Source organism: Amblyomma maculatum, chromosome 3 (assembly GCF_055883805.1).
Source record: "Amblyomma maculatum isolate TAMU_Amacu chromosome 3, ASM5588380v1, whole genome shotgun sequence".
Classification (NCBI taxonomy): domain Eukaryota; kingdom Metazoa; phylum Arthropoda; class Arachnida; order Ixodida; family Ixodidae; genus Amblyomma; species Amblyomma maculatum.
This window is the reverse complement of record NC_139346.1, coordinates 172,857,512-172,987,857: the sequence shown is the minus strand read 5'-3', so window position 1 is coordinate 172,987,857 and position 130,346 is coordinate 172,857,512. Positions and strand designations below refer to the sequence as shown.

The 130,346-nt window shown below is 44.2% G+C and overlaps 2 protein-coding genes across 2 annotated transcripts in view; both read right to left on the bottom strand.

Annotated features, from left to right (window-relative positions):
- Positions 1–11,301: 11,301 nt before the first annotated feature.
- LOC146196963 (neprilysin-2-like) lies at positions 11,302–82,737 on the bottom strand. The gene is made up of 21 exons (XM_084598678.1): positions 82,607–82,737; positions 74,241–74,301; positions 73,237–73,290; positions 72,742–72,876; positions 66,019–66,108; positions 65,545–65,732; positions 65,196–65,444; positions 51,494–51,565; positions 48,198–48,331; positions 46,429–46,669; positions 46,245–46,343; positions 45,777–45,854; positions 38,843–38,952; positions 38,393–38,451; positions 37,786–37,837; positions 37,650–37,720; positions 30,763–30,878; positions 23,768–23,830; positions 16,331–16,429; positions 15,037–15,113; positions 11,302–11,493 (listed from the first exon to the last, which is right to left on the bottom strand). Exons 2-21 carry the CDS (start codon positions 74,293–74,295, stop codon positions 11,367–11,369), a joined length of 2,169 nt encoding a protein of 722 aa, XP_084454804.1. The 5' UTR covers positions 74,296–74,301; positions 82,607–82,737; the 3' UTR covers positions 11,302–11,366.
- A 36,003-nt stretch (positions 82,738–118,740) lies between these two features.
- The window catches only part of LOC146196962 (solute carrier family 13 member 2-like), a 19,521-nt gene continuing 7,915 nt past the window's right edge, over positions 118,741–130,346 (bottom strand). The window contains exons 6-12 of the mRNA XM_084597102.1: positions 127,988–128,104; positions 124,007–124,087; positions 123,814–123,921; positions 122,674–122,854; positions 122,114–122,275; positions 119,723–119,860; positions 118,741–118,941 (exon numbers count right to left, since the gene is read on the bottom strand). Coding sequence (XP_084453228.1) covers positions 118,741–118,941; positions 119,723–119,860; positions 122,114–122,275; positions 122,674–122,854; positions 123,814–123,921; positions 124,007–124,087; positions 127,988–128,104 — 988 coding nt within the window. The remainder of the gene's footprint in view (positions 118,942–119,722; positions 119,861–122,113; positions 122,276–122,673; positions 122,855–123,813; positions 123,922–124,006; positions 124,088–127,987; positions 128,105–130,346) is intronic.

Genomic DNA, 130,346 nt, shown 5'->3' with positions numbered 1-130,346 from the left:
TGCCTCGATAGCAAAGCACAGCGCTTATGCACAACTGCTTGCATGCACTGACTGTAAACCACGTTTTTTTGATGTAACATACCTTTAGAAAAAAAAAGCTAGCAAAAACAGTTTTTGAATTTTGAGAGAATTTTCTGTCAGAAAAATAGAACCAAACTGCTTCAGTGATATCTCAGTAGTTCTTTATAACACTGTGATAAGATTTCCTTCACGCGTCTTCCCATAATCCTGCTGACACATCCAGCAATGCCTCGCATGTTTCCGCGTGTGCAAGGTAGGAAGTGTGTCACTTCCGTCAATAAATATTCGCGAGTAGCACTTGCGTACGTCGTCATGTTCTTCTCTTGTCTTGTTTTGCACGTATAAAATCGCCGTCATAGACGACAGTTAACCATTTTTAAACGTGGTGACATCAGTCTCAGGAGATGTCCTCGCTTATCTCCGAGTTTGTCTAATAGTAAGATTACCCGTTTAGCAAACACCTATTATATAGCTGTTCATTAGGATGTGCTGCCATGAGAAGACGTTTTGCTTTCTAATGTTTTTGCACAATAAAACATGACAGGTCCAATGTTAATCACATTCGGAAGGGAGAAATTTTAGCCCACTCAGACATGGTAAAATTTTTCAGCAATTTTGTAGGGTCGTTAAAGGCATGTCTTCAGGTAAATATTCCATATAAAATATTAGGCACTTCTAAAAAATTGGTATGCTGAAAACTTAAAAGGTGCATATTTTAAAAACGGCGAGCCGACCACTCCTACTATAACGTTAGCAAAAGCAAAAGCAGAGCACAGCTTTGAGCCATCAGTTGTTTGAACTTGGGAAATTGTCAACGCATTCGTACCAGACCGCATATGAGTTAGTTTTCCCTTCAAGTCCTCGAATAAAATGAATTACTTTACTTGGAGCAATTGAGGTCACGAAAACATGCACAATTACATAACGTATTCGTGGCCTACTCCGCATATACGGTGCTGTAATCAGAATGATCGTGCGTACGCTTCTTTTTTATGTCAAAGGTATTATTTACAAAGTATATACGTGCATAGCTTTCTTCAAAGCTTCATCGATAACCTATTTCCACATTGTCTCGACAGGCCGCCCATTCAACTCTTATGAAATACTGATGGTTCCTCCGTTTGACAGTGAACTCGAATCTTTCAAGCGCGACGTTAATATGGTTTTCCCAGAACGGCTCATAAATACCCCGTATTCTACCATAATTTAAAATGACTTTGGTAGCGTTCCTGCGGTAGGTGTTTTGACGGTGCCTGCTGAATATACACTAATCTTTCTGCAATATCAGAGCTCAATGTTTGCATATTTTTATCTTTCCTCCGAAGGAGGATTCAAATTCCTACACAGTGTGAAAAGTGGAATAGGTTGTGATTACTGGGTGAGTCTTCATTGGTGCAAGGTGCTCTGTATACAGCACTTGTTGTATCCTTGTCTAGCTCTAAGCCTTTTATCCTGAAAAAGCGGATCTCCGATGAGTTTTCGCCGTAGAAATATGAGTGAAGAAATGAGCTTGATGTGAAATTTTCCAGCTTTACAAACATTTATTGAGTTTTATTTATTTTGAAACCAGTTGGCAAGAAAGATCGTCTCCCTATCCGAAGACAATGAAATAACGAGGATAAACATCGTACATCAAAGTTGTTTGGTGTCAAATAGGACGAGGCACGCGACGAATGGGGAAATGTGTTCTTTGTTATGACCTTTTGATAATAGCGCGCTATGGTCTAATTCCTGCTAGTCAAAGTTGTTTTATGTAGCAAGGTCTTGATGTCATACTACCATTTCGTTTTCGTCGTATTTATTCCCGACAAACTCTTTTTCGGCATTCTTGTATTCTTCAACCACACATAACTCTTCTATGAAATACAATGAAATTCGCAGCATGAAGATTAAAAGCATTCTGCAATATTTTTGCTAGTGGCGCAGAAGATGCTGCTGCTGTAATCCCTATAATTTTTCGGTTCAGTTCAGTTCAGTCGTTCAGTCGTGTCCGACTCTTCGTGACCCTATTGACCATGTCACGCCACGCTTTCCGGTCTCTCACTATCTTCCTAACATCAGATAACTTCATCTGCAGTGCCTCGAGGATGCCATCTAACCATCGCGTTCGCTGCCTACCCCTTCTCCGGCGACCCTCAACCTTTCCCAACATCAAATCTTTCTCCAGCGACTCCTCTCTTCTCATCAGATGACCAAAGTAGCTGAGCTTTAACTTTAGAATTTGACCCTCCAATGAGCAGTCAGGGTTTATGGTCGACAATATTGACTGATTTGATCTTCTGGCAGTCCAAGGAACTCTCAAGAGTCTTCGCCAGCACCACAATTCAAACGCGTCGATTCTTCGGCGGTCAGCCTTTTTCACAGTCCAACTCTCGCATCCATACATCACAACTGGAAAGACCATAGCACGAGTTATGCGGATCTTGGTTGGCAGACTAATGTCTCTGCTCTTTACTAGGCGGTCAAGGCTAACCATTGCTCTCTTTCCCAGAAGCAGGCATCTCCTAATTTCATGGCTGCAGTCTCCTTCCGAGGTAATCTTGGAGCCCAAGAAGAGAAAATCTGTCACAGCTTCCACTTCTTGTCCCTATAATTTTAAATTTGTATTATTCGCGAATATTACGGTGAGACAAATAGCTTTCCAATACCGCTCGCCTCCATCAATAAGACGAGCATCTGCATGCTGGGTGTTCCACGTGTAGTAGTGCCGACTAGAGCGCACCCTGTGCAAGAACCCAGAGAGGAAAAGCACGTGTGTTACTAATGCGTAAGACCTGGCTGCTGGACCGCTGTTCTATCTCTCTCGACGTCTTCCGGTCGCTGTATCTAGAGTCGCCTCGCCGGTGCATTCTCGTATAAAAGAGGAAATACCCGTATTCCTTACATTTGGGGAGGTGCTCCCGGTTAATCAACATGGAAATCCGGACCAGAACCTTGCCGTCGGAGTCAATTATGCCTGATGAACCGAGTTCAATTAGTTCGTCTCTGCTCGTTTCCACGATTATTTCTGGCTCCACTCAGCAACACGACCTTCCCACCTTCCACGACAACGCTGAACAAAACAAGGCATCGACGACTAGATTTCGAAGTATGAGCGCGTCAGACAATATAACAACTCTGACGATACTATGGACCGTCACAAAATAAATCCCGTCAGGAAGGGAATCGAGGACGACGTTTTCCAGATGCTCCTTGTCAAGAATCTTTAGACAGTTGGTGAGCTCGCCACTCTCTGTCCTAGCTGCGACGACCTGCGTAAGCAATGCACTTCAACCCGCGGTCTAAGCAACACTGGGGAGCCGCTTTCCGGTTTGTATGTTGCTAGCCTCGGCCCCTGCCTTCCCTGCTTTCCGAGATCAATAACTTCATTCGGGAAGCGATTGCCCCCCAGTTATCCTTCTTCCCTCGGCCTTCAGATCCCGTCGCTCCACCGATACGCAGTGCCATCCAGGAGCAGATCGTGGAGGTGCTTCCTCCTGTTGCTCCACCTGTCACGAAAATGCGCACCCCACGCTGCGGCTCTGCAACAGCCGCCACAACCTCGAAAATCTTTAGCATACGGCCCCGTCGACCTGTACTCTTTACGCCGTCCTACCTTTACTCCACTGCCGGCCCAACAACCGCAACCGGAACCTCGTGTTCGCAGCCCACTCTTAACCGGTGGCGTACCTCTGATAACCGCCCCGTATTCTACGCATGTAATCAAAGGTGTCAGGCAAGGAGGCACGATCGCCCCAGTACTAATCACGCACGATTTCCCCAGTACTATTCACAGCTTGCTTAGAGGAAGTACTCAGAGACTTGGATTGGGAGCAGTTAGGGAAAAGGGTAGATGGAGAATACCTCAGTAATCTGCGATTCGCTGATGACATTGTCTTGCTAAGTAACTCAGGGGATGAACTGCAAATAATGATTGATGACCTAGACAGGAAAAGCAGAAAGGCAGGCTTGAAAATCAATATGCAGAAGACTAAGGTAAAGTTGAACAACCTCGGAAAGGAACAGCATTTTACATCAGGTAGCGAACCACTGGAAGTAGTAAGCGGATATGTCTGCTAGGACAGGTATAACCGCAGAGCCGGACCACGAAAGGGAAATAACAAAGAGAATAAGATTGGGATGGAGGACATTTGGCAAGCACTCGTTGATTATGACAGCAGTATTGCCAAATCGGAAAGTATACAACAGTTTCATTTTACCTGTACTCACCTATGGGGCTGAAACGTGGAGGCTAACGAAAAGGGTTCTACTTAAGTTGAGGACAACGCATAGGGCTATGGAAAGAAAAATTGTAGGAGTAACATTAAGAGATAGGAAGCATGCAGAGTGGGTCAGAGAAGTAACTCAAGTTACTGACATTCAGTGGAAATCACGAAGAAGAAATGGGCATGGGCAGGACATGTGGTGCGAAGATAGAATAACAGATGGTAGCTTAGGGTAACAAACAGGATTCCAAGGGAAGGAAAGCTCGGCAGGGGCGGCAGAAAGTTAGATGGGCGATGAGGTTAAGACGTTGGATGCAGTTAGCACAGGACCAAGCTAATTGGAGGAATATGGTAGAAACATTCGTCCTGCAGTGCTTATAGTCCGGCTGATGATGAGGACGACGATGATGGTATACGTATGTGGAGTGCCGGAATACGTCTCCCGGCTGCGCTGCCAACGAATGCCTTCGCGTTCTCCTGAGCAACAGTATTACAGCGCAGCGCCCTTGCCGCCTTCTTGTGACCCTTCTCGAATTCGCTCATTGGATCTTCACTCTCACGCATCTCGCCGGTTACCTTCGCCCCGCCACTGATCTATTTCTGCTACAGTCCGTCGACCCACCCACATTTCCGAGGAAAATTAAACACTGCGATTTCGTCGAACTTTCGAAGTCTTCCGCCTTCTCCTGCAAACGTTCTGCCTGCACATGTAAAGAATCTGGAATTTAAGGGAAGGGAACAGTTGCTTTTTCAGACGAGAATGCGCCGGCGAGGTGATTTTCGATACAATGACCGGAGGAGGTCGAGAGAGATAGAATAGAGGTCTAGCAGCCAGGTCTTGTGTACTAGGAACAGACATACTTTTTCTTTTTTTTTTTTTTTTTGGATTCTGGCACTGGGTAAACGCTCTGCACTACTACAACCGCAAATTCAGCCAAGACTTACAAGAAAAAAAAAAAAAAAACTTGCACATAATGTCCTGATCACACTGTATCACGTTCAGTGGCGCTGCTCAGGATATATATTTGTATGTTCCTTTTAGTGAATTACGTAAACATAATCACGCAATTTTTAAATATTAAACATTTATTTAATGGCTAGTATGATTGGTTACTCCTTAGAAAAGTTCACGATATAGCTGATCCAATTTTTCTACCAACGTGCCTCCTGCGTGACATTTTTCTGTTGATATGAAGAACCCCCCCCCCCCCCCCCCTTTCTTAAAGAAAAAAAGTAACAAATCGTGCTTTGCACAAACAAGGTTTCAATTCGTTGCTAGCAAGCAAACGACCACACTGACGACTGCTTGGCTATGTCTAAGCCACTGCAAACCTTTTGTTGGGCACTGCAAACGCCGTATTTTATTCTCTCTCAACCGTTGTTAATCCACCGCTGTACCCATCACCCTATTCACATTTCGTAATTCCTGTTCTGCCTCCGCAGATGTCATGAAAATAGGAGCGATGATTTCATATCCGAAGAGAACGCTATCTTTTCATGGCAGAACATGTCTCCGCCTTCCTGCTCGCTCGCGCCACCCACGCTGGCGTCGTTTACAGTTCCGCCACCAATGCTGTTCGTGCGGTTGCTAAATGACCTGACGAGGATATTCACGTGGAATCGCCGCTGAGCGGTTTTATGACTTTTTTAAATTTTTATTCCATCTGAAAACGCTTGCAGTAAATTTATATCTCCTCCATGTGATATTGCCTATCACTCAGTAACACGTAAACTATGTTCACATCTATAATTCCAGTTACACGGCACCACTAATGGCACCGAATCCGATCCGGCTGTTTTTTTTTTTTTTTTTTTATTCTTGTCGGGGATTTTTTCAGTCTCTTTGACGCATGATGAGCACAGACACATCGCTGAAATCACTCACCGCGTCTATTATAGCTTGCGCATTGAAACACTATATCACCCCAACTCACTATGGCAGTGCCATTTAAATGTATAGGACAGAGAACACGAAAACTGCAAACAGCCGGACAGAGAGGCACACTATAGACCACATAATCTGGCAATGCTCCGTTTCGCCTGGGGTAATGGCAAACATTCAAGACATGGAAGCTTGTGAGTCCCTCCTACAAAGTGAAAAACTTGAGACCCAAAAAGAAGTCATCCGCCTGGCGGCTGAGACCGTCAGAATCATTGTATTCTTGCGCGCTTCTAACTTGTGCAATCCCAGCCTCCTATTCGGTGCTGCGTACCTGAGTGGGGGGTAGGGGAACCTCCTATAACGGTGATAATAAAGGATTGAACCAATCAATCAATTACAATATTTTAGCGTTTGATCCAAATCGCGTTTTAAACGAAAGAAACGAGTGCGTGCCGTCCATATTCAGGAGAGCGGTAGGGACAGTTCGACGAGCTCCACAGTGAGAAAAGGAAAGAAAAGAGATGCTGCCGTGAAATACGCGACCAAAGTTATTTCCCTTCAGTCGTTTTGTAGCGAAATCACTGCGCTAGGCTTTCAAGCTGGCGGCGTGGCACCATGCCACGTGACCATTGCCTAGCAACAGCCATGTGGTATAGACCGGGAGCTGGACCAGGAGTTGGAGGAGGAAAGAAAAAGAAGAAGCGAAGGAAGAAGAGAAAAAGAAAATTAAGAAAAACGAAGTAAAAGAAGAAGAACAAGAAGAAGAAAGATAACTCGGTAGTTGGTAGAGGCGAACGACAAGAGCGAGTTGCTAGGACAGGAGGTTCGTTCGAACGTTGTGACGGCGGCACTTTAAATCCAGGTGTCCGCAAAAAGATTCGCTGCAACATTCACAGATATCGCTCTATCGCTAGGTTCAAGCCACGCTTATAAGCTCACAATTTTTTTTTTTTTTTTTTTTTTTTTTTTTTTTTTTTTTACCGCAGTAGCGTCAAAGGCGCTGCTATCTCTAAAATCCGACCTTTTCAGCTTGCGAGCAAAATGAAAAAATTATAGGGCACATTTATGCTCCGCCTTTAAGGGTATGACGGGAAAGTGTAGGCTACCAGCGCACTTTTAAAGCCCGACTTTAACCAAGCCGCATGAACCTGATTACGTGGCCTAGGAGTAACATGAATGCTAGGGTCTTGACAGGCTGATTGTGATATCACCCTCTCATATGAAGGAGTGATTCGAGTCTTGCAGCTGCTGCCAAGCGCAATGTCAGGAAGCCCTACGTCCAGTCAGTTCTCGGCTATGTCAGCTGCCTGCCTGCGCCATGCTCGTAATTTTTCGCCCACAACGCCACGCCGGATTTTCGGTGTCTATAACGCTGTCGCGTTAAAAAAAAAAAAGAACATTATGGGGGATTTAAGCATGGACTGAATCAAGTGACAGGGCTAAAGCTGTGTATTATAATAACTATTGTGAGTGCTGCAACGATAGAGTCTGTAACACAGACTTTTCAAACAACATTTTTTTAATAATTTTTCTTGTAATAATAATTGGTTCACAGGAAAGGAAAGCGTGGTATTTGTCACACTTGTCCTGGGGACATTTGAACCTTACAGTAAGAGAATTGAGGAAGGTGGAAATGACTGGAAACAGAGAAAGAGGTGCCGTAGTAGAGGACTACGGAGCAATTTCGACCACGTTGGGATCTTTAACGTGCGCTGACATCGCGCCGCACTTGAACGCCTCTCCGTTCCGCTTCCATCGAAACGCAGTCACCGGCGGTCGAGTTCGAACCAGGGAGCTCCGGAACAGTAGACGGGCATGTTAACCACTGCGCAAACGCAGCTGGAGAGGTCTTGAGGTACAAGTGCCTCAAGAAGTTTTCTTGTAAATTGTAAATTTATTGATGAGATAGGAAAGGCGCCGCAACTTTCAAGGTCTAGTGAAGATCAAATTATCAGACATGTCAAGCGCGGCTCTACCTTGCGTGGTGGCGCTTTCACCTCAATAAAGGCCATGGCTTCGGCAGGTGGTAGTTCCGCGGTGATGTGGTCGGCGGACGATGAGACCGCATAACATGGCAGCGACTGAAAACTCGAATTACGAACTTTTAGAAGGAATTCGAACTAACTCGGATCCATGGATCCCTTGTCAGACCCGGTAATCCTATAGACAATGCAGGCCAATTCGTACGTTAAGAGAGCAAACTGCTCAGTTGGTTGATTTTCAGACAGAGTAAAGGGATTTATACAACTAAGAAGACACACACGAGATGAGGACGACGCGGGCGCTTATTCAATCAGGTGAAAGCGGTCGATCTACAGAGCCCTCTCTGCTGCACGCATGCAAGGCACAACAAGAAAACACGAGCACCAATCTTAAGAGAGTAAGCGTGAACGAAATTTCTTCTTATTCACATGTAGAGATAAAAGCCGATAATGTCACCTATACAGTTTGACCCTGAATTGTTTTGTTTAAAAGGATTCCGGAGTTTCATGACTCTCTGTTGTCTGCCTCTACCGGGGATCCCTCGCATCGTGAAATCTTTCTGCAACCCTTTCATCGTCGCGCACCTCATTGTTTTCTGTTTTTATGGGTCTTCCCTAACTCGGTCGTGTACCCAACTGTCTGTCGAGTATAGGGTTTCTCGCAGGACAACAGAATTTACCCCACAACGTTAGTACCGCACTAAGCAATTAATCAACGACTGGAGTTGGGGCTCCCACGAGAATTATCCAAAAGGTGGATACTATCAAAGTAGAGGGGATATTATAGTGATGATTAAAGAATGTTGCCCGGTCTGACTGCAGCGGCTGCAGCATAATGTGCCACTGGAAACCAGGCTTTCACAGGCGTTCCAGGTAGCCGCCTCTGTAATACGCGCTACGAAAATGCTGTGTAACTAAATGCATATATGCATGCCGTTCACTCATTCTTTACGGCAATATATCGCGAATTCAGATTAGCTCAATCAGCGTCACGGAATCTGACGTTACAAAGCGGTAAACAGCTTGCGAGTTTTTTAACGGGACAGCGTTCAAATCCCGCTCCCCAGAACCCGGCGTGTGCATTGCCGCGTTATGAGCTAAAAACCAAGGGTATGGCCGGACACTGATTGGTCGACAGGTTGTGACGTAACGCGACCACATGGCATGGCCGAGTTTGCAGGATCTGTCAGCATGTGCAGATCAATTCAGATGGGAGGATCAGACAGGAATCCAAACCTCCGGGACTCTTAGATATCAAGTGAGACCACGCAGACACATCCGTACTGCTTTTTCTAAGAGGAGCTTTTTACATCATTGTCGGGCGATTTTTAATATAAAGCGAGAGCTAACGAGTGCGGGGTAAAAATGGGTGGGCTTAACGTACTTGAGGCAAACAGCATTCGCGAAAACTCTTGCGCACAGATGGAAGATTGTTAAGATGAAGACATTCAGTACTGAGCGCGAGCTTGTGTTTGCAATCTACACGCGAAGCGATCGGCTGGGACTATCGGCTGTTTCGAATGAGGACAGTATTACTTATGATCTTGTAATGGCGATGGGCTTCGATGTATATGAAGGAGTAGGATGGTGGTGCGTCAAGCAGATCTTGACGCACGGCTGATGAGAGAATACTATAAGGAAGCCATAGCAAGGTATTCTGAAGTTACGAAACTTGTGCATCCAGCACCTGACTGGCTACCGCAGATTGAAACATTAAAAACATTGGAAGAATTTTACTCATGTTACCCCAGCTAAGGGCTGAGGTTTTTTGCTTAAATCTTGTATATTTGAATGCAATAAAAAAGTGGCGATAGCCAAGACGAGAAAACCTCGGATCGAATCCGCTCCGCTCTGGCGGTTCTTCCTTTTGTGTGTGTGCGTGTGTGTGTGCAAAACAGTGGAAGTGGATGTGCAAGATTTAGAGGATTTCGCTGTGCTCTAAGCTTCCGACAGAGATTATAGGCGACTGCGTGGACGACACTTCTTGGAATGTCGGCGCACCACTTCTCAGGAGGCCTCCGCAGCCCTTTCTCATGCGCACATAAGTTCTAGGCTAATTTAACCTGTGATCTAGACATTAGTCGCACTTTTCAAACAAACAAAAAAGTTCCTTTATAATCTCTTGTATTACAGCAACAGCTCATTTTAAAATAAGTGCACATCGTTATGGGATTTGAGGGAGTATTTCTTGTCTGCCTGCAGCCTCGAATCGATGAGAGCTGTATAGACCACAATGCTGTTAAAAACTTGGAAGATGAAGGACAGATCGCATGTTCCTCGTTCTCAGGTTGTCTTTTCTATATGCATATACGGCGAACGGAAGCTGATGTAAAGCTTTTTATAAAAATTTAATGTTTGTTTTATGGTCCTACTATAAAGATTGATTTTATACATATCTGCAACACCAATGAAACTTTTAGGCTCAATACCTTGGCACATCAGGAAAAGGCGTAATAAACAGTTTACATTACAAAAAATGGTGTCATGACCCCTTTAAGTTTAAAGATTGGTTCTTCGTTTAAGTGTATTATGTACACTGGCGTGAATAATCCGACAATTTCAATATTTTTGCCAACTAATTCAAGCGTCCTTTGTCTGATTAATGGTAAGATAAATCTAGATTCAACTTTTGTACGCGCAAGTAAATTCACTGCTACTTTAGTAATTAATGATGCGTTATCTATCTGTATGTGAGCATTTGCCCGAATGAGTATCTTCAAAGCACAGACGAATTTCAGTTTAAGAATATAGGAGAAAAGAAGCTGCTGGTGGCGGCTCAGTTCACGCTGTAGAATTGGTTTCCCGTTCGTTTTAATTTATTTTTTTTTTTTCCTTTTTTACGGTGCCATGAACGCTATGCTAGCGGGTTTCCATAACGCTAGCGAGGGGCGTCAGCTACTTGAACCTATTTAGCTCGTTTCTTGCCTTCGCCGCGAGATGCCTCATATACTGCTAAAATCACAAATACTTTGATCGCATGATGGCATTTAGAAATATTTTTCTCCATAATATCTGAACAGACAATCCGCAGAAAGTGACGAAGCAAAGCGCATAAAATGCACATAATGTTTGGAAGCAGTACTTTACTCCGTCTTGAATTATTATCCGAAGGCCCTTTGTTGCAAAATAATATCTTTGTGGTGCATTGAGAAGCCAAAGTTCCAAATCTAACCAGTAAGTCATTTAACAATAATGCAAGTATATACTTTGACATCACACATTTGCGTTTTATTTCAACATGCGCTTCGACAAACATATCAGTCTGTTAATCAGCTGTCAGCATGCATTTCCGCCCAAGTGATGTGTGGATTGCGGCGGCATTAGCTGACACGTGTCGTTGACGTCTCCATGGCAATCGAATGTTGTGTTAAAATCGTGGTACTGCGAAACAATTTCGTTCAAACTGAAAAAAAGAAAAAGTAGAAGAGAGCATTTTGACTACAGAGGCTTTTTAAAGTCAGTGTAATGCTACATTTCGTAGTCATAAATGCAATAAAGTAGGTTTCAAACTCACCAATTGCAATCAAGAATTATGACGCATGCGTACCGTACAGGGCTACCGGACAATAAACGCCTATATTGAGTTAAATGTCCCTTTACGCGAACGAAAACAACTATATGGTCTACCCTCAAAGTAAAACTTACTCCTGTACGTAGTACAATATATTGCGATGTGTTAATGGCAATGTCGTGGGCACATACTCTTGTACGTATAGTACAATATATTGCCATGTCGTGGGCACAAAAATCAAGACAGGTGTAAAAGAACTGAAATTAACTCTTTATTGGGCTGACTTTTGCGCACGCAAAAGAACAAAGGAACTTGGCGGCAGTGATAACAGCAAATGTGCTCTCTGGTCGTCGAATATGCATGCGCGCGGCGTTCGACAGCGCTCAATTTAATACAGAGATTCAGTATATCGTGTGGACGCTTACGTACTTTAAATACCAGCAATTTTCGGGGCGTCACTTCATGTATCGCATCGGCGCTTTTAGTTGACCGCACGAAAACACGAACGTAAACTGCAGTACTGATATCTAGAGTCGAAATAAGGAAACACATTAAGGCTTTCTTTTTTTGCTCGGAAGTCAAATCCAGACAAGTCGTTCCGGGACGGTAGCCAGTTCAAGGCAATCCATACCTGGCGTTGCCATGCCAACAATACGATGCGCCCTGCTATGGTTAGGAACAGCGGAGTCGTCGCACAGAATCAAAAATATGGCAAGTTCATCCCTCATTTTTTTTTTTTTTTTGCTGTCGGCGAGAGGAAGTAAAGTGAATGTTATTTGCATAATTTAAAGGCAGTCAATAGGACAAAAACTAAACACTGACAAATCTCTACGAGGCGGGTGACTTGGGTGCCGCCATGTTGACGACGCTATTTTTCCTTGCGTCAGCAAGACCGCGCCCGCTAAATTCGACTAGCGACGTACGTGACACGGTCGTATGTGAATTCTCGAGCTGAAATAGCGCTTGGCGCATGCGCACAAACAAGCACCCTATTATACATATTATACAGCGTTCGCTGTCCCTAAGCGCATGTCTGCATACACTCGACTAAAAGTCTCTAATATCTGTGAAGCACCCAGATAAAGGCGCAAAAGATGACCAGAACAATCTGAAACATTCTGGAAACAGACAGGAGCCTAGAATCATTCGAGATACATCACGGCGCATATTGCGCAGCGTCTCGGCGACACTAAGCGTAAACAAAGAACAGGTGATCTTTCTGTGCGGTTCAAGCAAAAGTGATAAGGCCCCATGCGCCAGCGGCTGCCAGCAGTAACAAATAAAGGTAACAAGGATTCCTGTGTTTTCAGGGGCATAGTCCTATTAAATGTGCTCAGCATATCCACAAATGAAAAGCCTATTTTTTCGCGACGACCCTGAAATGACTGAGGAAAAGGAAGTGAAGTTTTGATGCGAGGAGTCAGAGAATCGCTTTCCGCTTTCCTCGTGAGCAACCCACCCCAAACTATGGCCGAATTCGAGAGAAAAAGCATCGTCTATTGAAAAGATCCTAGAAGCCCGGACTCAATGGTACAACCAGCCTCTTCAAGCGATCACAGCAAGCAACTGCGACGCCGCAGTTCCAAGCGGAGATAACCTCTTTGAGATAATCCGTGAGGTCATTCGAAAAGAGCTGCGCTGACTGCTGCCATCGCCAACACAGCCGCATGGTTACGTAGCTCACGGACGTCATTCGTGAGGAAGTCCAGCAAGCATTGGGCGTTGCTCAAGCGACGGCTCCGACAGTTCCAACGCAAGAAATAGCGATGAACTATGTTGCTGCATTACGCCGACCTGCTTTCGGACGAGATACTGAAAAATGCTCCTGTAAGCCTCCTCCTGGCTCCCGCCCGTCAAGCTTACGAACTACCCTCCAGCCCCAGGAAGTGCGACGTCTGGGGGACATAGAACAACCGCCTTATCTGCTTCCACTGTGGTGAGGTTGGAAAAATCCTTCGCCATTGCGCGTACCGAGGTATCGGCCTACGCGGTTTGGCATTCGACCCCCCCGCAATCTTGCCGTAGTGAACGTCCAGAGAAAATCGACTACTTGCGCAGGGGAGAGTCACTAACCGCCGTTACCGCTCCCCATCTCCGGTCAGCGCCCACTTTACGCCACCGGGCTGCAACTACGATGACACTGCGCAATAAAACGCTTCCCAGCCCCCGTAGGGCAAACATCGACCTTCAAAAAACGTAGATCCTCCGAAGAATTTAGAGACGCTGATGAAAGTAAATATAAAAAAACCTGAATCCCAAACTTTTACGTTAGTTGTAAAAGTTGCCATGCGCGTAACATATTTCAGCGGCGCCTCGCTGCAGCGTGACGCTCGCAGTCGGAACCACGAAGGATGTCGGCCAAGCGAGCAGATCTAATTGGTTCTGTGCCTCTCTGCCCCCGAGAGGTTGAAACTCAGAGGAAATGGCACACCACGTAGAAGTTTAGCAGTTGCGTTGATATCTGCATTGCAACGTCAAATTCCAGTCGAGAGTCATGGAGAACTACATAATCTGACCGTCATTTCACACTCATTCATAGTCCGCCAAGTACAGCTGTAGTTTTTGCCGCACATTCCACGTGTCTGTTGCCCATACATGAAAGGTTTTCAGCTATTTGTTTGTACCAAGTTCGCAAGCTGTGTTGTCATTAGCATTCAAATTAGGTTGAATGCTCAGTCCTGAAGCCTAATGTATTCATTCCAACTACAAAATTGATCCTCTTGAGCATTCGAACGCACCAACACTGGGATTTAATGCCTCGGCTCGGGTGAATCTAAGACAGGCAAGTACATAGTCATGTGTCTCTAAAACAACTTTTTAGGTTAGCTCATAACATATTCAGGCATTTTCTGCTTCGTAGCATGTAGGTATAATTGAAAAGAAAGCAAAGCATTAGTATGGAGTTAGCTTTTACCAGATTCTTGAATGTCGATAAAGCGCAAAAGCCTTAACATTTTAGCGGCAATGCCAGCTGACTTTAATTAGCTACCAAGTGTTGCTCGTATTTTTAAGAAATATCAGACTAACTTTAAACATATTGGCGTCACTCAGCATAATAGTCAGTATCATTTAACCCCGCCGGGGTGGCGCAGTGGTTACGGCGCTCGACTACTGTTCCCAAGGACGCGGGATCGAATCGCGGCCTCGGCGGCTGCTTTTCGATGGAGGCGAAAAGCAAGGCGCCCGTGTGCTGTGCGATGTCAGTGCACGTTAAAGAACCCCAGGTGGTCTAAATTTCCGGAGTCCTCCACTACGGCGTCTCTCATAGCCTGAGTCGCTTTGGGACGTTAAACCCAACAAAACAAACCAAACCAGTATCATTTAATCTAACAATTACTGGAAAATGACACCTGTAACTGAGATCATTGAAAAGGATAAGTCATTTCAGGCTCCAAATTTCACAGGAAGCATGAACTAACAAGCCCGAATGCTCACCTGTTGGGGAAATTTTCTTCAGGAAGAAAAGCTCTTGCCTCCACTTTTTTCTCGTTCACGCTGTATGGACAGTAAAGCTGTGAAGAAAGTGATTTCAGCTTTGTAGTTCGGGTTTATAGGGTTAAACTCGTCTTAATATAATATGTCTGTTCTTGATGGTAAAAAGAAGGAATAACAGTACCTACGAGCTTTATAATAAAAAGCAGTATTTCGATGTGGAAGAAAACATAACTTTCTTCACGCAGCGATCTATATTCCTCATTTTCGATGGTGCTCGCAACATTTCAAAAAATTATTTCAGCTTCGTTGCTTCCACTCAGAATAATTGTATTGCGTGCTGGCGCTCAATTTTCAAATTAGTTTAAAAATACTGCTCCTTTCAAGCTGTTTACTTTTTTCTCACATTCAGAGATCTGATGCATAGCGAAGGCTACCCACATACGCATTGAAAGACGTATACAGGCCTTCGAATGCTCGAGAAGGCAAAAAAAAAAAAAGACATTTAGCTGGGTTGTCATTCATAAGGGCTGCTAATGTCCTTTAAATAAAGTTTTCCTACTTCTGCCATTCAACGATTTTGATTATTGGAAAGACGATGCTTTCGTAGTCGCTTGATACGCCGCATGAATGGAATATTCGATTTCCGTTCTGTTTAAAGAGTGCTTCGGATTGCTCTTTGTAGTTTGAGCAGATCTGACATGCGTGGTGGAGCTGCCTGTTATCACTTGCGGGCTACATAAGCAGCACGCTTCAATAAACGTAGTATGTTCTTGTCCTGCACATCATGCTGTTGCCCCGTTCTTTCCGACACGGATACACCAGCAAACTACATTATTTTAGTTTTATATTTTTTTTATGGGTGCTCTTTCACCTTCATCTTTGTCTACCTCAAGTACATTGGCCTAACGTTATGGTGTTATTTAATGGGGGTCGATACTATTGGCAACCGGAACGGTCGAAATAGAGAGGAAGGAAGGAAGTACAACTGTATTATTGAAGGAAAATGTAAGGGTTGGGAAGGTGGTCAGCACGTGCCTCCGAGGCCATACACATTAATGTCACGGCTCGGGATTGCGCTTAAAAGAAGCCCCCATGTGAGTATTTCTCTCCTTGCTTTTGTTGCGCCTGCTCGTAATGTATTTCGCGGTGTTTAGCGAACGGAGCTTATGTAAACAATCACATTTATCACTTTTCCACGGCTAGAATTTAGTTCGCATCGCAACTTGTACATACGCAGTATAAGCAATAGATAATAAAACAAATATATCAAATTGGGCACATTGGTGATACTTACGCTTCCAAACGTAGTAAAAAATATTTTATCCTCAGAGTTAAACTGCTCTCCAGGCAGCAGGAATGGATTCTTGTAATCATTTTTGCTTTTTTTTAAAGCCTGCAATATTATTTCAGAAATGAAGCATTTCCATAAACACCTATCATCAAATTTGTTTCGCACTACCCTGTTGTTCCAGATGGAATTCTTCAAAATAGCACCTCACTGCTCATAAATAACCATTAGCACTACACGTAGTATCACGCACTTACACAAGGTTTATTTCTCTATCTTACAGCCAAATGGTTTTGAGAGATTTAAATATGAAGTGCGACAAAGGATCACTTCAAATGGGCAATTTCTGTGTATGATGAGTTCCGGCTTACTTAACAGACTGTTCAAGACATGACGAGCATAAACTGAAAGCATCGTTGGTCTGAACCTTTTGTGAAAAATGTGCAATAAATTTTGTATTTATTTATATCATATCGCTCACTCCAGTTTTCATGGAGGCTTGAGTCGCGCCCATATACATTAAGTTTTTTTATTTTTTTTTTTATTTTTGCACCAGGCTGATTGGTTGATTACTGCGTACAAGTACGTATTAATCAACCAATAAACTGGCTGACAAGGGCTAAGAAACCATCGCAGAAATATCGTTCTGTCGCTGCAGCGGGGCTAGGGAGCCACGGTCGCAGATGATTTCGTTCACTCAAATCACGACTGACTGCCGCACAATTGTGGCGCGCGATTGTGCTAGACACGTGATTTTATTTGTATTTCGCGGGATGTTTTTAAGCTCTTAAAAATTTTGTATACATGTGAGGCTTTTTTATCGCATATAATGGATTGGGTTTTTTGGAAGGTGCTCTCCAACTTTGCAAATCACATTTATTGTGTAGAGTCAATATTTATGACTCTGAAATGTTGCCATAATTAACTAAATAATTATTTGGAAAATAAAAATTGCCTAAGATGCATAAGAAGTTTGACAGGACAGCTGTATGTAACTTGGTTCCTTGGCCTACCTCAAGTGTTGAATTTTTTAACCCTTGCTAAAGTTAGCGGAGACTATACATGGGTGTTTTCAGGTAGAAACGGTAATCATTTGCCATGATCATTTTTATTTTCAACGAAATTTCTTAATTTGATGAATAAACGTGCGAACACTAAGGAATTGTCCTTAGTTTCACAAGATATGTAGTAATCGAAAAATATATCGTATCTCATAAGAGGTGGAAAAAAGTTGAGAGTTCGGAGCCTTGCTGCTTGCTTGATAAAATTTTATGATAATCATTTGTTTACTCCTTAAGTTCGTGTTCTTTAATTTTACAAAGGTTTTAAAACGTTTTTGTTGTCATAATTGATTAGAAATATGGCGCAAAATTTGCTCCAGAAGCAGCGCGCTGCAAAAAAAAAAAAAAATATTCAGCCGTATATTCTGGTCGATTCAATCAAGTGTTACCACTGACTTTTTTCTATATTATGCATGTCATATTCTTAATTTCAGGCAAGATTTGTATAATTAAACTAGTGGCTTTTTCTGCACACCGTTTCAAAATTGGCCAAAGTGCGAAAACATAATAAAGTGGACAACTTTGATGGCATTTTTTTAAATTACCCCCGATTTTTATTAGAATTTTCCCCAACAATCCTGCATACTTCCTAATTATTAGGAACAAAAGTGTTGCATTCTGTTATTATAATCAGTACTTAGCCATGAATGTGTCGGAGGCCATTGGTAAAGAACCCCTTCGGGCCAGGGTGAGCAAGGAGGGGGGTGATCTTGTGAGGACTGTTGCTGATTGCGGAAGGAAGTCGCGGATTCGAGATTGAGTCAAGACTAAACTGGCCTCGAAAAAACGCTTTCTTGATAACTCAACGCATAAAAGCCTGTAGAGGACGTGGGGAAAAGATGCGACGCGGTGGCACCAGTATTCTTGCCCCTAAGAGTTTCACTGGTGCCGGCAACAACAAACGTCGCTGACGATCTCTGTTATTGCGAAAGCAATACAACTTTCACTTTTCAGCCCTTCGCGTTGCGAGGCGGTAGCTACCATTGACCTTTAGCGTGACCTTTGGCGCGCCGCCAAGCACAGCTGAGCAAAAACAGGGGCCCCAACTCGCGCTGTCAACTCGCGAGGAGGTAGCTACCAACCGCGGCCTAACTCCCGCTCCTTCCACAAGAGGCGCTACAGCCGGAGTGACGTCATCCCATCTGCCGCAAAAACAGGGGCCCCAACTCGCGCCGTCGGCTCGCGAGGCGGTAGCTACCAGCCGTGGCCTAACTCTCACTCCCTCCGTGAGAGAGCGCTACAGCCCGAGTGTCGTCATTCCTGCGACTGTTGTGAAACCGTTTAGAACGACGCTTGGGGTGCCGGTTCTGGTACGGCCTTACACACCGAGAGTTACGCCCAACGTTGATCTACGGCCGGGCGGAGCTGCAGTTGTGCCGCATGCTCCTAAAGCTAAGAAGAAATATGGGGCTGCAGCTACCGCCGGGTGTGCAACGTTGGATACTATAGGAGGTGGCCCAGCGGCAGGTGGAACCAACGTAATCTCCAGGGATGCTTTCATTTTTGCTGGCGTAAAGAATGCCGTTGCAGCCGGTGCCGCAGCGGCAGTTGTACATTCTGCCTTAACCTCACCCACAACCAATTATATCGTTGCAGCCACGGCACTCCTTGCCTCGCTACTAGGTATACATAGAATAACCAGGTAGCACACCGCAATAAACAAGAGTTCAACCATATACCGTGGCCAGAGTGAATCACTGCAAAACCATAAGCATAACCACAAGCACCACAACCAGCTACACCACCATCTGAACCTAGGCGTAGCCATAGCTATTGCTTTCGCAATTGCCAGGCTTAACCAAGCTAAGCCACTGCCAATTTCTCTCTTTCCCTCTCCCTCGCTTGCCCTCTTGTGATCACACCCTTGTCGCTTTTCTTTTGCTTTGAGAAACTAAAGTCGGCTTTTAACCTCCGCGCTTTCATTCTTCAAGACTGTCTGGCTAGACTTGACTTATCGGCCGATCTTTCGCTTTGTGTGCGTGTGTTTGTGGGTTTCGCGGATCCCGAAAATCGCTTCGCGTACCCCCCTATGAGAAACGCTGGTTTAAACCTACACAAATAATGTAGAACCAAGTGCATGTCCTGAAAAAATGAACAATTTTAGCCACTAATGCTCGCGCTACTCATTGCACGTTGCCTATATATATATATATATATATATATATATATATATATATATATATATATATATATATATAGGGAGGGGGTTGAAGCTCGAATGGGTCCGGTAGGTCATAAACTTGAAGTAGGTGACACACGGTGGAAAAAAAAAAAAAAACTTTAATCCGACGTTTCGGCAGGGGTCCGGCCTTTGTCAAGGAATGTAGCAGCTAGAACATTCTACCTACATTCCTTGACAAAGGCCGGACCCCAGCCGAAACGTCGGATTAAAGTGTTGTTTTTTCCACCGTGTGTCACCTACTTCAAGATTATAATATATATATATATATATATATATATATATATATATATATATATATATATATTCTTTATTCCGGTAATCACCATAAAACTAATTCTTGTCAGATACCAACAATCAAATATGTATATAAAAAAAAATCCCCAACGCTTGCCTTAGACTCATGAACTGTCAGCTCCTTTAACTCTGTAATAACGAGCCCCTCGTTTCCCTTTCAATTATCTGCATAATAGCTTACGAGGGTCTCGGTTCTGGCAGTCTCGAGGTCGGAAAGGTAGCGTATGTGGGTTCTCGCACAGATGCCGCCCTCCCCAATGATCACGTGCTACGTGACGCTCGCGGTATAAGATGTGCCACATCCGCCGCTAGGGATAAGGGAGGCGCTGGTGAACGCTCACAGGTTTTGGTTAGTCAACATAAATACCCAAGCAAGCGGAGGGTTCCACAGCCGCCGACGTAGCTCAGTTGGAACAGCACTGGACGCGACATTTGTAGGTTGTGGTTTCGACTCCCACCATCGGCGTGTTGTTTTTCCTTCCACTTGACGTTTGATATTCTTTATCCCGATAATCACAATACAACTAATTCTTGTCAGATACCAATAATGATATATATATATATATATATATATATATATATATATATATATATATATATATAAATCCCCAACGTTTGCCTTAGACTCATGGACTGTCGGCTCCTTTACTCTGTAATAACGAGCCCTTATTTCCTTTTCAATTATCTGCATATATATATATATATATATATATATATATATATATATATATATATATATATATATATATATATATATATATATATATAAACATAGCCCTACCGGGTGTCCCAGCTAACTTGGACCAAGATTTCAGAACATATGGTTAGCCCTAGCGCAATGACAAAACTTGAGAGCTGTTCAGAGTAGCTTATGCTAACCTGCAGTAGTTTTTCGTTTACTACAGTTGAATAAGTAGTGAAGACTAACTAGGTATTTTTTGATTATTGGCTTGAGAGAAAAAGCGTCAATGCAAAAGTGGTACATCTTTTCGGAAAGCAGGTAGCTACTTTGTTTCCATCACGCTACGACTTACGCCGCCCTATTTTTAGGCCGTCAAAAAATTCTGTCATGTGACGAGCTGTTACTTTAAATTATTCGCCAAGTGCGTACAACCACCTTCATCTTAGAGAGCACGGCCCAGAAAACCAGATTTTGATATATCTCGGGCGCGACTGAAGGCTTTAAAGTGACGCCGCAATCACGAGGGAGATTTTTTTCTTTTTTTTTTGCGCTAAATTTCGGCTGGTAAAAATATCACTTTGCGTAAACGCTACACTCTAAACAAAATTTGTAAATTATACGTAGGAACCCTCAATAAAAAAGCGTACAGCTGCTCTGTTCTACCTGAAACGGACTGGACGACAATAATGAATCCGTGAAGGTGGTTGCTATGATGCGAACAAAATTCACTTGAGACCGAAACGCTGCAAACCAAGAGTACGGTTATGCTGTGCTGTTTGCATTCACGAAATGATGTAGGTCGGCTTTTGATAAGCCCCCAAATTCACAAATGCGATGCGTACGGGTCGTGACTTCGCTGATACAGAGCTTCACTCTTTATGCCCTTAGTGAAATCCCTCAAGCCACGTGATTCTTGTCCATGTGGCTGTCGAATTCACTTAAAGGCTCTTTTTGTTCAGAAACATGCCAGAAGAAATAAGCCCCAGAATGCATTTACATGACGCGTGACGAAAGACTAGGCTAATGATGATGGAACCAAAACGATGCTATGATAAGGTGGTTGAGGATGCCATAACATTTCAGTTAACGTGAAACTTCACAGTTGAAATCCAAGTCAAATAAAGCTGGGTGAACAGAAATTACGGTGTCCAATTTTCAGCGTTATCCGAGCATCGTTCTGCCTCCGTCGTCGTTGGCCTTGTTTTTCGTCCAAAAGAAAAACAAAATTAAATTTCCCGGCAATAGTACGTCACTCTGTGACGTCACGAGCTGCTGTGCCGTCACAACGTCACATGTTTGATTTGCAGCACAGTTCCCAGGAGGCGCGAAGAGACACGCCTCGCTCAGTGTCGACACGCAGACTTCTATGGGCGTTTTGCTATTATTTGCTCTTATCGCGTATCAGTCATCCACCTTACACCTGCTTTCTCACAATAAGACATGCACATGAGCAGATAGAATGACTCGCGCGTAGGGAAACAAGAGGACACAAAAAAAGCCTACTGGCCACAGAAATTACGACATGCATTCAAACGCTGTGAGACTACTGAACGTCGCGCCGCAAAGATATATGTGGCAGGAAAGCACGACAGGGACGGAACAAGCGCTCTGGCGGTGGCGCCGCCGCCAAAAATACAGCAGTCATACCGAGCCTTCGTCGTGCGGCCATAGTTCTGCCAATATGGTAATCCCCGCTACTGGGGACAGGTGTACACTGACATATCTAAGCACCTACTTCACGTCGGGCGCGTGTTACACTCTTTGCGGGAGACCGAATGGCGCATCATAATGTTCAGCGAACTTCACAATTTGTTTCAGTTTTTGATTTCGGTCTCTATTCCCCTCCAATCATTTTATTTTTGAACACGCAAATATGCATTTAAAAAACTTTCTGGTTCCAGATTCTCGGCCAATCTTTTTGTTTTTGTACGCGCCATCTCTTATTCTGTCAACAACTGTGTGGCAAGGCTATTGTGTCACAAACCCGAGGCGTGAAGGAAGATAGTGGCACGAGAGACGTGGCATTCGAGCGTAAAGGCTGCAGCTGATGGCCTTCGGGTTCGTGCTACACTGCGTCTTCCTCAGATCGCCTGGGCTAGGTCTGTGGCGTCTTCCGTTTCCACACCTTCTTATCTAGAAACTCTCACCACTTCGCCGTCTGCCTGCCTCCTAAGGGGTTCCTGCCGTTCTATCTGTGCCCTGCTCTTACTGCTCCTCTCGCCGCCCGAGACCACCACTGCCGTGGCACCGACAGTTCCGCACCGGCAAGTGGAACGCCTCTCCGGCGCAATGCACGTTGATGACGGACATTCCGGAACTGGGGAAAGCTTTCATTTTTGCTTCTTCGGTGTGTAATGTTTTATGTGTCGTGTGACATGATTCCTTCTACAAACCCACCATCAATTTAACGCCGATAATAAATTTTTTTTGCATCCAATCCTTATTTTATGTCTGTGTTGACCCTAATTTCTCTTGGCTTTTTCTTATATGCATGCCTTCATCCTTTTTTTTTTTTTTGTAATCAGTTCTGGTTGTTTTCAGTTCAGAACCTGTATGCGATAGCATGCCCTCCACTGATGTTTAAAATTTCAGACAGTTGTACTTAGTTCAAGAACTTAATTATTAAAAAATAATAGCTAACGCCTATAAGAATTTCTTTTATCCGCGGTCCGAAAAAGGTTAAGGTGCCATAATACAGAGACGGTGCACCGCATTGACTACAACAGATTACCTCTCCAAGGTATAGTAAAATCTATACGCACTCATTATTCTGTGAGCTAGAAACATTTTTACTGACTATTGAATAGCCCGATGACAGAATAACGCAGTCAACAAAATGAAGACATGCGGAATTTTTTATTTCGCACCTACTTACCATAATTCTTGTATGGCCTCCTGTTTTTTTTTTTTTTTTTTTTGACATCTCGGAATCAGAAAACTCAGCCTATATAGTTACGAGTGCAATAGTTGAGTTTTAATCATCGCAGTAGCCTCGTATTTTATGACATGTAGGCTATACTGTCAGGTGCCGAATAAAACGATGACCATTTATTCGTGACTCAAAGAAGAAATCAATAAACAAAATAAGGCTAATTGAGGTCTTCACTTATACACGGCTTACGACTTTACGCATAGCGATAACACATCGAATATTTTAGAATGTGTAGTTCATATATAAGATATTATTCTTTATAATCAAGATGAGAGTAGTGCAGTATACTTACAATGTGCGATACCCGTACACCAAAATAGTCATGTAGTTGCTCGTAGCTTGAGTTGTGATAACCCTGAACAGAGCAAAAAAAAAAAAAAAAAAAGCAAGCTCTACAATTGCCATTGCCTTCTTAATATAGCATCAAAGCATGAAATTATGTCATCCTAAATCATGCAGTACCTTATGAATTGGAATCTTGTCTTTTCAAGCCAACACGGGTTTTAACGTGGGTGTTCGTGCCTGTCACAGGTGCTTCAGTTTACCACTTGTCTTCTCCAATCCGTTCATTCGTCTACTCCCATCAACGTCATCCTTATCTATTTTGCTAAAGCCTTCGATCGTGCTCCTTGTTGTCGAATATTTTAGCCTAGTTTACTGAGGGTAAACCCTTGAGTGTTTAAACTGGATCACTTATTATTTTAACTAATCGTTTCCAACTGGTTGTCAGTAACAAAAATACCTCCCCTCCTGTATCAGTTAAGCTGAGGTACATCATGGCTACGTCTTACTCCGATTCCTTTCCTCATATAAATGGTTTGCATTATAACATCACCTCTAGTGTTCGTTTTTCGCTGACGATTATAGCATTTACTGCCCCAATAAAAGCCTTTGTGATCACAGTTGCTTGCAGGATAACTGTAACGAGATTTCTGACTGGTGCACAAAATAGCAAATGAAAAATAATACTGACAAAACGAAATGGAACGATTACGAAAAAGGGACAAGTTGCTCTTTATACCTACATCATTAGAGAGGATACTATTGAACATGTACATCATTATTTATCTAATTGTACATTTTTCTTTCGACCTTTAATGGAATGCTAACATTGCGCACATTATTGAAAAAGGCCGCTAAAATGTTAGGATTCCAGAAGCATAACATATGTCGAGCAAACCTGTAAACAAAACTTCTCGCTCTTGCATTTCTTGCCATGTCCCAAATTGAATATGCTTTCATCATATGGCGCCCTCATTAAGCTTACTTAGCAAACTTCATTGAATCACATCTAATTAAAAAACCTAGGTTTTTGCCCACGCTTATTGATACCTAACCAGCATATGCAGCCTTAAAGGGGTCATGACAGCTAACATTTGAGCATAAACTGATTACTGCATTTCACTCCTCAAACATTAAATTATATATCCTCGAAATTTGAGTTCATTCGGTGCAGTAGATAGTTTTAAAATTAATTTTTATTATTAATATCGGAATCAGCTTTCCGGTCTGGCAACCATCGGCCGCTGACGTCACAACGAGATAGCGCCCCATGTCGTCTGCTATTCAAGGTGTCGGCTGCACTCTTGCATGCACGCTATGTATGGTGGTCATTCAGTTTTTTTTTTCAGCAAAAATATTTTATTCACATTTTCTCTTTTCTTTGAGAAGCCTTTACTATGATATGCGACCTCAGTGATCCTCAGACTTGTTTTGGGCTTCGTCTAGAGATTGCCGAGGAGACGGAAATCGACGGGCTCATGCTGTATAATTTAGGCATGCAATCAGAAGCAAGCGCTCCCGCATATAGAAAGTCACTTGTTCAACGTTTCCTTCCGCCGTGTACATGCGCCGCGAACGTGGGGAAGGGTTACCGTTATGTCCTGATTGCTGAGCTATTTCCGTCGCTCTTTTGGTCCAAAAACTTAGAGAATCTCAGACAAGTATACCTTTGACGCGCTAGGTTTCCTTGCGACACTAGAGGAGCAGACAAAACGTTTGAAACGGTCGGTACCTTTGGCTTGCTGTTATATACGCGTGTTAGTCAGGCGAAATTAGTTTCGGCTGGTAAAGCATTTTTGCAAAATTATGTTCAGTCTGACCGCGGCCGGCGCTCGAAAGCATGTACCGCAGCTGTTTACGTCCCGTCATCGCAAAACCCAAAGGGATTCATCTGCGCTTCACTGCATGCTCGCACCGAAGAAGAGCCTCCCAGTCACAACCGTTTCTGTCTCGCCACTTGTTCTTGCATTTTCACCGGCAAACTACTCTGTCTACTTTCGGAAGTGCAATTTTCGCTTATGTGCTTGTCATAATCAATTTTGTTCAGTGGACAGTTATGATCGAAAGGTCTTTCGAGGTAAATAAACAAATAAATTTGTTTGGGACAGGCAGTCTATGTAAACGCTGACAGTAAGGTATAAGTGACCATACTAAGTTTTGATGTTAAGTGTCGCAGCTGAATGTAAGAACTGCAAGAAGAACGTTTTTGTCAAAGTTGTTATGCTCATAACGCAATTCTTTCAACCCATGAGAAGTAGAGCTCCTTACACCAAAATGCTTTGTTTGCAACAATTCGCTTGAAATGAAGTTCACAGCCCAGGGGTTGTGTTAATTCTGTACCAATTGCAACTTAGTAGGTTTCTGGTGTGAATAAAAATTGAGATAGAATTCGCCGCTTGTAAAGTTCAAAAGGCTGTTCTTTTTCTTTTTTTTTTCTTTTCGCCCCTTCAGCTCTTCGGGTTTAAGGCGTTCTCTCCAGGCGAAACCAGTGAAGCAGCAGGCAGTGAAGCCCTCCGTAAAATTCACCGCAGCACTATCTTTTACTCTGCGTATGCGCGACGTATCCGCCCCTGCCACAGCAATAGCACCGGTTGCGCCACCTGGTTTTGCAGCGTCACGCTGCATGCCGCGTGCCAGTCATTGATGACCATTGGTGCCAGCCTCTGTGCGGCAGCCGCTAGCATTTTGTTTACAATTACATTGTAGCCATCGTTCAAATGCGGTGGTTGCATCGAGCACAGCGCTTGCAGAAGAAGACGCTGCAAGACCACACACAAAACTGCACTCGTTCTGTGCCTTCCTCTGCAAAACTCCGTGATTCTGTATGACTGACCAAGAGCAACTGGCCGACACTACACAGCAAAGCTACACGAAACGCATACTCCACGCTTGCTAGTGTCGCTACTGACACACCGTTTTTCCTTCCTTCGAACAAAACCCAGTTTTAAACGGATAATTTCGGAACATGCCTTCTTGCTCGCCACCTCCATCTTGTGGCAACTGGAGCGATAGCCGGAGAGCGAGGACGCGAAACCTTCGTTGTGGGTCTAAAGGCCGGCAGTCGGTCACAACGAGGGCTTTGAATCCAAAGGCCGAGCCCGTAACTCGAGCCGGTTGGGCAGCCGTGGCGCGACTGCTCGCCCTTACGGCTTTGTCGTGGTTGCTGTGTCATTGCTGTAGGACAGAGCAATACAGAGACTTCAAAGCAGCCGTGCTCGTTGCCTGCCTAGATGTGGGTAACCATGGGGCAACAGTGCTACAGCTTTTGGCGATTCAGATCTTTTGGCGTAAAATATTAGTTCGCTCGCGCTCCCTTATGCGTCAAGTCGCGAAGCTTAGCTCTACACCTTTGTTAGTCAAGCAAATCGGAATTACGTTCCCTGTTATCAACAAACAGCAAAAGCTATGGAAGTAAATATCCACCAAATCTATTTGAAGTCTTCAGTGCGGATAAAAGAGAGAGGAAAAAAACCTGTTTTCAGGTATTAGATCAGGGACACGTTAACTTGCCATAGCAGCGTAAATATTACGCAGTGCGAAAGACTAAGTCGTTTATATTGCTACACGATGCTTGTATTCCAGAAATTATAACTTATTTCTGTGCTATAAACTATGTGATATAAACATGCTTGGAATATTACCTCTGTACCATAAGCGAAGTGATAAAAAACCGCTCGATCCGCATTTATTGATTACGAGAAAACATTTGGCTGTGCCGAAACCTTAGCAATTATGTAAAGGAATTGCGAAATCAGGGTGATATAAAAATGCTTGGAATATAACCTCTATACCATAAGCGAAGTGATAAAAAACCGTTGGATCCGCATTTATTGATTACGAGAAAGCATTTGACTGTGCCGAAACCTTAGCAATTATGTAAAGGAATTGCGAAATCAGGGTGTAGATGAACCAAATGTGCAAAATATTGAAAGATGTCTATAGCGGCTGCACCGCAACCATGTTTCTTCATAAAAAAAGTGAAGAAATTCTGATAAAGAAATGGCGTTAGGCAAGGAGACGCGATTTCCCCAGTACTATCCACAGCTGCTTAGAGGAAGTACGCAGAGACTAGGAATGAGAGCAGTTAAGGATAAGAGTTGATGGCAAAGGCTTTAGTAATCAGTGATTCGCCGATGACGTTGCCTCGCTAAGTAACTCGGGGGACGAATTGCGAAGAAGGAATAATGAGTGAAGCAAAGAAAGCAGAAAAGTAGGCTAGAAAGCTAATATGCAGAAGACTAAGGTAACCTTCAACAACCTTCAAAGGAAACAGCAGTTAACAATACTTGGCGAAGCACTGGAAGTCTTAGGCGAATATATCTACTTAGGACAAGCAGCTGTATAACTACAGATCCGAACCACGAATGGAAAATAACTAGAAGAATAAGATTGGGTTTGAGCACATCAGGCGAGTACTCGTAGACCATGTCTAGTAGCTTACCGTTATCCCTCAAAGGGACAACAGGTGCCTTTTACCAGTACCCACCTATAGGAATGAAACGTAGAGGCTAACCAAAAAGGTTATATTTAAGTTGGGGACAATGGATAGGGATATGAAACCGAAAATACCAGTATATAGGTGTATCGTTAAGAAATAGGAAGATGGCAGATTGGGTCAGAGAAATTAACTCGACTTTTTGACATTCTAGTCGAAATAAAGAAAAAATGGGCACGGACAAAACATGTTATTGGGATAGCGGGTAATTGATCGATGGTCGCTAAGGGTGGAAGAGTGGATTCTAAGAGAAGGAAACCATATAGCAAGAGGTAGAAGAAACTAAGGTGTGCGGATGAGGTTAGTAATTTTGTAGGGGTATAGTGGATGCAGCTAGCACAGAAGACCGTGTTAATTAGACAAATATGGGACAGGAACTCGCCCTGCAGTGGGTACAATCTAGCTACTGCTGCTGCTGTTGATGATGAGGATAACTTATTTTAATTTGCACTCAAGAGCTGGATAAATTGGAAACACGTACACTCATTTTTCGGACAATCAGTAAGCATTGCCAACCGTTGGTCGTAAAAAATTATTTATTGCTGAGCAGAATAGGTCAACGTTCTCACACTGGATACTTTTTTTATTGCGGTACACGAGCCTCGAGTTGGAAATAAACTGAATTGAATTGAACTGAAATTAATATTTATTGGCACTAAATGATTGAAAAAAGAGATGAGAAGCCTTTTTAGTAATCCTCGTTTCTAAAAGGCAGTTACATATTGTGGTGTACTGCCTACGTGCAAGATGTGCATCGGAGCAAGGACAATATTTAGTTGACTAAGAGTAGGCTTTAGAGCAAGCGTGATAGAGCGTATTCACGGTACATGGGAAACTAAATATTACTGTGGAAAACTATAATTTGTCGGATAAAGTAAACTGAATGCCTTCGAGTAATAGCAAAATCTATAGCTTACGGCTTTCGTTTGTATCATATATCACACATGCAGACTAGAATAACATTCAATTTTGAAGGAATTAAGTTATATGATAGCATATGTATCCCACAGGAGGAAAAAGCCGAAGTTAGTTTTGTCACACACTCATCGACGGTCATATAGCACGTGGAGAGAGCCCCCTGCCATCTGCCAAGGATGGTACACGGAACAGCCAGCTGCAGCTAGCCAGCTGCAGGGTTGGCAAGGAAAAAAAAAAACATGGCAGGTGACATTCTCAGCAGGCTGTTCTTTATACAAACCTTGGCAGGTGGCAGGGGGTTTCTGTTACCTGTAATAGTGCAGAGCTTCGTACATGGTGTCATATAGCGCGTCTTTCATGCCTTTTTTTTTCTATTTCTATATGAAGACAACGAACTTGATGAGTAGCAACAAAACATAAACCACAATGTAAAGTGATGTATATAAACATTCATCTCATTGATTCAACAGATGTGTGTGGTGACACCATACATGCGTGATAATGCATGGCCTGTGTGGCAGTACACGACAGCTTACAACGCGATTTAGGCTACTGCATTATTCCAGTGAACTTCTCCCTCTAATTTTTCTATTGCTAAGTCGATATTGAGATCATAGCGGGAACAAGTTGCTGCGAGTTATATGGGATTTGCAGAAAAAAATATACACGAAAATAGAGTCACTTCCAGCATATTTGAAATATTACTGGGAAGAGGTATGTGATCTTTGCGGAGTTATACGCGTTTTATGTTTTGTATAATGATATGCGAAAATAGGTCACCAACCCAGGCAATTCAAAAACAACAAAATAAGTAGAAAGAATTCAAAAGGGATCAATTGTTCACGAATGTAAAGCGATGGCCGCTAAATAAACAAGCAAAACTAACAAATAAACGTTCCTTTGTTAAAACAACCACATATACTTTCTTTGGCTGCACCCGCGTAAGTAATTCTTCAGGCTCACTTCTCATGAACAAGGCTGCGCTTGTGCCTGGGGTCATGGAATACGAATGCCTCGTAATATTTGAATGTACTCCTTAATTGGTGCAATTTATACCTATGCGCCAGTCTTCAATGTCTTAATTATTGTCACGAATAGGCTACCTAAGTCCTGTTTTTATGGTCGCAGTGTTTAGAGGGAAGAGCACTTGACCTACCCCCATATAGTTGCAATCGGCCAAAGGAAGGTTCATGAAGATGTTTTGGGTCCTGAAGGTCGCTAAGGTTTTATTGTGGTGCTAAGGTAGTTCTTGCGAACTGTGGCTGCAAACTATGGAATCCAGGAGTCAAGTTCGTGATATCGTTCTCCCAGCCGGGTAGTTTCTAAATTAAAGGCTTTGGTTGCTGTACGACGAATGAGACGTATATCTATCATTAGTGCAATATTCTCGTATCATTCATTATCTATATTCAGTATTTCCACTCGCCGTCCTTTGCTTAAACAATATTGCAAACACCCTATAGAAGGAACAGATCATTAGGCAATGCAGATCGCCATATAATGGGATGGCAAGGTGAGTTTAGTATATATAGCCTCGAATTAATTTTTGGGGCCTATTTGCTTAGCTAATAAAATCAATAAAGTTGGTTTACCTTCTTGTCGTAGCATTCTTCAGTATTGTTCAGACAACTGGACCTTTCACAGAAGTTATTCGCTGTGTCATCATCCCAAAAAGTCTTGTTTTCCGTTCTACTTTCTCTGTTGACATCTGGAAAATTCAATAGCATAGAAATAAAATCCTTATTTAGTAGAGGCATTTATTTACACAAACTTGAACAATGCGTGCCATGCTTGCCATGCTTGCATTTTATTGATTGCACTTGTGATAGATGAACTGTTGTATTTTAACTTAGTGCTTGTAGAAATGTGGGCTCTGTGGGTGTGTCAGATATGATAATATGATTTGGCGCAAAAGCATCGTCTCAGTGATAGCGAACTAATGCGCGCTATTTTGCGCAAGTAGCCGTGCACGATGTGCGCCATACACATTTTGTTCTGAACGCCCATGTCGGCGTGGGTAACCTCAAATATATTTTTCTGCCATTTATGACAAAAACATGTGTTATCACTTGTACTAGTGGCAGCAGCCTACTTGTCAGTCACCGAGTCAGTCACGTGTGTGATGCGCGCCGTTACTCCAGGCAAGCCAGTGAAAAATGTGGGTTCTTACCCGCTCACCCTTAACTATAGAAACGCACAAGAAGATTATTTTAATTTCCGTGCACAAGAGAATCGGGTTATAAAAAATGTTATGAGGGACATGTAAGCTCCAATTTTAAGGGTAGACGCGATAGAGTATGCGACCACCCGACATATAAAGCCTGCTTTTAAGGGGTCGTGAAAGCTAACATTTGAGCATAAACTGAATATTGCGTTTCACTCCTCGAAATTAGAACTCATTCTGTGCAGTAGATAGTTTTATAATGAATATTTATTATTAATATCGAAAGCAGCTGCTTCCTAGTCTGGCAACCATTGGCCGCTGACCTAACAACGAGATATCATCCCCATGTCGTTTGCTATTCGCGGTGTCAGCTGCACTCTTGCATGCATGCCGTGGACCGCGAATACTGATAGCTTTTTGCTGGGCCAATAGCCGAAGCTAGCATAGGCCTAATGTAGACATTTGTTATAACAGCAACAGATGATACCAACATGAGAATCGGTTATAAGTAGTCAGCGAACAAAGTAATAGCGAGCAATACTCAACAGAAGACATAAAAAGATTACAAGAAATTGTTAGCCATTTTAATTTCAAGTGGCACACTATTGCTTTCTTCCGCAAAAAACGTACTGTCATCAGAGTCTAAGTCAAAGAAACGGTCGATAATGATGTCATTTGACCTTCCAGGAGCCCCTGGGCAGCACCTGTGTTACTTGTAAAGAAAAAGGACGGCACACTCCGTTACTTCGTAGACTGTCGTCGACTGAAGAACGTTACGAAAAAACTTTTTTACCCCTTGCCCAAAATAGATGACGCCTTAGATCGTCTGTGCAACACAAGGTCTCCTCCATGGATCTCAAGTTTGGATACTGGCAGATAGAAGCCGATGAGAGGAACCGGGAAAAGACGGCTTTCATTAGACTTGACGGGCTATAGGAATTCCAAGTCATGCCCTTCGGCCTTTGCTCCACGCCCGCAACGTTTCAGACTCATGGACATTGTGGACGATTTGTCTTGTGTACTTGGACGACATAATTGTATTTGCCCCGAATTTTGAGGAGCACCTTCGTCGCCCAGGCGCAGTACTAGAAGCCATCCAATCGTTGGGCCTCACTCTGAAAGCCGAAAAATGTAATTTCGGTTTCAAAGAGCTGAAGGTTTTAGGCCGTGTCGTGAACGAGGCGGGAGTTCTATCGGATCCTGAAAAAACTCTTGCCATAGCCAATTTTTCGACACTGCAGGACTAGCAGGAAGTTCGACGTGTTCTAGGATTATGTGCATATTACAGGCGTTTCGTGAAAAACTTCTCCAAAAAGCCGCCTCCATTATACTTCTTACGAAGGCTGATATGCCGTTCACGTGGGGAGAACAGCAAATGCAAGCGTTTGAAGAGCTCCAAGTCACCTCCAGTTCTAGCACACTTCGATGTAACTGCAGACATCGAACTGCACACCGAAGCAAGCAATGTCGGTTTGTGCGCTGTCCTAGTACAGATACAGAAAAGCCAACAACATGGGATTGCCTACGCTAGTCGGGCTTTGTGTAAGGACAAGGCAAACTACTCTGCCAATAAAAAGGAATGCCTCGCCATCGTGTGGTCTATTTCGACGTTTCGACCATATCTATACGGCATACCCTTCAAAGTGGTGACCGACCATCACGCGCTTTGTTGGCTGACAACCCTCAAAGACCCTTCCGCACGTCTCACAAGATGGAACCTATGACTTCAAGAGTATGACATCACTGAACTTACAAGTTAGGTCGTGAGCATTTAGACGCGTATTGCCTGTCTCGTGCTCCTGTGCAACCAGCTTCGGACGCAAGTGGTGATAACGACGCATTTCTGAATGCAATCAGTTCAGCTAACTGCCGATAATCAACGCAACGATCCCAAGCTTCACCAAGTAATCGACTTTCTTCAAGGTGCCGGCAGCATGACCCCTAAATCATTTCATCGCACTTTGTCTCTGTGTCTACGTGACGGCGTTCTCGTCAAGAAAACTTTTACCGCCAACAGTCCCCAATACCTACTTATGGTACCAGCAAGCTTACGGGACCAAATTGTTCAAGCCTGCCACGACGAACGCACGTCTGGCCACCTGGGAGTCACTCGGACGCTATCCAGAATTAAAGCACGGTATTACTGGCCTCGTTTGTCAAGCGATGTGGCACATTATGTTCGAACTTGCCGTGACTACGAGCGCCGACAATAAATTCCCACTTCTCATCAGCAATGACCTTGGACAGACATGTTTGTCAGCACCAACCTGCCGGCCCGTTCCGCATCGAGTAGCTTGACTGCGCGGGGTTGGAGTCTGCAATTTAGGCGGTTACGGAGCGCACCTTCACAAGCTTTAGCGGTTGCATGTGGACATCGAGTGTAGTCCTGGAAACAATGGCCCCAAAATCGGCGACTGCTTACATCACAAAGCGCGTGCACATTGAGCGGGACTCTGTCTGGCTAGCAATACTGAAAGCAGCCGGCAGCTGTCGGCGCCGTTTGTGGGTACCCTCCGCAGGCGGAGGACAAAACATCCTCGGCGCTTCTTGAAGCGTTGTTGTAGTTTGTAAACAAATAAAGGTGCAGTTGATGTGAAAAGAAGATAACAGTTTTGGTATTGCCAGTCCAGCTTGCATTTTATGCCGTGTGAACGAGCAGCATACATCCAGTTATATACAAAAGATATGCAAGGAAACACGCTGGGGGCGCAGTCGTGATTCGCGGATTGGCGCATTCCTGCGGGAGTTTAGGGCTTATACACTAAATACTAAATGATGTACGTTTACGTTGAAGCACTCAAGGGTCAGTTGCTGGAGAAGCACTAGAAAAATGCAAGGTGAGGCCCGGGAGTCGGTCACAGTCTCACACTCGGCTGCGGGGGAGGTGAGACGGAGACGACGGCGGCTGGGAGTTTCGTTGCAGGCAATGAAGCGCATTCGAATCGCTGTGAGTTTTGCAATGATGAGACAGAAGCGGCGGCGGCGGCGCATTCTTTCGTGCTCTGGCCGAGGCCAGACTGAACATAGTTTTGCAAAAAAAGGCTTTACCAGCTGAAAATAATTAAGGTTGACTAACACGCGCATACAATAGCATTTCAAGAGCTCCGTTCAAAAGTTTCATCTGCTCCTCTAAAGTCTCAAGTTGTGCTCTCGCATCAACGTATGCTTGGTTGTGTTTTTCTCTTAATTTTTGGACCGAAAGAGCGATGGGTAATAGCTCAGAAGTCAGCACCACAACGATAACCCCTCCGCCTATCACGGCGCACACGGCGGAAGGAAACATTGGACATGTCGCTTCGTACATTCAGGAGCGCTTCTTGCTAAAACAAGGTAACTCTCATAACATACAAATAATATGCTTCTGATTGTATCCTCAGATAATACAGCATGCGCCCATCGATTTCTGCTTCCTCGGCAATCTCTAGACGGAAGCCCAAAACAAGTGCAGTTATCCCAGGATTACTATGGTCTCATATTATTGTGAACGCTGCTCAAAGAAAAAAAAATGGATTGGGCAAATAAACTCTTTTTGAGGAAGACAAAAAAAAAAAAAAGAACTCTCAGCGACCACCGTCCATGGCATGTATGCAAGAGTGCAGCCGACTCCGTGAGTAGCAGACGACATGAGGATGATATGCCATTGTGACGTCAGCGGCCAATGGTTGCCAGACCAACAAGTTGCTTTCAATATGGTATGAAGAAATTGATTTTAAAGACACACAGCGCACCCAGTGAGCTCAAATTTCAAGAAATTATAATTTCACGTGTGTGAAGTGAAATGCAATAATCAGTCTATGCTTAAATGTTAGCTGTCATGAGCCCAATAAGATCGCCTGTACGTTTATGAAGGCGAAAACTCGCATGCGCTTAGTCGCCGGATTTTGACGTGCGCTCCACCACGTGACCGGTTACGTGATGCCCACTGTACTGTCTGTTTTTTGGGCAGCACCCTCTCTACTCGTCTTTTTCCGAAAACGCTGGAGAACTTTGTGTGTTTATGTCCAAAGAGTCAATTTTTTCACTAAAGTTTCTTTCAATCTGCTGTGCATGTCGTTGTTCCACTCGTCACTTGGGTGGCTCGACAACGGCTAGAGTCACAGTTGTTATGGCAACTGGGACACAAGCGAACCACGAAGTATATGGAAGGAGCAGCGAGGCACGACGAGATTTTCGTACCACCATTTCTGGTGGCATGTTCTGCGTTTAAAAAGACATATAAGACTTTCGCCTTAGCAATACTTTTTTTTTATTTGTTTTCTTTAGTTTGGTATCCAGTGATTAGCGTCCCAAAGTGACAGATGCTATGGGGGACCCAGCAGAGGACGGCAACAAAATCTTTTCGATCCCCTCGGAATCTTCCAAGTGTGCTGACATCGCACATCACACGGGCGCATTTGGATTTTGCCTCCATCTCCAGGATTGAATCCGCAATCGTGGGTTCAGAAATTGCAGCGCTCTAACTAACCAGCGAGCTACCGCGGTGGGTCTAATATATTCTTTTTTGTACATTTAAATAAAACCTGATTTTTATCACGAGTGTCTTCTCTGCGGCTCCGAAGCGTTGGTATTTCCCCATATCATACTGAAACGAATGTGGCTATTTCGTATTCAGTGTGCACAAGTTGATCCAGCAAGGTCAAGCGACTTGCGGAAGAAACGGGCCGTATATCTAAGGCACGCGCACAGGAAACGCGGGATGTTAAAAATAGAGTGCTAAAACCTAAGCAAATTTCGAAATGCTCGGGCAGCGATGAGCTTACTATATTATAGCCCTGGGTGACACCCCAGTGCAGTTAGCGCTTCCCAGCGAATCTTTAGGGGCTCGCCCCAAGCGCCAGTGCTCCCAGTAAAACCCCAGAGCGAAAAAATCTCACTTGCTATTAGAACAGGCTAATGAAAGGTATTCTTCCAATACGGAAAATGAAAGCACATTTTGCGCTGCTGGTTGAGACTATTGATCGACTGGACTACAGCCGAGCTGCATGATTATTTTCTTTTCCCCAACTTTCTCCTCACTGCTACAGCATACGCAGGTAAGCTATTCGACTGTTGCCCTTACTTTTTATGGTCCTAACGATAGAAGTATGTGCTTTATTTATCTCTCTAATTCTTTCCTTCACCTTGTGGCGCGACTCGGGTGTCTGTCGGCAAAATGAGTACCGTATCCTTCCCTTTTCTAAAGGCCAATTTTCAGTATATTTTTTAACCATTCCACAGTAGGCTCGCCATTTCTCTCCCACACTATTCCATCTGTAATTTTGAGACTTCGGGCGGTGATGACAAAAAAATATTGCTTGACCATAACTAATACCCTGCAACGGGCTGGTTCTAGTAAGACATGGTAGTTTCGCTATAATGTCGTTTTTTTTTTAAGTCTCTAAAAATTATTTTAAATTAGCAAAAATATGGCCACCAATGTTGAACTGCACTTAAAAGTAAATTTTTTTTTTAAAAAGCACAAGAAAGAATTTATCCAGCGAATGTTGCTGAGACTTGCATGTATTCTTGTTTTGGAACATAGTAACGAACGTAACGAACTGTGTCATACAATCCAATGGGGCTAAATATTTTGTCCTCACTCTTTACTGTTTCGTTCGAATTTATTATAGAACTTCCCTAATAAGAAACATCGAAAGTAAAATAAGGATATGGCTACCAGCAATGTCCTTAAAGACTATGAAACGATATTTATAAACGTTGAAACTAGCACATGATAATCAGTATTTTATCTCTCCTCACCGTACCGCAAACACCTTTAGGTTATCTTCATAATTACGGAACATAATGGTCATTAAAAACAACTCTTTCTGTATACCCCTTCATTAACGCATGCCGAAATCCTGGAAAAGAAAACGGAACAATTAGATTGAGACTGAACCCTGCCCCGCTCGTCCGGCCACGTCTATGTCACTTGGGCAGGCCCATTTAGAAGGCTAGCCAGATTTTCGTTTCTACAACACAAACAACCGGGTAGTCTACAGAGTGAAAAGTAAATCGCCCGAATCAGTTAGGGGTAGGAGTTTTGGGCACACACTGAGCTTGAATTTAACAGCAATTCGAAAAAAGATCGTCACCGTAGATTTGTTGTATTAGCGTATGACAATCAAACTTTTTTCAATGTCCCTTTAGGCCCACGGGAGTTAAAAGAGCTTGTGTCAAGCGGATATATTTTTCTGCTTATCTTATGCAGTTATTATGGCTCGCCGAAAATCGGTAGAAGACAGAGAGTTGGTTGTAATTATTTAGAATTCAAATCATGTTTTTTGGCGTATTCCTGAAGAGCGCGCTTCACAAAAGAGAGCAGATGATGCTCACCATCAAATCGGTCAATTGCGGTGGTAAGTAGCTGCGCAATAAGGGTTCCTATTGTTCCGAAGTTCATGGCCCTGTAATTGTATAGTATTCAGATGCGATGCTGGCTCAATACGTCGAGGAATTAAAGAACGCTTACCTTGGAATGCCAGGCTTCCTGTAATGAGTTGCTAGTGACGCAGCTGGATATCCTAAAGAAATGGAAACAAACATTACCATGTTTCAAACTATTTTTGTGAGTAACTTATGCAAATGACGTAAGGAATGTACATGTTGCATACCGGAGGCATCATAAAATATTTTTATTTCCGTATAGAGCTTGGAGAGTGCAACGAAAGTGGTGCTTCAGAGCTCTGCTTTTCCTACTAATGGAGGCATCTTCCGGGCTGGAACCACCTTCCCCCCTCCGTCGTTTCAATCATAGCCCCCGAAGACTTCAAGTGTGATGCGTTTAGTCATCTTCATTAACTTTCCCCGCACATCTATATTTTTTTGTCTTTTAGTTTTTATGCTACCCACTTCCATTAGTAACGCCGAATGGTCCTGAGAGTAAATAAATGAAATGAAATACAATGGTTTCTTTCCGTTCATTTTAGTCACTGCACTACTGCGAGTATCCTTTATTGTTGACATCATTCTAAAACAGTCTACTGGTTTCATGTCATATATATTCATAGCGGCGAATAATTTTACACTTAGATGAAATAACAGTTATATTCACACAAGGTCAAGACCTAAATCCTTACCTATGGTATTTCTTTTCACTGCATAAAATCCATGTGAACGCAGTGTGACATCTTCATTTCTAGAAAAAACATGAATAAAATGTGAGTATTGACCCTGTACCCATATTTCACTGTTTCTCAAGCTTGAAAATACATTTTCGGGAAAACCTCTGCGAAATGTTTTCCAAGAGCCAAGATATTTAGAAACAGAAAAAGAGCATGCGTTCCGACAGTATATGAGAAGACAGATGGATTAAGAGAGGATTGCTTTGACGCCTTTCGCACCTAACTATATTAACCACATTATAGTTACAGCCAGAGGCTCAAACTTAAACTCAAAATCAAAAATGTTTAATAATGTTGGCAAATTTCGTAATGAAAAGCAAAAATTAAGCGTTCTGAGGGACCGACTTTTGCCTTAGAGTAGTAGAGTGACGTAACCATCCTGAGAAAAGATCAGATTTCACTCACGTTTTGTCGAAATAAGACGAAGTTAGTTGGAAAAGTTTCTGAAAGTGCTCGTTCTCTTGAAGCCAGTAGAATGATTCAACGAATGAGGAGCTTTGTTCAATTCTTGGAACCTTTATAAAAAAATGAAAATTGAGAACAATATATTTGCCTTATTAAATATATGAGTCATTACATGCACAATGTCTCAGACCCGAAAGCGATTACAGGCAGTTCTCCTTTTACAAAAAAAAAAAAAAAAAAAAAAAAAGGACTTTTTCACAATTGTGCGCGAAGACTTTCATCAATGTCTTTTTTTTTTTTTTTGAGAAAGAAACCTTTGGGGACGTAATCGCTATCTGAAATTTCCGCGAAGAAGTAAAAGCCGGTCGCAAAACTTTTGTTTAATCATTCATAAAGGGCGGAGCCGAAGCGGACCCATTCATGGGCTGAAGAACGGCTTAAGGGCAAGAGAAGGAGGAGGAGAAAGGCATTTATTAACTTGGAATGAGTATATACAAGGAGGTATGATTGGATTAACCCGTAAGAGGCTGGTTCTCACAAGCACTAGGTGGTGTACCTAGTACGGGACCCCAGTGGCGTCGGCCGCTGCCCGGGTGCGCTCCATTAACGCCTTTTGGGCCTGCTGGTCAGAGCAGCCAAGCAGGGTCGCCTCCCAGTCCTCCCGGGTCGGGTTGGGATTAGAGATAGCAGGGTTGGATGGGTAGGCCCACATCATGTGGTAGACGTCTGAAGACTTCTCCGCACAGTGAGGACAGCTGCCCAAGAAAGATGGGTCAAAGTGTGTGAGAACTGCCGGACACAGCAAAATATTAGTATAAAGACGGAGCAGAAGCCGCTCCTCCGTCTTTGAGAGGCATTTACATGGGCGGGGATAAAGACTATGGCCAGATTGATAGCGCAAAACGATATCTTTGAAAGAGTAGGCAGGAGTGAATTGTAATTTCTGATTGTCGGGATCGGAGGGGAATGCCCGGTGAGAGAGCGCAGGGCGACGGCGTCAGCGGCCTCCCTTCCCTCAAGTCCCATGTGTGCAGGAGCCCAAACAATATTCCGGCAAACAGGGTCCCCGGTATATACGCAGTTTTGTAGAAGGGGGTAGAGGCGCCTTAATGGGGACGCGTTCCACAGACGTTCCCGTTGTGTCGCACAACGCGGCTTGCTTCTTGGACCCTTTTGGGAAATCTTCAAGATTGCTGCGGTCATTTATTTTAGCACATCTCGTTGGAAAGGTTCCTGTCGAACAGTACACCGGAAGTAGGTGCGAATGGAGGTTGTCTCGGAGAAAAGGGGTCCCGGCAGACGGGTGCCGGCTTTGGGCCAGAAGTTCTGTGCGCCGTGGACGTCACTCGGGCGCTGTGCCCAGCCCTGCCATTGCTCAGTTTTGTGACCAAGTGGCGGCCTCAAGGATATGCCAAAAACTTGTAGCGGGAGAACGACGTTGGCGTTTAAGGCCGCTTCCGCATTAGATGTAGCAGTCATCCGCGCGCTCCGAAAAGCGGTTATATTTTTTTCTCGTTTAGCTTTACTGCCCGCAAGGCCCAGGTATCGCCCTGTGTATCGCGTTTGAAGGTGTTGGTTGTGTGGTTTTTGCTTTTTATTTTCTTCGCTTTTGGTTTTGAGAGAATGTCTGGTGTCATCGTTACGAAGGGAGAGTGCGCGCGACGTTGTGGAAAGCATGCAATGCTGCCGACACAACCGTTGGCTAGTTTGAATGTTAATTAGCGCAGTGTTAAAGTCCCCTACTACAATTATTTTAGTGTGTTTTTTTGCTTTTCATTTCTGATAATATTTGTTTCTATACACTGGGATATACCCATAACTCGATGCAGGCCATCTGGAGCACCATTCTTCTGGATCGACGTGGACAATAGCGACAGAGGGACTCAGGTGGGCCCTTTCCTATATGCTTCGAGTTCGAGGATGTCGGTCACCACATGATCGCAGTCTCAGCGCGAAGATGAATCTGGGACTGGGGGATCAGATGCTCTTAGTCCCCACAATTAGTCCCCACAATGTGTCTAACTTGAGGAATCAGAACACTCCAGGGGAGGAGGAGAGCATAGCGGCCGCGGGCAGCAACGATGGTGCCACGCTACTCAGAGATAAACAACTCGATATAGAGAGGCTTGTCGATCGAGTTGAAAAGAATTGCAATGGATGCAAGAGCCATTGAAGATAAAGGTTACGGCGGATGAACGAGATTGAGTGTCTACGCGGATGAGCTCAGGATGGTCTTTCCACCCATGCTCTAATCGGACGAACTCGTGCCCACATTGTTTAAGAAAAAAGAAAACATCCTCCAAGCTACAAACCGAAGAGTACAAACGCAGGCTTTATGTATATCGTAAAGGTAACAAACGCTGAGGTCAGTACGTCACACCTTCTACGACCCGCTGCTCTTGCCCTCGCCATAGGTCACCGCTCCTCTTCGCTCCTGAAGAAATTATAGTGAACAATGGTGGCCGCGTCTTAGGGATACGACGAGAACGACGAAGTCCCTTCGCGCAGCTCGAGCTTGTTTGGTGCCTAGAGCGGCTGTGTTTTTGTGTTTCCTACTATTCAGTTTGCGCATAATTATATTCCCCGTTTTAATACTGGATAAACCCCCTTTAACGCAGAATGCATGGGACGTTGTAGGTAACATCATGACGCGAGCAAATCACAAGAGGGTGTATTTTCTTAAGCCAGAAATAACAGAAATTATATAAAGTAATCTTGCTTCCCAGTTACAAATTTGAAGTACAAAAGAGAGTGCCTTCGAAACTTGCCATGGTAACCGGAGTCATAGTTCATGACAGTTCATCCACTTCATAGAAACGGACATGAGAGATTAGGTTACCACACTTTGCCTAAGATCACCAATTAAAGCATTGAAATGTAACATTTTTGTTGATCAGAAAACGCAAACCAAATCAGACAAGCTTATTAAAAATCGTATGTTTTGAGGGACTGTAAAGCCTTTGATACACGGTGTTGTTCCTGCATTGAAGCGGGAGGTAAATGGATCTGCCTCCACGTCACACAGAATTAAAAGCCGGCCAATGACGTCCACTGCAAAACGCTTACAACGATTATGTTTACGCTCGCTTGACTGGGCGACCCTAGCACTTAAAATGAGGTGTGCCAAACTCATTAAAATGCGTCGCTTGCGCTCCAATTGCATGGATGGGAAGGGACATAAACTCACTTTCGCTTCGTAAAAGTCCGAGTGCATATCCGAACTATAATATTAGCCAGCGGCACGTGTGTATATATATTCTACAGTGAAGTCACAGTTTGCCAGAGCCTGCCACTTTCGCTGGTAATAAACCCCAAAGAATAATTTCACTCGTGAAGCAAAATTTGCTAGCATAAAATATACTGAAACAAGAGGCTGCTGTGCGTAATGAGACACCTTCAGTGGTGGTCTTGTTCCCCAATTCACGCATGAATATCAATAGTAATTCAATTTTTGAAGGTTAGAAATTATTTTGTGAATACCTGCCTTTTTCAATATGCTTAAATTATTTTAAAATTATCTACACCGACTAAAGAAAAGCGCAAAAAAATTGTTTCGACTTACATTTTATTTAGAGTAATTTAAATAATTCTCTCCTAACACGCCACATTTTTTGCATTTTATTGCCCCAAAGAAAACTCGAAAAATTTTTATATTCCTCGATTCATGAACTCAAACGTAACAAGAATAGATGTGACATGTTTTAAACAAGTGTGTCGTTTAATTTTGTTTCACGAGTGATTTAGCATTTTTTTCTTAGACGAACTTTTGCTTCATCGCCGAAAATTTACATAGCTCTTATATCAGCAAATCGTTTTCTCTACGAAGCTACTTCGACCAAAGGGCATTTGTACGGTCACCAAAATGCCTGTTCCTTTTTTTTTTCTTTTTCATGATAATTGGCGGTTGTCATTTTGGGGACTGGGATGTTTCGCATAGAATGACTCATGTGTTACAATGTCTGGCACCAAGCGCTTAGTCTCTTATCAGAACTGTCCACAACTTCCTGAATAAAATATCAACTTTATCTTTTGTTTCCCTTTACTGCTTATGACGTAATAAATGTGTACTTAAGGATGCCGCAATATGTAAAATAGCCATTTAATTGCTCCGAGATGGCCTGTGTCTGATTATATTTTGAGCAACGAGACTTGGAAAACGAATGTATGGCCTGTAATAACGTTATGGCTACATGGACAGACTTAAGCTCAACACCAGAGCCATGGTTTAGTGAATTTGTAAACTGTGTTGCGTGCTGCGATGTTAAGCGGAGAATAAATTATTCAGCCTCACGTTCTTACGCCTCAGCTTCTCCAAGGAAGATATATGTGCGGATGAACCAGAATAAATAATCTATTGCCGGATACAACTTGCGTATGCAGTAATTCTCTTAGCACATTCGGAAACTCTGTTCGGGATTCCTCTTGGGCATTGTTGACCCTTGCTAAGGTGTTTCATGTTACATAAACAAGAAGCTAATTAAAAGACGAAGCTACAAGAGAGAATTTTGATGCTTTTGTCAACGCTTGATACAGACAAACATTCACAAGCCGATTTAGTGTACCGTTATAAGTCATCACCGGAGTAATACACGATATCGCATGCCTATATCGATCGCACGATATCGCACGATATCGATCCCGGTCATGCCACATGGCAGGTGATAGTCGCCAAGCACAAGGCCGTGCGCTGACTGGGCGTCGGGTTGGGTGGAATCAGGAGCACACATGACATGATCGAGTTGGTAGGAGCTGCCATTTCGTGCCTTTCCCTTGAGATGGGAGGGTGATATCCGAATCCAACCCTCACTGATACTTGGATCTCTAAATAGACACCGAGTCCATGATCACGCCGGCACTCCTTCACGGCACTTGATAAAAGGGATTTAAATTTCTTACAAAGTCTTAACCCAACTCAGGCAGCAGACCCCCAATAGAGAAGTCATATAGGTGCCTGGGCATCAAGGTTTAAAGGAAAACGGGCGTGCTCACACCGCAGCATTAACATACCTCTCCCTGGATCCCTCATCCCTATCTACCTCGCATGCGTACCCCTAACCACTCACTGTATACCGCGTAATACTCCAAAACAACCTCTTAGCGAGACGTACATTACCGGGACCCACTACAGGGCTGGATATATAAGAGTAGTGTCACCTCAAGAGTCTGCAAACACAGTGCTAACACAGCCCAGCTAGATTTCACGCACTTAGCTCAGATTGCTTTTTAGCTGAATGCACGTTTTTCGGTCTGAGTGCACCCTTTTGTCACATTGCAAGAATTTGCCAAGGAACCCAAGCCATAACTCATTCAGCAAACCTGACGTGGGAGGCCCTGTCTAGTTCCGACTTTGGGGCATGAAGGTAATATTTGAGAGAGATTGGGCAGAGGCTTTTGCCATCGGAGGACCAGAACCCCTTAACACTGTTTCCTTAAATATCTACTACTACTACTGATAGTAAGGCAATCTTTTCTGTAATTTTGTATAATGTGATAGCTGACAACTATATACCAAGTAATGTACATGTGGGTGACAACCGAAGTGCAAGTTACAACTTTAGTGATCAGACGAATACGCGTAATAAATTACATGTACGCGAATAAGCTCTGCATGGTAAGACGGTAAACGGAACCCGTTAACACTATCTCATCAAACATCAAAAGCACTGCTTAAGCTTTCTCCTAATTTCTTGCTCCTAAAACATGTACTTTCTAAATATCTGGACCACAACCAAACACATAAAACTAAGGTTCTGGAGCAGGCTGATTACTGGCGCGCCATTGATGGCACTCCAGACACTTTCACACTCCGGTCCCTGCTCGGCGATGTGCCGCGCCGCGTTATAACTTGAATATCGAGTACCGTAGGCATGAAAAAAAAAAAACTGTTTAATTGATAGAAACATTTAGAAGAGCATGCCTTTTTTTTTAATTCGAAACTGGCACTGAAGCGAAGCAAGTTTCGCCTGGTAGACATTCATCATGGCGCGAGCGGCTTTGGTTTATCAAGTGGGGCAAAAGACTAGTTTTATCTGAGCATTTCATACCAGACAGGCCATGCGCCAGACCAGGGGATTTGTGCACATCGTAAAGCTGGTAGGTATTATGTGGAACGAATGAAATAGCTTCATGAGTGCCGCTGAGGCGGGTCGTGAAACGACTATAGGCTCCTGGTCGAAAAAACCAATTGCTGGGCTAGCTGGCACATTCTAAACAAAAAACTATGCTAAAGAAGACAAGCGCACCAATAGACAAGGACAGGAGGGACGTTAACAAGAAAACTACACGACGGGCTCTCAGCGCCGTGCCAGTCCTTGTCTATGTGGGCACTCGCATTTTTTAGCGCTGTGTAACTTTTCCTCAATTAGACTATCGCTAGGGTACATATTTTAGCCCAGTCATCGGCCAAATAATCTCACTCTGCGCGTGAAACTCCAAGTAGTTTGCAAGTTGCTCCCCATGTTCTAAGCTATGAGTCTGCATTCCGTGCAGCTGCTCAGCTGCAAGGAAGGCAGGCTGTATCATTTTTAAGAGCCCGGCCATGCCGAAGGTTTTACTTTTAAGACGGACCAATACGCTTACGTTGTGAATTACTCCTCTTAGGAGTCACAATCTACGAGGGACAATTAGTGAGTTTAAAATACACGTTCCAAATCCGATAGTACATTTTGCGCTGAAAATTCTAGCATTCTCTGCTGCTATAAAAATACAACGCGTAGAAGCAAGAAACAAGCGGAGGTGCAAGCATGCCACCTCCTTCGTGTATTTCATCTTAATTTTTGGCGTGCCAGGTTTACGTTGAGCAACAGACACATAATTGTCCATGTTCTACACTTCACCGGTATTTGCTATAAGACGAAGTTAGGTTAGATGATGTCGTGTGCTTTAAGATCAGCTTAGCATATTTGGACCACTGTTTATCATTGGATGGACTTACAAACTGATACAAGTAGTTTATAACCGAGTTGTTAGTGACCCACTCTGGATATCCGATGACGGGAACAATCTGGGTTATCTGTAAAGTATGAAAACAACTGGTTAGGTCAGCATCGTGCGCTGCGGTTTTTAACATCAAGAAAACAATCGCCTCATTGTGAATCTGTTAACGCTTTTTTTTTCTCAAAAATTGTATTTTATAACGCACAAGAAAGAGCCATGCAAAGCGTGGTTTATTTTAATACTCAAGAGACATATCTGTAGTTATATGCTTCAAAATAAAACCTGAAATGTTAATAAAAGGCTGGCAAACCTCTGGAAAGACTACTCTGACAAACCGAAATACTGCCGCAAAAATGTTTTCTCTCGTGTTTATAAGTCCCCAGTGACAACACTAATTCTTCTTCATTAAGAAGTTCTTTCACGCCCCTTGCGTGACTGCGACAGAAGTGAGGAATTTTTTGTTTACCCGCTCAATAGCTTTCTCTTTGGTATGGTTAGACATCCATGTGTTCTTTTTGATGACTTCCATAAATGTCGAGTTTACAATTTGCATAATCTTGAGAACCTGTTAGAAGGCGTGAAATCAAAAAATCAAATTAAATGTTTGCATCTCTATATCATAAGGCATTTTGAACACTAAGAACACTTACATCATTTCTGGCTTCTCGGTCAAATTTTGCTTCGCTGTAGAAGTTTGCAGCAGCGCTGTACATGACGTCATGCTTTAGAAGTTGAAGCAGACAGAGCATCTCTGTATCATTGCTTATTCTTTCTTCGGGTATTATTGCCGTCTTGTTCTTGTATTGTACGTAAAGCTTATGCAGGTCAGTTCCTTCTGCCTTCGCCATGTCTCTAACCTTCTTCCACATGATGTAGTTCCTTAGTCCAGCTCTAATTGACACAGCAACGAGAACATCAACATAATTCTTCCAGTGCGTTACAATACAGAGAACATTTCTTTTCAATTGTTATAATGTTTATATGACACGTAGAAAGAATTACTGCGAAAATTATTCGCACAATGGTTTTTGCAGGCCCTTTCTACAATAATACGAGAGGATAACGGGAGCGCGGCTGTAAAAAGATCATACACGAAGGTTAATATGTAAGCTTTGGTATGGCATATGAGGGCGTGTTGAGACGAACGTTTTTCTTTTAGAGCTGCTGCCTGGGTGTCAGAGTTTATGCGAGTAAAGAGTTGTGGCTGTCTCAAGTATCATATCCTGGGTTTACGCATTACGAAAACCAGAGGAGTCAGCAAAAACATTGGTATAGAACACGGCCCCTCCCCAACTCACATTTTCCATGATGCACTCTCTGTATCAGAGAACTTTTGCTCACGGTGAAATGTCGCCCGTTGATTCAGAAAAATAATACGGACCAGAAACACAACATTCAGACTACTCTAACAGCGGGCGAAACGTTAGAACCGTTACCACGGTCGAGGATGTCGCTCTGCCGATGAACTGCATAACAGTACGTCTTTTTTTTTTTTTTCTGGGTTTAAGGAAAGGGTCAAGCAAACTAATTTCTCTTCCTTGCTCTAGTAGCTGATCCGTGATTTTCAGGCTCCTGAGTCCAGTATGTGCGCCTTCTAAGAATAACGCGTATCCTAAGTTGTGTTGCCGGCCACTGCCCTCCTTTCGCACTGGGTTCATTGACGACTATAACTCCACACGCGCCCTACACATGCGCAGATCGTTTAGAAGACACATAATTAGCACTAATTACTGCATACTCACCTGCGCAAGCGAGAATGAATCTCGGGATTAGACCGCGCATTACACTATAATTACTGTTGTGGGAAAAAAAAGCGCTTGAAGTCTACTAGAGCTCCCGCATATGATTTCCGCAGTGAGCAAAGTTGCATGATTGTCCGCCCTTATGTCCAACATTCTGCAGCAAGCGGCTTCTCATGTGTCTGGAGCGACAGGTAGTGCGTCACCGACGGCGTTCAAGACTTTGCTTGCCTCTTTTTAGCCCGCACTCTACCATTTATCAAAAGCACGTTGAAAAGTGCTAAATTATTTAGAAGAAAAACACTATGCCGGAAGTTATACTCCCAGTAGCCTGCAAGTTTGTACTCCAAGCAAAGCGCAAATCGACGGATGCTATATGGGGCGCGTCGGTACCGCCACCCCTTCCCGTAAATCTCTGGAGCCTGTACAACAACAGAGTCGGCGATCATGTGGTACTATATCTGGCGTCCCCAGGGAAGTCTCCTCATGCGCAGGAGTGCACAATGGAAACACGTCGCGCTATTTTGTACCCCTGAGTTAAGAGGCACCGTGACCACCGCTCTTATCGTAGCTGCTAAGCAACCAGCTGTATTGTAGTGACATTACCTCCTCGCTTAGCAAACATTCAGCGTGCGCGATTATGAACCTCACAGTGATAAATAGACTTTGCGTATACTTACGTGCTAGTCAATGCTTTCAGAAACTCCACTACTTTAACATAATATTCTATGCCCTCCACTTTAACTTGAGTGTCCTTGCTGATGGTGATATTAAGAACGTTAAAATCAGTCTGCAGGACTTCATCCATAGGAAACTAAAGAAAGAAAAATAAATGAATAACTCAATATGGCTTTGCTATTTATTACAGCAGCGTTCGCTTTTCACTTCCCTTTGAATGTCAAACTGCATCTTCTAGCTCCACAGATACAGCTAACATATGCACATCGAGGTTGTGTGTTTAGTCTAGGGCAGTCAGGTAGCTACAAATATTCTTTTGCGCAAGTAGCGGCACATCTTTAACTCTTATACGCCCTCGTATTTTGTCAATGCAAAATTGTCATTGTTTAAAGTATACAGTAAATTTTCGAAAATAGCGATCGATCAAAAACACTCCTTTATCGTAATCCACCAGGACGCATCAAAAATACCAAGAACATAAGTCCTGTCGGGTCGTCGATATATCCAAGTTCAGCGCTAGAGATTCCATTGCAGTTAAACAGTTTGCTTGCTTTAACGTCAAGTTTCAGAGGAAGCCCTTAGGGGCCCAGATCTTCGGAATGTCGCCTTCCATAATTAACACTACGGTTTTTTCACTGCCTGTGCTCCTTCCGGTTGAACCCCACGACAACAAAACCGCATTTCTCCATTTGCAGTGTTTGATACAGAGCCACTGATAAAACCACTTAGCAAAAATATGGTGATCTAATTTGTGCTACGCCTATATTATTCCACTGTAGGAATGTATACATGTTGAGCTATCTGTTGCCACAAACGAAGTGCAGAGTTTGAGAAAACGTATAGTTCTCTGCTCTGTGCCATCTCTGAGCGTGCTCTGTGCTGTCGTGGGCAGGACTGGAACTGCTTAAAAAAAAAAAAAGAAAAACCAAGATCGCACAGGCTTCAGTCGAAAGAGCGGCAGCAACCGCGCAAACATTTGCCTAATAACACACTTCTGACTTCTGAATTTAAGGGCTGATATTCCCTCTTACCACAGTGATGATCGCTTTTTGTTGCTGCCTTTCCCGCCTTATGCTTGTAATATGCTTGCATTGGCGAAGTCGTTTTTTTCTTGGTTTGCGACATTGATTAGAACCCGTATTCTAATACAGAAACCGCTGACATTCTGAAACAACTACAGAATGACAGTCTCCGTTTATGAGAAAACTTATTGATGTAGTGCAACAGCAAACAAAGATTGGAAAACTTAATCAGCGACTTCGCAGCCAGAATCGAGAAGCTAGAATCCAAGATGCTCACCCTTGAAACTTCACTATGTCCAGGGGACACAATCAAACAAGGGTTTCAGCTTCTTTATGAAAATGCGGATGACACGGCTAAAAAGATCAATGATCTTAAGAATAGGGGTAGAAAATTATATCTTATCAACTTGATGACCGTGACCACAATGAATCCTGGGAACGATCAGAAGAGATCTTTAGGGAGTTTTGTCGGGATCAACTTAGCATTACTATTGATAAGATTCAAAGAGCGCACGGAACAGGAAAGCATGAAGGTGGACGAAACCGACCGATCATTGCCAATTTTATGTCTTACAAAAAAGTTGAAAAATTACTAATGCAAAGAAGATAAAAGGAACAAGGTTTGGAATTTCTAAAGGCTTTTCAACTAGCTTAAGGGTTGACGACGTCACCAGGATCCGTGGCCTGACCGAACACTGGTCGGTGAGGGCGTGACGTCACAAGACATCATGTCCTTTCTGAACCGATGCATATTTTAACGCCATAATGTTACCAGTCCTGTTAGTCGAAAAATAGGGAGTCGGCGCTGTGAGCAAACATTCAGCAATTTGTCACATGCAGGTGGTAGTTGGCAGCTGGCATGGCAAAGCCCTCATTGTTCGATGTGACTAAAGAAACCACGTGATGTAGGAAACTCTGGAGGAGCTTCCGACTCGAATTGCTTATTTGAGGTATGAATGCGGAATAAAATTCAGCGTTCGAGTGGCCTTGGATGCCCTGTCAAGCACGCTACTCCTAGGCGACGCAGGTACGTTCATACGACTTAGTTAAATCCGTAAGTTATATGTCGGGTGGTAGCCTACGCTATGGCGTCGTACCTTTGCACACAGCCCAAGTGTCCCCCATAATGTTCTCATGACACAGACGAAAACATTTTCTAAACAGTTGGACCTTTTATACTATTGCAGTAAAAGTAAAGGCAAGTTTTAAATACCAGGCTTTAATTACAGCCCCTGAAGCACCTTTCATCAGATATCGGTGGCGCTAAGCACTGACATAAATCGAATAGAGAGGAGTGAGCATTGCTGAAGGAAGAGCAATGTACATGGATGAAAGTAATCTGAATGCAAAGTGAAACGCTGTGAGTTCATAGAATGCTGGCCCGAATCGCGAAATATGCAGGGTGGTACTAAAATGTTTCGGGACGCTCCGGTTCGTCGAAACTGGTTACACGCAGCAGAACCTGTCAATGCACTCGGTATTCCAGCAAAACTGTAGTGCTGTATCACCATAAGACCAGCTATCGCGTGAAATAATTGAAGCATATCATATCTTCCAGTAAGCACACTGGCATGTGAACAGCACTTTCATGACCAGAAAAGAACTAGATAGGACCTTTAGAGCGAGATGGGCGCCTTTAGATGCCTAAGGATAAGCAACTGGTTCCTGTTTAATTGTTTCTTTCTTCTTTTTTTTTAAGATGACATGAGCTTGTTAGGTGGCCGGTAGATATTTCACTGTGTTCTTTAAGTTTGTTCTTAATTTAATTTATATTCATGAGTGTGTTTGTTGTATTTGTTTTTATTTTAGTTATTTTGTTTTGTAATTACAATGCACATTTGGTTTCTGTGATGCATATTTAATTCTAGAGTAAAGAAGTTGAAGACAGCGCTTGCATCTTTCCTTTACCTCGCCCTCGCCCTTTGTGTGGAACTGTGGGTATGTGCCATCACATTAGAGGAGGACAACAACAACAACAACAACTACCTCGCCCTTCGTTTAAGTTATGCTCTTACCTCCGTTCAAGTGTTTCATGTGAGGAAGGAGGGAGTCTCCGTAGTGAATGATTTCCTCGATACTTCTAAACCGATGGATCTTGCATCAATCTGGCTAAATTATTTTTTTTTCCCGTACTGAACCATTTCAGAATATTTCATTTAGTATCTCCATAAACTAATATGGAAGGCTCCTTTTCTTATTGTATTGAGTGAAGTACATTGCATTTTGACTGCGTGGCTCCGTGTAAACAAATGCAATCCATTGCAAAATTTACTCACGTTATCTCCAAGGCGGTCACTGAGCTCCGAAAGTTTCATGTTTTCTTTTTTCTTCTCTGTCGCAGCGGCTATCTGAAAACAAAAGTAAGATAACTGTTTCCAAAGACTCGAATACTCCGTTAAATACTGGCACAATGTCTATAACTTTTTCTCGCTGAGGCATCTCCATTTTACAATGGATATTGCCTTATCACACAACAGAGCCGACTACGTGAGCGTTGAACCTGTCTGTACATAAAGACAGGATCATGACCAAGCGCAATCAGATGCCCAATTATCTTCAGACAAACGTGCTTAAGTATTTGTGCGCCATCACAAGCTTTATTTAAGATGCTGTTTAAAAATTTTGCTTTAAGAGGGCCAGATTAGTACACTCTCAATTGCTGTAAAACTTTCAGTTTCACATCGACGCAATGATATGAGACCGCAGCTATATACTTCCAACTGCTTGCGAGGTAAACCAAAGAGTGCCGAACTTTTCATGAAGAAATAAACAGCGCAATAAATTTCACCGCCATCATGAATGCTTCTTAATCAGTGTAAGGATTCTTTGGTCAGTGCAGGGTGATATTGGTGCTTCCGCTGCTGAGGAACCGACCGTTCTGGAATAGGCAAGAAGGGGTGGCAGACCACATCCGCACATTTTAATGTCTTCAAGTGTATTCATGTTGACGTGTTACTATGTACTTTTTTTACAGGTAATCTTCTTTGTCGTGACGCTGGGGCTACGTCGACCCGGCCTTCACTTGGTAGCGTGCAGAGACTCGGGGTTGAAGTAGGATTGAATCTTCGAAGTTGGTGAAATATGTACAAGCAGGTTTAATGGCACTTTGAGAAACTTATTTACAAGATTATTTACACGAAAAAGAAGGGTACATCAGCAAAATGGCAAGCGTTAAGAGTTCATAGCGAGAAGCGACTGGATGAGCCGTTTACCCAGGGCCCAGAGCGACATTTCGTGCTCTGCAGCGTCCTTAAAACCCCCCTATGTCCAGCCCCTCTCTGAAGATGTTGACCAACCAAATCCAGGGCACGCCCCTCAGGTATCGGCATCCAATCGAACACATCACTGCACTGATGGTCTGAAGCACTGACTGGTCCGGCATTCATTCGTTGGGCGTGATCACTTGTTGGCGGGAAAAGCTTGGGAACGGCGAGGAGAGGAGGTACATTTCTATTCTTCAGCAAAGAAACCACAGGCTGGTTCTGAAAAGGGGTTTTACTTCTCAGAAACCCGAGTGCACGTGGCGCCGCATAGGGCTCCCAACATTGTCCCTTTTCGACAATTGCAAATCTTTCCTGCATTCCCGGGAAATCACTTAATGGCCGTATGAGTCATGCTCCTTTCTTGTCCTGCACGTCAGCGGACATGTCACTCTGTCATCTCCTTTGGATAGGAGGCATTCATCACTGGAGGATAGCACTTCTCGACTGGAAGGGTGAACAAAAGAAAGAAAGCACTTCCTGCTATTTCCCGCAGGGGGACGTTTCTTTGTGTTTTTCCAAACGTTCTCTTGACAAGGTCAATTTGGCATTTGCAGGTTGTCCACAAAGCAAAACATGCTTACAAAACAGGATTCCTGGAAACAGGCTCACTTAGAGCCATTGGACCATCACCACATATTCACAAAACTTATCCATGCCCACAGGCGAACAATAGAGCGCGCAATTGCGGATGCTTGGTCGTAACAGCCTCCTCCCCCGCCAGAAGAGTCTCGGAGGGCAGCAGTCCCAGCTGCTGCATGAAGAGACGACTTAATGGCCTGCACGTGAACGCTTGAAGCTCGCTGTTGCTTGTCGCGTTGTCTTGATTGTTGTAGGCCAAATTGCTCGAGCTGTCTGAAACTCAACCACATGTCGAAGCAAGCACTCGGCTCCCGTCTGAAGAGACCAGGTCAAAAGAAAACTGCCATTGTTGTTCGAGAAAAGCCCACACTCAAGACGTTCAGGACCCACGTATTCCTAGAAAACCAAACGTGCTGCTTTACATAGTCACACATATACAAGCGCACGAAAAAAAAAAACCTGATTATCAATTTGGATACATGGTGAGGAACATCTCGGACCGCTTAGAAAGAGCGGCTAAGCGCGTCCGCATTCCCATTTAACTTCCCCTTTTTGTATCTTATTTCAAAATTGTACTGCTGTAAAATCAAGCTCCACCTAAGAAGGCGACTGTTCTTCGATGTCGCAGTTTGCAGCCAAGCCAGGGGACAATGGTCCGTCTCTACGGTGAATTTGGCCCCTCCAAGATAGCACTGCAATTTTTGAATGGCCCATACAATGCAAGCGCACTCTTTCTCTGACGCGCAATAAGCCCTCTCTCTAGAACTCAGTTTTCTGCTCAGGTAGAGCACCGGGTGCTCATTACCGTCGTCATCTCTCTGGCAGAGAACAGCACCTAGCCCTCGATCACTGGCATCACACTGGACCGTGAATTCTCGGCCATAGTCTGGAGCTCGCAATACCGGACGGCTAATCAGCACAGCCTTCAGGTTTACGAAGGAGGCTTCCTTTTGTTCGTCCCAGACTACATTTGTCGGTTCTGTCTTGCGGAGAGCGTCGGTCAGAGGGCTAGCCAAAGCTGAATAGTTAGGGATGTAGTGATTGTAGTACCCAGTCAGACCCAGGAATGCTCGAATTTCCGTCTTCGTGCTCGGCCGCGGGTAGTCTGCTACCGCAGAAATCTTAATCTCGCTGGGTTTCCTGAAACCTTGACCTACATTGTGACCCAAGTAGTCCACGGTCGCCCTTGCCAGGCAACATTTCTCGGCCTTTACGGTTAGTCCAGCTTGACGCAAAAGGCTCAGTACAGCTCTTAGATGTACCATATGGTCCGCCCATGAGTCGGAAAAAACCGCAATGTCGTCTAAATAAGGCACCGCGAATGTTTCACACCCCTTTAAAACCCTATCCATGAGTCGGGAAAAACAAAATGGAGCATTTTTGAGCCCGAAACTCATCATTGTTGGCTGGTAGCTGCCCGTCGGAGTGACGAAAGCCGCGTATCTGCTGGCGCGTTCAGTGAGCGGTACTTGCCAGTATCCTCGAGTAAGGTCCAGCGTAGTCACATATGCCGCTCTACTGACCTGTTCTACTCTCTCCTCAATATTCGGAATAGGATACACCTGATCCCTGGTGAGAGAATTTAGCTTTCGGTAGTCTACCACAGGCCTAGGGTCTTTACCTGGAGCTTCTACTAAGATCATAGGCGAAGCATAATCGCTTTCCGAGGGTTTTATCACTCCCAATTCCAGCATGCGAGTTACTTCCCTATCCAGAATTTCTCTTTGCCTTGGAGAGAATCGGTAGCACCTTGATCGCACTGGCACGTCTGAAGTCAGCTCAATATCGTGCTCAGTCAAATCAGTCCTGCCTGGCCTGTCCACGAAACAGGCCTCAAACTCTGTTATTATTTCGCCCAGATCGGACAGCTGGGATTTCTTTAGTTCTCCTCTCTGCTCTGTCTTTCTGAGAAGCTCCTGAGCGTTGCTTCCTTTTCCGCTGAGGCAAATCAAGTTATCCCCCATCTCCTCGGGAAGGTTTAACGTTAGATTTACCACGGTTTGCTCCATAGCTAAGTCCTCTCGGTTTTCACTTAAAAGTCTCGTTAGATTACTAGACGCTGGCGGCAAGAGGTTACTCCCAAGGACGTCCTCATTCCGCGTCTCATCAAGCTCACTTTCAAGTTGACTTATCTGAGATGCCTCGCTCTCAAACCTTTCTGACCCGCTATTTTCCGCATTTACCACTGTTTTAACTGCCGTTTCCTCCGCTGTTGATTTTTCTGAAATGAGCAGTGTAGCTAGTTCTCGCGCCTTTGAACGTGTTAAGGCTTGCACAACTCTGTCTCCGAAAAGGATGCCCCTCTTTCGCAGTAGCATGTCCGATTTGTTGGAAAACAAATACGGATAGCACTTAGGAAGCTTTCCTGAAACGGCAGCCTCGGTTGTTAACTCGCCGAAAGGGCCCTCGATGACCACGTTCGCGATCGGCAAGCACACACTCTGTTCCTCAACTACCTGTCGGATCCATGCACATTGTCCTGTATAGTCGGAAGGCGATACATACGCCGGATGGACAACATCCATCGTTGCGGCCGAATCGCGCAGTACCTTGCAAGGCTTCCCGTTGACTACTAGGTCATGCAGGTAGGGTTCTAAAAGCTGCATATTTTCATCGCAGTCACTGACATACGAGAAAGCAAACTTTTCTTTCCGGCAGTTGACGGCAATGTGACCCTGCTCATTACACCTAAAGCATGTGAGCGGCTTCCTAGCCCCAAGCTTGTTCTTTGTGTTCTGCGCGTTGGTCACTTCCCCACTTTTCTCACTGCCGTCCTTTCTAGGGCGTTTGCCTGAAGAAGCCTTCGTTTCTTCGTTTGCAAATCTAGCAAAGTGCCTTTTCTGACGGTTATTTACACTCAACTTGGGATTGCGGAGCCTATCCACTGCTGGGTTGCTGAATTGTCGGCGCGAAGCGTACTCCTCAATGACTTCGGCAGCTTCAGTTGCCGACTTAATGTCGCCTCGGTCCTGTAACCAATTTCTTTCTTTTTCTGGGAGGCAGCCATAAAACTGCTCCAAAAGAATTCGCTCGACTACAGCGTCCCTATCACTGTAGGAATCAGTGCTCTTTAGCCACTCGCCCAAATTAACTCTTAAATTGTACAGGAATTCAGGGTAACTCTCGTCCCTGGACTTAGTAGCGTTCCGAAAACGTTGTCTGAACGCCTCGGCGCTAAGCCTATACTTTCTCAGAAGGCAAGCTTTGACCTTCTCGTAGTTGTCCGCGTCCTCCTTGCTTAGCCGCGCGACAACCTCCGCTGCCTCGCAGGGCAGAACCGTCAATAATCTCTGAGACCACGTGTCTCGCTGGAAGGACAGTTTTTCGCAAGTTCGCTCAAAGTTAGCCAGATACAGACCGATATTCCCTGATATCACATATGGCTGCATGTACTTTGACATCTTGAAATCTGCCTCCTTGTTGAGAAGAGGTACCGCTAGCTGGGGACAATTGCCCGACCTCTTGCTCAACTCTAGTTCTAATTTCCGGAGCTCAATTTCTTGGTCCAGCTTTTTTGCTTCTCTTTCACGCTTCTTTTCCTCTTTTTCCCACTCACGTTCGCGCTCCCTTTCCTCTTTTTCCCTCTCAAGTTCACGCTCACGCCTCTTTTCCTCTTTTTCCCGCTCTTTCTGCTGTCTGAGCTGCTCCTTTTTTTGACCGATGAGGTTCCATGCTTCACTGAGCTCCTCATCATCGGTTCCCAGATCAGTGATTGCCTTTATAATCAAGGGTTTTCGTGCCAAACCACTTGTATCAATTCCCAATTCCTCACACAATTGCAACAGTTCCGGTTTCTGCAGCTTTTGTAGGTCCATGATCGCTCCGAGTGTCGGCTACTTCCAAAACAACAGTGCAAACTACCAAACCTAAAGGCGTTTCAACACTTTTTACCAGTTCTAAAATCTAACCCTGTTCTAGAACCTGGTCCACATCAGAAGAAAAGCCAAGCACTCACCCACACATGCGATCGATGTTCCGAGCTGCTTTCTTGTTGGCCGATTGTTGCTCCTGCTTGTTGCTTGAGATGCCACCTCCGATCACTAGATGTTGTGGCTTGCAGATTCTGATCCACCTCCAATCACCAGATGTTGTGGCTTGTAGATTCAGATCCCACCTCCAGTCATCAGATGTTGTGGCTTGTAGATTCAGATACCAACGCTGGTCACCAGTCGTTGTGCTTGTAGATTCAGATCCCACCGCTGATCACCAGTTGTCGTGACGCTGGGGCTACGTCGACCCGGCCTTCACTTGGTAGCGTGCAGAGACTCGGAGTTGAAGTAGGATTGAATCTTCGAAGTTGGTGAAATATGTACAAGCAGGTTTAATGGCACTTTGAGAAACTTATTTACAAGATTATTTACACGAAAAAGAAGGGTACATCAGCAAAATGGCAAGCGTTAAGAGTTCATAGCGAGAAGCGACTGGATGAGCCGTTTACCCAGGGCCCAGAGCGACATTTCGTGCTCTGCAGCGTCCTTAAAACCCCCCTATGTCCAGCCCCTCTCTGAAGATGTTGACCAACCAAATCCAGGGCACGCCCCTCAGGTATCGGCATCCAATCGAACACATCACTGCACTGATGGTCTGAAGCACTGACTGGTCCGGCATTCATTCGTTGGGCGTGATCACTTGTTGGCGGGAAAAGCTTGGGAACGGCGAGGAGAGGAGGTACATTTCTATTCTTCAGCAAAGAAACCACAGGCTGGTTCTGAAAAGGGGTTTTACTTCTCAGAAACCCGAGTGCACGTGGCGCCGCATAGGGCTCCCAACATTGTCCCTTTTCGACAATTGCAAATCTTTCCTGCATTCCCGGGAAATCACTTAATGGCCGTATGAGTCATGCTCCTTTCTTGTCCTGCACGTCAGCGACATGTCACTCTGTCGTCTCCTTTGGATAGGAGGCATTCATCACTGGAGGATAGCACTTCTCGACTGGAAGGGTGAACAAAAGAAAGAAAGCACTTCCTGCTATTTCCCGCAGGGGGACGTTTCTTTGTGTTTTTCCAAACGTTCTCTTGACAAGGTCAATTTGGCATTTGCAGGTTGTCCACAAAGCAAAACATGCTTACAAAACAGGATTCCTGGAAACAGGCTCACTTAGAGCCATTGGACCATCACCACATATTCACAAAACTTATCCATGCCCACAGGCGAACAATAGAGCGCGCAATTGCGGATGCTTGGTCGTAACATCTTGCATATATTGTTCAATATCCAAGGGAACTTCGTAGTCGAGCAACCTTGCCTCAGTACGACGCCTACAAAAAACACGGGGACACTTATGCTCCATGATTACAGGAACCAGCGCACAAAAAGACAGAAGACACAAACAAACATTGCGTTAGGGGTTGAACGTATAGCCTAGCTGTTCCCCAGCCAAGAACCAAATACATCTTATATGCACGCTCTGAACAAAAGTGAGGAACCTTTATCAATTGGCAGTGTCTCACCGCTCAAACAGACGCCAATCGTCGTTGCGCTGTCCTGGGTTCTTATAAGTCCTTGTGCTTAAACATCACACTGTCGAAACACTTGGTTTGAGGGGGTGGTGAGAAATATTTATTTATTTTTTTCCACAAAGAGGTGTTTGGACCGGGGCCCTATCGGCCCAGGCCCTCACAAATCTAGGTGAAGCTCCTATTCCGGAGCCTCTATGGCAGCTAACGCCGCTCACGCCCTGGTGACCAAGGCCCGCTGGGACTCTAGGTCATGACAGCTGAGCAGCGCCTCCTCCCAGTCCTTCCTAGAAGGGTGGGCAATGAAGAACTGGGAACTGTGGGGATTGGATCAACAGGAGCAGACCATGTGGAAAACGTCCCAGAATGGCGCTCCACACATGCTGCAGCCCCCATCAAAGTCTGTACTGAAGTGCTTCAAGGCTGCTGGGCACAGCATCGTGTTAGTAAAAATATTAAGAAGGAGCCTTTCGTCCGCTCTGCGGAGACCTTTACAAGGTTCCGGAAAGCGGCAGATTCCGTAGCAAACTAAATAAAGAATATTATGGTGAAAGCCTTTTATACCATTAACAATGAATACCGTGTCAACGCATGGCTGCAAAAGTGGTATGCTATGTAATGCAGGCAAACAGAAGTAGACTCGCCACAGGATATAAACGTACAACAGAGATACAGCCACTAGAAAACTTCTAGAGGGCACTTTGGACCACTAAAGTGCGATGAGGCGAAAGCTATTATGGCGCGGTGGATCGAAGCCCTCCACTACGGAACCTCTATCTCCTTCTCTTTTTTCACTCCCGCATTCCTTCCTTCCTTCCTTTACTGCGCCCCGCCGGTGTGGTGCAGTGGTAAGACGCCCGACTACTGTGCCGGAGTACACGGGTTCGAACCCGACCTCGTCGGCTGCGTTTCGATGGAGGAGAAACGAAGAGGCGTCCGTGTGCTGTGCGATTTTAGCGCACGTTAAAGATCCCCAGGGGGTCGAAATTACTCCGTAGCCCTCCACTACGGCTACTCTTTCTCTCTTTCCACTTTCACTCCCACCTTCCTCCCTTCCCTTACGGCGCGGTTGAGGCGTCCACAGAAAACAAGCGAGACAGCTACCGTGCCTTTCCCTTGCTATAAATAAATCAGTTTTTTTTTCCTTTACTGCGTGGTACACGTGTCCGCGAAGAATTGTGACAGATACTGCTCCTTTTTTATGAGTTTAAAACGCCGCTGGTGCCTGCTGTACTAGCGCCTCCTAGACATCTAGGTATGCTTCTGTTTGCTGTGTGGTGCGGCGTTCGAGGAAGCGTCAAATGAAAGGACTCGCACGGACACGTGGATCGGACACCCGGCGGGGTCGGCTTAGTATATGCATGAATCGCCTGGTGATGTCATGACCTTTCGTAATGGTACGTCGCGCGCCCCTTGCCAAAAACAACCAGCATTTCATTGAACGCATCAAAGTTCACCGGCGTTCTATAATTGGTTTACAGTAAAGGAAAGGCGCAGTGTCTGTCAACTGCGGAATCCCGCTATCATCCTCACGGTAGACAAGGGGAATTATGAAAAGCGTTTCACAATCCGGGGCGTTACGCAGTTGGTAAAGCGCAGGGCTGGGGAACCAAGGATTGGGGGTTAGATTATAGGTGAAGACAAGGTTTATTAATTTATTTTTAGCTCTCGCTCTCAAAAGCGTGACACTTCGGCCGACAGCCTTCTGTAGACAACGATGAGGCATTAAAGAATTTCGCCTTAATACGGGGGGTGTAAAGGGCCTCTCAAAAAGCAAAAACCGACGGAAAAATTGGCAAAACACTGTTTCCATTGCCGTATAACTGCACGCCCAGGTTCTCTCACAATTGACCTGAAAACGTTACCGAGCCAGCTTAGCAGGAAAATGTTTGAAGCCTGCAACATAAAAAAAAAAAGAGAATTACCGTTGCATAAGCACCACTTCAGTATCCCTATTCATGAAAGAATTCAACTATCTAGATGCTAACTTGTGCCACACGCGTCCCTGCGCCCGTATGACATGATAATACCTGCTGTTTATTAGGTGTGATTACGAATCTTGTATAAATTTGGTTTTCCTTGTAGTAAACCTCAGTTGAAGTTCCGCGTTTTGTCCTGTGCTTTCTTCTCTTCATCCCTGTCGCTTCGCGCGGTTGAAATATGCATTTCATAGTCAACCACCAACTAGCCCGCCTTTGCCTGGTACAAACAGTGCTAGCCACGCCTTGGAGAGCGCACTACGCAGCAGCGCGCCTCAGAAGACATCATTCACCCCCGCAACAGGAAACGCACGCGCGCGGTGCTTGCCCTCGACCTGGAAAAAGCATTCGACAATGTACACCATTCGGCCATTTTGGACGCTCTGTAATTCCTACATGTCGGCCATCGTATTCATCAATACATCTCAGCCTTTCTTCGCCAGCGCACAGCTGAAATCGCATTTGGCTCCCTCTGCTCCCCTGTCTTTACCCTTGGTAACCGAGGCACGCCTCAGGGTTCTGTGCTCTCTCCGCTTCTGTTTAATATTACTCTCATCCCAATGACAAAGGCTCTGTCAGCCATTCCCGGCCTGTCGCACTCTCTATATGCTGACGACATCACCCTGTGGACCTCCACAGGTAATGTGGGAACCATTGAAGAGAGACTGCAGGCTGGCGCAGATGTGGTGACCTCTCATGCTCAGAGGGTCGGTCTTGCATGCTCACCCACCAAATCTGAACTTTTGGGTCCTTCACCCGCCTAGAGCGAGAATCAACAAAGCTTCCCCACCTAGAATCGAGGTCACTATTCGCGCCGTCCGAATCCCGGAGGTGGAGAGAGTTCGCATCCTGGGGATGATTCTTCAGAACAACGGCAAGAACACTGCTACGATCACCAAGCTCAGTGTTACCGTTCAACAAACAGTCCGCCTGATTAGACGAATCGCTAATAAACACAGGGGCATGCGGGAACACGACCTCCGTCGCCTGATCCAGGCTTTCGTTCTTAGTCGGGTAGTCTATTCATTACCATACCTCTTCCTCTCTCGAGTGGAGGAGAACAAGGTCAACTGCCTTATCCGCCAGGCGTACAAGACGGCCCTCAACCTTCCCCGCCACACGTCGAATGGACGTCTTCTTAAGATGGGCGTACACAATACCCTCGCCGAACTCATCGAGGCTCATCGGTCTGCCCAACTTGATCGGCTCTCCTCCACCTTAGCCGGCCGTCACATTCTTGACGCTATCGGTCTACGTCCCCCTGGATATTACGCCCATACCTTCTCCCTCCCACACCACACACGAGAACTCCTTACCATTCACCCCCTACCCAAGAACATGCACCCCGAACATCACGTGGCTCGTCGTGCTGCTCGGGCTGCCGCCCTACACAAACACTATGACACAGAGCCGGAGACCGTCTACGTCGATGCTGTCTCTTACACATCTTCTCCCGCCTTCGCCCTAGCTGTAGTGTCAAACTCCTCCACCCTTCTTACCGCAGGTACTGTCATCGCTTCCACTTCCGCGGAAGCGGAGGAGGCGGCAGTAGCCTTAGCAATCTCTACTACATCGGCGACCCTCATGTTTACTGATTCGAAGACAGCCATCCGAAACTTTGCGAAAGGACGTGTTTCCGAACCAGCGTTCCGGCTTCTCAGCCAATCTCCCGTTCCTATCCGACCTATTCAGCTTCTCTGGGTCCCAGCCCATGCTGGCCACCCAGGTAACGAGGCGGCTCATTCTTTTGCTCGAGGTTTCGTCAGCCTAGCAGGAGCCGCCGACGCCTGGGGTGACGCTCGAGATCGTATGGTCACATACCACGAGATCACTGTGCACTACCGCGAACAACGTCTTGCCTATCCACCTCCGCACAAGTCTCTCACTAAAATGCAGCAGGTGACGTGGCGCCAGCTACAATCCCGCACTTTCCTCTCCCCTGCCTACCTCGCCCTTGTTCACCCTGGACTGTTCACGCCAGAATGCACCCTCTGTGGTGCTCCAAAAGCGGATTTTGCTCACATTCTTTATTCTTGCCCTGAGCATCTTCCACCTGCCGAATGGCAATTCACAAACCTCGAGCGATGGGAGGCTGCGGTGTCCAGTTCTGAGCCGGTTGCCCAACGGCAGCTTGTGGACTGGGCTTTGGAAGTCGCCGGGAAACGTCACCTTCCGGCCACGACACGCACCCAAGAGCCATTCCATCCCTAGGATGTCACAGCTAAGGCTCATCTTAATAAAGTTTGTCACCACCACCACCTGTCACATAGTCCTTGCCCGCTCACAGCTCCCATTCGGGCGCTGCAAAAGGACCACGCCGCATACGTACCGTGTGATGAGCAGTGGCTAGCTCTATTTCTGGCTTCTTAGTTTCGCTTTCGTCCACGTGCAGTCTGCGATTGGCGGTGTAAAACGACCAAAAACGCATTTCTCGTTTAATAAATTCGACTACAAGCATATAAATTTATAGAAAGTCTAATGTTCAAAATAAATTTCGCTCTTCAGTATTTGCTGCCAGTTTTCTAGTTAGCGTGTCTTATTTTTATTATGATGCACTATACCACTGACAGCACTGTGCTGAAAGAAGCAGTCTGGTAACTACAGCAACCTATGTTTAAAATCTGCTGACAGTATTAGTTAAAACGTCGTGTATAATGTGAATAATTTACATAGAAAATATGATATCTCAAATGCATTTTTTCACTACCCTTAAGAATAAATTGTTGTGAGTACCGTACGTACGTGATATAGCCTCTCTTACCCCACACGGAATCGGCTGCGCATACTTGTAAGGGCTGTAATGAAGGGGCAAATATATTGGTGGGAAAATTTTCGCGTATTCTTTTATATTTGCATGTACATGTCAGGAGAAGCTATTCCCTGGAAGCCGTGGCGGTCAGCCTTCTCATGGAAAGAAATAAATTCCTAGAACCTACGACATAACGCTAAAGAAACAGAACACAACCCCCATCTTTAGACTAACCTGCACTCACAGGCAATATAAAAAGATGAGGGGCACAACACAGCGCTTCTGATGCATAACGCATACCACGGTGCACTAAAATACAAAGCGCACATGCCAGGCATGCTAACAATAAATAAAAGATCATCAATTTCTAAGCTTTAAATGAATCGCGCGGGGAGAAGACCCACACAAAGGAATAAGTCCATTTCAAATCATTGTACATACTTTGTTAATTTTCCGAGTATACGTGTTCAGAGGAAGCTACTTGATTTTGCCGTAAGATTCCTACAGGCTTGAACGCGTATCCCCAGTGGAAGTGATGGTGGCATCGCAGCCAGGAGAAAACTTTAGTTCCCCCTAGGTGATACGATTGCAGAAGGTAAAGTTTGGAATGCCCACAGATGCTCATATGCCTCTCGGTTGTACGCTATAAATTAATTGTATTCATTTAGAAAACTCGGAAGATATCAGGTTATCACAATAAATCGAAGCCGATTAAGCCCAGATCACTATCTTAAAAAATACAGGTTTAGTTAAATTGACCCAAAATGCGCTAGCATGCAACTTCACATTTCGCTTTCTATTCGAGGCAAGGGTTTGAAGGGAAATCCTCAGACGTACAATAGTTGTGATAGTTCTTCAGCGGTGCTGAACGAGGTTCATCGCTACCATTTCAGAGGACGTATACAAGAAAACGTTGGGGTTGAGAGCACTTAATGCGTGACGCTGGCCGTGCATATGTCATTAGACCATGATGAATGATAGGTTTTAGAGATAGGATGAGTGTATAACCACGCTATTACAATGTTATAGCACTTAGCGTGGCGTTGGGCTTTCTTTACAGACATATGGTTATAGTTAGTGGAGTTCACATCCGTAAACAGGGGAGGATCAGGTAGCTTAACACTGTACGCGCACGCCTACGACAAAGACTCATACGGGAATTGGCGGAACAGAATTTGAAAATTAGTTATTCTTTAATGCATCAGCATTAGAAGCCATATCAAGAAGAAAAGCTAACGTCCGCCACGTGAGCAGTGTCATCGTAATGCCAGCTAAGGCCAGCTGCGGTATGATGCCAACTGTCGAAAGTGGCAGGCGGCATTTGGAAATCGCTAAATCCCTTCTTCTTTTGAAAAAGGAGAAGTATGGGCCGGAAGGTGGTCGCCACCCTCCCCCCCCCCCCCCCCCCCCCCCCCCATTGGAAGAAACCACAATACTTCATTAATGATAACTGTTATTGGCAAAGAATAGCTCAGCAAAATTTAAAATCACTACTAATAACATAACAAATACAAGTGACTGAAAATAACATTTCAAAATAAAACGTACCTGTTAAACGCAACAATAATTCATAATGCTAACTTACTGTGATCACATAATGCTAATAAACTGTTTTAAAGTTGCTTGATCAGCCAATAGGATTGCAATCTACCTAGCCATTAGACAGAAACAGAACTAGGAGGTAAATAAGATAAGAAAATAAATAACGTTCTGAATGAGAACTATTATTATGATAAGTCTTATGAGTACTGACGCCCTTTTGTTGCAGAAATATTACTGGCAAATATACCTGTAATATTTTGTTGTCTACTTAACGTTATTTTCGGGAAGCTCAAGAAATTAGACTGGTTTTACAAAAACAACAATGATAAAGCTGTTCTGGGCTGTAGGTAACTTAACAATATAGATCTCAATGAACTTCAATGAACTTTAAACTCAATCCAGGTTCTTACTTTGGAAAGATTCTTCTCGAACAGGAAAATGTCTTCAGCTATCGTAGGCGCTTTATCTTTCGTAACATTCGTTAGCAGTAATAGGGAATCCTTAATAAATTCCTTGTATGCTTCTTCGGAACTCTTTTCAAATTCTGAGTAGTCATAGGTTTCTGTCTGGTCCGCTTCTTCTTCATTTCGAGGCTCGAGTGAGGATAAGTAGTCGGCGTAATCAAAACCAGATGGTTCCAAATCTGAAGGTACGGTAATCTATACAGGCAGAAAAATAAACAATTGTGAACCAATTAGTACTGACAATGGCGGTAACAAGGAGTTTTATACAGAACAGAAATAAACAAAATTTTCTTACAAATATTAGTGGTTCTGAGTCGTCGTCTTTGGATATGAAGTATCGAAACATTGGACGAGGGCCTGTTCGCTTAAATATTTCTTGATAACCACAGTCGGGGGGGTCGTTGCTTAGTAAGGGCCAATTTCCCAAGTTGTATCTGTCCAAGACTTTCTTTACGGAAATTTTAAGAGCTGTAGTATTCCGTGCTGCAAAATCAGAATTAGGTGTTCGTCAAGAACTGAAAGCGTTCACAGAGGCGGTAGTGAAAGAGAAAAATATACTTTAATAGGAATGTATATCTCCAGCATGTCATCAAATAGTCTTCTGCTAGGTGATCACGCATGTTTCGGATTTGCAAATGCCAACAAAGCACAAAGTGGCTCAAAGGGTACAAACTCTTTCAAGCGGCATTTTCTGCATATCATATATAGATAATAAAAGAAACACTCTAGCTGGCACTTTAATAACAATTATATGATAACGTGAACTTACCTTGTTTGGTACATGACCCGTAAGCAGCAATCAGTTTATTCGTTGCGTTATATATTTCTGCACTTGGCATGACCGCATTTTCTAAAAGGTCTGCAATAAAAAAAAATGTTTTCAACTCGTTGTGACTACGCGTCTTAAAAAGGTGATCGTAAGAATTGTGCTTTTAATCGAATACTCTGGTGTCAGAGTTAAACTCGAGAGACTTATTTCGACATTATCAGAAAGAATAGCAGATATTTTTCTTTTATCAGCTGAATGCAATTAAACTGTCGAAATTATGCAGGAATTGCAAGCTCAAAGCGAATGCATCCGCTTGAGTTCACGTGATCCATCTCATGGAAAGGCTTCAAAAAGGGTGGTCTGCGCTGGTCATCAATTTCGGCTCATTTCATTGCGCTGCGAGTCGAAGGAACTTTGGGCTTCTTTCTAGGGGCAATAACTTCTGGCGGACAGAAAAAATGATCGCTGCTTTCTTACAGTCTTGCTAAAATGCATGGTCATAAATTGTTCCGCTCTTGAAGAACTTGGACAAGGAAGACGAAACGACACGAAACACAAGTGTGCTAGGCCGTGTCGTTTCGTTCCTCTTCCGTGTCCAAGTTTTTTCATTCAACAGCGCAACAATGTATGACCCAGTGAATCATCATCTGGCCGAATTGCAAACCTTTCTAATTGCTAAAATGCGGTGCATTTTCATCACTGATAGGCTCTGGGTTGTTCTATTCAATAGACAACACTGTTTACAGAGGCTACATCTATCAGAAAATTTGCCATAGTCAAACCTCTGTCAAAATTTTCAAAGTAGATCGTGCTCTAATTAACATAACCTTCCAGGCAGTGATTATAAAACTGAGAATTAGGAACTACAATTATACTTATCTAAATAAATGAGTATCATACTTTTGGTAGACGGTCACAGGTGAAATTAATATACTTCTGACACCAAGATATCGAGCGCTCTCTTTTAACTCAGAGCACTAAATACATAGGCGCTTTCACTGACGCTCAAAAGGAAGAGATAAAAGGAAAAAAAAAAAAAAACGCTTGCGTAGCCACATAGAAACAGCGCCCAATTGAATCCAATGCTCTACAATCATTAAAACAAGCCTACTTTTTTTTTGTAATGGTAATGAACACCATGTAGCTTCTGCACTGCAGAAGAAAAGAAGAAATGTTTTAGTTTCTGATTAGTTCTGTAGGAGGTAGACGTTTGAATGCCTGTAGGAGCGTCAGAAGTGTATTGTAGAGAATGCATGCTTTGCAGACGCTCTTAGTTTTTCCGTACATTTCGCGCACCTGAAGCGTGAAGGAGGGCAACTGTCAGCTTTCCTTCCCTTGGAATCCAGTTTGTTACCCTAAGCGACCATCTGTTATCCTCTCTTCGCACTACATGTTGTCAACTTAAGTACAACCCTTTTCGCTTGCCTCCACGTTTCAGCCCTATAGAGCCTGAGTAAAGCGAGTGCACATGTTCGTAACAATAGCATGCCCGCACGTTATGCGCTCTCGTGCCCAATGCAATGAGCGAAACAGCCGCGTATTTTACGTGGACCTAAGGCCTTTAGGCTCACTACACAGTTGATGGAACCGTACCACTTCCACAGAAAAGCACTGCGCACGCTGAAAAACTGCGTAAAATTAACTGGCAATGACGTACGAAATAAGCCGCTTGGGAACAGGCTGACGAAGTAAAGGGCTGTTGGGTTTTTTTTTAAGACCGTGTAAGCAGACCTATTTAAGAAATTCACCAAACGCAGCCTCGAAGTATCTACACTAAGCCACATGGATGGTAATGTCAATCTAAAGTTTCATCTCGGCAATAAAAATCCCTAATATAAAAAAAAGCGTTAAGTCTGGCTCGGGCGCTTTAATGACAATTCACCACATGAATAGCTGTTACTCACACAGGCCACAGATCTTCGTGCTTTGTCGGTACAAATATGAGTCCTCCTGCAGGCCCACAAAAACACTACGCCTACGACCGTGCAGAACACGAAGCCCGTACTTGCAAGGTTTTGCGCGAGATTCATTGTACACACAAGTACCATCGGGATGAAAAGAAATACGAACAAAGAAGGACGTGGCATTCTGCATAATCAGAGCAGCCTAGTGTCTGCTGGGTAATTTCAGGTCTTGTGCCCAACTTCGATATACCATGGCTGCTGCTAGGCAAATTGTTGTTTCCTATCGCAGCCGCCGCAGCACGCACTATTTTTATATCCTATACATGGTTCTATATCGCACCGCGCGTGTGTTAGGAGCGTTAGTATATACCGATCAGCGGATACGTTCTCTCACACGCGATGGACGATTTTTATCATCATCATCATCATCGTCAGCAGCCGGTCTATACCCACTGTAGGGCGAAGGACTCTCCCATATTCCTCCAATTAACCCGGCCCCGTGGTAGCTGCATCCACTTGACCTTTGAGAATTTCTTAACCTCATCCGTGCACCTGACTTTCTGCCGCCACCTGCTAAGCTTTCCTTCCCTTGGAATCCAGTTTGTTACCCTAAATGACCATCTGTTATCCTCTCTTCGCACTACATGTTCTCAACTTAAGTACAACCCTTTTCCCTTGCCACCACGTTGTGCAACTGTTGTATAATTGCCTTTTGTGCGATACCGGTAAGCTGCTAGCCATAATCTGCGAGTACTTGCCAAATGCGCTCCATCTTATTCTTATCCTCCTTATTATTTCTCTTTTATGGTCTGGATCTGCGGTTACTACCTGTCCTAAGTAGACATATTCGCCTACTACTTGCAGTGCTTTGCTACCTAACGTAAACTGCTGTTCCTTCCCGATGCTGCTGGACATCACCTTTGTCTTCTGCATAATAATTTCCAAGCCTACCTTTCTGATTTTCCCGTCTAGGTCGTCAATCATTCTTTGCAGTTCATCCCCTGAGTTACTTAGCAAGGCAATTTCATTAGCAAATCGCACATTATTCAGGTATTCTCCATCAATCCTTATCCTTAACTACTCCCATTCGAAATCCTCGAATGCTTCCACTAAGCAATCTGTGAACATTACTAGGGAGATCGTGTCTCCTTGCCTAAGCTAAGACCTTTCTGCATGGGAATTTTAATAGTTTATTTATGGAGTGCTGTGGTTGCCATGTAGTCACTAGAGGTATTTACCAGTACTTTAGGATAAGGCTCATCTACCCCCTGATTTCCCAAAGCTATATATAACGGCTGGTTATATTACGAGCATTTTTCTATCACCTATTTGATGGTGTATATATTATCGATAGTAGAATACCCCTTCCGAAGATCTGCTTGATGTTTTGCTTGATTGAAGTCTAAGGGTGTATTAATTCTATTAGCGATTACCTTAGTAAACAGCTTATACATAACAGATAGTAAGTTGATTGAGCTGTGATTTTTGAAGTCCTTAGCGTCTCCGATTTTAAGAATTAAGATAATGTTTGCGTTCTTCCACGGTTCTGGTGCCGTCGATGACACCAGGCACTGCTTATACAATGTGGTCAGTTTTCCTACCACGATACCCCTCACCCCCCCCCCCCCCCCCCCGTCTTTCAACAAATCTACAGTTACCTGATCCTCTCGAGGTGTGGTCACTGCATCACACTTTCCCGATTACCTCTACATCCTGCATATTGGCGGGGTTAGTACATAGTATGAAACCAATTTCATTTTTAGTCTCCAATTTAGGACATTTTCCATGTCCACTTCTCGGGAGCACCTACGAGACACCAGTGCACAACAGCACAACAGCTTCAGCTTCAGCGTCGTCGTTCTGCCCCACCGCGTCCAAACACCCCACCAAACTTCGTGCAGTTGCCGAATTCCCACGCCCAAAATCACTGAAGCAGCTACGAAGTTTCATCGGCCTGTGCTCCTACTTTCGCCGCTTCATCTTAAATTTCGCCTCTATTATTGCTCCTCTCATCCAGCTCCTCTCCGCATGTACACCTGCTTGTGATGACGCCTTAAACACTTTACGCCGTCTTTTGGTTTCGCCTCCCATCCTCCGCCACTTCGACCCGAATGCGCCAACTGAGATTCACACTGACGCTAGCGGTATTGGGATAGGCGCCGTTCTCACCCAACGCAAACCTGGTATCCGAGACTATGTGGTGGCGTACGCAAGCCGCACCTTGACCAAGGCAGAGTCCAATTATTCTGTTACGGAAAGAGAATGCTTGGCCATTATTTGGGCCATCGGCAAATTCCGTCCGTATGTCTATGGCCGACCATTCTATGTAGTCACTGATCATCACGCTCTGTGCTGGCTGGCGTCCCTCAAGGACCCGTCCGGCCGCCTTGCTCGCTGGGCTCTTCGCCTCCAAGAGTATGAAATTCGTGTCATATATCGCTCAGGCCTCAAACATACTGACGCGGACGCTCTTTCGCGCCCACCGCTGCCTCCCTCTTCGTTGTCTGATGAGATCTGCGCCTACGATTTGTCTTCGCTTGCCACTATCGACATGGCCACGGAACAGCGGCGCGACCCGTGGATATCTACACTTCTGGACTTTCTTTCAAGTCACTGTCCAGGTCGTTTGTCTAGGGCGCTTGCCCGCCAAGCTCACCATTTTTCAATTCGTGACGGGCTGCTCTATCACCGCAATTATCTTCACGACGGAAGGAAGTGGCTTTTAGTCATCCCCCGTCATCTCCGCGCCGAAATTTGTGCTGCTTTCCATAGTGATCCCCATTCCGCCCACGGCGGAGTGTTGAAAACCTACACGCGCTTGCGTCTACGCTTTTTCTGGCGTGGAATGTACCGCTTTGTCCGCCATTTTGTCCGCTCTTGCCAGTCTTGCCAACGCCGAAAAACTCCTCTCAAGTCTCCTGCTTCGTTGCAGCCGTTGCCCTGTCCTGCCCGTCCGTTTGATCGTGTCGGCATAGATCTATACGGTCCCCTTCCTACAACTTCAGCTGGCAACCGCTGGATTATCGTGGCAGTGGATCATCTGACCCGCTACACTGAGACATCATCATTGCCCTCTGCTTCCGCACGCGACGTGGCTGCCTTTATTCTGAAAAACCTGGTTTTCGCCATGGTGCCCCTCGCGAACTGCTCAGTGACCGCGGACGCGTTTTCTTATCAGACGCTCTTGAGGCTCTCTTGAAAGAATGCCGCATCATACACCGCACCGCTACCTCGTACCACCCTCAGACGAATGGACTGACAGAACGTTTCAACCGCACTCTCAGTGACATGCTGGCTATGTACGTGAAGACCGACCATTCCAATTGGGACCAAGTTCTACCGTTTGTTACTTACGCATATAACACCGCTACACAGGCCACTACTGGATTCTCTCCATTCTTTCTCCTTTACGGGCGCGAGCCACCCTGTACTATGGACACACTTTTTCCCTACCGCCCTGACGTTTCCGAATCTTCCCCGCTATCCGATGCCGTCACGTACGCAGAAGAATGCCGTCAGCTCGCCCGCTCTGTCACAACAGAAAATCAGTGGCAACAAAAATACCTCCGTGATACCGGCGAAGCTTCGTCATATCTCCCGAACTCTCTGGTGAGGCTCTGGGTGCCCTCAACAACCCCTGGCCTTTCAAAGAAGTTTCTTGCTCGTTACCACGGGCCATATAGGGTCATCCAGCAAACATCTGCAGTCAACTACGTAGTTGAGCCCGTCACGCCCTCTGCGGACTTGCGTCGCCGTGGTCGTGAAACAGTTCACGTGAACCGATTGAAGCCATTCTATGACCCCGCTGTGCTTTCCGCGCCATAAGTCGCCAGGATGGCTCCTTTTTTTTTTACCCGGGGGGGGGGGGGGGGGGGAATGTACCGTGATAGTCAGCACTTCAGCCATCGACATGCACCAGTGCGTTGTGCGACGAAGACAAAGAAGAAGTACGCTGGGCTCGCCGTTGCAAGGTCCTCTCCTCACAGCTCTCCATCTGAGCATCAATAAACGCCCTATTACAATATATATATATATATATATATATATATATATATATATATATATATATATATATATATATATATATATATATATATATATATATATATATATATATATATATATATATATACACACACACAATCGTGCCCGTAGAGAAACTTGGGACTGTAAGTGCGAACGTGCGAAATCAGTGTATCCGTGTGGCATCCGTTCCACTAAGGCATATAAGATATTCCAGATCATTGTTTGTGCGTTTTCGTTAGCCACAAAGCCACATCACGGGGAAATTTGTGCTGCAAAACAGTCAGGTTCCACGTGGTTGCATGTGACGGCTAGCTTGAGGTACAAGCGCTGGTCTTATGCCAACAGCTGACAACAGAGCGGCTGTGCGCTATTACATCCCTTGGCGCGGCGCAACTGATCTTTTACCGCGGAGACGTCACGTGACCAGCGGCTCGTTGGCCTCTCCCCTAAGATACCTGGCGCGATGTCCTCTCCTATTCTGCGATATTCGTGTCGCTGCTTCCTGTGCGCGGATCACGCTTCAAGCGGCTGCTTTCTGATGACATCCGAATTTTGAAACGTTTTATGGCCAACGCTGGGCGCTGGGATTTTGATATTGGGGAATATAAAGCTTTCACCTTAATCAATCCGATTTATGCGAGATATACGCGTGGGCGGTACTCTTCTGGAGCAATACTTTAGCGTCCCTGTAAATAAATGAAAGCATTAATTCCCGTATGTTTATAATTATTTTTGCATAAATAGGACATAAAATGCCTCTTCGTATTAAAATGAAAAGGAAAAGCATACTTGCCTATAAGATCTGACAGGGCTTTCTTTTTGAGATCACTTCCCTTAGTCTCGTAACTACCCTGCCAGTTTCCGCAGATGTAATTATGAAAATCTTCGCAAGGTTTACTTTTTCCCATTTGCTGTGTAATTTGCCGAGCTGTGAAAGAGCAGCAGACATATTAGCTTCGTTCCCGATAAACAAAATTTAATATCACATAATATTTTGTCGTTTTTCGGAAATGCACAATCGTTAAAATTAAGGGAAAAACAAAAGCAAGGATACTTTAGGCAGCTTTATAAACTCCTTTTAAAATAAATTGGAATTTTTTGTTATGGCGTACTGCTTCGTTGAAATGGACTGCAGCACAATAACGAAAAGATCGGTGGACTCGACTGTATAATAAATAAATAATACTCCGTGGTACTATAAAACATAACACATTGAATTTATCGCTCTAATCTTATCGCGGAAAACGCGTGCTGTCGTCTTCACTTATTCAATAAAATACAAATTCACCAGTTTTGATGCATTCCTCCGTGCAGCAGACTTCATCCTTGGCAGTCGCTGCTCCTTCAAAAAAGGGAAAGAGTGAAACACGTATAAATTTTATATTACTTACATTACTTATATTAGTACGATTAAAACAAGGTTTCAAACGGCCTATTACGTTAATGTTTTTTTCTTAATCTCTCCATCCACATCATCCAGCATAAATCGCTTGAACCTTTTTGGATGAAAATAGTTATCATTACCGGGCTATACTGATGGCTCTGATAGGGGGATCTGAAAATACACCAGGATGTGTGCGACGAGCGCAAGGGGGCTGTTTGAAGATCCGTTTGGAGGCCGGCCGTCATGCTATTTTGTGTATTAATCAGCATTTTTAAGCATAAGAAAACAATGCAACATTCTTTCTTGCATTAGGCCATGCGGTTTGTGTCGTGTTTGCAGGGATCCGTAATAAGCCCTGCTCTTTGGCTCCAGTGCGATAGCTTCGATGTTTGCAAGTATTTGATTTATCCATCAAAAACACCAGCTTAGCACAAAAATAATGATCAGCCTTCTAAAACTCCTTCATCCGAATTAAAGGTGTCCTCACAGGGAGCATAGGTTTCTTACCTCTGTTACAAACATATATGTGGAATACATACGTGATGACTGTCTGACCACCTGCCTTATGTTTATCTGCAGTATTTATACATCAACACTCGCAGGGACAGCCGCCGCAATCGAAAGGCTACGCTGAAAGTGATTGAGTGCATGTGTGCAGTTGCAACATTAGATTAAATTGAACTCGCATTTGAAATAGTTTATAGTGGGAAGCTGTGCTTCGTCCCATAAAAGTATCACATCATTTTACTTGGTGCTAACGGAGACATTGAACGCAAAAGTTGTTAAAGCACGGCTTCTTCTGAACAGCGTTACTAACAGCGTACCCCCGCATTGCAGCCAATTGGACGTCGAAGGGAAATGTTGGCGCTCAATGCATTAGCGGCATTTTTAAAGTAAATAGGACTTACCCTGTAGTCCACAAAATGCGATCCACAAGATTCCTAGGGTAAGCCGACAAGGCATTGCTACCTGCGGCAAAAATAAACAGTTAATCCCCCGAAGCCACACTATATTTCTAAATTGTTTATAAAATTTTTGATAAAAACGTGTGAGCTTTGTGCCCAAAGTTGTTTTCTGGTACCACATGAAAGAGAGAGAGTGAGAGAGAGAGAGAGACCCTTTAATGAAAAACAGATTTTTTCCATGCTACTCTGTGTGGGAAGGGAAATTTGGAAGGGAAAGATTGCAAACGTGTGGTACCACATGCTTTTCATAAACGATTTGCCAAGAATTGCAGGACGTCGATGATACACTTGAACTAGGAATCTATATTTAGGTCAAGGTAGCTAATATACAAGATGTGTTGGATATCACAAGAAAATGAAAGAACGAACGTCATGTTGTTGTTTCTTTGGGCAGGAAAAAGAACAAATTTCTGTCTATGGGGGCATTGCGATATCCATTCAATTCATTTCAATAAAATTGGATGATAGCTTGATAGGCCAGGGCAGTCGGCTGCAGGTGTTGAAAACTGTGACAATTTTGCTTGTTTCCAGTCATTTAAGTTAGAACCACATGATATTTATTGGATATAAATGGTGTATTTTTAAATCCGACCTAAAGCTGCCTAGTGCCTCTTAGAAGGAATTAGTGGATATCTGCAAACCAGTATGAGAATACATTAGTAAAAATGGCATTTCACCTTTATTTTGCTAAAAGTCACTAGTTTTAAGTATATCTCTGATGACAATCTTAACCGTGGCATACAGTCAGGATTACTGACACTAGAAGAAATAACATCTTAAGAGAGCTGCTGTTATGGTGAATTGTTTAAAATGTTCACCTACGAGCCAACAAAAGGCAACATCTGAATAAACTTCATTTCATTTGTCGTGTTTTAGTATTTTAGAAGCAAACAGTTCAAGGAATTTTTATTTGATTTATATACATAAGCACCTTAAACGTAAAGAGTGGAGTAAAAGAAAGTTAGAAAAGCGACACAAACGAAACAACAGAAAAATAGGAGCCGAGATGAGAAAAATTAGGGACACAAACTCTGCCTGTAAAGGCCACATACCAAGTTATGACACTTTGAACAAACAAACCCAAAGCATCGATCAGGTATCGAAGATATATAGCTCTGCAAAATACTACACAATGCGTGAGACAGAAAGCGGAAGGAAGGGAGGAAGGAGAGAGGCATGGCGGATGCTAGGCGGTCATGCAGGAGAGAAAAGCCCTCTGCGAGGGAACGGGAGGAGAGAAACGCGCTAGAATATTTTGATTGCGGTGGTTGTAACTGCGCTACTAATTAATATTCTCAAGAAATGCTTGCTGTTTGCGTTTTGGGGCCGAAGCGTCACAATCACCCGAAAGGAAATATTTTCGACGAGATGGGAACCGTGGCCCAGGGAACGACACGATAGCGTTAGTGCCCGATCGCTGTGGTGCAGTGCATGGTTAGGGGGTTCGGCTGCTGTCCCCAAGGAGGCGGGATCGAATCCCGGTCTCGCATCTGGGAACAGTAGGTGAGCGCCGTAACCACTGCGCCAACCCGGCGGGGCAGAAAGTAGATCTCAGAATAATTAACTCATACGCGAATACCCAGGTACAGATGCGGATCTGCTAAGTAAACATCGAAACAGATATCTCAATACCAATAGCAACCCCCAATGACAATTACTAGTACAAATGAGTTCCTAATGACGACCTAGTCAGATGTATCGCGGTTGCGGAAATTTGGGCCGCGATCGGCCATTTACGTAAAGCCTCGGCACCAGGGCAACATGGTGTCACGAATGAAATGTTAAGAACTTAAAGTCAGTATCAGCAGTTGCGGACGTAATCAATATTGGAACAAAGGTGAAATTCCGCAGATGTGGAATCATGTTAAGCTCGTCTTTATTCCTAAACACAAAAAGAAACAAAGCATAGAGAACTTCAGGCGCATCTCTCTTACGTCGTGCCTAGGTAAACATATGTAATATGTTATTCTAAATTGGCCTCAAAACTAGGCAGAAGACAATGACCCACTGCCCAGCTCAATGATTGGCTTCAGCATTCAACTCTTTACATAGGACATAATGCTTCAATTGCATGCAGAAGTGATAGATATCCCTCTAAGAAGACCGGAACCAAAGCCATCCTTGCCTTTTATTTTTAAAAAGCTTTCGACAATGTCTCTCACAAAGCCATTCTCGAAAGCCTCTCCAACATCAACGCAGAGAACAAAACCTTCGATTACATTCGCTCCTTTTTCTCAGTATGGAATGCGGAGCTAAGTATCGCAGGACTTAATTCGGAAAAAATCGCGATAGTAGATAAAGGAACCACGCAAGGATAATTCCTGTGTCCCTTCTTATTCAATCTAGCTCTGATAGGTCAACCTCCCAAACTTGAAAAAATCAAATATCTTCAGCGCTCCCTATATGCTGACGACGTCACCTTATGGGTACTAAAAGTATCGGACGCTCACATAAAGGAAACTATTCAAGAAACTGTGAACGAGTCCAATCATGAGCTAACCAGGATGGACTAGGTCTACCCAGATATACCTAAAAAAATTACAATAGTTCAACGCTGCTGAACCAAATATTGAGCGAAATATTTGGTTCAGCAGCGTTGAACTATTGTAATTTTTTTAGGTATATCTGGGTAGACCTAGTCCATCCTGGTTAGCTCATGGAGCGAAATATTGAGCGTTCTTTTTCTCTTTTTCTTCTTCCTCAGCCCACATATAAAGCCCCGCTTTAACCAAGCCGTCTGAACTTGCCTTAGTGGCCTATAGAGTCCTAGCAGGCTGATTCTAACATAACCGTCCCATGTGAAGCGAGAGACCCAAGTTGGCAGCTCCTGCCAGCCCATCCCTCGCTTTTGTGTCACGTGGGATGTGACGTCATAACGTCACGTGGGTGAGACGTGGCTGCCGCCGCGCTACGCAGACCGCTTGAGCTGGTATCCCAGCTCTCACCCTGGTGTCGCGTGGGATGTGACGTCACAGCATCACGTGGGTAAGACGTACGTGGCTACCGAAGGCTTGAAACCTAGAGCAGTATTGCTTTTGCAATAAAAGGAAAACTTCTCTCCCTAGGAATGTACAACACTGTGGTGGAGCTGATCCCAGCTCACAAGACAACACAACTACAAAGACTAGCCACCTCTAAAGCAGGCAGACAAATTCTCAACCGCATGAGAAATAATTCCGAACCACTGACCAACCACCCAGGCCTACCAGCAAGAGGAGCGCGTGACAAAATTATCTGCGGACCTTTACCCAAACATATGCATCCCTCCTTCCATGAAGGCCGGAGAAATGCTAGGGCTAGGACCCTAAGCAGAGAATATCTCAATGGCCATGGAATCATACACGCCGATGACTCGGACTGCAATATGGCTGCAAGTGCCCTTTGCCACCTGTGCAATTAAGCAATCCAATAACCTCAGCAAATGCGTATCAGCCGCTTCGGTCAAAGTCGACTTCTAGGAACAAGCGGAAGCAGCCGCAATCGCTTTGGCCATCGCTACAACAGATGCGGAGATAATCGTCAGCGATTCAAAAACCGCCATTCGTAACTTCTCGCATGGCAGAATATCAACTACAGCCAGACACATCCTCTCAGATTTCGGACTGGACAGAGACGTAGAACTCGTATGGACGCCAGCCCACTCAGGGAATCGAGACATTGAGGCTGCTCATCAACGCGTTCGAGGTTTTGTCGGCTGAGCGGTGAGACCTAATGCCGTGGAACTCGAAATGGAGGGACTGATCACACACGCCGACCTTATAAACACAACAATTCAAAGTCTATAGGAAATTATACCCACCACCATACAATATATACCTAACAAGACGACAAGAAATCGTCTGGAACAAACTGCAGACCAACTCTTCCCGAAACCTTGCGGTTTAAGAACACACATTTTCCGGCCGCATAAGCTCGTCCTGCACTCAGGTGCGGGCAAAGGGCCGACCCTAACCATATTCTATGGGGCTGCTCAAAGGACCCACCCTTCAAGGTTCTCATAGCAACTCCCTCACATGAATCCTGGGAGGAAGTGCTGCACAACGCAAACCCCAATATACAATTGGGCGCCGTAACCCCGCTGAAGAAGACGCCGCAAGCCACCAACAAACGGGAACTTGGCTCTCCCACTAAGTTTTAGGCAGCACCACCCTCGGCCCAATATTGGTATTGTATCAGTAGTGTCCAGCCCTCCATATGATCAGTATATTGCCAACAGGGTACCAATATTGAACCGATGGTTCTTGCCGCCTGGAAAGAAGAGCCAGTAACTCTGCTTTCGACAATAAAGTTCTCTCTTTCTCTCTCTTTGTACAACCTTGCAGGGGCCCAACAAGAGTTTGGGAAACTATTCACGCTGGCTACGCTGTAAAAGATGAAATATATCTAGTAATTCTAGTTGACGCGTACTTTAAATAGATGGTAGTGTTCGTCATGTCATCGTGGACAACTGCTGAAACCTTGCAGAAACTGGACACACTTTTCGCTGCCTACCTCAAACAAATTTGCGGCGTTTATGAGACAGAAGAGTATCAAGCATACAAGAACACCTCCGTATCACTCTGCTTCGAATGAAGCCACTGAGAGACTGGTCAGAACGACAGAAGAAATTTTCTTAAAACAGGTTATGAGTTATGTTGAGACGGGAATGAAGAACAAGGCGCAGGAGCGCCTGAATAAATTTCTTTTTTCATATCGGAACACCCTGAACTCGATGACTTCGCGGAGACCTGCTGAAATTTCATTAAAGTGTCTACTCCTAATCGCATTATTTCGTCTCAAGCCAAGTTTTGCAGTTTTGCATGGACCATCTGGGACCAAACACCGAACAACAAAGCGTCAAAAGGGGACCAGGAGAAATCCGCTGGAGGTGATGACGTCTAAGTGAATACCACACATGGCGAACCGGAATCGGGGCAATAAGGTAATATTGAACCCGGGGTCAGCCCAGTCACTTTACGATTAGGACACAATGTTGCTTGCAGTCTATTATTTCTGATCACCGGCAGCTAGCACCGTAAAATCCTTACCAGCTCAGGGAAGTAATGAAGAGATTGATCTAAGCAGCTGGGAACTTTCACGAAATGTTTTTCAACAACTTTCTACTCGAGAGTTTCTTTTTTTCCAGGTCCTAGAGGTGGCAAGCGAAGCTCGGACTCAGTCTTTTAAAGAACCCTAAACGGTAGCCACAACAGAGCCAAGGGAGTTCAGTGACAAGCAGACACCTCAGGCCCTACTACCAAGACAGCCGCAAGACTATACAACAGAGGCAGGAGGAAGAAACCCCGATTTTAACACGTCTGTCTCCAACTCTAGTGCAGAGGAAGTGCATATCACTACAGATAACCAGTTAGCTGCAGGGCTTCTGCGACGAAGCACCCATGTGTGACACCCGCCAAAGAGGTTCGCTGCAGAAGACCAGGAAGAAAAGCACGCAGCAATTAAAGGATTTTGTTTTTTTATTCTACGAGGGGAAGAATGTGATAATCGGTTATCGGAGCAAGCGTTTGAACGTGCGTTTGTTATCGGAGCAAGCGCGCGTTTCTGACGAGGGCAACATAGGCTGACGCGTTCGGTAAAACTTTCCTTCCTGCCCGGCTCCTTCCGTTTGTTTCTTACGCGACCGCGACAGAACTTGAAAACTGTGACGCGAATGGGGTGTTTCGTCTGAGCGATGTCAAGCCACAGGTTCGCCGGTTGTATATATTGTGCTTGCGACATATATTTTCTTCATTGGGCAACTTTCGGAAATCCGTAAGTACGCTTCTCAGCAAGGCCTGTTTTCCTAAAAGGCCTCGTTCTGTTGATGTGGAAATTAGAACAAGGGGTGTCAATTAGGGCACATTCACACATATGCTAGTTTAGGACGTCGCACGCTGGATATTTGTTGATTTGATTTGTTTCAGAGCGCCCAATAAAGTAGGTTGAGAATGTTTCTAGAAAATCAGCAATATAAGTCAATCGCGGGAGCGAGGCGCGGCATAATCCTGCATGCCCTTCATTTTATAGGCGCGCTGTACGCTTTCGACACCTCTCCATGCCGTCTGCCTCAATTGGCTACATTTTAAGCAGAAGTGGAAACTTAACTCTTTTCGTTTCCCCAAAAAATACGAGACTTCTCCGAACGAGAACGTTTAGTTCGAAAACAAGATATTGTGGCGAAGCTGACAAAGATTTTGTAAAGTTGCACTCGTGGGTCTTGTCCTCAAGCGTTTTTCATGCTGTTGGGGCTGACAAAGAAACAATCACTTCGCAGGTCCGATTTTCTTCGACGGACGCGCTTTAAAAAACCGCCTGGCGCAAATAAATCACCGCACGTGCACAGAAACCTAGCAGAGCGTTTACTCCGGTGATGTCCCGACAGTTCGTATTTCCCCACCAGGCTAGGAATACGGTGCTGCCGTTGCGCGGCGAAACATTAGCTTGGGTCCGTATTACGGCGAAGTTTACCATTATGACAAATATGGCAGCGTTTCGGCGAGTAAGTTTACCACGTTTATCGTGAAAGCGTAATGAAAGACAGGACAGACACAAACGATTACCATTAACTGGTTTTATTTCACGCAAGAAGCAGAATTTTATACTCTTGAAGTCCACTGCGCAGGCTTACAATGACAGTACCGCAGAGTGATCAATGACAATCCTTAGTGAACAGCATAAGTGCCCGGCTTACGATTCATCTTTTTTTCTGACAGCAGAATTGTGGGAGAACTTGCACAATCACCGCCAGTTCGCGCTTTTCAAGGCATCAATAACTTCTCGCATAATTTTACGTTTGTCCTTATAGAGTACTTCACATTTATGAAAGACAGGATGATATGCCTTCCTGATTTGAAGATATAGAACTGTTAACCGCTTTTAGTTTCGCTGGTAATTTAACCTTCTTAAACACATCTGCAATCACCCTCGATGAGGCCGTGGAAAGCATTTTATATTATTTATCGTATTACTTACCTCCATTTGCCGTAACTCATGAGCTCTACAAGAATAGTAGTGTATAGGCTTTCTCGATATCAAGTCAATTTTCTTTAGATCACACATGGGGGATCTATCCTCACAGGGACGAAAAGTGCGTTCTGGGTCCTCTAAGATCATGAATCTAAACACAGCTCGTTTACGCTTGGTCAACTGTTTAAAAAAAATCATGGCCTTATTTGGCTGGAAAATATCGCAAACTTCAGTCCAAAAAGCTGAACAATAGTGTTTATTCGTTGTAAATACTGGTTTCAGTGGCGGAAGGACTCGTAAAAATGAACAAAATGAAAACTAAATGGGAGCAACAGCTGGGAAAGACAAAACGAAATTTCCAGTTATTCCTTATGAATATACGCTTCCGCACAATCTGAGGGAAAATGGCAACAGCTAAACATTCCTCTTTCGTTTTCTGCAGTACCCTACGTAAACCAAACACTTGAAGAAACGTGATAAAGACAGGTTGCACAATCAGGCGCCAAAAGCTGTTTAAGAGGTACACAGAAAGGGTCGCGTATAAGGTGCCTTTGGCATGTGGTAAATATTATATAGGCACGTAATAAGCTGCCTAAATGAGAGGTTAGTCCAGCCTTCATTGTCTCAAATGCAAAAGCAAAAGCGCTATGATTTTGGGGGTTTTAACGTCTCAAAGTGACTCAAGCTATGAGAGATGCATATATATATATATCAAGATGAGCAGTTTAACAACGGAGTTTCCTATCTTGACTTTCATGATCCCTATTTAAATATAGTGATAAAGCTCATGCCAAGTTCGCTATATCTTAATCGGGATCATAGAAGCCAAGGTAGGAAACCCCTTTGGACTGCGTATTATACCCGTAAGTGTTGCAATATTTACGTCGTTAATACGCAGTTCGAAATTCGAGTTTTTTTCTTCATGCACTCCATATACCCGATTAAAAAAGGTTTTTTTATTCACAAGCTCTGTGAAGTTCGTATGGCAGACCTTCTGCAAGGCTTCGTTTTGAAAGGTAATAAGGTGCACTTGTCATCATTTTAGAGATAAACTCACACACAGGGATCATTTTGCTCTACTTAAAGCAAAAGCCGATCAACAGAATGTGTCTGACATGTTTCACTGGCATATGGCAGGCGGTAATTTGTGGCTGATATAACCAGGCACCAATTCGTCGATGAGTTGTTTGACGTAAAGATATTGCATGTCATAACAAAATCAGGATCAACCAAACCATGCCACAACTTGCCAAGCTAGGTTCAGCCTTAGGCTGCAAATTTTTTCCTCTATGAAGTTTGGTTTTATAATGTATATGAATTTCGTACATTATATGTTATTTTAGAGCGAAACATTGTATACTTACTTCGTAAATCTGGAACAAGGCGTTGGGGCCGCGATCTGTAGAAAACACTTAATAGTATCCCAGCTTGAGGATCCCCTTTCGTATACCGCGTTGAGAGAGCACGTAAACGAAAACCCGAGCGCCGTTTCCGCTGTAATATATCACTTGACAATGTAGATAAAATGCGAATCTTAACTGTCTTTTTGTTTTTGTTTTAATAAAATCCGAAGACAACAGGTGTGAATCACAATGAAAAAGGTCGCAAAACATCATTCATCACTGCCATCTTATAATAATAAAAAAAAACAGACTAATAAGTCATTCTTTCCTCAGAATTGATTTAAAACAAGACTCTTGATTTATCGCATGGTTCCCTAACTCCTCAGACGGCAAAAGGCAAATACTTGAGCGCTGCAAAAGAAATTTGACGTCAATTTCTGAGGAGCATCTTGATTCTTAAAACACACATTATGTTTTGTCTTGACTAGTTTCAAAATGCAATTATATATTTTGAAAGCCTTTGCTTGGAAGTCGTCTCGAGCAAAGCCCAAGGTTTCAAAGAAACTTCATAATTTAAAACAGTTTTAAGTTTATCAACTACCAAAAAATCATCAGAATAATATGCAGCTGTAGTGCCACGAGATGACTCCCGTTATTTTGCTAGCAGTAGTAGCACTGCCTCTCTATCCGGTATATATCGATATGCAACGAACAAGTAGAACAAGATAGGGTCGAGAACCAGACGGTATCATTTCTAAGTTGGTTGTTGAGCACTGCTTTAATGAAAAACAATTAAAACATTCTATGATCCTTAGAATTCGCCGCGGTGGCTGTGAGGCCTCCATTAGGCAACTCCCGAAAGAAAAGAAAAAAGAAACAAAAACTGGGCGCAAGTGCTTTTCGCACCCAGAGAATCATCAGCTCCACTGACCACGGCATTACACCTGTCCGCCATTTCCGTATATATATGTATATATATATATATATATATATATATATATATATATATATATATATATATATATATATATATATATATATATATATATATATATATATATATATATATATATATATATATATATATATATTTAAAGATATTTATTATAATGGAGCAACATATGCTATTTTCGTATACTTGTTTTTAAGATGGTATTTATTGCAATGAAGAAACATTGTACTATATATACACTATTTTTGTGCGAACTATTAACACAGCAACGTCAAAGCAATATGGCAAAGAATATGGCACAGCTAAGTAACAGCCCACTTAAATATAGGCAGTGCAGAGTAAATCACTAAGATTGTGTGCCACTCCGTCTAGATTCGGGCTATGGATACAATTCCCTTAAATGCCTACGTGCGCGTTTGCTGAAACAGAAAGTTCGCAAAGCCAGTTCATCATGCTTGCTTTCCTGAGTGTGTGGAAGTCAATTAGAAAGAACACGCTTCACGAATTGTCAGCAAATAAAACTGCGCTGAGGTAAAGGAGGCGGTGTCAGAATAAGCGCCTTTTTTCAATTTTTGTTGTAAAATGTCACAGAAGAGCACTGCATCTTTGCCACTAATGAACCAAATCTAAGATGTTTCTTGGAAATCCTAAACCGGCGATTTATTGTGGACACAAAAATGTCATTTCAGACTAACCAACTTTAAAAGGGAAATATCTCGGTGTGTATAACATGCATATCATAAAAACGTCTTGGTACACGCTGAAGTAAGTATTTTAACTACTTTTTGGAGTACGTTACGTGCAGGCAAACCAGAATACAGAGGCGTACAGCAGCGGAGGGAAAAGCATATAAACTGATCCATTTTTCTACAGTTTCCATGTCAGTGATAACAAGAATTGAAAGAAGAAGCGAACAAGTAGAAAACGAAAAGCCGAATACACCTCCTGCAATAAACCCCATGAACACGGATGCTCAAGAAAAAAGCAAGACACAATGAGGGTCGGTGCAAATATTAATTAAATTGAATTTCAAGAATTCAACGCTCGGGCGACAGTGAAGTGTAACAAAAAATATATATTGTCTCCTGGAATGTCCGGCTGGAATCTTCTTCGGCAAGCCGCCGATCCACTGGACGCTTAGTTTGTGTCGTGAATAAAGTTTAATTGTTACTAATATATTACTCTTTAAAATACCTGCCGGACACACAGGTGTACTAAAATGGCCGCCAACGCTTATAGGCCGGCAAAGGTTATCACAGGTTATCACCTTAAACCTTAAAGCTTTCTACGAAGCAAGTGGTAGAGCTGTTAATTGGGGAAAGTGCTTGATATTTTGTCATGGCGAATGATGGCCTCGGACTCCGAGTACCTTCGCCAAAGTACCGTAGGCAACAATTGTATCTAATTATTTAGAGCCCCTCTTGAATTTTACGATAATAGTGATCCTTATTGGCCTTATTGGCGAAATAAAGCTGCAGAATTGAGAGACAAAGCAGCAGGATTTCGTGGATTGAACCTTGTAATGTTTGGATGCGCCACAGTTTGCAATATTTTCCTGGTCAGCAAGCTGTGGAACGTGATAAAGTGCTACAGTGTTTCAGTCTAAATCTGCAAAAGTTGCAAAGGTGTTTGCAGTTTGTGTGGGGTTCCTCTTGGGAAAGGATAAGTCGATTTATTCTATTTCGGAGCGTACGCGCTGGAGGTCTTGGCATGCCACTTATTGGTGCGGCAGTTAACCGCTTTTTTTTACGATATAGATATAGATACAATATAGATACAATATAGATGCAATTTATAGATACGATATTCATTGTTACGTGTGTTGTACCTATATTGTTGTAAAATATGATTGTGCCCCTTCTAGCCACCATAGTGCCGCCGCCCATGCCGCGCCGACAGATATCGCTGGCCCCGCAAGCATGTGAAAGGGCTGTTGCGGTTGACGCCGCAATGACACTGCAACTGGACAGAAATGTTTCGTGCGCGTCGCATCATGCGAAACAGCCTGTAGACGGGTGGCACCCACGGCCATCGGTATCTTGCCTTCCGGCATCATCTCCTCTCGCCCTATCCAAATCATCCGGGTGCCTGTTCACGCGGCTCATCCTGGCAACGAGTTAGCCAATTCCATGGCTCGCGTTTAGACAGATCGAGCAAGCCCGCTCCCGATGGGAATGGATACGCACGAAGTGCTCCTCACGTACCAGGACATCACCTTCCCCATCGCGTACAAATATCCCAGCACCGGCAACACGTGTGGTGCCATCTTCAGGCTCATGACTTGCTTAATCCAGCAAGTTTTGCTCTCCTCCAGCCCCTGAAAGTACTCGCCGGCGTGCCGCCTAAATGACAGCTCCCACCTGCTTTGTTCAGCACCGACCTGGATGTCTAACTTCGGCTTGTGACCTGGCAAGAGGACGTCGAGCTGGATACAGGCTGGACGTCTCAACCGGCATTCGAAGACCGCCCGCAACGCTGCTATATAATTTCTTTTGGCTTTCGTACCAATAAAGAATCTTCCCACCTCAGGTGGTAGCAATTATTCCGCAGCCCTCCACTATGGCACCTCCTCTCCGTATTATTACAAAATTAGATGAGGTTCAACAAGAAATGGGGGGCCTCATATTGCTACTTGCATGTTCAAAACTCGGCTCGCCGCAGCTGTAACAAAAACGCTGTGTTCAAATATTGTTTTAAGTTAAAACAGTTCTCAAAGTTCACATTTGACGACTTGAATTTGATACCGTAGCAGTCTGGGCGTGTTGGTTTTTCATAATGGAAAAATACAGCGCAGAGAAGGACGAGGACAAAATGAAGACACATAGGACACGCGAGCGCCGTGTGTCCTATGTGTCTTCATTTTGTCCTCGTCCTTCTCTGCGCTGTATTTTTTCATTTTGAATTTGATAACTCCCATTTGATAATTTTGTCATGATATTCCCTCCCGGTGAAGCAGCGATCAAGAAATGTCAAATGTAAACAATGGATCAGCGTTTTTGTTTTGTTGTTGTTATCCAGATGCTTTTTTCAGAGGCCAGATGTGGCTGCTAAGTCATTCAGAAACCCTTTATTGTTTGCCTTCAATACTAAGCTACAAGCCTTCGCTGAGCTCGAAACTCATACCATTTCATCCCTCCTGGTTAATGCCATTATTTGTGGTTACTTTTCTTTTCTTGACCCATGGTATTTTTTAGTGCCGAGAATATTCAGACGATAGAAACGTAATCCTTCAGATTCCGGTTCTGATCTGCTAGATAATGTCCTGACATTCAAAAATGCTTTTGGTTTTGTTCTACGTGGAAGCCCTTGCTAAACATTGTTTTGCAGCCCTTATTGCGGTGCGACTGCACAGGGTAATGATCAAAGGCAAGCGGATTTTTCTTACGGAACTGACAGCTAGGCGACGACACGTACATACGGACCGATAGCCAGCAAGCCTGTAAACCTAAGAAAGGGGCACATGAAATAGTTACCAACCCAAACACGCCATGTGTAACCAGCCATCGTGAGCTAAAGGTAATGTCAGATGAAAACTTCAGGCGTTCGTTAAACGAAGCCAAAAATGTTAAGCTCGATGAGATAGAGCTAATCTTTAAGGTTGTAAATACGCATTCTTCATCAAAGTGCATCGGAATGCTACGAATATATCATATTAGGTTTAACCGCTTGCATACATATTTGCGGTATAGTGATAGTGCAAATACTTGATTTCTTGTGTAATTAAAACTATGCTCATAGCAGCCTCGCTCTAGCACCTGTTAATAAACGCTCAGCTCTGAACAGCCCTACAGGAGTACTGCATAGAGGTAAAGTTCAATTCGGATTTAAGTGAATTTTATTTAAAAATGTGCATTTAGCGCATTCGCTTGGACGAGCTGGTTCTCTTTCAGACAGGTCCTTGCGAAAGGAAAACAAGAAAGAAACAGTTCATAGTACATACACAACATCCTTTTAGAAATGTTTTCCTTCAAAATTATGATGATTGTGATTCTACTCTAGAGATTTATCGTTACATCGGAACACGTTTTTTTTTTTTTACATTTCCGCTTTGCGTCATTTTTTTTTTAATCGCCTTTGTAAATTTCTTTCTATACGCAACTATACCTAGGCCAATCTCTCATAGTGGGTGCGTGCCACATTTCGAGAGGCCAAGAAGAACAAGAACAGAGTGCAATATTAAACGGTCTAATTTTTTAGAACCCAGCTAGAATAACACCATTAAGAGAACACATAAAAAGTGGAAAGTCAAGAATACGCGCGATCCAGATCGCAGTCCCGCAGTCAAGAGTGGTAGGTGAAGCCGGGAATCGAATACCGATATTCTGATAGTCCAGACAAGGAGGAGGAACAGAACAAGAGGAGCAGAAAATTTATAGAGTGAGCCATGGATCTAGTTGATTATCGAAAATGAACATATCGAAGTAAAGGCAAGGCAGTGTCATAAAGTAACATGGTACAAAAAGCAGTACTGTCTATGTCGCAGGTAAGCAAAACACAGTGTTATATATATATATATATATATATATATATATATATATATATATATATATTGAAAGAAGGCCAGGTCGAGACGCCAAAGTCGTGACGGCAAGGCAAAGTATACGCCGTGTCAGCGTTTTAATCTGATGGAGAACCCAGGCGCGAGCTGGAGCCGGCGCCGCGGGACGATGACGATGGTATGCACAAAAGAAAGAAGAAGATTATGGTATGTACAAATGAAAGAAGATCCGTGGAAGGCTCACACAATCATCCCGGGGGGTCGGAAGCGGCCAGCCTGGCCGCTCCTAACCAACCGATGCACCGCGGCGCACAAACGGCTTCAAGCGGGAGACATGAACAATTTCAGTTCCACGGTGGCGTCGATCGGCTGGGGGATCAACAGGTGTGACTTGGTAGTTCACGGGGGAAGTTTGGTTTATGATCTTGTAGGGACCAAGATAGCGACGCTGAAATTTATCACTAAGGCCCGGGGCGCGCAGTGGTGTGTAAAGCAGGACTTCGTCACCGGGACGAAAAGAAACCGCACGATGCGTAGAATCGTAACGACTCTTGCGGTCTTCCTGGCGCGCTTCTGTGTTGAGGCGGGCAAGATGACGGCATCTGGCCACACGGGATAAGAACTGGGCTGGTACTGATGAGGAGTAGTCGGGCGTAGAGAAGAAGAAAGTGTCGAGCATTGTAGTGGGAGGACGGCCAAAAACGAGGAAAAACGGAGAGTAACCGGTAGTCCGCTGTAGTGCTGTATTGTAGGCGAATGTGACGAATGGTAGAATAGTGTCCCAATTTCGGTGATCCGGTGTGATGTACATGGATATCATATCGGATAGAGTGCGATGAAGTCGCTCAGTAAGACCGTTATTCTGGGGATGGTAACTTGAGGTTGTCTTATGAAGAGTGGATGACGCATGAAGAACTTCGGCAACGACTGTCGATAAGAAGGCCGTCCCGCGGTCACTTAGAAGGACCCGAGGAGCGCCATGACGCAGGACAATTGATCGCAAAACAAAATTAGCTACCTCTCCGGCAGAACCAGTCGGTACAGGGGCTGTTTCAGCGTAGCGTGTAAGGTGGTCAACGGCTGTTATAATCCAATGGTTACCCCCATCGGAGAGAGGTAGGGGACCATATAAGTCGATGCTGACTACGTCGAATGGCGTGGCGGGACATGGAAGAGGCTGTAGGAGACCAGCGGGCGAAGAAGTCGGCCGCTTGCGGCGTTGGCACAGATGGCAGGAAGCGACGTATTTAGCTACGGTAGAAGATAGGCCAGGCCAAAAGAATCGTCTTTTCACGCGGTCATATGTTTTGTCAAAACCAAGGTGACTTGCAGTAGCGTCATCGTGGAAAGCCGCCAGTATATGTGGGCGAAGCGCACGCGGCACGACAGGGAGCCAACGAGTTCCATCAGGGCAATAAACGTAGTGGCGTAGTATGCCATCTTCGAGTTTGAAATTGCGAAGCTGTCGGCGAAGCCTAGCATTGGGCAGGTTGGAAGCGCCGTTGAGGCGGTCGATGATGGGCCGACAGTAGGCATCAGCTAATTGCTGCGAGCGGAGTGCGTGTTTGTGCTCAGAATCGTCAAAAGAAACGGTTTTGATATGCGTCGGGGAAAGAGATGGTCGGCTGTTGTCAGAGGTGGAAATTCGTTGCGAAGAAAAACAGCAGGCTGATTCCGTAAGTGGGCAGCGAGAAAGAGCATCGGCGTCTTGGTGTTGGCGACCCGATTTATAAACGACGTCGAAATTATATTCTTGCAGGCGTAGAATCCAGCGGCCACGTCGGCCTGTTAAATTTTTCAGTGAAGACAACCAGCAAAGAGCATGGTGATCGGTCACAACTGTGAAGTGCCGACCATAGAGGTAGGGGCGAAACTTTTGAACAGCCCAGACGACGGCAAGACATTCCTGCTCGGTAATGGTGTAGTTTTTCTCAGCTGGAGTCAAGGTCCGACTGGCGAAGGCAATGACTTTCTCACGCGAAGTTGCATCGCGCTGCAGAAGAACAGCGCCAAGACCGTGACCACTGGCATCAGTGTGCAGGATGGTAGGAGCACTGTCGCTGAAATGGCCAAGAACGGGATCTGATGTGAGGGCGTGCTTTAGGTCGGTAAAAGCAGTGTTGCACTGTTCAGTCCACACGAAAGAGCTGCGCGCTTTAAGTAGTTCATGAAGTGGCGCAGCAATAGTTGCAAAATGCCTTACGAAACGCCGGAAATATGACGCCAGGCCGAGAAAACTGCGCAAATCTGCAGTCCGTTGCGGACGAGGAAGGTTCAAGACCGCGCTGATTTTATCTGGGTCTGGACGAATGCCCTCACTGCTAACCAGATGTCCCAATATTTTAATTTCCTTTTGTGCAAAGTGGCACTTCTTGGTGTTGAGCTGAAGGCCCGCTGAAGAAAGACACGTCAGGACTTCATTCAGGCGCGTGAGATGGTCGTTAAAATTTGCCGAAAAGATAACAATGTCGTCCAAGTAACATAAACAGGTTCTCCATTTTAGGCCCCGAAGTACCGTATCAATCATTCTTTCAAATGTCGCTGGTGCGTTACACAGGCCAAAGGGCATAACATTAAACTCGTAAAGTCCATCGGGAGTTGCGAAAGCGGTTTTCTCTTTGTCGCCCTCATGCATTGGTATTTGCCAATAACCTGAGCGGAGATACAAGGTCGAGAATTATTCGGCGCCTTGGAGAGAGTCAAGGGCGTCATCTATTCGCGGCATCGGGAAGTCGTGACGGCAAGGCAAGGTACACCGTGTCAGCGTTTTAATCTGATGGAGAACCCAGGCGCGAGCTGGAGCCGGCGCCGCGGGACGATGACGATGGTATGTACAAAAGAAAAAAGAAGATTATGGTATGTACAAATGAAAGAAGATCCGTGGAAGGCTCACAATATATATATATATATATATATATATATATATATATATATATATAGACATGGATTGCTTGTTACTAATGGGCCAGAGTTAAATTCAAACAGGGTGTCACACAACTTTCCCGATTATCTATTTTATTCCAACAGTTTCGGACGGTGGACCGTCCTTCTTCAAGGTAGAATTGAGTATATACTCAATTGAGTATATACTCAATTCTACCTTGAAGAAGGACGGTCCACCGTTCGAAACTGTTGGAATAAAATACATAATCGGGAAAGTTGTGTGACACCCTGTTTATATATATATATATATATATATATATATATATATATATATATATATATATATGAAGGGAAGAAGCCAACAGTCGGCGAGGCCAAGGAAAGCGTTGGGGATGGTACTTTACGTCTTTTTTTTTAATGTTTACTTGGGTAATTACAGAGATTAGTAAAGTAATCTGTTTAGGGGAAAGATAATTAAACCCAAAATAGAAGAAAAAACAACGTGCCGATGGTGGGAACCGAACCCACGACCTCCGAATAACGCGTCCGGTGCTCTTCCAACTGAGCTACATCGGCCGCTGTCCCCCCTGCTACTTTCTTGGGTATTTATGTTGTCTGTATACGAACCTTGAGAGTGTTCACCAGCGCCACCCTCAGCCAAGGCGGCGGACGTGGAACGTCCTTTATTACCGCCAGCGTCACGTAGAACGTATATATATATATATATATATATATATATATATATATATATATATATATATATATATATATATATATATATATATATATATATATATATATATATACCTCAGACGTGCCTCCCTCAAACTTTCTGCACGAGGCAGAACTGCAATCCGTCGATGCAAGCGTTTGCAATATATACTGAGTCGGCTCTGGAATGCCGTATCTTCAGTTACAGCTCCTTTCAGTTCATGCAGCCTGTTGTTGACGTACTTGCCTGTTTGTGCAATGTACGCGACACTTTATTTAAGTGCATTGGTATACAGAACGGTTCCGGTGCATTTGAGCATCCGATGCCGCTCTTTTCATGCGTCTTTTCACATGCTTGTCTTTTCTTGAACCTAGCTCTAATTGTCTAGAAAACCTAATAGCCACGGGAATATTCACCTACACATCAGATTTGTCAGCTCTGTTTTTATTATGTGAACAAATTTACAAGCACACAACAAAATTAATAATAATGTGGCTAAAACTTGAGAGAGATATTGATAATGAAGCTAACAGCTAGAAGAGAAAGTTCACAGAGGGGAGAGAGACCGTACGTGTCGTCAGCTGCTGATATACGAGAGGAAAAACTGTTACCCGGCTGCTGCAGACTGCCCCACATGATCTTTGCATCACACCAAAAATTCACGCGAGCGGATATGACACACACTAAACGCTCCTGTGAATTTCACCCACCTAATATAAATTAGATTAGTGAGGTCTCTGTGTTGCAGCAATGTTACTGGCGATTAATCACGCTGTTATGGAAGGGTCTCGATACTTTTAGACGGCTTGAGTTTCTTTACAGCGTACCGAATCCTCACCATCATTTCCCTTCTTCATTTCGTATCCGTCAACGTATATCCTGGGGGCATATAATGTATCAAGCTGAGTTGGCTCAGCAATATGTTACTAGTTCTTTCCCTTTGCTCACGAATGCAAATGCTTTTTTGTGCGTTCAGTGATGCAATTTATATAAGCTTTACGTTTAACAGGATTTTCCTGCATTCACTTCATTCCTGTGGGAACTGAAGAAGACTGCTTCTGATGTAGTGGATAAAGTAATTGTTAAGAAACACAAGTTTCCAGTATGCATCACAAGATCGAAGAAATTTAAAGACTTTTATCTGATCAAGCCTGTGCTCGAAGTGGCACTTGCACAGCAAGGAACCGCTTATCAGGAAAACGCGGCAAAGACGCCAGAAAAAGGTGAGAAAGTTGATGTAGCTTTAGCAGGAAGAGATAAGAACAATAATGCAATTTATTTTCACGTCTGCAGGTAGTTGAGGTATGCTGAATATCGGCAGTTTGCATGGTTGATATGGAGAAAATGTAAAAGCCCAAGTGACCATTTTGCCAAGTTGTGTCCTGCATTATCCGGAAGAAATATCCATCTCAAAATGAAGTGTACACAAACGTTTTTCGAGCTGTGTTGAAGTGAGTTTTTACATTATAGAATTATTTACAAAAAAACCTGAATCACTGCATGCGTTCAACAATAAATTGCTATTATATTCTAGATAACTTACCGATTGCCTTCACAACTTTGATACACGCAGTAAATGTTTGGCACAGTATGAGTAAAACTGCGAATTTGGAGCACATAATAGATATCTTTTATTCCATGTCATTTTGTTTACTGGTTACACGTGTAAATAGCAAAATTATCACTCCTAGCTAGGAGTGATAATTTTGCTATTTACACGTGTAACCAGTGTGTTATAGATATATGTATACTAGTACACATATATCTATAAAATTTCTTACACAGCTGTTGTCTCAAAGCTAGTTTGTCAGCATTCGACAATGGCTTGTGTCAGGAGCAGTGCAGCAAGTACTCCACATTTTCGGCGCTCTCACCACCTTCTTCAACAAGACTATGGATATTTAATTACTTTGTTTAATCTTGTTTTTCGCATTTTCACATGTTCTTCATTTGACTTTTCAGGAAAGTGGCTGCCAAGAGATGGCGGATTCCTCAGTGTTGTGGCCCTTCTCGTTCGTTGCACAGTCGCAGCCTTCTAGATGACCACATACAGCAGTCTTGTCAGCCTGTGTGAATATTTGACAAAGTAATATTCGTGCACTCAAATAACGGAATCTACATCATCTTACCATGAGTGGGTTTCTTATTTATAGGGCACGCAACAGCATTATACCTCCTATGGTTTTAGGGTATTTGACAATTCACCTAGCTGTGCCATCTTCTGTGCGTGCCTGGTTTTTCTGATTGTTTTCTTTATAGCGCATAGCTGCCAGTCGAGTCCTGTAAAATTTATGCGAGACCACAGTCTCTGTCGTGTAGGGCTACTACAATTGCGAAAAATTTGATGTGTTGAAGCATGATATTACAATGATATTACAAGCATAATATTATAAATTATAATGGATTGGTCTCCCACAGATCTTTATTTCATGGATATGTGACTATCTTACTAACCGACAGCAGTACGTTGCTCTTGGCGGGCATCAGTAGGGCTCTATTCCAGTCACGTCCGGTGTGCCTCAGGGAAGCGTCCTGGGGCCATTACTCCTTTTATTATATATGAATGACATTCTAGATGAAGTGTCCACTGGCGTTCACATCCGGCTGTATGCCGATGATTGCATATTATTTCGGGAAATCTCTAATACTCAACACCAAAACTGGTGCAACCGTTGGGGCATGGCGCTAAATCAGGAGAAAACTGTGTCTGTCCGCATGGCACGTAAAAAGCATCCCATAGAATATACTTATAAACTTGGGTCTGCTGAGCTGATGGAAGTAACTGCTGTAAAATACCTAGGCGTGACAATTGCAAGTGACCTATCCTGGAATACACATATTGAAATATTTGTAGAGCAGCATTTAGAAAACTGTGTTTCCTCAGGAATGAACTCCGAAATTCCCCATCTGATGTAAAGCTTCTTAGCTACTTTTCTTTAATCAGGCCTAAGCTTGAATAAGCGTACATAGTGTGGGATCCGTACACTACATCAAATATAAAAAATCTTGAAAAAGTGCAAAGAAAAGCTGTGAGATTTGTGTTCTTTAAATTTTTAAAATCAGATTCCCCTTCGGTATTAACGCAAATTCACGATATACCGCGCTGAGTTATCTAGCACTTAAGCAAGAATCTGAAAAGACATAAAATATGTGATGTTCTTGCTGAAAGTAGAGCAAACAAAAGTGCACTTTAAAAGAACCACAATTCTTTAGCTTCTTTCATAATTCATTTTAATGCTTCACCTTACGGCTCAGATGAATTTTGAAACTGTGTAGTAAATCCCATATGTCAGCTCAATGCAAAGGGGCGTCACTTATAAGTTTTACTACAGCTGTATGGAATTACGCAGCTGGAATAGGCTAATTGATGGCATATAGCTGAAAAGGGCTCTCTCACATCTGTGACGCCTCTCTGCAAGATGATGAGCAGTCTGCTGCCAGGGACTGCAAAAAGGTCTTTTTTATTTTCGTTGCCAATGATGGGAATTAAATAATGTGGCATGTTTTTCTTTTTACTATAAACTGAGGAGCAACAACAAAGAAGGCAGCAGAAATAACAAATCCGACGCATTATCTTTTCTGCTGCCCTTTAATTTACGGTTACTTCTCAGTTTCTACTCAAAGAGAGCATGTGATATTAAATTGCCATCATTGGCAACTGAGATATATAAATTCCTCCGCCCTTCCTGCCATCAGATTGTTAATAGTTTCCTTGATTGCATCTTCGCAAGTCGCTCATACCCTCTTATTCCCCTCTCTGTGGGGTATGAAACACTCAGGGAAAGAAAGCCAAGCACGTGATTCTACTCCTCCATTTTGATGAAGTAAATGCCTATTTTGCGTTTTGGTTTCCTTCATATGAATTTTTAATTGCGCCAGTGGATGCTGTTTTATAGCCCGGCTACCAGAAGCCTCCTCTTTGGCTAAACGTTTTCACGGTCATCTCAGCACGAAGAAAAGGGGACGGCATACAGTTTCGTAGCATGTTTTGACCGCAGAGGTATTCTCATGGATCCTGAATTTAAACAAAACGATGTCGATGCGTCTACATATCCCTTCTTCTCACGCGTGCTTTTCGAACAAAGTTCTCTCTTCACCGTTGAAAGTCGAGCTAGTTGATCAGACGACAAGATGCACCACGCAGCAGAGTAGGCGACGAAACACAGGCGATGCACACAATACACACGTACACATAAACCAGGACAATGCGTGCAGTCAGGAGCAGCATTGTCCTTGTGTATGTGTATGTGTGTATTGTGTGCCTCTCCTGTGTTTCGTCGCCTACTCTGCTGTGTGGTGCATCATGTTCCCTCTTCACGTATGGCGCGCAGGTTTTGGTTATGAGTTCCGCCATTATTCAATGCTGGTTACGTATAGCATCGCTGCATAGTCGATATGTGACATGCTAGGAGTCCTGCGCACAAGCCTAGCGGTCAAACGTTTCTTTAGTACATTGCAGTTAGCTGCCGTTCTTATTACAGAGCGGTTTCAGTCCTGCGCAATCAAACGGCAATAAACTAGCGCGTGCGTCATATAGCTAAAAAATCATACTCGCAATCACGATATTACATGCAATACACTAGGCAACGCCGGTTCGTGCAGTGAGGCTCTAACCTCAGGCTCCCGTCTTTTCGCAGAAGCTGGCCTTGACAACAGTGACAAGCCGCTTTTGTGCGCGCAGACTGACAGTACTGCACCGGGCTTGAGCCGAGCTCACTTGATTGGCCAACCCAGTGCACGCATTATTGACAAACTCTGGTAGCAGTCATCACCATGGAAGTGATCAGAGCACAGCACTGTTCTCGATAGTTTCGCGTCACAGCAGCGAGCCACTTCGCTGAAAACGTCGTCTCTTGCAGGAAGTAATAGAATACGACATCGTCGCGTCCGCTGGTGTTCGTGCAACCGAAGACTGGGCAGAACGCCGGCAGGATAGGCCCGTCACTTCACTCGATGTTGCACGTATTGCACTACCACTCCACAAACGCACAATCACAACAGAGGGTCGATCGACGCTGGTTAAACAAGCACGGACGGGGAGGCTACGATAGCTCCGAGCGCCGGGGGCCGGAACACCAGTGTTGACGGCACCACTCTACGTTTTCCGGTTTCGGCCTGCATAGTGCACAGTAGCAGCGCTCGGCACGCGACAGGGGCGGAGCGACAACCCGACTTTTAGCGGTGATTACGGCGCTCCATGTGAATAAGCTTTTTTTTTTTTTTACCAGAATGACTTACAAGACTTCCACATACGTATTTGGGCGTATTACTGATTTCAACACAAGACTTCCACATACGTATTTGGGCGTATTACTGATTTCAACACACTCTTCAGCTTCCTTTAAATATGCTTCTCTTTGAGCTCCTCCAGCAGTTCATGTTCTCCATCCAGTGAATGAATGGATGGTTTTGTTGATCGCCCCTTGGTAGCGGATTTTGTTTGAGATAAATCCGAGAGGTGTCTTAGCGAGTGCCAAGTATTTTTGTTGCAGTGTTGACCGTTTAGTTTTGCAGATATTTGGTATCTCTCTTGTCTAGTGAGTTCCCCCCCTACTTCTTAATTTTGTCTTCCACTCTAGAAATCCTGGTTTTCAACCTTCGAATGAGGCGCTTCTTTTTCCATCGGCGGCCTAATCCGTTTCTTGCTTCCCAGAGGTGTGTTAATTTGGAGTCTATGCTGGGCTCATCATCGCGTGTTTCAATTTCACTGGAGTGTGTTTCAACATCCTCGAGTAGAGCTTCTGTCTACTTTTGAATGCCTCCTATTTTCCACAGGGCATTAGCGTCCCTGTATTTAAGGAATATGTCCCAATCTGTGTGGCTTGTAAATCCCCACTTTCGTCGGCTAAGGGGGTCTGTCCTGTAGTTTATAGCTATAATGCAATAGTCGCTGCTTAGATCTTCTGTATTAACCCAGATGAGGTTGTTGACGTTCTTCACTAGAGTTAGATCCGGATTAGTGTCTCTGCAGACGCTGTTGCCCGTTTTGGTCGGTCTGGTGACGTCATTTGAGAGTGTTAGACCAAGCTCCTGTCATTTCTTCCAGAGGGCTTTTCCCTTTATGTTAGCCCTTTGATATCCCCATTCCACGTGAAAGAAGGACGTGTGTTCACCTTTCTTCTCCTTTTTTTCTTTGACCTCATGATTAAAATTCATGATTTAGAAGATTTTATTGAATTCTTGACTGAGATATATGTGATAGCTGGGGATTTTTACGTACCCTGTCCATTTTGAGGAAGCAAACATTCTGATACCAGGAGACAGATCATAGAAACTTTTGCACTTGAATATAACTTAACAGCCCTCTGTATTGGTCGAGTTCGAAGTAGTTCATATTGTAGACCAGCGCAATAGACCAGAGACAATAGACAAAGGAAAGAGATGACGGCACGGGCGCTATATTTCCCGTAACATATGATCCGTAAATTGATATTTCCCATAACAATATGATCAAATAACGTACAGGTGCGGACATAAGTAAACGGAGCACGCTTTTCTATTCGAATTGCAATCCCGCCTTCTGTATTGCACATAAGAAAACAATATTTGTCCAATGAAAGGGCACTGGCGTCTACTGCCGGTTCGCACATACCACGATTGTCAGCTTCAATTATGCAACGCGTGAAAAAGTTTAGAAGCAAACAGCGTGCTCAGTTTGCTTTGTCCGCAAGGGTACGTCTCATGAATACAGAAAAGCCTACATATTGCTATCCTAGCGTGAGAAAAATAATCTCCGCGAATTTAGCTTTTGCATCACCATCTCGTTTTATTAATTTTAATTTAGATGATGTAAAGGATCATCGGGAATCTGATTTTTTTTTACAAGCTTTATCCTCTGCACCTACCATTACCACAAGACGCGATGGTAGAAATTTCCCCTCGCTTTTTAAACAACTGCCCCTTTTGAGAAGGAGTCACTCGCATATTTGGGCGAATAAGAAATAATGGAAATTTTACAATATTCATAATATTGGCAGCATAGCGTCTATTCCGGAAACTTTAGAACTCTCACAGTATAAACGAAAGGTATGGTGGACAAGAAACTGAAAATCGTGAACCAGCAGCAAAATAATAAGCCATGGGGCACGCTCTGTAAGCACCTGACTAAAGAGAACTTGCTTGCATTTAAAATGCTACAGCCAGATCACTTTGCTTTCACACAAATTCAGAGAAAACCTAATAGGATAATTATGTGCCTTCTATAAACCGCTCGAAGTCCTAAAAGAAGATAGCAAAATAGGTTTGAAAGTTCACTGGAGAGTATACCCCTTTCACATTTCCAATGCTGACAATGCCCACCATAAAAACATTAGAAGGGCAGGCCAACTTAAGGTGAGCATTTTTGAAAACTTTCGGACTTCTGCACCTGCCCTTACGTATTTCAAAAGCCTGAAGCAATAGAATAAAAACAAAAACTTTCTTTTGGAGCACGCATACTTGAAAACTACAAATACCTTATTACATCATAGGAGCTAAACAGAGCTTTATCCTGCAGTAAAAAGAAAAAACAGTACCCTGCCCTTACAAAGTCCACTATGCAATGTTGGCCCATCTCTTTGAGGCTGCAGTAGGGGCATTGTTAAAATTCTTTAATAAAACATGGATGACAGCGAAAATACCTCAGGCGTGTAAAATGACGTAATTGTACTCTTTGTGAAACCTGGTAAAATGCAAAATGTTTTTAAACATTTGTAATCATCAGAAGGACCTTCTTTTTTTAATCTTGCATTTTCTTAATACACATCAATGCAATAATAAATAGCGCCTTCAAGAATTTATCACATTCTAAGCACTGAAAACACAATCCCACAGGCTTTCATCCACAGGCAACACTGTTCAGTTCAATTCAGTCGTTCAGTCGTGTCCGACTCTTCGTGACCCTATTGACTATGTCACGCCACGCTTTCCGGTCTCTCACTATCTTCCTAACATCACATAACTTCATCTGCAGTGCCTCGAGGATGCCATCTAACCATCGCGTTCGCTGCCTACCCCTTCTCCGGCAACCCTCAACCTTTCCCAACATCAAATCTTTCTCCAGCGACTCCTCTCTTCTCATCAGATGACCAAAGTAGCTGAGCTTTAACTTTAGAATTTGACCCTCCAATGAGCAGTCAGGGTTTATGGTCGACAATATTGACTGATTTGATCTTCTGGCAGTCCAAGGAACTCTCAAGAGTCTTCGCCAGCACCACAATTCAAACGCGTCAATTCTTCGGCGGTCAGCCTTTTTCACAGTCCAACTCTCGCATCCATACATCACAACTGGAAAGACCATAGCACGAGTTATACGGATCTTGGCTGGCAGACTAATGTCTCTGCTCTTTACTAGGCGGTCAAGGCTGACCATTGCTCTCTTTCCCAGAAGCAGGCGTCTCCTAATTTCATGGCTGCAGTCTCCTTCTGAGGTAATCTTGGAGCCCAAGAAGAGAAAATCTGTCACTGCTTCCACTTCTTGTCCCTTGATGCTCCAGGACATGATAGGGCAAGACGCCATGATCTGTATTGCGGGCTTTGTTGAAGGGGCCCTATAAAACCAACTGCCCGTTCGGTATCCTCCATGACCTGGCAGATCTAGATATCCGCGACAGAATGCTGGGTTGCTTAAGTGGCTTTGTTGTTAATTGCACATTTCGAATCCGTCTAGGCACAGCTTTCTCCATGACGTTCACTCCAAGAATGTTGTTTCCCGGGGGTGCATTCTAAGTGAAACAAGAATACATTTTTAGGCATCATATGTGACAAAAACTCACCTTTCATCCTACATACACAACCTCGAAAAGAAAGCTGCACCAGCCCTTCAAGTCCTAAATGTGATCTCACGTAAATGGGAAAAGCCCTGCTGAAAATTACCCCTGTAAGTATAGAAATATGATGGGCTCCATGTCAGACTATAGATAAATAGGAAAGGACTCAACAAGAGCATCCTATTTTTAACGACTAGACTAGGATCGTAATCTTGATCTGAGCTTATCATCTGGAGCATATCGAACATCCCTCATAACCAGCCTCTACGACTGTGCAAATTAGCCTCCGCTAGAGGATCGAAATACCTAACTGGCACCCATTGAAGTTCGAAAAATTTGTTCTATCCTGAAATAGCTGTGACAAAACATTCACCATTACAGTATTCGTGGTCCCTTCCTGTCTCTTTTATTGAATTACCTCACAAATCGTACACAGACTGTAGCATTAGGAGAAATTCGAAGTGAGCTGATAATCATTATAAAAGGAGTCGCTGGGTTTGATTTTAGCGCCTCTGTTATTTAACTATTATGTAAATGATGTCAGCACTACCACACACCACAGTCAGATTTTCAGTTTGCAGATGACACCCTCCTAATTACCCACCATCATAACCATGAACAGGCCGTCTGTAATCTCCAACATGACATACATGAAGACATGAAATGGTTTCATGATAGTTTAATTAATGTTAACAGCGTGATAACTATGTATGCTTTTATAGTCCTTGTAGGCGAATCCCTATTGTTAAACCTGTTTTATACACTTACCTACCTGTGATAATTTCACTTGTTCCCCTATAGAATGTGTGCCATCTATTAAATACCTCGGAATTCATCTGGATGCTGATATGTCATGGAATGCACATTTAGCACATGTATGAACCGATATTCTTAAGGTGACATGCTTGTTATATTCTATAAAATTTTTTGGCCTCTGAAAATCCGTAAAAATGTTGTAAATGCACTAGCTTACAGTGTACTGCGTTATGGTATAACCTGTTTTCATCACTATGCAAGTATCTAGCGTGATAAAATTAATAGTATTTTGAAATATTTGTTGAAGTCTGTCTGTTACGGTACGTGTTTGTCTTTGAATATGAATTTGTTTTGTTCACACACCTGCACATCGCTAATTTTGACCAACTGTACAAGTTAACAGTTGTAGTAAAATATGTTCGGAATAGGGAATTTTGCAATGTGTACACGCTAATAAGATAATGTTGTCCAAGAGAACGATATATTTTGCCGCGCGTGCGAGCCAAATAACGGAGAACGTGTGGGCGGCCTTATTATGTGCCTCTCATATTGAATAGCTTACCTGATGAGCCTTTTTCTTTAACAAGCTGGAATCTCGTCAAACAATGTGTTTTGGGGCAATAGCCTACAGGTTCTGCCTATTCCGCCCTTTTCTATTGTAAGTTTTTCTTGCTTGTATTGCTTCTGCACCTTTCTTATTCGGACTGTGTATAGTTGTTGTTTTTTTTCTCTCTTTTTAGAAAGTGTGATGACTTTCGCCAACTGTCAGGCACTGCCCTTCAAGACTTTTTTGGCTTTGGGAGGCCTGAATTTGTATCTTGTTTTGTGTAAAGTTTATTATGATCATTATGATTCGACTATCACCAAATGCCAATCATCATCATAATCATCATCATCATCAGCCTGATTATATCCACTGCAGGGCGAAGGCCTCTCCCATATTTCTCCACTTAACCCGGTTCTGTGCTAGCTGCATCCACTTGACCGCTGCGAACTTCTTAATCTCATCCGCCCACCTAACTTTCTGCTGCCCCCTGCTACGCTTTCCTTCCCTTGGAATCCAGATTGTTACCCTCAGCGACCATCGGTTATCCTCTCTTCGTACTACATGTCCTGCCCATGTCCATTTCTTCTTCTTAATTTCCACTAGAATGTCGGTAACTTGAGTTATTTCTCTGACCCACTCTGCACGCTTTCTATCTCTTAATGTTACCCCTACCATTTTTCGTTCCATAGCCCTCTGAGTTGTCCTCAACTTAAGTAGAACTCTCTTGGTTAGCCTCCACGTTTCAGCCCCATCAGTTCAGTTCAGTTCAGTCGTTCAGTCGTGTCCGACTCTTCGTGACCCTATTGACCATGTCACGCCAAGCTTTCCGGTCTCTCACTATCTTCCTAACATCACATAACTTCATCTGCAGTGCCTCGAGGATGCCATCTAACCATCGCGTTCGCTGCCTACCCCTTCACCGGTGACCCTCAACCTTTCCCAACATCAAATCTTTCTCCAGCGACTCCTCTCTTCTCATCAGATGACCAAAGTAGCTGAGCTTTAACTTTAGAATTTGACCCTCCAATGAGCAGTCGGGGTTTATGGTCGACAATATTGACTGATTTGATCTTCTGGCAGTCCAAGGAACTCTCAAGAGTCTTCGCCAGCACCACAATTAAAACGCGTCAATTGTTCGGCGGTCAGCCTTTTTCACAGTCCAACTCTCGCATCCATACATCACAACTGTAAAGACCATAGCATGAGTTATACGGATCTTGGTTGGCAGACTAATGTCTCTGCTCTTTACTAGGCGGTCAAGGCTAACCATTGCTCTCTTTCCCAGAAGCAGGCGTCTCCTAATTTCATGGCTGCAGTCTCCTTCTGAGGTAATCTTGGAGCCCAAGAAGAGAAAATCTGTCACAGCTTCCACTTCTTGTCCCTTGATGCTCCAGGACTTGATAGGGCAAGACGCCATGATCTTTGTCTTTTTAATGTTCAGTTTAAGCCCAAACTTCTCACTCTCTTCTTGTACGCGCATCAGAAGTCTCTTGAGTTCCGCTTCACTTTCTGCAATTAAAGTGGTATCATCCGCATATCTAAGGTTGTTGATACGTTTTCCAGCAATCTTCACTCCAGCTGAAGACTCGTCCAGACCGGCCTTCCTCATGATGCACTCTGCATATAGGTTAAATAGGCAGGGCGACAGTATGCAGCCTTGCCTCACTCCTTTCTCAATCGGAAACCAATCAGTAAGACCATGCCCAGTTCTGACTGTGGCCTCTTGCCCTTCATACAGGTTCCTGAGGAGACAGATGAGGTGAATTGGAACTCCCATCTCTTGGAGAGCTTGCCACAATCTGCTGTGATCTACGCAGTCAAACGCTTTCGCATAATCAATAAAGCAGAAGTAGATGGGTTTCTGGAACTCTCTTGCTTTTTCCATGATCCAGCGAAGGTTGGCAACTTGGTCTCTAGTTCCTCTGCCCTTGCGAAACCCAGCTTGCACGTCCGGAAGCTCCCGATCCACATACTGCTGCAGCTTACCTTGGAGGATTTTCAACATCACCTTGCTAGCATGCGAAATAAGCGCGATCGTGCGGTAGTTGGAACAATCCTTGGCACTGCCTTTCTTTGGAATGGGGATGTAAACTGACCTCCTCCAATCCTGTGGCCACTGCAGGGTTGCCCAAATCTTCTGACATAATGTATGCAGAATGTTAACAGTGTCATGGTTGAGGTTTTGAAGCAACTCAGCTGGAATGCTATCAATTCCGCTAGCTTTGTTCTTAGCAAGGCTGGCTAAGGCCCATTCAACTTCACTCTTCAGGATGCCCGGCTCAAGATCAGTTATCACAACCGTCTTATGTTGGGTTTGCACATTCGTATCCTTCTTGTACAGTTCTTCTGTGTATTCCTGCCACCTCTTCTTTATCTCTGCGGCTTCAGTGAGGTCTTTGCCTCGTTTGTCCTTTATCACGCCCATCTTAGCACAGAAGCTTCCTTTGATATCTTTGATTGTCTTATACAGAGCTCTTGTGTTCCTTAATTGGCTGTTGTCCTCAACTGCTTGGCACTGAATGTTCAGGAAGGCATTCTTATCTCTCCTTGCTATTTTCTGAAAATCCGCATTGAGAACCTTGTATCTTTCTCTTTCCCCCATAACTTTTGCCATCCTCCTTTCCTCAGCTATTTGCAAAGCCTCTTCAGATAACCAGTTTGCTTTCTTGCATTTCTTTTGCTTTGGAACTGCCTTAGTAGCAACTTCTTGTATTATATCACGAACATCAGACCACATCTCTTCGGGCTCTTTGTCTTCTAGATCTAATTCTTGAAATCGATTCCTCACTTCCACAGCATACTCTATTGGAACTTGATCCAGATTATACCTGAAAGGCCTTCTAGTTTTCTGCGTTTTCCTCAATCGAAGCTTAATCTTGGCAACAAGAAGCTGATGATCGGTGCCACAATCGGCCCCAGGCCTTGTTTTTACTGCTTGTATAGCGCTTCTCCATCTCTGCCGGCAAATAATATAATCGATCTGATTCCTGTACAGACCATCCGCTGAAATCCATGTGTACAGGCGCCTCTTGTGCTGTTGAAAATGAGTATTCGCTATGGTCAGGTTGTTTTCTTGACAAAACTCTACTAGCCTCTGCCCAGCTTCAATTGGCTCACCAAGACCGAACTTGCCTATAATTCCGGATATTTCTTCACTCCCTACCTTAGCATTCCAATCTCCTATGAGAAAAACGACGTCTGATGATGGGGTGCGGTCTAAAAGGCACTGTAGGTCCGCATAAAATCTCTCAACGTCAGCTTCTTCAGCAGTAGTGGTCGGTGCATAGACTTGGATAACTGTTATGTTGAAAGGGTGACCTTGGATCCGAAGTGAAATCATTCGGTCGTTTTTGGGGTTGTACCCTAGCACTGCTTTGCCCATTCTTCTGTTTACTATGAGAGCGACCCCATTCCTTCTCTTGGATTCGTGCCCACAATAAAAGACATAATGGTCTCCGGAGTTAAATTCTCCCATTCCGGTCCACTTGAGCTCGCTGATACCCAAGATATCAATGTTCAATCTGTCCATTTCTCGCTTGACGATATCCAGTTTACGTTGCGTCATAGATCTTACATTCCATGTTGCTATGTGATGCATCTCCTAGCAACATCGGACTTTCCGGTCGCTTCCCGACACATCCACAACTGAGCGTCCTTTTGGCTTTAACCCAGCCGCTTCATTCGTCCTGGAGCTACTAGGAATCGCCCTTTGTTCATCCCCAGTAACATGTGGGACGCCTTCCAACCTGGGGGGCTCATCTTCCGGCGCCATATCATTAATGGTATTGTGACTGGCCATAGGGTTTTCTTGGCAGTAAATACTGGTGTGGGTTGCCATTACCTTCTCCAGTGAATCACATTTTGTCAGCCCCATAGGTGAGTACAATCCATCCATCCGTCAAAATGCCAATCACTATACTTTTATTTTACAAGTCATAATTTTCAGCCGTTGATACTCTGTCTTGAATATATATGAAAAAACGTAGCCTTACTAAGGGCTCTACCTAACACTGCACAACAAATGACCCTTTGCAAATCGGGTGCGATCTCCCTGCAGTGTGTTACTTTTGCTGACACATTTACAGAAAAAGGAAAGAGCACATATTTCAGGAATTCTAAGGCTCTGCAAGAATAATAAGATGTCTGCGCTGAATTGTTACTGATAAACAGAAATGCGGGTTGTGATAAAGAGCAGTAGTTCAAAGCAAAAGTTAAAAAAAAATAGCACGGCTACCTGAGTTGCATCGGGTTTTACTTCTGAAGGTTAGGGTGTATGCGTGACTGCAAAGCAGATAGTAAAGAGAAAATTAAAAACAGCATTACCAACAGTGATTCCTTGAGCATTTGCGCCTCCCTGGAACTAAAATACTACTAAAGAGCCTTAAACAAGGAGCATCATATATAACAGAGTTGCAATCACAATTGAAAAATATAATTTAATATTTTTCTGGGTCCCTAGCCATGCCGCGATTGAGATTATTTAGAAAACAAATGCATGTCCTGTACAACCCCGACTTTGTCAAACAAGGCAACTGAACATGCAACACAGGAGCTGTCTGAAATTAATATAGCGTCATTTGAGACATAAATGGCAGGTTCCACTTATGAAGATCAGGTAAACGATAAATTTCACCCTGTAAAATTTTTGTTAAGGGAATAGAAGGCCTGTAGACGTGAGGAAGCTTTCACAGAAGTCATTTTACGTCGCGTACGCCGGTATTGTACAAGTAAATGACAGACAATAAGCAACCAATTACAATTATTCTATCTGAAATTAAGTAATTATGGTAGTCAGTTGCAGCCTCGAAATATAACCGAATATTTCCTAACATTAGCTTATTATACGGAGTTACTTCTTTTTTTTAAACTTTATTGCCGTAACACAAACGCGCTCGAACTGCAATAGACTACAGTGCTCTGTGCTTTACACAATGTTTAGTTTTTACAATTTAGTTTTAAGCAGGATTTGTTTTTCAATATTGTCGCGGATTTTACAAAGTTTCCTCGTGAAGATATTAGCCACTACACTCTCTTAATATAAGCGCTAGACGATGGGGCGACATTACACTGTACTAATACGTGTCCCTCCCGCTCGTAGTTCCGTAATGCTTCGGTGCCAGGTTCTATATTCTCTAGGAAGCGCCGCTCTTCACTGCTGGTGCTGTGGAAAGGCGCTGCATGTAAGCAGCTGAAAATATGACAAAATTGTCTGCAGACGTTCTCTTGGAAGCATCATACGCGGCTTGTGGTGGAATCATAGCAAATGCGGCTCACTTCTTCAGTCAAAACTTGCGGCGCTCTCCTGACACCAAGCATTCTTATGCACCATGGTGCGGGCAAGCAAGTATTTGTAATTACATCCCCAGAGAAGCCTCGACCCTGCTGCCTTTTTTACAAGGAGATGTCTGATTACCTGTAATAAGTTACATAAATAACTGAATTACCAATACGTTGCTCTTTAAAGAAATTGATCTGTTGATTACAGAAACATACAAAAATGTAAATAATTACAAGTAATCTGCTACAAGTAACCCCTTCATGGATCACTGCCTTGTCGTGGCGGAGGGGCTTGCGAAACTCGATGAAGTCGTGAGCTCTGCTGTGTAGGGCCACCCAAGATAGACAGGTCACGGCAGAGAGTTCTGACAAAATGTGATTCACTGGAGAAGGTAATGGCAACCCACTCCAGTATTTCCTGCCAAGAAAACCCTATGGCCAGTCACAATACCATTATCGATATGGCGCCGGAAGATGAGCCCCCCAGGTTGGAAGGCGTCCCACATGTTACTGGGGATGAACAAAGGGCGATTCCTAGTAGCTCCAGGACGAATGAAGCGGCTGGGCTAAAGCCAAAAGGACGCTCAGTTGTGGATGTGTCGGGAAGCGACCGGAAAGTCTGATGTTGCAAGGAGATATATCACATAGCAACATGGAATGTAAGATCTATGACGCAAGGTAAACTGGATATCGTCAAGCGAGAAATGGACAGATTGAACATTGATATCTTGGGTATCAGCGAGCTCAAGTGGACCGGAATGAGAGAATTTAACTCCGGTGACCATTATGTATTTTATTGTGGGCACGAATCCAAGAGAAGGAATGGGTCGCTCTCATAGTAAACAGAAGAAAGGGCAAAGCAGTGCTAGGGTACAACCCCAAAAACGACCGAATGATTTCACTTCGGATCCAAGGTCACCCTTTCAACATAACAGTTATCCAAGTCTATGCACCGACCACTGCTGCTGAAGAAGCTGACGTTGAGAGATTTTATGCGGACCTACAATGCCTTTTAGACCGCACCCCATCATCAGACGTCGTTTTTCTCATAGGAGACTGGAATGCTAAGGTCGGGAGTGAAGAAATACCTGAATTACAGGCAAGTTCGGTCTTGGTGAGCCAAATGAAGCTGGGCAGAGGCTAGTAGAGTTCTGTCAAGAAAACAACCTGACCATAGCGAATACTCATTTTCAACAGCACAAGAGGCGCCTGTACACATGGATTTCACCGGGCGGTCTGTACAGGAATCAGATCGATTATATTATTTGCCGGCATAGATGGAGAAGCGCTATACAAGCAGTAAAAACAAGGCCTGGGGCCGATTGTGGCACCGATCACCAGCTTCTTGTTGCCAAAATTAAGCTTCGATTGAGGAAAACGCAGAAAACTAGAAGGCCTTTCAGGTATGATCTGGATCAGATTCCATTAGAATATGCTGTGGAAGTGAGGAATCGATTTCAAGAATTGGATCTAGAAGACAAAGAGCCCGAAGAGATGTGGACTGATGTTCGTGATATAATACAAGAAGTTGCTACTAAGGTAGTTCCAAAGCAAAAGAAATGCAAAAAAGCAAACTGGTTATCTGAAGAGGCTTTGCAAATAGCTGAGGAAAGGAGGATGGCAAAAGGTATGGGGGAAAGAGAAAGATACAAGGTTCTCAATGCGGATTTTCAGAAAATAGCAAGGAGAGATAAGAATGCCTTCCTGAACATACAGTGTCAAGCAGTTGAGGACAACAGCCAATTAAGGAACACAAGAGCTCTGTATAAGACAATCAAAGATATCAAAGGAAGCTTCTGTGCTAAGCTGGGAGTGATAAAGGACAAACGAGGCAAGGACCTCACTGAAGCCTCAGAGATAAAGAAGAGGTGGCAGGAATACACAGAAGAACTGTACAAGAAGGACCCGGATGTGCAAACCCAACATAGGACGGTTGTGATTACTGATCTCGAGCCGGGCATCCTGAAGAGTGAAGTTGAATGGGCCTTAGCCAGCCTTGCTAAGAACAAAGCTAGCGGAATTGATGGTATTCCAGCTGAGTTGCTTCAAAACCTCAACCGCGACGCTGTTAACACACTGCATACATTATGTCAAAAGATTTGGACAACCCTGCAGTGGCCATAGGGTTGGAGGAGGTCAGTTTACATCCCCATTCCAAAGAAAGGCAGTGCCAAAGATTGTTCCAACTACCGTACGATCGCGCTTATTTCGCATGCTAGCAAGGTGATGTTCAAAATCCTACAAGGTAGGCTGCAGCAGTATGTGGATCGGGAGCTTCCGGACGTGCAAGCTGGGTTTCGCAAGGGCAGAGGAACTAGAGACCAAATTGCCAACCTTCGCTGGATCATGGAAAAAGCAAGAGAGTTCCAGAAACCCATTTACTTCTGCTTTATTGATTATGCGAAAGCGTTTGACTGCGTAGATCACAGCAGATTGTGGCAAGCTCTCCAAGAGATGGGAGTTCCAATTCACCTCATCTGTTTCCTCAGGAACCTTTATGAAGGGCAAGAGGCCACAGTCAGAACTGGGCATGGTCTTACTGATTGGTTTCCGATTGAGAAAGGGGTGAGGCAAGGCTGCATACTGTCGCCCTGCCTATTTAACCTATATGCAGAGTGCATCATGAGGAAGGCCGGTCTGGACGAGTCTTCAGCTGGAGTGAAGATTGCTGGAAAACGTATCAACAACCTTAGATATGCGGATGATACCACTTTAATGGCAGAAAGTGAAGTGGAACTCAAGAGACTTCTGATGCGCGTACAAGAAGAGAGTGAGAAGTTTGGGCTTAAACTGAACATTAAAAAGACGAAAATCATGGCGTCTTGCCCTATCAAGTCCTGGAGCATCAATGGACAAGAAGTGGAAGCTGTGACAGATTTTCTGTTCTTGGGCGCCAACATTACCTCGGAAGGAGACTGCAGCCATGAAATTAGGAGACGCCTGCTTCTGGGAAAGAGATCAATGGTTAGCCTTGACCGCCTAGTAAAGAGCAGAGACATTAGTCTGCCAACCAAGATCCGTATAACCCGTGCTATGGTCTTTCCAGTTGTGATGTATGGATGCGAGAGTTGGACTGTGAAAAAGGCTGACCGCCGAAGAATTGACGCGTTTGAATTGTGGTGCTGGCGAAGACTCTTAAGAGTTCCTTGGACTGCCAGAAGATCAAATCAGTCGATATTGTCGACCATAAACCCTGGCTGCTCATTGGAGGGTCAAATTCTAAAGTTAAAGCTCAGCTACTTTGGTCATCTGATGAGAAGAGAGGAGTCGCTGGAGAAAGATTTGATGTTGGGAAAGGTTGAGGGTCGCCGGAGAAGGGGTAGGCAGCGAACGCGATGGTTAGATGGCATTCTCGAGGCATTGCAGATGAAGCTATGTGATGTTAAGAAGATAGTGAGAGACCGGAAAGCGTGGCGTGACATGGTCCATAGGGTCACGAAGAGTCGGACACGACTGAACGCCTGAACTGAACTGAGTGCTACAAGTAATCGATTCCGTACGCCCATGAGCTGTGCGATGTCAGTGCCCGAAATAACTCCAGATAGTCGAAATTTCCGGATCCCTCCACTACGGTGTTTCTCAAAACCTGCGTTGCTATATGAAGTTAAACTCAACGAAATTTGTCCAACCATCCAAGCGGTACGAACGTATAAAGGAAACAGTAGATGTGACTAAGTGGACAGCTCTCAGATATGGGAGGGGCCTGGGCAAGTGTGCACAAGACAGTGCAGAAAAGTGACAGCACAGTTTTTGCGACACACACCATAGCCGCAACGCGCCTCTGCTACGGCTATCGTGCCGTTCATTTTGATGTCTGCTTCAAGCTTCTTTCTACCGCTTGTTTTGCAAGTAGTCCATGAATTTGTGAAACGAGTGCTTCAGGATAATGACACACCTGTCAGCCCTTCCTGACTGAGCACGGAATTTTCCAGGGAAAGCGCCGATAGCGCCGACTACATCTTGTAGCTGCGATATATAGTTTGCCAGCTGCGTACAAAGGCTGTTTACGTGACGTAAAATTCAGGGTGAGCACTGTTAATATTATAATACTTCACCCGCTCCGCCGATAATAGTTTCACTTCCTTTTTCACAGCACAATAATTATGCCGGCAGAAACGGTGAATACGAGCTTAATTCCGGGAAACAAATAGGCGCCGTGCGCGACTAGTGCTTTGCCAGATGCTAATTGTATCTGATTGAAACAATGTGGCGAAAAGTTGACTCTATAACTGTTTTGCTTCTTTTTTTGGAGTAGCTTGTGTGCCGAGCGTTTACATTAAATAAAGTTTGGGCCTAACCTGTGTTCTGCAAGTGATGCGGAACTGCATTCAAATGCCGACCACTTTCGGCGATCCGGCGTTTTCGCTAGTTTTTACGCGCCTCCCACGACTCAAGTAATAGTGGACATAGTATTACTATGACCGTAACTGCACTGTGCCGCTATCTGCATTCGCTAAAACGTCTATCACGGTCGCAAATACTACGAACTCTCTTTATCTACTCATCGAGAAAGGGGGTGGGCTCAGGTTATTTGGGTCTGAAAACATTACGTGTTTTTCACAAATGCGCACGTATTTAAAGACGGAGGTAGAGAGAGCCACCTGTATCTTGCCCCTATTATGGCCGCTTCGCTTTCCTCGTCAGTTCCGTTTCATTTGGAGTAGAAAAACAACGAAATTTTGCTCGGTCACGCCTCTTTTGCCGTAACGGCATGCAGACGCGTAAAACGTGCTCTACATGGTCCCAAGCATACAAATTACCTTACCCGAACGAAAATCAGCCCAATAAATGTCAAATTGGTCATCAAAGGAACGGCTAATGGGCTTCCTCCTCGGCCGCAACAGCGCCCAGCTCCTTGACTGATGCCCTTCAGTGCGCAGCGGCTGCGCAACGCGGCATCCTCGAGCGGCATATGAAGCTCCCCCATAATGTTACGGAGGAGGGTCGTGACCGGCAAGCATTGAGGGACTCTGAACACACCAAACCGCATTATAATGTAATTCATATAGTTATAACGCTATATTCACTATATTTGTAGCTTTCAATATTATTATATAGTTAAAATTAGGTATTACTCATATTTCTAAAGATACTTCAAAGTTTGCGACCTTTCTGAAAGTTTAGAATTTACGCATTTGATTTTTGTATTTAATGATTTTGTCATGTAAACTTGTTTTGCAGCTGAAGCCATGGTTAGTAAACGTAGACGGTGAATGATTAATCAGTCTTTTTTTTTATTTTGTTAGGATTATGATGCTTTATGAGAGGTCACAGATTCCTTCGTAAATTTCCGGAGCATATTTTTTATGTTTGTTTATTAATGGTTAGTTTTAGAAATAAGATACAAACATTTTGTTCAAGTTGACTCTCACCCTATTTCAATGCTTTGGGATAATACCTCCATCCATGATCTCTCGTGTTTTTCTAATCCTTGACCTTTATTTTCAATGCGAAAAGTTAGACATTAAAAATGACAACTGATGCATTCCGTGGTTGATCTTATAAAAACGTCTTGGCATTCAAGAACGACAAGATTGCTGTATGAAGGGTTGCTTTTTTATATAGAAGCGTATTCTGCAGCGCTTCCCAACATAAATATTCTGATGGCCGATCATCGGCAAACAACTGGGAAGAGCTCAGCAGCCAATATTCTCAGCCAGCCAATGCAGACAAAAAAGCGGGTGCCCATTAGCTGACAATTACGCTGGTTCAAACTTGGAAATATGCTTTCAGCCAACTATCGCCAAGTGGTAGGGAATTAGGCTGCACCCAGTGCTCGGCAGCCAAACGTGGGCCAAAGTAGGGCAGTCGTTAGCTGCCCACGAAGTTGACCATGTAAAATATATGTTCTTCAGAGAACGCTTGCCCATACTTATACTTAGGCAAGCGTCGAAAAAGGAATGCATCTCCGCGCTCCTGGCACTGGCTGCTTCAAATCTTGCTCCGACTGAAGAAATTCCAAGCGTTGAAGAAAATCGGCAGGGGTAGCGGGATGGACTTCAAAACATGAAAAAAAAATGAAGGGCGCAGCCGCAGGGGCCTGTTGTAGTCGGGTCGCTAATTTCCGACGCGCGTAGCACGCGCATTAAATATCTCACAGAAAGAAATCGGAGCGTCAAGGCTCGCGCTGCTTGCGTTGGGAAAAAATACTCTGTTCGGTATGAGTCATACAGGACGAATTCTACCGGTTTCAGCTCCGAACCGGACCGGTACGTCCGGTTTGAGATCCATAAGGAGCCGGCCAGTTGTATTTATTTCTTCAATTTTAATTAACAGAGCATATGCAAAACTAAAATGAGCAAAAAAGGCGTTATATAACACCTCAGTGAAGCCTGCTTTCGTATACAAAAGCAACAACAGAATAAGCAAAACACAAACTAAAATTACAATTCTGTGCACAAAACAGGATGGCTTTCCGTAAAACCATATCTGTATGCTTACACGGCAAAGTTAAGAAAGTAGCATACCATGCATAGCTTTTTTATAGTTTTGGTCCCTTTGGTTTTCCATTGCTATAGAAAGTACCTGGGAGCAGTGGTCTAGGCTTGCGGTCTCGCAAACGTCCACTATTGGTGGTCATAATTTGGGAGGGACGTTGAAAAATGGACATTAGTTGTTGGAAAGTTGTGTGCACTAGCCTTATATATTGATATGTTTTCTCAAGTGTTTCCTAACTGTATTTTATTTGATTATTTCTGTATAAAACGCGTTTTTTTAATGAATTGTGTTTAAGTACCTTGTTTTTTAAAAGCTTCTTCGATATCCTGACTCAGTGAAAGGTTAAATATTACACGGACAGATGTTGTTTTTTTTTGTAGTGAGAATAATATTGTAATATATGTAAGCTTTATTCTGCACCCTAAAAGTAGCCCTTAATGTATATAGTTGTGAATTATCGAGAAATAAAGTTGCAGTTTGCATCCGACACGTACAATTATTCGTAATCTGTTCAGTGCGCCCACTGAGCACGACAATTTACTGCGCAAATAGTCTGAATGGTCGATCGAATAATAGATGTTGCTCGAAAATTACTCCCAAAATATCATTGAGTTCATGCGAACCAGCGTGGAAATTTGAAATTTTAGTTGAAGGCTCCAGTATTTACATTCATTTTGTTTTTGCTTTTTTACGTTGTTACTGTGTTCTTTTAGGCACCTCTCGAAGTTATCAGAGGATTGAAATGCTATCGCCGAGCACGCTGTATCTACAGGCCACAACATCGACTGGGGTCGGAGTTAGATCGACTGGAGCGCCGACTGCACTGTAGGGAAGGGCAGAATTTTGCGACACCGAAGAAAGCTTTGTGGCGATTCCGATAGATAGCGCTCGGATTTGTCAGCGACTTCATCGACGGTGATGAAGCGTTCCGCCGCTGCTCCTCTTCTCTGGCGGTTCCGGGGTGCCGCCATGTCTGTTGTCTGCTTCGTGTCGCTTGCATATATATCTGGCCAACGCGTTCGTCGTTTGCATAGTCGAAGTGCACTGGTATGTCGTCCCTTGCCTGTGTCACCGCTCGTATATAACCGTCGCAATCGCTTTGGTCGTTTGCTTCCTTGAGCTTACCTGCCGCACCCCGCTGGCTCCTTCATATATGCGCTAGTTCCCATGCAGACAACGTGTTTCTCAGCTCTTTTCACTCTATCGAGAGCCGCCCAATGAGCGTTATGCACGGTATTACGATTACAAAAAAACGGCACAGCTTTTTTTTTTCTTTGTGACACCCTGATTCACAGCCAACGACAAAAATCTTCATCACCTAACTTGCGCTTTCGTACCATCAGCACGTAAATACCGGCGCACAGTATCTGCCTCTAACACGTCTTCCTCGCCGTGCGCCGCACCGTGTGCATACCGGCGATCTCGTTGTGTGGTTTGTCGTCTGCATGTCCCTGTCGATTCATTCTTATGGACGCATGCAGTCGACACAAAAACCTCACAGGAGGAGCCTTATCTGAAGTTTTTATCTGAAAAAAAAAGATAGTTTGCGTACCCACAACGATTACCACGACCCCACTGTGCGTTCTCCGGCTATTAGGCGATGCGCAAAGCTACCAATCCGTCTGCTCTCCGCCTGCTGTTCGCGACACTCGCACGGTCGCCTGCATCAAGAGTGGGAGGATTTCGTTTCTCGGCACTGTCAAGATGGGGCGCAGCAATTTCTCTCTGCAAGAAGGATTGGGAGAGGAAAAAAGCGCGACCAAAGCCGCGTCAGCGAAGAAAGGGGAGCAGAGGGCGAGAGTACAGGGCGAAGCTAAGCGGCCGGATGCGAGCTCAGCGTTCGCGTAGCAAAATCGGCCTATGCCGGAGTGTATTGCAGCGCAACAATGTCGGCGCCCCTCTCTGATCTTACTCCTTGTGCCGGAACCTCGTGCTGACAACTGAAAGGAAGCTACGTCCTCGCCTGCGCCTTCTTTTCAAGCATATTTAATTCCACCCAGCTAGCTGCTTACTTCATGTCAGTATGAACAACGCTTCGGTATGGCAGACGAAACGTCTTGTTTTTTGCTGTTTTTTATTTGGTCGGCGTTCCTTCTTTACAGTCAGTATGCTTTTCCGCGACAAGACGAGCTTTCGTTGACTGTGGCAACGACGGGGAAGACTGGCTCAAGAGCTACGGCCGGGTCAGTTCTTTCAACCGGTGGAATGGCTTTTTTAAGCTCATGTGTCTTTACTTCAACCGATTCCCGATTGGGCCACTTTCAAACAAAAGTTACGCCAAAATTTCTGCTCTCCTAACGTCCGAAAGGAGTCCGTCCCTACCTTTACAGGGCATTCGCGGTTATCACAGATCATCACGCTCCGAGTTGGTCATTTTCCCTCCAAACTGGCTGAACAAAGGCCATTGCAGTCTGCGTCTACAAGAATACACATTCGATGTCATATACAAATCGGGTGCTAGATGTCAAGCCCTTTCTCGTTACCCTCTTCCAAAGTCGTTGAGTCGTGCTTCTACGCGACTTTCTTCGTGCACCCTCGACGCCACACTATCATCAAGGGTTCTAGACATCACCGCTGCACCTTCTGCCGCGGCTCCGAATCGCTACGCCCTTGTATCATATGAACGAGCCGAGCCATACTGTTGTTCTCTAATCAACCGTCTTACCCGTGCTTTTCACTTTCCTACCTCTAAGATGCGTAGGCAACGTCAACAGTTCAGTCTTGACAACGGTGTGCTCTACCATTAAATTTATTTCTCTGAAGGCACTCGTCGGGTCCCAGCGGTTTCATAAGGGTTCTCACCCACATACTGGCGGCCCTCTACGATGGTGCCACGGCTGGTCACTTAGGCGTCCACAAAACCTATCACCACATGAAAATCCGTTTCTTCTGGCCTGGCTTCTCCTCAAGCGTTTCAAAATACGCCGCAGCTTGTGTGCCGTGCAGCGCTGCAAACGGCCGACTTCATCGCCGACTGCCCTACTTCAGCCTCTCCCTAGCGTACTACTCTTTCCGCAGTCGCCGGCATCGACTTATACGGGCTGCCTCCATTGTCTGCACGAGGTAATGCTGTGCTGTGGGGCCCCTCAAGTGCTTCTCAGTGACCGATAGCTGGACGTTCCTATCGACGGTCTTTACCGAAGTCGTTCAGGCTTCTTCCACAGTTCACAACACGCCATCAGCTACTACACCCAAACCGATCTGTTGGCTGAAGGGTTCCACCGCACGCCGCCTGACATGTTTATCTGCGCCAACCATGACCACTGAAATTAGGACAAAATTCATTTTGTCACGTTCGTCTACAACGCGGCAGTAGAGCGGACCAGAGGTTACTCCCCTAATTTTTCTCGTTTGTGGTTATTCTCACACTAGCATTTTGATGCCTCCCTCTTCTCTATAAACAAATGCCAGTTCCTCCTCACATGTTCGTGACCAGTTCGTTTCCCGAGGAATAAGATCTGTCGGCTCGCTTGCCTCAAAATTGAAACCAGACAAGAAGACAGCAAGTACAGCTAGGACGCGACTCGCGGCTTTGTTTCGCACCGTCCCTGCGGCAAGGTGTTGCTTTGGACGCATTTACGCAATCCTGGCCTTTGTGATAAGTTGCAGCACTGGTTCGTCGGTCCGCACTCTGTTCATGGGCAAACATCTTCTGTAATTTATCCCTCACCCTATTGATCTTCCTCCGGTAAGTCGTTTCTGTGGCAATGAAGTGGTTCATATTTCGCGCATACGTTTTATTCGGCGCACTGCTGCAGACCAATTGCAGCCAGGCTGGCGGCTTCAACCACACCGGTGAATATGCTCAGATTCATCTTCATCCTTCTCTTTGGTAGATACCCATCGTCATTACTTGGGGCTGTCCGCTTCGGTGCGCGACTCGGAGTGCAGGTCGGAATTAATCTGATTCGCCAAGCCCGTTTTTACAATAGCTACACCTTCATTCTCAATACGCGCTACAAGAAAAAAATTATTTTTGTGTCTCTGTTCTTTGTGGAATTTGTAGGCTCTTTACGGGTTGCATCTGCATTTCCATTACACCACCTGTAAGAAATTGTTCGTTAAATTTATCTCCCAAAACACAGCAGTGTGTTTTGTTCCAGTAACGAAGGATATCTTTTACGATAGACTAACTCTGCTTGGGTAATGGGCGGTCGAGAATTTTAGATAAAATTGTTGTGTAGCCTTCATTGAGAGCCTCTATCTTGTTTCCATCTTTTTAGTGTCGTAACATATGTGTTTGATAAATATTGAGAGCATGCTAATTATGGTGCATCTTCATAAAGTTCCTTTGAGATTGATGATTTCCTGCATTGCAGAAAGGCCTCTTTAAAAAGCGACTGAGCCATTTTTTTTTTAACTTGAATAATTGCTTGAAATTTGGACAATTTCGTTAATTGCTGCATGCTCAAAGCACAGATCACTTGCTGATAAGACGACCCTCCAATCTGCGTTCATAGTTGGACACCTCAAATTGACAAATCTTACATCTTCAGTCGTCTGATAAGTGTTTTCGTGATGTTTCTGATCTTTGTATTCACTGCAGTATGGGTTCATGCAAAATATGGGAAGGAGATCACTAAGCTCAAGCGTGAAAACACCAGAAATAACACTAAAACAGCTATAGTTGCAAAGACATATGTCAATTTATGTTTCCAAAAATTAAGTTACCCTATTTCGTGATTGAACGTATTATCAAAGTCATGGCTCAGCAAACGGTAAAGGAGGGGTTTAGTAGCAGGCTCTTTAGAGAGAAGCGGTTTGTAAATAGATACCACACATGGTGTCTGCGTTATGAGCTCCATACCGCACCGGCCCGCCCAGTTTGAGTACATACTCGACGTGGTCTATCCTGTCTACACACTAGACTTGGTCTGTCCGGTTTGAGCGTTATACTAGTTCGATATAAACCTATTTAAACTTTATACAGGACGGGCCCCACCTGTATGATTATAACGGGGCCTACAGGTGGCGCAATATGGGATAGAGTATTCACTTAGTGCAACCAGCTTGCAGATTTATCATGGAATCTAATGATCAATATACACATATACTGCACGCTTTACAATATAAAATACCTTATCAGTCTTCATCCAGAAATTCACGCCACCATCGAAAGTCTTTTAGAGAGAACTGACTAGGTGCTTAGATCAGCGGTACACAACGCACGTTGAATAGTCGAGCAATCTCGCATATGTACACAACGGCGCAAACCCGCGCAGTCAAAAAATATATATATATAAATATAGTACGCATCACAGTTTTCGACTGCGTGCCTCCTCCACCGTCTTTAACAGCAGCGTCACACAGCTCTTGAGCACATGGAACATCTGGCATTTCACGGCTCAACAACTAGACGACATCGAGATCCCCGCGCACGGCTCTTGTTCCAGGCGCCCTAAGCCAGCGCGGGAGCCAGTGGCGTTTTTGTCCAGCGCCGCCCACGTGGGGAAGTTGTGCACGCCGAACACCAGGGGGCCCAGGGTGTGGATGGCCAACAGCTCCACGGCGACGCACACCATGTTCATCGCGAAACCCGGTGCCGCCTGGAAACAAGCCACTACGAATGAAAATTTCACGTACACACGCATTAAATGTCATATATGGACCTTTCTTTCTGGCCTAAATGTCATACTTAGTGCGCAGATAATGATAAATTAGCTCCCAATCGTCGGTACAAGCGCTGCTTCCACAATTTTAGGACAGTAATCGAAAGCACTGAAAATTTATGTTCTGCGCGATGTTCTCTTTGTCATGAGGACCCATTACAAGGTGCTCTGAGACCGAAATGATACCCAAGATCATGTTACTTTCCAACGGCTGCGGCTGGAGGCAAACCACACTCATATACAGTGGGAGCGGGGCATCACAGATACACGCCAGTTAAATTTATCACTAAGTCCATAGCTATAGTTTATGGTATACGAGACGAGCAGAAGGTGATTTCTCCCATACTGGACCAGCCTGTTACATTTTTCTACCTCAGAGTTTGTTCACCTACAGTGTATCTACAATACCCTATAACGTCTTGTGTACCATATCCCCAGAGGCCGATACGAAATATTGTCACATTAGGCGGTGCATGCCTTTAGAGAAGACGACGTTCAACAGAGTCGGCTGGTGCCTGCAGAAAACGTCTGTTGTTTGAAAGCCTTGTCTTCCGTGTCCGCCCTCTGCTCCAAGCTGAACTACCCCGTAACAATATGCTTAGAGTTTTAGAATGTTTGATACCCTCTAATGGTAATAAATGGCAGGGCAGCTCGTGTCGCGCCAGCCAATCGGACAGGGTGAGGTTGAAGCGGTTATTTTGGTGACATATGTACGCACCATGTCCCAGATCCGGAAGTTTCCCATCTCGTACACTATGGCATTGGGTGGTGTCGCCGCGGGCAGCATGAAAGAGAACGAGCAGGCCACCACCACGGGTATGGCGAAGTACAGCGGGTGCACTTGAAGCGCTACAGCCTGCATTGAAATAATATGGGACGAGCTTCACTCGAGTTGCTCTTGGTTCTGGAGATGATGATGCAAACCGCAAGTCGCGCTCACGAATCTAGACATGACCAGTAAGCAGATTTAGTGCGCATGTCCAAGGCATTAATCTGATGCTAGTGCCAGTGCATAGTCAAGTAAAGGAATTCGCCCTTCTGGCCATATTTCTTGCTGTTTTGCTTTTTTTCCTGAAGTGCCAATCCTGCGCAAAGGCTCCCATCGAGTACCTACAGCGTGATTGGGAACGCTTAATAAAACATTCTTTTTTCTAAAATGTGCACCCGGGGATACTGCGACAGAGTTCTGCATAAAGTAGCGCGATTTTGCGCGATACATGCAGAATCATTTCTGTCATCCTGTCTAAGTTTACAACACACGTTATTAGCTGAAGTGGTTAAGCCTTACTATCATTTTTCGTGTAGGCAAATAGTAACGTGAATGCACAGCGATTCTTTCCTTTAGTAAATGTATAGAAAAGGTTAGTATGATGAAAACGCAGAAAGGTATGGTTGTTTATTATTCAGTAACAGCAGCAGCAGTATTGGTATCAGTAGTGACACGTAACTGGAGGGCGGCTTCTGTGGAGAAAGGAGCACTTTTCTCGCAGGAGTAGAAGCTATGGCGATGAGGCGGCAATGCGCAGCAGGAGGGTATGGCGAGGGCACAGGAATGTGTAACCCTACAGACGGAAACCGTGGAAGCAAATGGGTATGATGTGAGCAGAGGAATTTGAAACCTTATGGTTGCAAATGTGGTTACTGTGGATGGTTACCTCTTTTCACGATAACGACCCATGTGAAGAGGAAGCTGCTGTTAGAGCCGAGGAACTCCATGATTGAGTGCCAACCTTCAAAGGCACAGAGTGTGGCTGGCTACTGTGCACGGAGGGGATAGAGTATGGCGAGGGCAGAAAAATGTACAGGGACGAGGCCAAACGACGATTCTATGGAAGGAAGAGTAGAGTCACGGAGAAAGTGCGAAAGATACTGAGCCTTTCCTTCCCTGTAAACTAATTTACATTTCAATGGAGTAGGTTTAGAGTTGAGACATATGTCATGCTGGTATCTGTGGTAGTTGCTGTGAAGTGCGTCGCATTGGTCAGTGAGCACAACAGTGTAGGAACAGACACGTGCCTAGGAAGGCGATCTAGAGAGTAATGAGAGTAGAAGAACAAGCAGGAGTGAACAAATAAAAGGTGGTCTATAGCTATTCATATATGTTGTTCATATTAAAGCTGTTTACCCGGATATATCGGGAATTATCACACTGCACAGATGCCGCTGAATCTCATGTTAAACAATGGTAACCGAACTACTTGCTTTAATAAATATTTAGCGCGTTAGCATTATCCGCTGCAGTGGCTCAGTGGCTAAGGCACTCGGCTATTGAACCGTTGAAATCGGTTTCGAGACCGACGTGGAGGCCGCGTTTCGATGGAAGCGAAGCGTCAAGGCGTGCTGGTGCTGTGCGATGTCAATGTTATATAACCCCAAAGGGACGAGATTATTCCGCAGCCATCCACTACGACACCTCTTTGTTATTTCACTCCCACCTTCCCAATTTTTCTTACGGTGCGGTACAGGTGCCCATCGATCTAGGCGTACAACAATGTGCTAGCTCTTTGCTATTAAATCAATTTTAACGCTTTAGAACACCATGTTGGAAAAACGTCTGTCTCTGTGAAGCCTCGGTTGGGAAGTGGCAGTGGAGAAAGGGATACTCACTTCTGACTCTATTGGGAGAAGAAGCAAAAGTACGAAGAGAGGGAAGAGTCGACAGGTGACAACTTGGAAAACGCATGCGGCGTGTGCACTGTGATTTGAAGGATTGAATAGCAAGAGCTGAGTGTAAACGGCGCGTCACACACTGATTGACGGACTGCACTCAGCCACACGCATGCCAGGTCTGAATTTGTCAACAGCAGTAGCTATTCGTCCAAGAAGGGGAATATTAAGGATACCAATACTGCTGCATACTATGATGCATGAATCGTTTTGATCATACACACCTTTTGGCATCTTTTTATTTTGATGCAAAATAACAGACACCAAGCTATTACTACTTACCCAGTTGCCTGACACGTTCAGTTACATTATGAGGTACTTTTCAGCGAAGCTAGCACATCAAAGGTAAAATCAGCAGTTCTTCCCGTTCACACCACTGAAATATGCTCTCCTGTGATTTCTCATTGCATTTAGGAGTCAACTCGGTTTAGGAAATACTGACCATTTCGAAGATGATAGGCAGCATGATGGCAGTGATGGCCGTGTTGCTGGTGACTTCGGTCAGCAAGGAGGCGAAGAAGCACAAGACGCCCACAACCAGAAAACTTGGCATCACGTTCAGGCCGCGCATCTTCACCACTAATATGGCAGACAAGCCCGAATCCTGCACCAAGCCGCGTAGTCTGGAGATCGTCCGTCACGCTGGGCATTAAATCGCCTACGTACACATCACATTGGGCCATTCTGGCTCAACGTGATGATGAACGCCCGGAACAACAAAGTGCGTGCTTTTTCGTGATCACAACCACAGTGCTTGTTTGACGGTTTGCCAGTAGTCGATTGATGCTTTTCTTATCTAGTTCCATGAAGAATGCGTTCCAGCACAGCATATTAAATCTGAAAATATATCCTATAACGCCTTGGTTGGAACTGTATCTGGAGCTATTGAAAGATGAGGCACCTTAATTTTTAAACTTCTTCACAACTACCACTGTCATGTGCCGGTAACTGCTGTCAATAGCTGCCCTGTTGATTAGACACTTGTGTAGAGTGGATGCTTACCTTGGATGCCTCGGCCAGCGTCATGCCCCCGCAGATTATGAATATGGTGCCCCAGTGGATCTTGACGCTGGCCTCTTCCCAGGTGAGCAGCCCTTTGCTCTGCAGGCCCCGCGTGGGATCCTTGGGCACCACGAACAGCAGGATGCTGACCAGCACCGCGGGCACCGAGGATAGAATGTGCCTGGCAAATTAAGACATGGATCCAAGGAAACCTTAATGGCGATTTGAGCATCTGTTGAGGCTTAAATATAGGTAGCTAATGTAGCTAGCCCCAAACACACATTATTCACGCTGGTTTCAGTAAAACATGGTGCTTGATAAAGGTATATAGATAAATAGAAAACTGGGTATGAAGTGAACAGGCAAAAATATCCCTAAGACCAAAATTTTTGTTTGTAATAAATCTGGAGATCTTAGTTTCCTTTATAAAGAGGTCTTGGGCTTTTTCCTTTAGTTTGTTTTAAACAACGACTAAAACTGATAACCTGCGGCTGGTTAGGCACAATCTTTTATCCCGTTCTAAACTTGCGGCAAGTTTATTTGTAATGTCATGGACTGGCTGAAAAGATAAAACGGGAGGTGTTTTTCAGCCGCTATTCCAAACAGTGTTCAAGTGGTTGTGCGTATGCTGCTGCTTCCTACACTTCCTACTGCGTCGATATATGTGAAGGACAGAGGTAATTTAGACCTGATTTCTTGCTATAGTTTGCAGGCCGAAACTGAAAGAACACTTATCTTGGCATGAAAATTTCTCGAAAGAAATATCGATAATTGTGGAGCTCAGGAAAGGTGAATTTGTCGAATGCGTGTGCAAACCTTTTAAGGAAATTGCAAGGTTAGGCTCATTGTCACGCTTAAGTTCCATATGAATTATAAGAATTTACATATATTCGGCACGCATGTCTAGACTAAAATGCAGTAATGAGCACTATGTTTCGTTACTCATTTTTCATTACTCAAACGGCAGGTGCGTGGTGCACGCACCTGCCGTTTGAGTAATGAAAAATATTTACCCTATAAGTTGACTCGATAAGTGGGATGTATAGAAAGTACTATTCAAGCTCCAGACGTCCTTGTTGGTAGGTCATGCAATATTGTGCATGAAAGAGCACGTAAAAAGATCGTGTATGTTGCACTCACTTGCCGTGCGGAAACAAGCTCGACCAACCGGGTACAATGCGAGGGTTTTGCGTGAGCCACAGCAGTATCATGCAACTCATCAGGGCCAGCACGGCAGATTGATGGAACCTAGAGAAAGTGGAGCGATACAAGCTGTGGAACTTGCCTCGTACAAAGCCGTAACTGCAAGTGGCATGGCAGACAACCGACTCACGTCATCGGTCCAAGCTGATGGTAGCGACCCAAGAGCTCCAGCTTGACTCGCTCCCGAATATCCGCTTCACTACCCCTCGGTCTGCAACCACAGTGAAGAAATAATGATATGGTGTAGTATGTTACCTGCACGATACACGCAATACCTGAATTCAATTGTATAGTCTAACCCCTGTCTACAATACCCCTTCCTCGTAAGAGCACGTGCGATGGTCACTAACTGAGGCACACCTACTACTGGGGATGCAAGCAAACTACCCCTGAGCCGCACTTAACTGCGTACAATAACTTTTATGAACCCCAACCAGTTAATAATCCAACTGGCTGTATGTCGGGAGAAGCCAATAGCCAGTAATATTCAATAGCTGTTGTTGCTATCTACGGGATATTTTTTTTTAGGTAAATTCTTTGCTTTGAAAGCTTGAGTATAAAACCAGCTAAGTAAGCTCCCGAGGAAAGTTTTTGAAGCGAAAGCTTCACTGGGATAAATGCAACGCGTTTTCGGTGACCTTCAGCCGCGTGCATCGCGGCGTGGGGCCTGCTTGCCGCCCGCTGCTGCTTCTTCGCACGTGTGGTGCACGGAGCGGGCGACGATTCGTGCTTCTGCGAAATCGCGCACTTGCTTTTTCTTTGCACCCCTGGCCAACTTTTCTCATACCGGCACATATCTCCGGTCGTCGCGGAGCGCCGCGCGTGACGTCATAACATTGCTATGCACCTCATTGCGCACGCGCGGTGCTCTTGAGTGCTGCGTCAAAGCGGGGGATATAAGCCGTGGAGCAGCCACTCGCTTGCGAATTCGTATATACACGTTTTGGCGAGTCTTTAGGGCTATGCCATGGATGAGGCAACAAACATTAGTGTGAGGGCTCGCTACGCTCGCCTAGAAGCCGGATATACTCATCCTGCCGACATTGCTCGCAGTGAAGAAGTGGCACGTAGGAAAAACGAAGCAGAGAGAACTTGACCGAGTGATAGAAACTCCCGAAGAGCGAGAAGACAGACTTACAAAGCGACGACCCAAGGCTTTCGCTTTGTATATCCTGGCTTAGCTGATGGTTGGTTGGTTTGTGGTGTTTAACGTCCCAAAGCGACTCAGGCTATGAGGGACGCCGGTAATTTCGACCACCTGGGGTTCTTTAACGTGCACTGACATCGCACAGCACACGGGCGCCTTGCTTTTCGCCTCCATCGAAAAGCTGCCGCCGAGGCCGGGATTCGATCCCGCGTCCTTGGGAACAGTAGTCGAGCGCCGTAACCACTGCGCCACCCCGGCGGGTAGCTTAGCTGAGTTAAGCCAGCTAAACCACTGGCAATGTTTTACCACTGCTGACATTTCTGGGATGTTGAAACACTGACCTCACTTTCAGCGCAATTAGTAGGTGGCGATGATTTACAATGAAAAAGACGAGACAGTGTTTCAACTAGCATGCGTCTTCGGCAAGGCACATTAACCTAATTGAGATGTTTTCAAAAGACGCACAAACAATGTGCAACATGAAGTTTTCTGTTCTGGCTAAATGAAAAAAAAAAAATGTGCTACGGTCCCCACGCTTCTGTAATGCTACATTCTGCGAACAAATACATTTTGCTGAACCGCTTCAGTTATCACTGTACAATGACATGTTTTTAGCTCTGTCGCTTTTCCAGGGACGTTTAGAGCTATACTGCGCCCCAGGGGTGCTTCGAATCTGAGGAGCAACAGGCAGCACGAGCATTACATTGCATTACCACAGATCGGAATAAGTTCTCGGTCATCTAAGGAAGATAGCCCCAATCAGCCTTCCTCCATTCCTCCTGTCGCACTCATTCATTTTCAGCGCCAATTCCACCAGTGCCAAAAAAGCAGAACCAAGCTAAATGCAACAGGTCGCGTTACTAGGAGCAAAATTCGTGCCGAAGCCTATTGCCAGAGGGATCAACTCGATCATGACGATGATGACAATGAACTATTCAAAGAGCCCCTGCGAACTGTGACGCTAATAGCCGCTGCGTGCGCCCATCTTCGGACGATGCAACAATGCTGCCTCAGAGCTCGGCCTCCCGGACACGTCCCATAAGTTGCGGCTTGTTTCGCGGATACATGTCCGCACTGCATCTTTTTTTCATTCAACTTTTAAGGTGAAGTCTTATTGCCCTCAAGACGCATGTCTCATTCCGCAAAGCCTTTGGTCCGCTCCCTCGTCTGGGTGTATTGCTTACTGCGTTGAATTAACGCACCAACGTTTGCTGAATGTGCTTTAAGAGGTATCACTAGAAGGTTTTTATTCTCAGCGGGATATTTTTATACATATTTTAAGTACTGAAGTTTCTATTACTTTGCAGTCTCACATTGACTCCTCTTAGCGGCAAATACAGAGCAGAAGGAATGGAATCGCACACAAGGCGAGATGTTAGTTATAGGGCACGGAGCTATGTCGCGGACGTTCTACCTTGAGGTAGTAACGAGCCCCGTTTTATTTATCCCCTAAGCTCTTATAGCTGTTAATAACAACTAGCGTTAGAGTGATCCATTTTGCATTTCTTTGACATCGATGGTACTTTGCTTGCTCGCGAGTGTCCTGTCATTCAGTAACCACGCCGCCTCTCGTTTTTAGACGCCTACGGTCAGGTCATTTTGTTATCACGAGGACTAAGGCTATTACAGACAAATGGAAAGTGGTCGCCTTCCTACAATTCAAGAGTTGTCGCGAAGCATCTATATGCAATCGTGAGTTAATAAAGCCTGTCTTTCGATATGTAACGCAGCTTCACTCATGCGGGCCCTTAGTGAAATGATTCAAACATGTGATTCATATTCATGTGCTTGCAGAATGCACTTGAAGGCCCTTTTTATTATATGAGAGGTGCCTGCAGAAGTAAGCCACAGAATGCATTTACGTGACGCGCGACGAAAGACAGTGCCGATGGCGATGGAGCCAGAACGATGATATGATCAGGTTAAGGACGCTGTAGCATTTCAGTGAACGTAAAACTTGAGAATGGAAATTCATGTCAAGTTGGCTGAACACTTACGCTGTTCATTTTGCCGCCTTATCTAGACATCATTCTGCCTCTGTTGTCGTTGACCTTGTTTTTGACCCAAAGTATATATATATATATATATATATATATATATATATATATATATATATATATATATATATATATATATATATATATATATATATATATATATATATATATATATATATATATAATCAATTTCCCCGCCAAAGACACGTCACCGTCACGTCACGTGTTTTCGCGAAGTCGCAACGTCACGTGATTGTTTTGCATCATATTTACAGGGAGCGCCATCAAACTAAAGCCTCGCTCAGTCCTCACGCAGACGTCTATGGGACTTTCGATACCACGTGGTCCTTCTACAACGGCAGAACCCTCAAACGTGTCCATTGCTGCGGAGCTAAATGTGTTGAGAGTTCAGAGAGCAACGAGGTAGAATTGCGAGTGGTTGTTGTGACTTAAACAATACTGTTTAACTGATCCAGTTAAGCCTGTTGTATGATTAATTCACTAACCACTCGGTAATAGCCTCGAAACAAGGTAAGCCTAGAATAAACAGCGTGACTTTGCTTGTCTTTGTGCGTTTCCTTTAGTAACAGTAAGCCGTACGGCCAGCTATATAATGTAAAAGTGCGACTATTCATTTCAGCGGTGCGACTACTGAGTTTCTAATAATCTATGCTTCAAAACGTGAGCCATCACCATCACGATCACCGCTACCAAGTTGTAAAAGCGGCGCTTCAATTAAACTGCGTTTTCACTTGAAATGTAGGGCATTTACGAATAGAATGTTTTTGTTTAGGTCGTTTACAAAATATCGTTTGAAGCTTAATTGATGCGGTAGATTGCAGTTAAAGTAGTCGAGACACTTGAGAACATTTGTTACCCAGGTTTCACCACATTTCAAATTTGGTTACAGCTTTTACAGTAGAGGAATTTGCTTTTTCCGAGCATATTAATTCGCCAGCAAACTCACATTAGTCTAGCCACCTTGCGCTGTATGTAAAGCCAGGCCAGCATGGTGCAGACCAGCATAGGTGGAACGTTGTAAGCCATCCACGAGAGAAAGCTGACGTCGTCCTGCTGGAAGAGCCTGCATCGACGTATGCATAGATTCGTTACAGCCCGTCAACTTCAATCGCCGCTATGAACAAGGCAATTTTTCTCAGTGAGACACGTAAAAAACAAAAATGTCGACTTGGGGGCTAGCTAATCATTTCACGAGAAACAGTAGCAAAAATTTTGCCTACACTTTGTTTCGTGCTTGTGGCTACGACTTCTCTTGAACAGTTTGCGCTCTATAGTAATTAGCAATACTTGTGCCAATTGTAGGCGCTCTGAAGACTAATTGAAGTGAACCTGCTTTAATAGCACCACCATCGTTTCAGTGATGAAAAGGATACTTACTTGAAAAAATTGATATAATAAGCTTGATCCAAAATACATTATAGTGGTTCAACGGTGCTGAACTGAATGTGGAGCGAAAGCTTTGGCTGCAGGCGACCGTGCGTTGCATTGAACACAACAATTTTTCCGTTGAACGCATCAAAGTTCACCGATGTTCTATGCAGAACCCACTTTCATGTCTGTTATGAACGTGCTTGCGTAGCATAGGGGTAACGTGAATTCAAATGTAATGGCAGGCTGACTTTAATGTAACCCTCCCACAGAAAAGGAGAGGCCTTAGTTGGCGAAACTGGTTGCTAGGCAACGGGACGTTCTTTCATACACAGCCGCTCTTTGTAAGGCATCGGCGAAATGCTCTAAGGTAGCGTAGTGTAGCTTTCACTACAAAAAAAAAGCGACATACGCTTATCGTACTGCCGGTCGGTTTGACAAGAAATCTGAGGGCCGGAAATTGTGGTTTATTCATGTCGACCTCGGAGTCTGGGCTGCACTGCCATTAACCACCAGATGGCGATCTTGTGGTACAGAACTGCTGTGTTCGCCAAGAATTTGTTTAGTGAGCATTGTTGTGAGCAAGAATAAGGATGTCTGTTAAGCTCCACTTTAGGGCATGACGCGATATTGACCTAAGCCCACCGGAATGCCGCAGTACAGAGAAAGGGACTAGAAAGCCCAGTTTATACCATGGACGCAATCTTTGAAATGAAAATACTGAAGCCGCAATGAAGCATCTCACACAGACGCTATTACGTTGGCTGCAGCATGCTGACATCATTATGCCACGTGAAACAAAAAAGAAGTGTCAATGCACTTTTCTACTCGCTTAATTAGTACTTTCGTACGCCCTCTCTGAGTACACACCTGCTAGTTCTTTGCGTGAAATTCAACGGCATATATATATATATATATATATATATATATATATATATATATATATATATATATATATATATATATATATATATATAATGAAGGAAAGAAGGGATTATGTTTTTTTTTTATTTCGCCCTCGCTCTTGATCACGTTCTACGTGACGCTGGCGGTAACACAGGACGTTCCACGTCCACCGCTATGGTTGAGGGTGGCGCTGGTGAACACTCTCAAGGTTCGTATACAGACAACATTAATACCCAAGAAAGTAGCAGGGGGGACAGCGGCCGATGTAGCTCAGTTGGAAGAGCACCGGACGCGTTATTCGGAGGTCGTGGGTTCGGTCCCCACCATCAGCACGTTGTTTTTTCTTCTACTTTGTGTTTATTTATCTTTCCCCTATGCAGATTACATTACTCATTTCTGTGACTATTCAAGTAAAAAAAATTAAAAAAAAAAGACATAAAACATAATCCCCAATGCTTTCCTTGGCCTCGCCGACTGTTGGCTTCTTTCCTTCATGCATTATAACGAGCACCCTCATTTCCCTTTCATTTATCTGCCCATATATATATATATATATATATATATATATATATATATATATATATATATATATATATATATATATATATATATATATATATATAAATCAGCTTATATCAGGGCCGTAGAGGTTTTTCTTCGACGCTTAGTGTTAGCATGCTTGTCTGGGAAAAGAAGAGTCGTGAGTGTTCGTTTTCCCTGACTGACACATATGAAAACACTTCTCTGCGTTAAACAAAATTATTTCATGACGTTTTTTTGCGCGCCGACATTAATTCACATTTCCTGCATTCGATTATTTTCATCTCAGATATCCACTGGTCACGTGGGTTAAGGGACACAGTTCGGAGAAACGTAGGTTATTTAAGGTGAAAGCCTTACTTGAATCATGACCGGTGTGAGCGAGGAGTGTGGGCTCAGTGTGAGCAGGAAGTGCTACCAAAATATCACCTGATTTCGTATAAAAATTGTAACACAACAGTTTTTGGTGCTAGTGAAGTTGGAAGTAAACT

Bases quoted from the DNA above. Each gene is read 5' to 3' on its own strand.
- LOC146196963 (XM_084598678.1), bottom strand. From the start codon at position 74,295: ATGCCTTGTCGGCTTACCCTAGGAATCTTGTGGATCGCATTTTGTGGA. The intron at 73,291-74,240 runs GTAAGTCCTATT...CCTTTTTTGAAG, and splicing joins CGCATTTTGTGGACTACAGG to GAGCAGCGACTGCCAAGGAT. The intron at 65,733-66,018 runs GTAAGTTCACGT...CTGATTTTGCAG, and splicing joins CGGGTCATGTACCAAACAAG to CACGGAATACTACAGCTCTT.